The sequence below is a fragment of the Copadichromis virginalis genome, linkage group LG19 (genome assembly GCF_057382275.1).
Source record: "Copadichromis virginalis isolate Kocher_CV1m ecotype Utaka linkage group LG19, C_Virginalis_male_GT1.1, whole genome shotgun sequence".
NCBI classification, from domain to species: Eukaryota; Metazoa; Chordata; class Actinopteri; order Cichliformes; family Cichlidae; genus Copadichromis; species Copadichromis virginalis.
In genome coordinates this window covers 2,276,891-2,421,069 of record NC_140636.1, presented here as the reverse complement: position 1 = coordinate 2,421,069, position 144,179 = coordinate 2,276,891, and the positions used below count along the sequence as shown (strand labels likewise).

General features: G+C 40.7%; 6 protein-coding genes and 1 long non-coding RNA gene across 10 annotated transcripts; 3 read left to right on the top strand and 4 right to left on the bottom strand.

The window, feature by feature from the left end:
• Positions 1–3,060: 3,060 nt before the first annotated feature.
• Positions 3,061–31,188, bottom strand: dapp1 (dual adaptor of phosphotyrosine and 3-phosphoinositides). 2 transcript variants are annotated; one of them, XM_085442247.1, is made up of 10 exons: positions 31,044–31,188; positions 28,717–28,839; positions 27,805–27,938; positions 27,501–27,631; positions 26,906–26,953; positions 26,631–26,693; positions 19,403–19,488; positions 6,164–6,251; positions 5,003–5,061; positions 3,061–3,771 (listed from the first exon to the last, which is right to left on the bottom strand). In XM_085442247.1, the coding sequence occupies exons 1-10, from the start codon at positions 31,100–31,102 to the stop codon at positions 3,762–3,764; spliced, it is 801 nt and encodes a 266-aa protein (XP_085298373.1). In that variant the 5' UTR covers positions 31,103–31,188; the 3' UTR covers positions 3,061–3,761. The 2 variants fall into 2 exon arrangements, with proteins under 2 accessions (XP_085298373.1, XP_085298374.1); XM_085442248.1 differs by lacking the exon at positions 5,003–5,061 and having other exon boundaries at positions 31,044–31,180.
• Positions 31,189–39,470: 8,282 nt separating this feature from the next.
• On the bottom strand, positions 39,471–81,745 carry atp10d (ATPase phospholipid transporting 10D). The gene is made up of 23 exons (XM_085442537.1): positions 81,280–81,745; positions 75,113–75,498; positions 74,424–74,618; positions 68,328–68,532; positions 67,213–67,298; positions 66,735–66,841; positions 63,959–64,090; positions 63,693–63,805; positions 63,284–63,536; positions 60,252–60,466; positions 58,561–58,734; positions 55,826–56,471; positions 55,592–55,689; positions 52,710–52,836; positions 52,444–52,628; positions 49,788–50,067; positions 49,514–49,590; positions 49,068–49,193; positions 47,974–48,174; positions 47,057–47,137; positions 46,820–46,924; positions 45,874–46,061; positions 39,471–39,905 (listed from the first exon to the last, which is right to left on the bottom strand). Exons 2-23 carry the CDS (start codon positions 75,391–75,393, stop codon positions 39,722–39,724), a joined length of 4,059 nt encoding a protein of 1,352 aa, XP_085298663.1. The 5' UTR covers positions 75,394–75,498; positions 81,280–81,745; the 3' UTR covers positions 39,471–39,721.
• A 91-nt stretch (positions 81,746–81,836) lies between these two features.
• On the top strand, positions 81,837–88,070 carry commd8 (COMM domain containing 8). Its single transcript, XM_085442538.1, has 5 exons — positions 81,837–81,913; positions 82,956–83,111; positions 83,778–83,930; positions 87,202–87,357; positions 87,809–88,070. Exons 1-5 carry the CDS (start codon positions 81,848–81,850, stop codon positions 87,827–87,829), a joined length of 552 nt encoding a protein of 183 aa, XP_085298664.1. The 5' UTR covers positions 81,837–81,847; the 3' UTR covers positions 87,830–88,070.
• Positions 88,071–102,166: 14,096 nt separating this feature from the next.
• Positions 102,167–104,636, top strand: LOC146685352 (uncharacterized). The gene is made up of 4 exons (XR_014916724.1): positions 102,167–102,612; positions 103,416–103,571; positions 103,655–103,747; positions 104,536–104,636. It is a non-coding gene; the product is annotated as an uncharacterized LOC146685352 (long non-coding RNA).
• A 2,544-nt stretch (positions 104,637–107,180) lies between these two features.
• On the top strand, positions 107,181–120,525 carry gabrg1 (gamma-aminobutyric acid type A receptor subunit gamma1). Of its 2 annotated transcripts, none has more exons than XM_085441110.1 (9): positions 107,181–107,464; positions 110,981–111,141; positions 112,476–112,543; positions 113,084–113,304; positions 113,556–113,638; positions 114,366–114,503; positions 114,646–114,798; positions 116,381–116,580; positions 116,675–120,525. In XM_085441110.1, the coding sequence occupies exons 1-9, from the start codon at positions 107,427–107,429 to the stop codon at positions 116,951–116,953; spliced, it is 1,341 nt and encodes a 446-aa protein (XP_085297236.1). In that variant the 5' UTR covers positions 107,181–107,426; the 3' UTR covers positions 116,954–120,525. The 2 variants fall into 2 exon arrangements, with proteins under 2 accessions (XP_085297236.1, XP_085297235.1); XM_085441109.1 differs by having other exon boundaries at positions 107,183–107,464; positions 116,672–120,525.
• A 5,298-nt stretch (positions 120,526–125,823) lies between these two features.
• Positions 125,824–133,055, bottom strand: LOC146685350 (glucosamine-6-phosphate deaminase 2). 2 transcript variants are annotated; one of them, XM_085441434.1, is made up of 7 exons: positions 132,972–133,055; positions 132,480–132,618; positions 132,284–132,385; positions 130,538–130,720; positions 127,718–127,902; positions 126,873–127,047; positions 125,824–126,371 (listed from the first exon to the last, which is right to left on the bottom strand). In XM_085441434.1, the coding sequence occupies exons 2-7, from the start codon at positions 132,601–132,603 to the stop codon at positions 126,313–126,315; spliced, it is 828 nt and encodes a 275-aa protein (XP_085297560.1). In that variant the 5' UTR covers positions 132,604–132,618; positions 132,972–133,055; the 3' UTR covers positions 125,824–126,312. The 2 variants fall into 2 exon arrangements, with proteins under 2 accessions (XP_085297560.1, XP_085297561.1); XM_085441435.1 differs by lacking the exon at positions 132,972–133,055 and having other exon boundaries at positions 132,480–132,965.
• A 4,119-nt stretch (positions 133,056–137,174) lies between these two features.
• cox8a (cytochrome c oxidase subunit 8A) lies at positions 137,175–140,584 on the bottom strand. Its single transcript, XM_085442000.1, has 2 exons — positions 140,376–140,584; positions 137,175–137,511 (listed from the first exon to the last, which is right to left on the bottom strand). Exons 1-2 carry the CDS (start codon positions 140,490–140,492, stop codon positions 137,416–137,418), a joined length of 213 nt encoding a protein of 70 aa, XP_085298126.1. The 5' UTR covers positions 140,493–140,584; the 3' UTR covers positions 137,175–137,415.
• Between the last annotated feature and the right edge of the window lie 3,595 nt (positions 140,585–144,179).

Genomic DNA, 144,179 nt, shown 5'->3' with positions numbered 1-144,179 from the left:
CTTCCATTTGTGCAAGATCTCTAAAATTAGAAATATCCTGTCTCAGAGTGACGCTGAAAAACTAGTTCATGCATTTATTACTTCCAGGCTGGACGACTGTAATTCATTATTATCAGGATGTCCAAAACACTCACTGAAAAGCCTTCAGCTAATCCAAAATGCTGCAGCAAGAGTCCTGACAGGGACTAGAAAGAGAGAGCAGATTTCTCCTGTTTTGGCTTCCCTTCATTGGCTTCCTGTTAAATCCAGAATTGAATTCAAAATCCTGCTCCTCACATACAAGGTCTTAAATAATCAGGCCCCATCTTATCTTAATAATAATAATAATAATAATAATAATAATGGATACTTTATTGATCCCCATGGGGAAATTACTTGTTTTTCTCTGCATTTGACCCATTCACTCAGTGAAGCAGTGGGCAGCCCACTAAGCAGGCGCCCGGGGAGCAGTGTGTAGGGACGGTACCTTGCTCAGGGGTACCTCAGGGTACCTTAATGACCTTGTAGTACCATATCACCCTATTAGAGCACTTCGCTCTCGCTCTGCAGGCCTACTTGTTGTTCCTAGAGTATTTAAAAGCAGAATGGGAGGCAGAGCCTTCAGTTTTCAGGCCCCTCTTCTGTGGAACCAGCTTCCAGTTTGGATTCAGGAGACAGACACTATCTCTACTTTTAAGATTAGGCTTAAAACTTTCCTTTTTGCTAAAGCATATAGTTAGGGCTGGACCAGGTGACCCTGAATCCTCCCTTAGTTATGCTGCAATAGACGTAGGCTGCCGGGGGATTCCCATGATGCACTGGGTGTTTCTTCTTCACTCACTATGTATTAACAGACCTCTCTGCATTGAATCATATCTGTTATTAACCTCTGTCTCTCTTCCACAGCATGTCTTTTATCCTGTCTTCCTTCTCTCACCCCAACCAATCACAGCAGATGGCCCCGCCCCTCCCTAAGTTCTGCTGGAGGTTTCTTCCTGTTAAAAGGGAGTTTTTCCTTCCCACTGTCGCCAAAGTGCTGCTCATAATTGAATTGAAATACAAGCACACACACAGATGAATCGACAGAGACATGCACCCCCACCTGTACTGATACCTCCACATTCACACAAATCTAGGCTCAGCATATGGTTCTGGTATTCATAAAGTAGGTCTAATGTACACAGTTCAATGTTGTTATAATATGTGAACATACGTGTTGACATATGTGTGATCTGTGACCTTTGGAGTGCGCATGGCGCCTAGATGTCTGCCGTATATGGACAAGGGAGCCTTCCCTTCCAGAGGGCCACCTTAAGTACGAACAGATGTGGGAGCTGTGACATACAAATGGAGTCAAGAGTGTTGTTCTTCTTGTTGAGGATGGACATCAGCCAACTGCAAACATCTTCTTAAATTCAGTTGTGTAAATCCACAAAGAGGAGCAGGTCAGCTGATCGCAGCCTGCACACAAAGCAAACCCAGTGGAGCTTATTATGAGAAGTGACTGTGAGTTGCGATTCTTTTCTCTAAGCTGAGCCACTGTACAGAACTTATGGTTCCCTAACCTGCTGACTCCTACTGTAACCCCTGACTGAACTCATTTTACTGTTTATGTGTGGAGGCAAAGGCCCCTCTTAAATGCAGGCAACAGAAAATAGTTATTTTAAAAAATGATCTTTTGCTGCATGTCTCCTACATAACAGATGACTGAGTACTTTCATTAGAATAAGAGTAATATTTGTACTATCGTCAATTTTACTTCATTATTATATTAATGTAGCACAAGGTTCAGTTACCCTTGTAACATATGGTTAGTAGATTGTCCTTCCTGAGAAGAAGGGACAATTGATATGCTGGACAAAGGATGTTGAATATGGAGCTGTCAGGCAGGAGGAGAAGAGGAAGGGCCCTAAGGGAGCAGGCAAAAAAAGAAGGATTTAGGGTTGCTTTCTGACCGACTGTGTGCTTGGCAGACTTCTGCAGCAGCTCCTGGAGTTTCTGGTACTTTGTGTTTTTCTTAATAGTTTGTTTTTTTCATGCTAAGCGGTCACTCTGTATTCACATACACTTGGGACCAGCTACTAGTGCTCTCCAAAACAAGCTGCTGTCCGGAGCCAGACTGGTCATCTAGCAGAAACTCAAGAGGAGACACTGCAGGTGCCGGGTGGAGGAAGAGTTAAAGCAACGAGAAGGACATGTAAACTCCATTTCACTGGGCATCATGGGGAACATGAGGTCTTTGGCTAATAAGATGGATAAATTCAGCTTTTTCAGTGTTCGGGTTGACGGACATGCCAAGATGAATGGTAAGAAAAAGACTGGAGGGATTGAAGTATTTGTTGAAGAAAGGTGGTGCAGTTCAATCCATGTTACCATGAAGGAACAGCTTCCCCCGCCTGACATTGAACAAACTAATCCATAAGGCTGGAACCATCACTGGTCAGAATTTGGAGGCTTTTGAGTCAGTGAGGGATAGGAGCTCACTAAACAGACTTCTTTCCATCATGGATAATCCACCTCACCTGCTCCACTCCATACTTCTGAGGCAGCAGAGCTACTTTTACCTTACACTGATTCGACCCTACTACCAAAAAGAATGCAGGAAATCATTCCTACTGTTCTATATCAAACTGCATAATAACTCTGTATACCCTCTGCAGCCCGAGACTTCGAGGACACCAGAACGCATGAGCATCGTGATCGTGTCGAACCTGAGCCACCAGCATCCTGTGAGCCCTGTACTGGCCAGGCCTTTGCTACGAGCCTCCTGCTCTGCTCTAACATATGGATGGATGGGAGTTAACTTTAAACTAGATTTTACTCCAATACACACATGGACAGCTGGAGACCCAATAGCTGAGTTGACATTCCTGTTATACTCCTTTGATATTCTCAACTTGGGGAACATGCATCGTTGGAGCATTGTAATGTAAATTCTCTGAGGAGGAATCACTGCCTGATAGCAAAATTTACATTACCAGGTCCCAAGCAGACTCACAGATGCAGAATGAACTTTAGAATGAACTCCAGACTTTTTACTGATCTAATTTAAGAAGAAATTTACACTAAATGAACAGACTGTGGCTTTTCAAGTGGTTTTAATATATCGTATTAAATTATTGTACTAAACAAATTAGGTACACCAGTTAAATTGCTTGTTAACACAAATGTCAATCACATGACAGCAACTCAATGCATTCAGACATGCAGACACGATCAAAGCAACCTGCTGATGTTCAAGCTGAGTTCAATCAGAATAAGGAATAAAATGGTTAAAGTGTCTCTGAAAGTGGTATGGATGATGGTGCCACACAGACTGGTCAAAGTATTTCAGAAACTACTGATCTACTGGGAGTTTTTCTCACATCTGTCTGTACGAATGACAGATAATGATCATAAAAAGAGAACATATTCTGAGTGGCAGTCCTGTGGGTGAAAATGACTTGTTGATGGTAGATGTCAGTGGAGAACAGCCACACTGCTGATATGGAAAACACAGCTTCCAAGATTCAGTTATCTGAGTGAAATTCTATTATTTTCTTTAGCGTTACCCATCAGCAGGTATTGGTCTGTATGTGATTAACCCATACAATCTATAGATACACCTTGCTATCCAGGTTAGCTAATTCAATTCAAATTGTAATTTAAATTAGCTCAGTGATTGTTTTCCTTCTCTTTGTCCTGTTGTTCATTATTGTGCATCCTGTTGATCTCAGTCCTTCAGTGCAGGTTGGTCTTCCTTCCATCTTGTTTCTCCAGTGACAGCCATCATCTGCCTTTTCTTATCTGGGACTGAAAAAAAAATCAAAATGAAACTAAAAAGACACAAAAATTTGAAACATTAAATGATAAGTTTATTCATTTTAAGATTACCTACAAATTTAGCTTGTTGGCTAACACTTTATACCCAACACTGTATAATAATGACAAACTATTAAGGGATTAAGCATTAGTACAGTATCAGTAAGTGCTTAATTCATTGTTTAAAAAACATTACTCCTCAGTATGTAATTTATAAATGTTTATGTTTAGGCTGTGTAAAATGCTCAGGAGACAATTCTGCACATAACAGCAGGGTGCAAGGTGCTAGCAGGCACGGCATAAATCGAATGCCATAACCAAGCAGCCAGCATAGTGTACAGGGACATCTGTGCTGAGTACGGTTTGCAAGTACCAAGGTCAAAATGAGACACGCCCCCTAGAGTGGTTTAAAATGACCGAGCTAATATCCTGTGGGACTTGCAGACAGACAGACAGACAGACAGACAGACAGACAGACAGACAGACAGACAGACAGACAGACAGACAGACAGACAGACAGACAGATAGATAGATAGATAGATAGATAGATAGATAGATAGATAGATAGATAGATAGATAGATAGATAGATAGATAGATAGATAGAATTTCACCATAAACTGACCATGACCAGGGGCTCCCACAAGATTTCAGTCAGAGAAGTGAAAAGAATGATCAGAAAAGTTGTCCAAGAACAAGGAGAGCTACAGAAAGAATTGGAATCAAAGAAAACAATAAGCAATGCACTCAATGCATATGACTCCATACTGAAGACATGTTGAAGCTTTCATCACTCACAAAGGCTTTTGTCCAAAGTATTAAATATATTTCAGTAAATGTGCTCAATGTTTCCCTGTGATGTTTTCTAAATATTACACATAATTTGATTTGTGGATATCTATGGTTGATTTTTTTGCATGTGTGGAATGGATTGGTTATTACTGACATCTGGTGAGAATGTCATGTCAAAAGCACCTTTAGAAATATGTTTATTTTGAAAGTTGGTGACGTGCTTATTTAACCCACTGTATCAATGTACATCTAAATTGTTTGTTAATTACTTCTAAACAATACCATGAACAAGTTATAAACGATTCTAATCAAGAATCAACTTTTATATCTGTATTTATAAATTACGCACCAAGGAGCTTTTCAAAGGATAGACTTAGTACTTAATAATCTCTTACTTATGCTTAACAGCGTGTCAATATTATAAAATCTTACCACTTGTTTAAACTTTCCAGTATGTTGTGAAAAACGTTTTCACAGGATTGTGTAGAGTCCTGTGTAAAAGACCATGTGATTCAGTAGCTTATTGAACCACCGTTAGCAGCAATACTCTGAAATAATAAGAGTATTCTTCATTTTTCAAAGGACCACATAGCGTCTTACATAACTTTCTTTTCATATGACTGTACGCTCCGGCAAACACTCCAGAAATACTTTCCCCCTCTGAACTCATGTTACGTTATGAATAGTTGTCTCCTTTTTAATATATATGCAGATACACCCTGCATCTCTACATGTATGGAACTTTCATAGTATTTTATAAATAGTCAGTTAAGAGTATATATTCAAAGTGTGGTTTAATATATTTTGTCATAATTAAAACAACCATGACAAAAGGGGATAATCAACTTACCAACACTGACACTACACACAAATGTCCACAAATAGTGAATACATTATGAACAAAACAGCAGTAGCAGTAAATTCTCCCAAACAGTGAGGCAACAACAGCAATATAACAGTAATTATCAGTGTTTGTTGGCTCTGTTAAATGGACCAATATGAAAAATAGAAAAGGAAACAACGGCTTTTCACCAGGTTTTGAAGCCTGGGTTGTGCAACTAAGACAGATTAGTCTGTCACTGGTACACTGCTTCAGGGGAATTTTGCAACCACAGTGCTTGAACCGTTTGAAAAACATTCACTGGTAACTGGCTGTAATGCTCTTCTTTATGATGAGAGAGATATAGTTAAGGTATTTTCTAGTAATACTAGTAGTACCAGGATTGTTCCTTATTTTTTGTCTGGTATAAAAACCCTTTCTTGCATTTAACAGATCACTGTGCAATCGTCTCAAGGCTATTTAAATAACTTGGAGTTGAAGAAATGTTGAGTTTGTCAGTAATAAGGAAGTGGCCTAATGTTACACAAGCTATTACAACACTTCACACAATGCTGGTACCGCTTAAAGTACAAATCCTCCTTCAGAGCCAATTCCACTGAGCCGTGACCTAAGCCTTATAAATATTAATGTTCCCTCAACATGTTGAACCTTCTACTGCAATATCCCATTTTCAGAAAATGTTTGATTTTAATTATTTTAGTTGATGACAAAAACATTCCTTCATGTAAAACATCCAGTTTGGACAAACTCACCAGTTTCCACCTCAACATCTTGATCCACTCATCTGCCTCCACACCCGTCTTAGCGCAAAGGTAAAATGTTCGATCTGGAAACACGAGACTGTGGACACAGAGAGCAGAAGGATGAGTTTTACAACATCCTGTATTCTGACGTTTGTGACTGTGTACGTGTGTGTGTGTGTGTGCATGTACATGTAAGAAAAAACATCCATCCATCTTCTTCTGTCTGTTGAGGGGTCCCATTCAACTGACTGACTCACTATCTTACAGTAAAAAAGACCTGTAGGGCCAGATTTACTACAATGGATGAACTAGGATGAAGTAAAAGACCAGGCACTTCATATAACTAATTCATTCACACATGCACTTTTTCTAAGCTGTTAAGCGCTTACTATCTAGCATTCATACACCAAACTGGAAGAGGATTGAACCACCAACCTTCCAGTTGGTAGCTGACCTGCTCCCCCACCTGAGCTACAGCCACACCAAATGTAAATACATTCATTCACAATGCAACCCAACAACAGCAGTGCAAGTCAGTGTAACGTTACAAACAAGCAGGCCTGCTGAAGGTATAAAAATGTGTAGCGATACAGTTGCAGCTTAAAACTTGTAACGTGCTTATTTTAAGTGTGATTGGTGCTGCTATTCTCCCCCTGAAGGGAGTATGTACTCAGCTGTGTCTGTTTGCAGGACTAGCATCCACAGTTTTCAAGATATGTTCAATTTTGTGTGGTGGTCGATACGAATAACAGTTCAAGCTGATTTAATTTTGGTGAAAAGTAAAAGTAAAGTCAAGTAAAAGTTAAGGTTCAGGGTTGTGCTCTATGAGTCTTGTAGTTTTTTTTTGTTGTTGTTTGTTTTTTTTTGCTAGAGCTGGAGCAGCACAAGCCACATATTTGGATCTGGATTTTTAAAGTTACAGTGCATCATTATTGCAACCTGTGTAACTATCCAGCTTCAAAAGGTACACTGAAATGATCGCATTCCATTCAGCCAAAGAAGTGTGTCTACTAAACAAATTAATGCAACAAATGTTTCAGGAAAATGGTCAAATTAATGGACCAAAGATGTGCTGTTGGCTTGCCCAATTATTTTTCCACAATGGCCTTTGTGGCAAACAAAGTTTTGCAGGGGGAAAACAGAGAGGTCTCACAGCTGCTGAGCACTTTGCAACAAATTTGTAATTTTTTTCATATCCATCATAAAATTTGGCTTGTAATGTTCAGGTTACTTTATTTGTCCCGATAGGCTGATTTGTTCTGCAGTCATGAGTCATCCATTCTCACATGCACACTGTCAGTACGACCATAACAGACAACAAATGAAGCTTATGCATAACTTCAATCATTTTGATTTCAGGAAGCATTATCTTTCGACCCCATCACAATCCCAAACCGTGAAGCTCTCCTGTGTAATAGCTGGAGTAAAAGTTCCTGCATTGCATTCTGTGAGGCCTGCAGTCTATTCTCCTCTCAGCAATTCTTGTTGCCAGCATTCAGCTTCAGTGCTGTGCAATCTTAAGAGTTGTTAAAAACCTGTCTGGAAGTTCTCATTATATATACCACCTTGGGAGCGCTGTCTCCTCAAACTGGCCTATGTTTTCATTGGCCGCTGCAAAATCGCTCTCTCCCTGGGCCACTCTTACTTCCACAACTTCAAATGCATCAAGTCCAATTTCAGTTACTAGAATTGCTACTGTTGTGATTTTTAGGGGAAAAAAAGTTCTCAAATCCTATGATTTACTATGCAACAGCATCACAAACAGCAGACAACAGGAAACAACAGCGAACAAGCTGTTAATCGTGACAAAGAAGACAAGGAGATCGAGGTTTTAAATACACACAAGATAATGAAGGAAGGGGGAACAAACACAGCTGAAACTAATAATGGTGGATGAGAGAGACGAAGTATAACTAAAAACAAAACACAAGTGTCAAAAACCACCCCAAAAAACATGGGAAGTAACATAAACATGAAAATATCTGACCCAGAGATGGGAACCTAATAAAGAATGGGGACAGAAAAGGGAACTAAGGTTATCTGTAACTAAAAAAAAAAGAGCTGAGGGGATAAAGAACAAAACAATAAGGAACCAATAAAAGGAGTGAAGGATTAACAGAAACTACAATTCAGTTCAATTCAGTTTTATTTGTGTAGTGCCAAATCACAACAACAGCTGCTTCAAGGAACTTTACATTCTAAGCGATTTGGCAATAGTGGGAAGAAAAACTCCCTTTTTTTTCTTTTTTTCTTTTTTTTTTTTTTTTAAGTTTTTATTTTCATTTTTTAAATTGAAAACAAACAACAAACAAACAGAAACAAACAATAAAAGACATTCACAGTTATGGGACAGAGTAGGTATCATCAACTAGCCAAAGCTTGACTGGCCATTATGACCAAAAAAAAATAAAAAATTCTCAGGAACACACTCTAGTATCTTTATCTTTCAAACATAGCCTCAACCATCTGAGGACCGAGCACAGAAAATACGGGCGTATTAATAATAATAATAAAAATAATAATTATAATAGTAACAGTATTGATAATTACAGAAATTTAAAACAAAACAAAATAAATAAATAAATAAATAAATAAAAAATAATAATAATAATTTTAAAAAAAGGAAGAAAAAAAAAAAGAAAAAAAGAAAAACATATCGTGTGAACCCCTCCCACCATCCCCCCACCCCTTTACCCCTGTATGGCTCTCAACTTCATCACATTCGTGTATCCAAACAGCCCATATTTACACCCGTCTATACACAAGAATCAGCACAACATTCAAGAATTCTGATCAGAAGGGCCTAACCGAGGATGCGATCGCCACAGTGCTGCACACATTACTGGAGCACCTGGAACACAGGAACACCTATGCACGGCTCCTCTTTGTAGACTACAGCTCGGCTTTTAATACCATCCGGCCATACAAACTCCGTCCCAAACTCCACCAACTGGGACTTAACTCCTCTCTGTGCAACTGGATTGTGGACTTCCTCACTAACCGTAGACAGAGTGTCAGAGTGGGTAAGAACACCTCTTCCATCCTTGTGGTCAACACCGGTGCCCCTCAGGGGTGTGTTCTGAGCCCTCTGCTATACACTCTCTTCACCCATGACTGTATTTCCTCCTGCGCGTCCAATCTCATTGTTAAGTTTGCAGATGACACTACAGTGCTCGGACTTATATCCAACAATGATGAGACAAACTATAGGACAGAGGTGCAACAACTAGAGTCATGGTGCCACGACAATAACTTGGTCTTAAACACCAAAAAGACCAAGGAGATCATTGTAGATTTCCGGAAGAGGGGTCATAACAACCATCTGCCTCTCTTCATTGGCAGTGAGGCGGTGGAGAGGGTGAGCAGTTTTAAATTCTTGGGGGTAACTGTGACCGAGGACCTGTCCTGGGGCAACCATATCACCTCAGTTGTACGGAAGGCCCAACAGCGCCTCTACTACCTGAGGAGACTGCGGAGCGCAAACATTCCCAGATCTCTGATGTTGAACTTCTACAACTGTGCCATCAGCAGCGTTCTGACGTATGGATTTCTAGTGTGGTTCCCCAGCTGCACCAAGGCCGATCAGCAAGCACTCCAGCGGGTGGTGAAAGAAGCTGGCAGAATTATTGGAACTAGTCTGCCAGAGATCAGTAATATCTTCCCCACTCGCTGTCTGAGGAGGGTGCACAGTATCCTGCGGGACCAACATCACCCTGCGCGCCACCTTTTCCATCTGCTGCCCTCAGGGAGAAGGTACAGGTCTATACAGGCCAGAACATCCAGACTGGCCAACAGCCTGTATCCACAGGCTGTGAGGCTCCTGAACTCTCTGCCCCCCTCTCACGGACAATAACCATATCCAACTTCTTAATAGCAATGAACTGGTCTGCATTGGTGCATCATATCTTTATTCTCTTCCCCCTCCTGCCCCCCCCCCCTCTTTCTTAAATAGATAACTATCATATCTGATATCATATCTCACAGTACAATAATATTGAACGGGTTGCATTGTTGTATTTTGTCATGTTTCTCAGGTCTTTGTCTGAATTTCTACGAACATTATTGCTAAGGATTGTCTTATTGCATTGGAGTCACACTGGGTTAAATATGTACACTTGGGTTTTAGGGGGTATTTATTATTTTCTTCTTTTTTTGGGGGTTGTATGGTAGCCCCAAACGCAATTTCATTGTTCTTGACAATGACAATACATAAATAAATAAATACTAAAAATACTAAAATACTAAATAACTGAGGATCAATTCAGGGTAAACCCAGAGGAATTTACGTCATCTCTATATTCTGTCCAAAGACGGTAATACTGAAAGAAATGGTCCCCAAATTTTTTTAAAGGTTCGGTATTTCCCTTTTATACTATGCGAAATCTTCTCAGGTGTACAGTAGGATGCTAACTCATTAATCCAATATCTCAGTGTTGGAGAATTTTCAGATTTCCAATGTGTCAGAATACATTTTTTAACTGCAGTACTCGCAAGTAAAATAAAATATTTCTTGTGGTAATCCACATTTATAGAATCTATGTCACCTAAAATCCATAGTTTTGGGTCCATTTCGACTTGGATCCCAATTACCCTTGAAATTATTTCAGTAGTCCGTCTCCAGAACTCCTCTATTACTGGGCAATTCCACAGCATATGAAGGAGATCACCATCTATCACCTTACATCTCAAACATTTGGGAGAGTAATTAATATCAATTTTATGTAATCTGTAAGGTGTATAATATGTCCTGTGGAATATATTAAATTGCATTTGTCTATGATTTGTAGAAATTAACATGGTCTGTGCCTGTTCCATTAGATGGTACCATTCTACCTCTTCATAAACATAGCCCAGATCTGCCTCCCATTTTCTTTTCAGAGACGTTTTGTTGCAGTCAGGTAATATTTCATTAATAATAGTGTATATTGAAGATGCTATTCCTTTTATTGACTTCCATGGTTTGGTGCAAAGATGCGTTTCAAAAGGACTTTCTTTAGGAATCTCAGGGAATAATCCTTTGGTTTTTTCTTTGATCCAGTCTCTTATTTGTAGAAATTTAAAAAAAATTTGGTCTGGAAGGTTAAATTTTTCCTTTAGTTGTTGGAAGTCAATAAATGTATCATTATTGTATAGATCGGCAACAGTTCGAATATTTCTATCCTTCCATCCCCGCAATATGGAGTCGGAAATATGATGTGAGAGATCAGGATTGCCCCATAGGGGTGTCCTTCTAAGAAAAGAAATATTTATTTTTAGAAGTGAGTGGGATTCCTGCCAGGCACGGAAGGTGTTTAATATCATCGAGTTATTTGTGAGCTTAGATAAACATTTTTTCGTACCTAGAAATGGGACGTCTTTTAATGATATGGGATTCACCTCATATTGTTCTATTGGAACCCATCGAACCTCACTCCTCTCTGCATGTAACCAGATCAAAATTGATCGGTATTGGGAGGCCAGATAATAATTCCTAAAGTTTGGTAGGTTGAGTCCTCCCCTTGAATAAGGGGCCTGTAATGAGGAGAGTTTAACTCTTGGGTTTTTCTTTTGCCATATGAAGGAGGTTATAAGTTTATTTAATTCTTTGAAGAAACTTTTAGGAACATTTATAGGGAGACACTGAAATAAATAGGTAAACTTAGGCAAAATGTTCATTTTAACAACATTAATTCTCCCTATGAGGGATAATGGAAAATCCATCCATCTCTGTGTATTAAGTTTAGTTTGCTCCAACAGTTTAATATAATTTAGTTTGAATATTTTATCCTCAGATTTACCAATTTGTATGCCCAAATATGTAAATCCATTATTACACCACTGTAGTGGATCTGTAAGAGCTCTAACACGATTATCTTGTATATTTAATGACATAATCTCACTTTTGGTATAATTTAACTTATATCCTGAAGCCACACTATATTCTTTAAGACAATTCATTAATGAGGGAATTGACTTGAGAGGGTCCGTTATATATAGTAGGAGGTCATCTGCATATAGGGAAAGTTTATGTTCACTTGTACCGAATTTGATTCCAGATATAGCAACATTAGTACGAATGGCCACTGCTAGTGGCTCGATCGCAATCGCAAAGAGCAAGGGAGAACTTGGACAGCCTTGTCTACAGCCTCTGGTTAGGGAGAAAGTGTCAGAAAGCACATTATTTGTTATAATATTGGCTTTGGGGGCGTTAAATAGTATCCTAACATAGCGGGTGATCTTTTCTCCGAAGCCCATGGCTTCCATTGTCTGAAATAGAAAGTTTGGTTCAATCCTGTCAAATGCTTTATTAGCGTCCATGGAAATTATTAGCAATGGTTCTTGATTTTTTTGAGCGGCATTCAATATGTGGAGCAGGCGCCGCACATTATCTGCTCCCTGTCTGTTTTTAATGAAGCCTGTTTGATCGGCATTTATTATCTTAGGCATAATGTCCTCCAATCTATGTGCAATTATTTTAGATAATATTTTATAATCTGCGTTTAAAAGGCTAAGTGGTCTATAAGAGTCACATCTCTGTTTGTCCTTGCCCGGCTTTGGCAATAATGTAATTGTTGCATTTTCCAGTGATTCCGGTAATTTGTTATTTTCTAAGGCTTCTTTAATCATATTTGTAAGTGGTGTCAATAATTTATTAGAAAAGGCCTTATAGTAATCAGCTGAGAATCCATCTGGTCCAGGGGTCTTATTATTCTAGTTCTGGCCATAGCTGCTTCTGCTCTGTTGGTGCATAATTTATCATACTGCAACCTTGCTTTTGTTAATGTATTAAGACATTCTTCCTTTTAAAAAAAACTCCCTTTTAACAAGTGGAAACAGGTGGCAGAACCAGGCTCAGGGAGGGGCGGGGCCATCTGCTGTAACTGGTTTGGGGTTGAGGGGCCAAAGACAGAAATAAGACATGCAGTGGAAGAGAGCCAGAGATAAATAATAACTAATGATTAAATGCAGAGTGGTGTACAAACACATAGTGAGTAAGAAAGGTGAGTGAAGAAGAAACACTCAGTGCATCATGGGAATCCCCCAGCAGCCTAGACCTGGCCGGTCTTTAAGTCTGACGTTATTAGCCATGTCTAGGTCCAAACACCGCTTCAGGTCCCAAAGTCAAACGAACACTGCAGCATCACTGAGAGTTAAAAACTGTATAAATTCTTTCATCTGTAATAAAATGATCAGCGTTGCTGCTTTACCAGGTGTAACAAGTAAGTTTAACATCCAGGCATCCATGAAAACAGGATTTATTACATTTAACAGAGTTAGAAGTTAGCTCGCTAGTTTCCACCTAAGCATGATATAGCATGTTCTGACTGAGAGATTTCTGAAAAATTAAAACGTACAGCTCTGCTATCACTTCCAACATAAATGAAGTGGGGGGCGACTGTGGCTCAGGGGATTGGGAAGCTCATCTGTAACCGTAAGGTTGCCGATTCAATCCCCCTGCTCTCTCTGTCCTGGTCGTTGTGTCGTTGGGCAAGACACTTTACCCTACTGGCCAACACCAGCAGGCCCACTCTGCAGGAGTTTGTAGAGTGGTGTGACAGCTCCAAACTTGAACTGAACGTGAGCAAAACCAAAGAGATGGTGGTGACCTTCTCCAGTAAGCAGAGGGATCTGGCTGCTTCAGTTACCACCATCATCCACGGGAAGCCAGTGGAGGGAGTTGAGGAGTACAAATACCTGGGAACCATCTTTGACAACCTCCTGAAATTCTCTGCCAACACAGAGGAGATTCTCAGGAGGTGCCACCAACGGCTATACCTCCTTACGAAACTCAACTCCTTTGGAGTCAGCACAGCCATCATGATGACTTTTTACTATCCCTTCCTGGGAAGCCTCATGACCTTCTCCCCACTCTGCTTTTTAACTCCAGCCGATAAGACCATTTCCCACACCAGAAACATAAACTACACTCTTTTTATACTGCCGACACTTTACTCACTTTTACTCACTTACAGTTATTTATTCATCTTTCAGTCACTTTAATTTTAAAACTGTGCAGTTTTGAAACTGTGTATATAATGTATATTCTGTGTGTTTATTATCTCACTCTTACCCCTGTTTATGCCCTGTCCTTATCTTTAAAACCATGCTGCTCTGTTGTATGTTAATTGCCCCTTGGGGATAAATAAAGTCTTTCTGATTCTGATTCTGAGATAATCCATCCACAACACAAGGTTAGCAGTGTTGGTCAAGTTACTTGAGGAAAGTAATCAGTAACTAATTACTGATTACTTCCCCAAAAAAGTAATCCCGTTACTTTACTGATTACTTATTTTCAAAAGTAATTAATTACTTAGTTACTTAGTTACTTTTTAAAAACACGATTTACAACCTGAACAGGTGATAGAGCGATAGATCTTTCAGCCCAATTCTACTTTTTCTGCATAATCCATCATACAAAATGTAATCAAAGGGAAAAGTCTCTTTTTTTTAACTTGTTTTATTAGTTTTAATCTTTTAACTTTATGCATCAAGCAAAAATTTAATTATATGCAACATTCTCTGACTGGAATAAATGAGTTTAACATTTCCCAGTGTCCCAGTGTCACAGTGGATCAGGTCAGGAGGCAACTGAGGAAGCTTCACCCCAGAAAGGCAGCAGGCCCAGACAAGGTGTGTCCTAGGATGCTTAAGGCGTGTGCTGCTGAACTTGGGGAGCCGCTACAACGAGTCTTCAACCTCAGTCTGCGACTGGGGAGAGTGCCCGCCCTATGGAAGACATCCTGCATCGTCCCAGTCCCCAAAAAGAACCGGCCCAATGAGCTGAATGACTTCCGACCGGTGGCACTGACGTCACATCTTATGAAGACTCTAGAGCGGCTCTTCCTCAACTTCCTCCGACCACAGGTACAACATGCCCAGGACCCACTACAGTTTGCATACAAGGCGGGTGTCGGAGTGGAGGATGCCATCCTGTACCTCCTACACAGAGCCCACTCACACCTGGATGGGGGAAAAGGCACGGTCAGGATCCTGTTTCTTGACTTTTCCAGTGCCTTTAATACCATCCGGCCCTGTATGCTTCAGGAAAAACTGAACAGGATGGAGGTGGACCCCTGCCTGGTGGCTTGGATCTCCGACTACCTCACCGACAGACCACAGTACGTCAGGCTGAAGGACATCACGTCTGACACTGTGGTCAGCAGCACAGGAGCACCACAGGGAACTGTGCTGTCCCCTCTTCTCTTCACCCTGTACACCTCTGACTTCTGCTACAACTCTGAATTATGCCATATTCAGAAGTTTGCAGACGACACAGCCATCATGGGGTGTATCTGGGATGATCAGGAAGAGGAGTACAGAAGTCTGGTGAGGAACTTTGTCGCATGGAGTCACACAAACCACCTGCAACTCAACACCTCAAAGACTAAGGAACTGGTTGTGGACTTCGGGAGGTCCAGAGAAGGTCCACTGCCGGTTCAGATAGAGGGGGAGGAGGTGGAGGTGGTCAACAAGTACAAGTACCTCGGGCTGTGGGTGGACAATAAACTGGACTGGTCATGCAACACAGAGCACCTGTATAAAAAAGCCCAAAGCCGACTGTACTTCCTCAGGAGGCTGAGGTCTTTTAACATCTGCAGGAAGCTCCTGAGGATGTTTTACCAGTCGGTGGTTGCTGGAGTACTTTTCTATGCTGTGGTGTGCTGGGGGAGCAGCACAGCAAAGAAGGACTCATCCAGGCTGGAGAAACTGATCAGGAAGGCTAGCTCTGTGGTCGGCATGAAGCTGGACACTCTGGTGACAGTGGCAGAGAAAAGGACACTAAAGAAACTGATGGACATTATGAACAATGCTGGGCATCCTCTGCACACGGCCATTAACAACCAGAAGAGTCTGTTCAGTGACAGGTTGCTTCTCCCCAAGACAAGAACTAACAGACTTAAAAACTCCTTTGTCCCACACGCCATCAGACTGTTTAACTCCTCTCTGGAGGGGAGAGGGAGGGGAAACAGGAGGACAAAGGAGGGGGGAACAACTAAGCTGTAGTGCCTCTTCACCTCACTGTACAATACCTTGTGCAATACTTTTGTAAATAGTCAACAGTGCAATAGACTCAATACTTGAAATGTGCAATTCACTTGTATTTTTATTTTTATTCCTATTTCTTCTATTTATCCCCTTTGTATATTTTATTTATATTTGTCTCTGTATTTATATATGTGTGTGTGTGTGTGTGTGTGTGTGTGTGTGTGTGTGTGTGTGTGTGTGTATATATATATATATAACAATTCTGTAACTGTAACTTCGGTCGTTGCTGTGCTTTTTGGAAGTCGAATTTCCCAGAGGAACCCACCCGAGGGATTAATAAAGTTCTATCTTATCTTATCTTATCTTATCTTATTTAAACCTATTTTCTGCACATTCCAGCACATAAAATAAAATATTTTTTGTGTTTACACTCAGTCTTTCAAATAGATGCAAGTAAAACACAGCAGAAAATAAATAAAGTCAAAGACTCAGCGGTCCTGTTGGATCTATTTTCACCTGTAAAGCAGGAGTAGGGTAGGCGGAGGTTTACCCTGGTGCAGGTGTGCCGCGGTCAGTGGAAGAATCCGCGAGTTTCTCTGTGAGTTTCCCATCACGTCGTAGCTACTCGGTGCTTGTTGGAAGTTTAGGGGTTTTTTCGCTGTAAAAAGTTTTCTTCCCACGCACAGCGGACACTAATGTTTTTGTCACTTTTTATGGAATCAAACTCAAAGTAAGGTCAGTACTTCCACGCTTTAAACGCTGCACACTCATACTCTCTCTGCACTCGATATATTATCCATTGTTGATCTGCACACAGCTGTTGTCATGAACGGCGCACTCGCTTACGTCACTGTCATGAGACATTCTCGCAAAAAAATCACGGTTTTAGTAACGCAGTAACGCAGCGTTCCTACGGGAAAGTAACGGTAATCTAATTACCGATTTTGCAATAGTAATCCCTTACTTTACTCGTTACTTGAAAAAGTAATCAGATTACAGTAATGCGTTACAAGTAATGCGTTACTGCCCATCTCTGAAGGTTAGTCATTAATACATAGCTGCATGGGCTGGGCTGTAGTTACATCGTATTGTTTTAAAAACTGAGCTTTAAAATCAATAGCAGTAATAAAAACTGAGAGAAGCCGACAGTGATCACTGGCTGTTTTTAGGGGCTTGTTCGCATTAATTAGAACAAGATACAAAGCATTAAAACATGTTAAAAAAAAACAAAATCCAACAGCCTTATTAAACGCAGAGTAGTTTGGACCCCGAAGCAGGGTTCACCACGTCATCACTTAACCTCCTAGGACCTGGCGTCCACATATGTGGACATCACATTTCGGGTTGTCTAGACCAAAATACAAAATTTTGCTCTACAAGGGCCTGATATCCATTTATGAGGACATTGTACTGCCTCTCTTCTATCAAAATTTAAAGCAAATGTCATCATATGCGGATCTAATTTTTCTCAGAAACAAAAATCAGGTAAAAAAAACAATTTTACATTCATCTGGTCCCAATCAGCCCAAATGGCAAAGAGAAATTAAAAATGCATGCCATGAAAGAGTTCTGGTCTTAGGAGGTTAAAGACTGGATTTCAGCATAAATAAGGGAGGATTCAGGGTCAGAGTAAACAACTCCATTCACACGGTCATGACATGCATATTGCTCATTATGTGGAGAAACTGTGCAAGGGAGGGCTGAAGATGGATGTTGACTCAAATGTATTAGTTTGCACGTAGACAGCTATGCAGACATAAAAAGATAACAAAACACTGAGAAGAGACCAGGACAGACTTGACACAAAAGGGTAGACACACATAATAAATACAAGAAATCAAAAGCTAGGAATATAAATAATGAAAAATCAGAGGCACTAGGAAAACAGAGCTCCAGATGAACTAATACAGAAAACTAATACAGCACAAGAACACAAGTCAACCTATCTTAATGATTTTAATCAAACCCAGGACTATGACACCATCCGCTGCAGGGTTTTTTGTTGTTTTTAGATCTACTGTCTCCCACTTGTCCAGTTTCTTGTTTTATTGCACACCATGCCAACATATGTTAAAATGTAGGCCAATAGAGTCTTTGGATATTGTTTATGCAAAAATATTATTTGATACTGTCAAACTATGTTGTATTTGGCATTTTTCACAGATTCAACTGAAAAAAACAGAAACACATGAGGTGTTGCTGTGACAAGCTTCAAATTCCTTGAAGGTCTTTGAGATTTAAAACTGGTTCTTTGTTGTCTTTTATGGACACTGGTTCACCCATTGACTTAGTTGAATTAGTTGCCTTTTGCTTGAGTGATTGATAGGTCCATGATAAGTGGTTAAACAAAAGAAGAAAAACACATTCAGACTGAAAATGACTGAAATGGCAGCCAATGACAAACAAAAACATTGAAAGACCTCCAGAAAGCCTGGAGAACTACTCCTCAAAACCATTCACAGAAATTACGAGCAAATCTGACTGCTTGGTAATAAAATATGAAGAAAATCATGGAAAACTGAAGCTATAATATTTGGCCCCAAACATCTCAGAAACACACTCTGCATCCAAACATGGATTTCAAAACTTTGGCGTCGTATACTTCTGTGAGAAGTCATTTTTAACTAGGATCCTCTTTATAACCTTATAATACCTATTTATAAACTGAGTGTTCTCAACTGTAGATGGACAGATTTAGGACTCTTGCCTGCTAAATATTCTTTAGAAGTTATTTTGACATTTTGCTAAAACACATTAGACCCCCCCCCCCCCTTTTTTTTTTTTTTAAATAACCATGCAATAGTTTTCACTGTCACAGGTACAATTTGTGCTTTCCATTTTGGCTCAGTATCTCTTAAATCAACTTTTTAACTTGTGGTGGCTCCGAGTGTTACTGAGCCTAGCCAGCAATTTCTACTTTGCCTTGTACCTTCCATACAGAGATTTCTCCATATTTTCCTAATGTTATATTTTTATTTTGGGTTCCAGATTTTAACCAAAGTTCAAAGCTTGTAAATCCTCCAAAATGATTATTAATTATGATTATTAATAACAATATCTGAATATGAGTGTGGGTTGTGACAAAAATTCAAGTTAATAATTTGGTAAAATTATACCAAATCAGGCTGAGAGGTAAGGCAGTGAAAGTTCATGTGTTGGCCACATCTACAAAACGCTGTGTTGTGTTTCAGTTAACTTTCCAATATCCACCTTAAAGTAAATGATCACTTTCTCTTTATTCTAGTTAGGCACGTTCCTCAAATCTGTTGTTGGGTCACTTACCAAAAACAGTTGACTTTATCCTGAGAGTAGTCAAACTGGACTGCAGAGCAGGACCTCAGATCTAAGGTTCGAATGGGCTCCTCACACTGCAACAGAAAAATGATTCTACATACTTACTGTGCACATAAACAGGTAAAAAACACCTTCCCTGACATAAATGTAGCAAAGCCTTATTTTTGTAGGACAATTTTTAACTGCAGCTGCTATTTATTTTTAGCTCTTCCAGTAAAAGTCTAGCTATGTCCTCTGGCACTCATTCCAGCTCCGGATTTTCTGTACATCGAAACAGCTTTCTATGTTACATTACATCAGTAATACAGGTTACTGTGTTTGTTTACATTTTGTTACTGCTTTTTATGTTTTAATGTGTAAGTTCAATAAAGAAGATGTGTATACGCTCATCTGCCTGCATTGCTAGGTGTCGGGCAGCTTGTGTATTCTTTATATCACTAATATTTTTTAGTTGTGTGCAGCTCAGTACTGAAATATCAATTCCTCCAGTACAAGATATCTGTGTTCTAGAATAGTCTCATATTAAAATATCAATATTTTAGTTACTTGGGGAAAACTGGACTTTATCATTACCAGGAACATGGTAGAAAGTACAGTAACTATATTTTTGGAATAGTATAAACAATTTGTAGGAACTACTTCTTCTTCCGCCTGTCATAGGGATATACGAAATGTGTCACAGCTCATTCAGTTGACAATGTTGGCTGATCGTAAGCGGAGTCATGTAAACAGTGAAGATGCGTTTTGTGACACATGCAGCAAGGCCACAAACCTTGTCAAACACAATAAAAATAAATCATAACACAGAATATGATGAGTTTATGATAGGGCAAACTGAAGAGGAGAACAGGTTCTTCACTTCCATTCAGTTGTCTTAGATTTTAGCCAGGTAAGGTTCTAGAGTAGAGCATTTAAAGTGGATTTTGTCAAACCCATGTTCCGTGTTCGGCGTGTTTAGTTTTGCTTCCCGTGTGGCGTCATGTTCATTTGTGTCAGCTGTGTTCCCCGTGTGTTTCTACTTATTTCGTTACCCATATATGTATGTAAGTCTCCTTCTGTTCATGTCATCATCTGTTAACCTTCCCTTATCTCAAGTGTTCATGTATTTCCTAGTGTTCCTGGTTTTCATGTATTTAGTTTTACCAGTTTAGGTTTTTGTGACTAGTTTAGTTTTCGGCCACACTTCTTGTTATAATCTATTTCCGTTTCCATATTTCATTTGTCTGCAATTGGGTCCACTGATCTCCACTCCACGCGGTCTGCCATCGCAGATCGTGACAAACTGTGCATGTAGCCGTCTCCCTAATTTCCTTCGGGATTAATAAAGTATTCTGATTCTGATTCTGATTCCAATTCATGGTAGTCTCTGTCTCCCGCTGATAATGACTTCAGCTGGGCATGAGTGAGAGGCCAGTAGTTTTTCACTGGTGGTTTGTGAGAAACAAATTGTGGATAAACCTCTGGTCTTTCACTATTAACTGAAGGGAGACCAGTGTGCGAAGTAAGTTGGTGCTGGCGCTGCTTTCACTACACAGCAGGCATTAGCAAGTAAAAGAGTTTCTGTGATTTATCATTCTAACAGACAAATTTCCTCTTGCTAACCATCTTGGCCAACATTTGTAATGTAGAAAAGGTGGAGTGTGGAAAAATTGTTGTCTTTATTTCATAAGGATGGCAACTCTGACCAGTCAACAAAAAAAAGCATTAAAAAAACAGACAAGTTGACCAGGTGCAGGCTCAGACACCACTTTCTGTTAAACATCTATGAGAAATCACTTGGTTGACTCAATAACCAGCCGTTTTACCAACACTCCACCTTCATATTTTGAATTCCCCCTATGAATACGTCTGTGAAAGTTCTCAGTCACTCAGGTCATTGTAGTCTGAGGAGCTCGGAAAGAAACTGCTCAAGCCTTTTTTTTCCAGATGATTTTTATGTTATTAACATATTTTAATGTATTTCTTATCAATATATAGGTCCATGCTTCTGAATAATTAACTTTTTTTCCCCAGAGATATGGGGTCCTCCTGTAGGCCCACCACCCACAGGTGGCATCGTAGGGGTTGGGTGCAATGTGTGGTGGGTGGTGGGAACTGGGACATGAAACATGACTTCTCTGAAAGAGGTGACGTTTAGTTAAGAGAAGTGGCCTGAGATAGTGCGTGAGGTTGAGAGGTGGTGATATAGTCATGCACAACTCAATGCACAGCTTGGACTCTGGAACCAGTCTTCTGGGGAGGGATTGGACTCTGTTCCACTCTGGAGTTGCCCTTGGTGTAAGGCAGTGGGCTGGGGTGGATATCTGGGCGTCCCCTGTGGCTTGCTGCCCTTACATTGGAGTTTTTCTGGTCGACAAGAGGGTTTGTTCCATGCGCGTTTCGGTTGGGGAACGGGTCGTGACTGTCGTCTGTGAGTACCCGGCCTTCTTAGAGGTATTGGGTGAGGTGCTTGAGGATACGCCACCGGAGACTCTATCATCCTTTAAACTGGAGGCTGTGTGTGCTTAATGTTGTCAAGCTTGTTATTCACAGGCTGCTCCTAAATACGTTTATAATAAATGGTTTGTTTTTGTGGCAAATGTAGGTGAAACGCTCGTGTTTCCATGGTAAGAATAGAGCCATGCCTTAAACCAAGCAGCAAAGCAAAGAATTTGTGTCAAGAATCTTTCATAATCAAATATTTTAAATGCTCAGTAAGTTGTTGCAACACTAGCCCATAGTGTGTGTGCCCACATTAAATGGAGACAGGCTGACAATGTACACACTGTAGGCTACCCTACGGGGGCCCCACAGTGGTGGGGCCACACATGCCCCATTCTTCACACCACTAAGGCCCAAAAGGCCCAAGCTCCACAGATCAGGGTGGTGCACAGGATGAGTGGGGAGTAGGGTCATGACATGAGAGTCATGCATCGTCAAAGACTTGGAGGAAGGTCATGTAGGACTAATGTCTAACATTGTAGTGATTATTGGTTATGTTAGTAACCTGCTCATTCACACTCAAGTTCTTCAAAATGATTCCTGATTGTGCCTACTCTTAGGTGCCCGAGTGTCAAGAGGCTTGCCTGGCCTGAGGGCTGATATCAGAGCAGGCAGGAGTGAAACTAGAAAGAGGACACATGTTTTCATGTCAGGATTTTTTGCTGGAGGGTGAACTTCCTTGAATGGACCTTCAAAGGTTGTAATTTCACAGAGTCACTGTATAGCGGAAAGAAGCTGAAGAGTTTTGACAAATGGAAATGAGAGACCAGATTGTCGAGCAGTCAGTATGGCTGCAAAACCAAGCCGAGGTCTGCTGTTGGTCTGCCCTTGGCTTCTGAGTATAATGAGACAGTAGCGATGGATCTACATAAAAAAGGAACGAAGATGTGACTGGCACACTGCGCTAGACTGGGCACTTATGGCTAAAAACAGTATGCTTAATCTACATGGTTATAGTCCACATCAACTTGTGTTTGGCCAAAACCCCAACCTCCCTTCTGTGTTGATGGAAAAACCACCTGCCTTAGAGGGCACAACTGTAAGTGCAGGAGTAGCTGAACATTTATCAGCATTACATGCTTCCAGGAAAGCATTTACTGAGGCAGAGTATTCAGAAAGGATCAGGGGGGCACTACCCAAGCAACTTAGGCCAACAGATGACAAATATAAGGCAGGAGATACAGTATACTACAAATGAGTCGACTGTACAGAGTGGAAGGGTCCAGGTGTAATTATTGGGCAGGATGGAGCTGTTGTATTGGTAAGACATGGTGGGACTCTTGTAAGAGTACAGCAGTCAAGGTTGGGTAAAGTGGATACAGAGAGTGGAGATAAACAAATACTGCAGAGTACTACTGATGCTGACACTGACAACAAAGACTCAGTTGAAAATGATGAGACAGAAGCACCCGATGGTGAACAGAGTAAGGAAGAAGACATCACTAGTGACAGAGAAACTAACACTACAGTAACATGTCTGTGACACAGCCTTCTACATACACTGATCCTGTCTCCTCTGCAGATGTAAAGTGAAGAGCAGGACAGCTGATCACGTCACTTGATCACTTACTAGCACAGACGACAGCGTTCAACATACAGCCAGAGTATTAGGCAGAGCAGGGAAAGCCAAAGGGCAATACAAAAACGGGTATAATGTGCAATATCTTGAGCTTGATGGTAGTTAAGGTGAAAAGAAAGCTGTAGACATGTCACTTGTTGATGGTCTTTGCACTGAACCTGAAACCAGAGATGCAGATGTACTCATAACAAAAACATCTCCTTTGATGCTGCCAAACAGGAGATTTAGAACTGGCAAAGTAATGGTGTATTTGATGAAGTGAAAGACCAGGATCAAAAATGTGTGTCTACTAGATGGGTCTGTACACTCAAAGAAACTACTAATGGTGTTGTCCCAAAGGCCCGACTTGTGGCATGCGGGTTTGAAGAAGTTAATACTCAGGAACTACAAAAAGACTGTCCAACATGTGCATCTGAGTCCCTCAGACTGGTGCTAGCTGTGATATGTCAAAACAAGTGGAAAGTGAATTCAATGGACATTAAATCTGCCTTTTTGCAGGGAATGGAGCTGTCAAGAGACATTTATCTTTGCCCCCATCTAAGGCTGACAAGGACAATGTTCTATGGAAATTTAAAAGGTGTGTATATGGACTTGCAGATGCTTCACTTCATTGGTACAATAAGGTCAAAGACATTATGCTCAGCACTGGTGGTAAAATATCACAGGTTGATCCCGAGGTGTTTTATTGGCAAAAGGAACAATCTGAGATCACAGGAGTGCTTGCATGTCATGTTGATCATTTCCTTTGGGCTAGTTCAAGTCACTCTGCAACTCATGTCATTCCTGTACTGAAATCTACCTTCCTATTGGGGCGTGAAGAACATGACAGCTTCTTTTTAATGTTGGTATGGACATTTGTACAGTTAATGACGTAACGTAACCAACTTTACATTGACAACATACAACCGGTTCAGTTACAAGCAGCACAGGCTGTAAATCAATCAATCAATCAATCAATCAATCAAGGCTTTATTCGCCACATGCAGGTTGCCCTGCAGTGAAATGGGACACCCCCCCCCCCCGACCTTACACACACAACACAGACATCACATGGGGATAAAGGTCGGTAGCGTTACAGAAAAACACTGAAATATACACTACAATGGGAAAGTACAAGAGGAAAAAAAGAGACCTCTACTCATGCTGGGCTCCTGGGAGGACAGTATGAGAACAGGATACAAAAAAAACTCCTCTGCACATTATGATGGTGGTTTTTCTTTAGTGCGAACAACTCATGGGAATTTCAAAGCTGTTCTTAACAGTCCGACACTGGTCTCTCAATCTCCCGTTGGAGAGCCGCGAGCTTCTCCATGATGTGATCAAACTTGCGCTCCGTGGTCTTGTCATTCGCTCAGAGGTTATTCTGAGTATTCACAGCAGCCGTAAGCTTCTCCAAGATCTTATCCATGCTGCACTCAGTGAGCCCATTCTGAGAAGTCGCGCCTCGTCCCATCGTTTCAATCCCAGCGGACAGTCTTGTGGGGGTTTGAACAGCTGGTTCCGCTCTCTTAATTCTCCAATAAGCCAGGGCCAAGCCAGCTCCGATCAGCAAGAACCCTGTTATCAGGGTTTCGAATAGGTCGATATCTTCAGCGTCCTCGATCGACAGTCCCGCCAGGCACACGATCCTCCATTTCTGCCACCCGTCCATCGTGTATCCGGCAGGGAAAGTACCTCCAGGACACTCGGGCTCTCCCGAGCCCAGACTTCTCGTTGAGAAAAGGGTGTCAATAGCATTCAGAGACCAGTTAATCAAATCCATAATTCTCTTTAGGTTTTAAAGAACGACAGTGAGAGACTGTTCCAGGGAAAAGTAAAAACACGAGACAAGACAAGGACATAAGAAGCTAAGCGGGGAAGATAAGGGAGAAGAGAGGAGAAAAGTGTGACCGCCTTCGCCGAGAGCCAAACGAGAAGAGGGAGAGGGAGGCTTCTTTAAGCGAAACAGAACGGGAGCAATTCAGGTCAAAATAGGACAGATTTTGTGGGTTACCAAACAAACGAGGCCAGATGTGATGTTTGACACATGCAGCCTGGCATCTAATATTAAAGATGTAACTGTGCAGTCCATTCAAGTGAACAAAGGTTTCTGTAAACCTAAGGCAGAGAAAGTAACTCTTAAGTTTCAGCACTTGGGTAACAGTGAGGATTTGGCATTGGTTGTTTTCAGTGATGCTTCTTTTGGTAACCTTCCTGATGGCTGTACTCAAGGAGGGGCATTAATCGTCCTTATGGGTAAAGGGGGAAAGTTTTGTCCTCTCTTTTGGCAGGCTAAGAAAATCAGGTGTGTGGTCAGAAGTACACTGGCAGGAGAAACTCTTGCCATGTCAGATGGAATAGACAGTGCAGTCTTCCTGGCAGCACATTTTTCTGAGCTTACAACTGGTAACACTGGTCTGAATGCTGTTCTGTTGATCTGTGTGACTGATAATCATTCCTTGTTTGATGCACTCAAGTCCACTAAGCAGGTTACAGAGAAGAGACTGGGGCTAGAAATCAGACAAACCCGTCTGAATTTGTTGGTTTGGTCAGATTCCAAATCTCAACTTGCTGATTGTCTGACAAAAAAGGGAGTTTCACCTTTAATCCTTCTACAAGCACTAGACTCTGGATACTGTGATCCTTTGTTTTTTTGCATTAAAATGCACTGTTATTTATTTTGTGTAGTTATAGTATGCTTCAGTTAAAGTGAAGCACATCTGAATTTCTTGAATGTTCATCAATGTTGACAAGTTGTTGTTTTTTGTATATATATATCGATAGATCGATAGATCGATAGATAGATAGATAGATAGATAGATAGATAGATAGATAGATAGATAGATAGATACACATATGTTTTAAACCTGTATGTTTATATCTTTATTTTACAAGAAAGAGAGAGATTGTTAACTTGTTGTTTTCTGTTATATCGCGAGAGTGCGGTAGCCTGCGGTGAATTGTGGTTTGTGTGCGTGTGCGGGAAAATGTGGTGTGGAAATGAAAAGCTTGTGTTGAGGCTACAACGTCGTGTCTTTTGAGTTTACACCAGAACCAGTTTGGAATCAGTGAGAAGATACACCAATAAGATGTACATCTTTGGACTATGAGAGGAAACATAAGCTTTCTGAAAGATGGCAGTGCTAGCCACTGCACCACTGAGCTGAGCAGACTTACCATTTTGTCTTTGAAGTATTTAAGTTCATATCTGTTGAGCGTGAACCACCTTTGCTTCCAGTTCTGCAGAAAAGATTGACAGCATATATAAAATCAAAATCAAATCAATTACTTCAATGTTACTTCATGTCAAACTCTGAAGCCATGTTTCTGAATTATTCTTGTTTCACACAGTTACATAAGATTTCTGTCTGCAACGAAACACAAACAGATTTCCTAAGTATTTGTGATGAGAATCAGTTAAGTAACTGTTCTTGCATGTCAACTGCTGTTACCTTCACAATTGCCCCTTGCTTCACCAGGAAGCCTTCCTTTGTCCCCAGCTGAAAAAATAGAAAATACATTTTAAATTGTAAACATTTCAAGAATAACTGTGGTTTATTCCAGTTTAAGCTGCATACTGTGAATAAGTCTTGGCTATATAATCTTTAAGTTAAAATAACTTGTGTGAATACCCATTACGAATAATGCAACATATTTAGATTTTATTTAGAGTAATGTGACGTACAATACAGAGTAATAGGTCACCTAGAAAATAAAAAAGGTTTATCACACCAAAAGTTGCTGTGGTCAGATAATCATTGTCCGTACATAAAGACTGAGGGAGAAATCTGAACTTATTGCAGTTGTTGCTAGTTGAATCCAAACGTGCTTATCACAACTGCAAAGCCTGATCATTTGAGCACAAAAAAGTCTCCATAATAAAAAAAGACTTTACGAATTGTTTAGGCATCATCAGAGCACACTACTTAATATTTAAACATGTGAGAGCTGCGAGCTTGTATTTATGACGAAAAAGAGCCCTTCCCACGAAATTCGTCAGATGTTGCTCACATGAGACTACATGGGTGTTTGCAATGGTTGTCGTACCGAAGGTGCATTTGCTACCAGATCATTTTCTGTGCGTCCTGTCTGTATGGCAGTGTGAACTCGCACAGATTCATAAATAGATGGCTCCTCCACACGCCATGGATACGGACTCTTCAAAACAATGAGGGTTCCTGGTTAAGAGACAAAGGTTGGTTATATGCCCGGCAAGCCGACTTTAAAACACGGAAGAAATAAAGATGGACGTACATTCCTGTTTGTCAGTATACTTCTTGGGTGTGTTTTAATGCAGTCTTTATGTGTGCATCATAGCTACGTTTTTTGATGAAGATCATGGTCTGCATACCTGTGTCGCTGCCCAGCAGAGGTTGGTTAGCAAAGTGGTTGACAAAGTCTTGAAGGGTTGGAAACTCATTAAAACCAAACACATAGCCATTGCTATTTCGTGTCACCTGAAAATGCTTCACTGAATCCTTTGCCCTATGTCAAATGACAAACAGCATAAATGTTTCACTTTAAAAGTCATTCACAAGTAGAAGTACACTAACCACAGACCTGCAGATATTTAGCTTCAAAATTTAGCAAGTACGTGTTTCCTTTCTTCATCATTGTTAAGATTCACATACTTGCTTTTAACAAAGTGTTTCTAGGTGGTTCACTATCACCTCTCTGTTTTTCTCCCCACACACATGTGTGTGTATTTATATCCTTGTGGGGACATCTCATTGACATAATGCTTTCCTTAGCCGCTTACCCTAACCCTAACCATCAAAAATGAATGCCTAACCCTGACCCTTACTCTAAATCTAACCATAACCTAATTGTAACCCTGACACTAAAACCACATTTTGAGTCTCAGAAATGCCTTCAAACTCGTGGTGACCTGGATTTTGGTCTCCATGGGGGCTGTTTGTCCCCACAAGTACAGTAAACTACCAATTTTTGGCCCCCATGAAGATGTTAATACCCGTCCACACACACGCTTTGTGTGACTAATACTAGAATACTTGGTGAAAACTGCAATGAAAAACTTAAACCTTTAACCTCGACATTAAGGGGATCTGGTGACTCTGTTATTACTAAACACACCAGTGAGAAACCAAACTGTGCAAGACAAGACATGGGGAGCAAGGCGAATTTAACTAAAAGTAAAAAATAAAGCTATAATCAGGTAAGATAACTCTGCATCTGTTGTGACATCATTGTTTTGTCACTGTTACGGTTCCAAACCCATGGTGCACTTCCCTCGTTCACTCACCTAACGGACAGGGCGAAGCAGTCTGATCCCTCATTACTGTTTCTCAGGAGGTAACTTCCATCCGTCCCATTGGACAAGAGAAGGGCCTCTGCAGCATGGCGAGACAGGTCATAGTGGTACCACCTTCAAGGCAATAGTAATATGATTTTTTTTATTTTTAAAATCTAATAAAACCATTGTTAGATAAATGATATGAAAGGTCTAATTTTTATCTACATTTTGACACACGGCCCATCTTTTAGCTACAGTGTCAAATTGATTTCTAATATTTCAACAGAAACAACAGCAGTCTTTATACAACAGCATGGACAAATCACAGTAATCATCTGAGCTTGTGCTCAATTTACAAAGACTTGGAAAAACTTATTTGGCACCTAAAGCTGCTTGCTCAGTGTTACATGCTGAAACTTTTACATACAACACTGTACAGCAATGTTATTTCTCCATTTCACAACCATAAGCGACATTGGTGAGTGTTAAAATGTGACGATTTTGGACAACGACTTTAACAGAGAGTGAAGCTGGAATTAATCCTGGTCTAAAAAATGCAGATTTAAATAATCTGCCGTGGGCTTCATCTAATGTTTTTCCTGAAGACCAGGTCTGAATGAAAATGCTGACTTTTATAAGGAAAGTGTACTGCTGGGACTTCTGTCTCATATGCAGAACCTGTATGCTTTTTACACTGTTGTGCAAAATTACGTGAAAGAACAGGCTTATGTTATGATTCAAGGTCATCTCTGCAGTACTGTGAACCTCAGACTGTATGGAAATATAAAGGGAACTGGTAAAAGGATGTGAAAGTTCTTAATTTGCATTAAAAGTTGCTGGGACTGTTTAAAAATATCACTGAAGGCAACAGTTCAAGAAAAACCGCTAGATTCAAAAGGTTCTGATCATATTTTAAAACCAGCTGCAGAATTATCCGTTTAAATTCCACACTGAACATTAAGTTTTTCTATTTCTTGTTTGCAGAGTGGCAGTCCTGAGTTTAAATGCACCATCTGGCCGGAGCCTTTCTGTGTGGAGTTTGCATGTTCTCTCTGGGTACTCTGGCTTCCTCCCACAGTCTAAAGATGTGTGATAGTGTGGTTAAATGTTAAAGGGCGTTTAAGTGAATGTCTGTTTCTCTATGGTAGCCATCTGCCTCCCTGACAAGGATAAGTGGAAGAGAATGGATGGATGGATGTTTGCAGCGTTATTGAGGTATCATATACGACTGTTCCAGAAACTCCATGCTGACTTTATTCAGTGCATTTATAGTAAGACCTCGTTTGTCAGAGCAGTCTGTGGATATATCCTGAGGATTGTGGATTTGGAATTTGTTGCGTTTACACAAAGCTTCTCTAACAATTCGTGAAATATATAAGCACACTAAAAGTTCAGTCACCATGTGTGCAGCATCCTGTGGTTTAACATTATATTTGTCCTTCCTCAAAAAAAACAAAGTATCAACAACGTTAGAACATACCATCGGTATGATAGAGTCACAAGTTATTAGGCCAGTATGATCGTAACCGTTAAATACCAGCTGCGTGTTTTCGGAGTTGAGTTTCGGGCGCAGTTTTGTTCTGTGCGGCTTTAAATCGAAGCGATTTTGTCGGCACCCGACTTCCGTAAATCAAACAATCAAACAAACAAACAAACAAACAAACAAACTGCTTTAAGGAGCGGAACGGGCAGTCCTCGACATCTCTGAAACGCGCCATGGCGCTTCTTTTGGAATTGCAAATATTGTCCTGAGTGGGTCTGATATGTGCAGGAGGGACCAGAACACAACAGAAAACTCCACAAAACATTACACGGAGAGAATTTATAGCTGAGCGAAGTGTTAATAGGCTGCACAGTGAGTCGGTACTGGAACTTGTTTTCGGCATGTTACAACTGACAATATTCCCCTCGTGCAAAGTAAATTAGAAGTGTACACATAACTTACGTAACAACCTGTTAACACGGAACTCAGCTGTTTAATTTTTGCTTTTAGAAAACGTTATATGATAATCATTTATGTTAGTAAGTTTGTAGATTTCAGTTTCACACTGTTTCACAAAACACTGATTTAAGAAGCACATCCTGTCATTCCTAAATACACAGCACAAGACAGAGACGATGAAACATGTCACAATATATGGTCTAAAGATAAACGAGTTAGCTCTTTGTAAAAGGACTTTACCGTGTAACAACAGTGGTATAAAGCTATGGTCTTGCTTTTTATCCTGCTCATCAAATTGGTGCGCGCTGGTGAAGAATCGCGTAAAGTATCGCTTTTAGCAGCTTAATGTTTTCCAACAGGTGAAAGGTGTTTATAATTCCTAACCTGGCCTTACCCAAGACTCGCTAACTCCTCACTCAAGTCCTCGAAAGATGCATCACTGAAAGAACTCATCTCTCCAGCAGATTTCAGTTAACCTTAGTTCGGTGTTGGTCTAACTAGTGGAGCGGCCAAATAGAGAAGTAAAAACTGCTCAGCTCAGTCACGCCTACAGGAAATACACATGCTCACCAACCGCTGAATTAGGCACACGAGATACTCCGACACCGTGCAGCTGCCGCAGATTTGTCACCTGCACATCCAAGATGGAATCTGCTGTTCCACCCACATCCCAAAAGTGCGTTAATGGTTTGAGGTCTGGCGATTGTGGAACCCCCATTTGCGTTTAGTGAACTCACTGCCTTGTTCAAGAAATCAGTTTGAGATAGTCTGAAGAACACTTAACTATACAGCATCTAACACTTTACGAGATAATTATAATATAAATTGGGAAGCTGAAACACTTAAATACTTGGGAATAATTCTAACTAAGAATATTTCTAATCTATCACAAGTAAAGTATGGTCCCATAAAATTTGATTTAGATAGGTGGAATCTGGTGCCTTTCTTAAATTTAAATTCAAGGATATTAGCAGTGAAAATGAACGTACTCCCAAGACTCCTCTATTTATTTAGAACTTTGCCTGTTGAAGTAAGTCAAACACAGTTTGGGGAATGGGACAAATGGATTTCGCGCTTTATTTGGCATGGGAAAAAAACAAGAATTAAATTTAGATCTTTACAGTTAAGCAAGGCAAAAAGGGGGGGCAACGCTCGCATGCTTACAATACTACTATTATGCATCTCAGGTCATCCCCCTGCTGCAATGGTGTAACCCGAATTTGAAAGCTAAGTGGAAATCCATAGAATTCAATACAACCCCTAAATTCCAACTACGAGCCTCAATTGCGGATAAAAAAAAATTGGCAGACCGTTTAGAAGATAAAGGACCATGGATTAGCCACACTTTAAAAATATGGAATAAAGTGACTAAAATATGTGGTAGTGAACGAATACTAAAAGTATTTAGATGGTGTGCTTATGACACAGATTTTAAACCAAATGAAAGTGATAATAGATTTCAGTCCTGGATAGAGAGTGGACTAACAACATTCCATTCCTTCACACATAAAGGGACACTACAGAGTTTCCAGTCTTTACAAATAAGAAATGGCTTAAGACAAGTAGATTTCTTCAGGTTTCTTCAAATGAAGGATTACTTTAATAAACACTGCAATATCCCAAACCCAAATATGGTTGAGTCAGAAATTTTTAAGATAGTTAAATTAGCATATGATAGTTCTCTGGGAAAGGCAATCTCCAAACTATATGATGTGCTCCTTCAAGCAAGGAAGGATACTACTCAAAATGTTAAGATTAAATGGGAATTGGAATCGGGGATGGGTATAACAAACGAGAACTGGGAGAGGATTTGTAATTTTCATTGGTACTCAACAAGTTCTTTATCTTGGAGAGACCACTGTTGGAAGAACATTATTAGATTTTTCAAAACCCCTCATCAAACTAAATATAAAAATGGGACAGCAGAATGCTGGAGATGTGGATCAGAAGAGGCACATCATTATCATATCTTTTGGGACTGTCCTAACTTAAAAAATTACTGGCTGGGAATCCCTAAAACTTTGTGTGAGGTTTTTAAGATAAAATTTGACATCAATTTTGTAAATTTGTACTTGGGCTTGGTTGCTGGCTCGGTCCGGGGAGGGGACACAAAACTCTTACAAGCGCTATTAGCGGCCAGCAAAAAATCAATAACCAGAAAGTGGTTAAATCCAACTCCGCCAACACTTGAGGAGTGGTTTAATGTGGTTTTCGAAATATTTAAAATGGAAAAATTGACATTCTTTTTAAAAATTCGAAAAGACAAATTTTATAAAATATGGAATAAATGGATTAGCTTTGTGTCCCCCATCCGCCCTGAATTTAGGTAAGACCAGCCCTGAATTGGTGTATCTCCCATGTATTGTACAATGTCAGGTTGACCCTCAACTTCATAATATGTACCTAATGTAGTCGTTGTAAATAAGTTAAATATGCTGCATTATGTAACACACTGTCAAGCCAATGAGTTATTTTTTTTTGTTATCAGAATGTAAAACAAAAGGACTAAGAAAAAGGTTGTTTTTTCTTATCCTTTTTTTTGGCTAAATAATGTCAATGCACTTTATTGTAACAAGTCCTTTTTTTTCTCTTCAATAAAAATATAATTTAAAAAAAAAGAGATAGTCTGAAGTTTGTGAAATTGTCCAGCAATCAGAAGATGATAAAGGGATGGACATAACAGCCTGTGGTGTTCAGTGGCGGTCCTAGCCTGTTTGGAGTCCCGGGCGAACACTCCCTCTGCCCCCCCCCCCGCCCCATAAACACACTCTGATAGTTTCAGGATGAGCTGCCATTATCCAATCACACATCTGCTTACCTGCATCTTTTGCTCGTTTCTCCTCCTCTTCTTTTCTATTTTTTCTAAACTGAGCACCTGATGGCTTTGAACTTTTCTTGTCCATCTTCCATTGGTTTTAATTGTGCACTCCAGTATGAACACAAATCCACCAACTCGAGGATCACCACAACATAACCTAACAGACGTACACCCAAGTTCACAGATTCTCTTTGTCTAAGGTGTATTTCTGGGATTTCACACAACCCAGGATTCAAATCATGAATACATAATGGACTTGGATTTACAACATTATAAATGAAATGTGCTCTATTTGGAAGCAGCCGGTGTTGTGCCAAAAAGTGATTGTCTGCCAGAAAGTGATTGCCGTCCGCGGGAGCGCGCGCAGCTGCTTAAAGCTGCAGCGCCTGGATTACTTGCGTTGCCAGCTACTTCTGTGCAACTGATATAACGTGGGGGGAAAAAACCCAAACACATTTATGCCTTTGTTATTAGGCAAAGGTATGCATTCATGGAGCTTTAACGTTTCTTGTAACCGAATTATGACGCTATCAGAAGGTTGCTTTCAGTGTGTAGCGCAGTCACGAATGACTACACGCATCACGATGGAATAATTAATGCCTACAGCTTTAGTATGTCTACTCTCGTTGTTCATATTTGTTATAAGACTGTCGAATAGTAGTTAAAACAATAAAGACCTATTGTGCCAGTATCACCATGACTCTTTCTTGTTTGTTCAGAATAACGACTGAGAACATGGCATTTTAGCGCTACCAAAAAGTGATTGTGGCCTATAACTTGTCACTGAAACAATATTTCGGCTTCAAACTTGTTGGATATATTCCAGAAGGGTTACATGTGATATATTATATCCCAAAAACTCTCCAAGAACTGCCGAATAACTTTTACAGGAACAATAAAACTGATAATATGCAATTTCCAACCTGCCAAAAAGTGATTGTGGCCTATATCTTGTCACTGAAACAATATTTCTGCATCACACTTGTTGGGTATCATCCAAAAGGGTTATATGTGGCACATCATATCCCAAAACAGTCTCTAAGAAATGCTGAATAACTTTTAAAGGATCATTAATACCCATAATATGCCATTTTAAGCCTGCCAAAAAGTGATTGCCACCTATAACTTGTCACTGAAACAATATTTCTGCTTCAAAATTGTTGGATATCATCCAGAATTGTTACATGTGACATATTATATCCCAAACACTCTCCAAGAACTGCTGAATAACTTATGCTTATTGTGTTTATATTCTGGAATATATGATCGTCCTGAAGGATGGCATCTCGGATCTGTCTCAGTGTGATGGCATTATTTGCCATCACCATGCTACAAATCTGTCTTTCCTGTTGTTCATTGAGCAGTTGTCCTCTGCCACCCACGTGAGGTTGTCGTCCAATCCTACACAAAGAACAGAATACAGTAAGTTACCAGTGTAATTGTGTTATTGTTTTACTCACAGTAACTTCACCACAATCCTAATGCAACATTGCACAGTGACTGGAATACTACTCTAAACTGTATAAATGATGTAATTCCATAGTTTACAGTAATTAGTTCAATATATTTCTTGTCATATTTAGTATCACAACATTCCACTAGTCCTCTCCACCTGCTAGTATAGACCTACTACTGTAGGCAGATGCACACAAAATCTCTACAGTAAGTTATACATTCTTTGCCTCACGCACAGTGCCCTGTCCTATACAGCATGTAACTCCATCATAGATTACATAGAGTACATACCTGTTTCCCTGCGAAAGGTTTGGATGATGGAGGAGACTGTAGAGCGAGGCACATTCGGCTGCACTCGACGACCTGCCTCTGCCATTGTGAGGCCATGGTTTATGACATGGTCTATAATCGTGGCCCGAATTTCATTCGGGACAGCACAGTGTCTTCGCGCTCCTCGGGCTCTTCCCCCTATTCCTCCACCACGCATTCTCAGTCCTCCTCCTCCTCTTCCTTGAGGAAGAGCTTCCCCTTGTCCGTTTGCTTGGCCTTGTCTATCCATGTTCAGAGCCTCGGACTGGCTCTGGTCAAGCTCTATATATCTGTGTTTGGCAGCACACAATCATGGAACACACCTGTGTGTGACGCTCCCCCTTCGTTAGTCTAGTTTCACCTGACTGTCAATGACTGTCATCAATTTATCAAATATTCAAAGAAATTCATGTATGGTATTCATGGTATTATGTTCTTGACCAATTTTGACAATTGAACAGACAGTTGTGCATGCGAGTACTTATACAATGACATCATGCTGACATGTTTTGGAGGGATAATCATTAGACTGAGAATCAACTAATCAGTTTAGATCTACAGGATCTATTCATTTGGAAAATGTGCTAAATGTGGGCTAACTGTATAACTGTAGGCTACGTGTACTTAATCATTTGCAAAGATGCACTGAGACAACTGAGACATGTACTAAGGCATTTGCCATTTGATAAAATGAATGAGAAATGCCATTCTGTTGTGAACATTTGCCAAGAGGTTTGGAGGTTTGTCTGTGTTATTTTGAGAATGTAATTTCTGTTTCAAGAAATGAGCCAAACCAATCGAGAAAAACTGTAGCAAACATGCCATATTATCCATATTCATATGGATAAAAAGTGTCTTTTTTTGCCAGCATCTACGAACAAATATAATTCTATGAAGTTCTTCTATATAGTGTGTAACTGTTATTACATTTATTGCTAATGCAGTCATATGGCACACTGACCTCTGAGGAAATTTTAGATGGCACTCATCATCAGAAAGGTTGCTGACCCCTGGTGTATTGTATGTACGGTCGGCAAGGTCAATTTCAGATGCAGGCAACTGCAACCGACAAAATAAAGGCATCCATTCATTCCTACAAGACTGCTAAAGGAAGTCATTCAATTAATTAATGTTTTAATCTTAAATATGATCTCTATTAAGCAGACATGTACCACAGGCCTTCAAGCTGGTATTAGTTGAACCATAACGTAAAAGACCCAGCTGTTTTAACTAATTGTAGGCCAATCTCCAGCCTTCCTTTTATCTTCCAAATCCTTAAAACAGCAGTTGTAAGCTAACTGATCATCTGTGGATGAATGGTTTATTTGAAGAGTTTGGGTCAGGTTTCAGAGCTCATCACAAAACCTAAACACTTTTAGTGAAGGTCAGCGTTAAAGGAAACTTATTGTCCCCAGTGGGAAATTGATTTGCAGTTTGTCCACACACCGAACAACACAAAACCCCCAAACAAGCAAAAGAGGAAGAACATCCCAAATTTTATCTGTAGCAACAAAGTGCAATGTGCAGTAGTGATGGCAACAACACTTATGGCTTAGTGTTATTGAGCATAACAATAGCAGCAGGTATAAAAGACACTCTATGTCTCTCGGTCTTCCCTGCGGCACTTTATACCAGCGACCTGAGGGAAACAGGTGAAAGTCTCTAAAGAGAGGATGGTCTGAACATGACATGACAGAGGTTGCCTTCCTCAGCACTGAGCTGATTAAAACAGATTCAATAAAACTTTTATAAAAAAGGTAATCATCTGAGGTGAAACGTTAAAATCTCCTTAAAAAGTACAATCGTTGTTTTACCTTTTTTTCCCTGTAGAGTCAAAATGTGACTCAAAGGACAGAGCCTTATCAAGAGCAACCTCCAAATACTTATGACTATCCACCAGTTCAATGGCTGCACCATTTACTACTGTTGTCCTTAGTTTGTAAGGTTTTGATCTTTAAGGACTGATCACACCAAGAAGCAAACTCATCCACAGCAGGTCCATGGGAATACTCTTCACCATGAAGGACGCGTACAATGACTGTGTCATCTGCATATTTAATGAAATGCCTTTCAGCCTGTGTACTATGACAGTCATTAGTGTACAAAATATATAGCAGGGGAGAGAGAAAACAAAGCTGTGGTGAACCAGTGGAAGAATTCAGCTGATTGGAAAAACAGCCGTTTACTCTCACACACACTGAGATCTGTCAGTTAAAAAGTCTAAAATCCAACCAAGGTTACAAATGATCTTCTTATGGCCTCTGACAGTGGACTCATCTCTGTGCTTGTCCTGCTAGACAGCAGCGTTCGACACTGTCGACCATAATGTTTTATTACAGTGATTATAGCATGTTGTAGATATTAATGGTACTGTGCTGCAGTGGGTTGAATCATATCTATATAATAGACTCTGACTTTGTAGACTTTGTTCATGTAAATGGAGACTCCTCTTCGTTATCTTCCTCCAGTCTCCAGTAAAACTGTGAGGAACTGGCTCCCTGTCAAATCCAGAATTGAATTTAAAACCTTTGTCATCACATACAAGGTCTTGAATATCCTATTTTCATTTCATATATTCATATATTTGTTAGCTGTTGCCTTCCTTTGGGCTTGAAACAAACTGTCCATTCTCCCCATCCCTTAGCATCAACTAAGCATTTTTGCCCAGAGAACTGCCACCAACTGAATATATTCTCTCTTTCTTTACAATCCAATGTAAACCATAGAAAAATGACAGTAGTTTCTAAACCACTCAGACCAGTCTGCATGGCACCAACAGTCATGCCACTTTCAAAGTCCCTTTTTTTTCATTTCCCATTCGGTGCCTAATTTGAATATCAGAAGGTCGCTCTGATCTGTTGAGGCCATACAGCAACTGAAACATCAGCTGTCCCACATTTTTGAGAAGTGTTTAGATAAAACAGGGCAGCTAATCAGCGAAATTGGGCCAATCAAATGTGAAAAAGTGGCATTTCTACAAATCTAACTTTAATTTACTCATATAACAATGTAATATTATTAATAATATTTTTATGTGATATTGTTGTTAACATAATTTAATGGATTTAAATTATACTGAAACACATGGATTATTCCACCCTCTTGCAAGAAAGCCTACGTTTACGGTCTCCTTGGGAGCAGGAAGACAGTCTGACAAGGTCGAGGTATGAAAGAGGAGGAATGAGTCAGAAGCACGACAGCATACATGCATGTGAATGAGAGGCAAACATTCAGTGAAGATGCAAGGAGCAGAGGTAGTGAAGGCAGGTAACTTTAAATACCTGAATCCATCCAATGTGCACAGGAGAGGTGAAGAGGAGAGTGCGTATTTAAACTGGATCTGCCTTTTAATCTTATTTAGTATAATAATTGTTTTATGTACGTCTTATTTTGACTTCTGTGTTTGCTTGTTTTATATTTTATTTTTATAAGTTATATATCATTTTATATGTAAGTTACTATGTTTGTGTGTGTGTGTGTTTATCTGGTTAAATTCAGTTTGGTTCAGACAAGTCTTCACGATAAAAATCCTTAATATGTTTTTGAAATTTGGTTTTGAAACATGTAAATCTATTTTTCTGTTTCCAGGCTGTGTATCTATTCATTTAGTGGCACAGCAATTACTTACATCAATACTGTGATTTTAAACGAGGGCTTCTGTTTAAACTGCAGGACAGATGAAAACCTGGTTGGATTCATTACAAACATAATCCAAAGCATAAAAACAAGGAGCTGAAAGCTATGACGAAAAAATAGAATAAATGTTTAAATATTGATCAGTCAAACCTGAGAAACTGATCAGTGTTTGTCTTACTGTCATTCAAGTACAGAGGTTAATTAGAGCCTTTGTTGAATGCTGAGCATCATAAGAAAAGAAAATAACGGGACGGTCTAGTATTAAGTCTTGACAGATAAATGCTTCACGCTCTGCTGCAAAAGCAGCCGTCAGTAATTTCTCCAGACCGTGGTCAAATTTGGTGCCATTTTTTGCCTACACACCTAACTTCTTACGTCAAATGATGTGCCGCACAGGTTCACAGGATTCTCGCACTCTGCCAAATCTCATCAGAATCCAACTGACATACAAGATAACGCGTCACCACAGCTTACACATGAACCGTGTGTGAGCTCCAATCCCGTCCCAAGCACGACACCAGTGCGTTTGTTCAAGAAAGATTATATAAAGATAAACATTGGGTGTGATTTTTAAACAGACGCTGAATGAATCACATGGATGGATTACTTTCACATACTTTATTCATAAAATCACAGATGCATACTTCTCATTCATACAAAACGCAGCCAGTTATATTCAGTGTTCTTTGGAGTCAAAGTCTTTTACTGAACCAAAACTTCTGTTCTGGCTGTGATGTACACTTCAGTGCGGCACATCAACAGAAACCTTTCCTTCAGTTTCAGGTATACTTTTCTCAGGGGAGATTGTGCATCAGTAGAGGTATCAAGTGCAACTCTCTGCATGTGCGTAGCTCTCACGCTAAGCTGGGCTCCAGGCCAGCGTTGTCGGCACCCGCCGAGAGCCTGTTGGTTTTGGAGTGGGTCATGTTCCAGCGCTGCATTCTCCTGCGGTAATTTTCAGAGTCCACTGTATCCATGTGAGCTGATTTCAAAACTGTAGATGGGTGCAGTGTGTTGCATAAAGCTTGAAAAAACAGCCTGTAGAGAAGAGCACATCAGTCAGTCCTCTAGAGCTGTGGCTGCACGTGACATTTTCAAACTTCATTGATTTCGCCTTTTTTTCTATTAACGACTTCGCTCTAAAGCAGTGGTTCGGTTTAGACTCTGCTTCATGCTGATAAAAGTCCTAATTTAGAAAACAATATGTAACGTGACATTTTGATTAGACTTTAACAAGCAAGCGGTTCCTTGTGGAGTGCCAGCCAAGTCTGGCTCCTGACATATATGATGGTGCTGTTACACGTTTGTTGCCTTACAATTAAGTAACGTCAAACCTTACACCCTCAACATTGACTGAAAACAGCTCAGTTAGTTTGTGAGTAAAGAACTATACTCAAGACAAAAACACATCACAACAACACGTCACCTTAAGGTACTCTCACTCACTGATAAGGGAAAATAAAACTAACCCACTCTAAGTTTGATCAACCCCCATTTCATTCCAGTCAGTTTTAGGAACACACACCAAAAAACCCCTCTGGGTTTTTTAAAAATGCGGACCAAAAGAAGGAAGTTTGGCCCTTCCAAACAAAATATGCACAATATATGACATTTTATTACTTCTTCTTCTCTTTAAACAAATAGACCAGGCCGTTCGAGGTAGGCCACTCCTGGTCCGCTGTTGGAACGAACTCCTGATGCAGCCGTTTGTTTAGCCTACCCTCAGACTTACTAAGTGAGGAGGATATAAATATGTTTGTGTTAGACGGAGTGAATGCCCCTACTGAAACCCCAAAACCATGAAATCCAGCTGGTTAGCTGGGCTTGGACGTATATGCAATAAATAAACACAGAATAGGTGGCCTTCTGGCTATCAGTGTAAAATCATGCATCATGCATATGTTACTTACTACACACACTATGTAAAGTATGTTTTTAATCATATAAAGTCACATTAAAATAGTTTTATTTGTTCCTGTGAAAAACTGAGTACAACTCATGATTCAGTGGCTTATAGAAAGTCCTTTAACAGTCTGTATCATCACTGGGGAGGAATTCTGCTGCACTCTTCTCTTTGTTTCTTCAGTTGTTGAGATTTCCAGGCATTTGTTTCTGCAGCGCTCTCTCAACATCCAACCGCAGCATTTCAATTTCAGTTCCTTGTTTCTTTTCTTTTTCAGCCACTCAGTAGAGTTGCTGATTTACTTGAGGTCACTGTCCTGTTGCACAGCGTCAGTGACAGCAAAGTGCCCAGGTCCTGTAGCTGCAGCATAACAAACTGTTCTCGTTTGCTCGGATGCAACCTAAACCATACTGCTGTTCTCTTTACATGAACAGACTTTCTCCTGAAAACTCTTACAAGCAAGCCACACTTGCTCAGCACCAGTAGGGGGTGCAGCTATCAGTTATTTTAGTAATCAAGTAATCCATTTATTATTCCACTGTTTAATCAAGTAATCAGATAAGAAATACTTTTGTCTTATTAATGAGAAATAGTAACTATTCAAAAGAGAAAGTTGAACTGCATACAACACCTGTCAAAAACCCCTCAACCCTTTGATTGTATGTACGTACCATATTTAAATTAAACTTTTAAAGAAAACTTTTTCTTAAATGCAAAATTATATAAATAATCTCATGTACTGTCAAAGGTCAAATCAAATAAGATAAATGTACCTTTGCTCTGTCTGCCTGAAAAACTTTCAAATTAGGGAGCAAGTTTTTGTGCTGCTGAAAACAGATGCAATGATGATGAACACATTAAGTAATGTAAATAATATTTAAGTATTCAACCCGTAGCTGGACTGGCCATCGGGCATACTGGGCATACTGGGCATTTGGGCCGATGGTGATTTTTCGTTTTTATGGGCCGATGTTTTTTTGTTTGTTTGTTTTTTTGTAACTATATAAACAATAAAATGTGGTGGATTGTCCAGATGCTGGCAGATGTGTAAAATGTAAAAATAACTCAGTTGTTTGGTGGTGGCTATGGCGGAGCTTCCACAGAGGCAACAGGTGGATGAGGGAAGGGGAGGCAGGAGGAGAGCCCCGAGGCGGCCGCCGGTCCGAGTGTCAGGTGAACTGAACTTCAGGTAAGAAGTTATGAGCTGCAGTCTCTCTGGGTCAGATATAAACTAAGTTTAGGTGGAGTTTATTTTCGTTGTGCTGACTTTTTACCCTCAGTTGCAATAACTCGTACTGCGTTCTAGCCGGCTTGACGGAGTTTCTATACAGCTGGGTGGTGCTATGATGTTGCTGATAGTGAACTTTATTTTGTTCATAAGGTTAGTTATTAGAGTTTCCAACCATTCCGTAAAAAACTGAATCGTCTCGCATTCAGAGAAAATATTACACGTTTCGTGTTGAGGTGAAAAGGAACAGTTTGTCCCGAACTTCAGCTACAATGGAAAAGACACAAAGCTGGAATTATTCTGTGCACAGCTGTTTCTTCTCCTCTCATCCTCCCCCCTCCCTCTCCTGTTGCTACTTCAATCATGAAACTGATCAATGATCAGCTGATCGGCTTTTCTCTCTTGTTTATTTATCGCCCACTTTGCGCCAGAAACAGGAAACCAGCAGATGTCGCGCTAAACAACAGCAGCACGTTTAAGCTTGATCAGCTGTTGTTAGAATTTATTTAATATTAATTTCTAGTATCAGCTGATGTTTGCTGGAGCCACAGCTGTAAAGCTGCTGGTCATGATGTCGGTTTGGATATGTGGTGAGAGGGAAACATGAAGATGAAACCAGGAGATGTCCTTACTGAATCATCAGAGCTGAACAGGTGATGGAGAAACAGGTTTACCTTTTAGGTGACATGGATGAGTTGAAGTTATGAACTGTTTCTGAGAGACAAATAACACCAGGATCCTTTTCTACAGCTGACAGCTGGTAACTGTGCAGGGGCGGGTCTAGCAAAGTGTTGCCAGGGGGGCAGATAGGCATTAACAGGGAGAGGGGGGCACAAAGAAATACTTTCTTATTCTCATTTAAAATGTCTGGCTGTTATTAAATAATTATCTGAATCTTGCGAACAAAGTTTTTATCTGATGTAAAATGTATAGAAATCGTACATATACCAACAAGACTGTACATCACTGTCACAACAGCGTCTGTTTTCATTCAAAGGCTTTATGGCTTTAATACCTGGTGGGCCGGTCTCTAGTCAAAATGCCCGGGCCCAGTCTAACAACAACGAGTTTAATGGCATGTGTAAAAAAAATGTGGCTTATGAAAAAAAGCTCTTATTTTCATATTTTTAAATTCTAATGCAACTGAATTAACACAATGTTTAACATTAGAAACTGTAATTCATGCTTTTATTACATCACGCCTGGATTACTGTAATTCCATTTTAATAGGAGCTGGGCACTTTGTCACACTTACAATTAGTGCACAATGCTGCGGCTCGATTTTTAACTGGTAGAAGGAAATTTGACCGCATCACTCCGGTTTTGGCCTCCTACATCGGCTTCCAATCAAATTTAGGATCCGTTTTAAACTTCTTTTATTGGTTTTTAAATCTTTAAATGGTTTGGCACCCGTTTATTTGTCTGATTTGTTGAAAGCCTTATGTTCCCACTCGTTCCCTCTGGTCAGCTGAGCAACTGCTGCTTTCAGTCCCTAAGTCACGGCTGAAACTCAGAGGAGACCGGGCGTTCTCTGCTGTGGCCCCGTTGCTTTGGAACAATCTTCCTCTTAATATTAGACAGGCTACATCAGTGCCGTTTTTAAGTCCAGATTAAAAGCCTATTTTTATTCTCTGGCTTTTAACTCTTTGGATGACCTATTAACTTAATGACCTATTAAATTAACAGGTCATCTGCATAACTTCTGAGGCTTACTGCAGATTACTCTCTGTGTGTGAATGGAGCAGCTACAAAGTTCGTTTTTCTTCACGTTGGAGTTGATCAGGTGCTTTGATGAAGGACTCGGCACTCTAGATTTTTCCCAGTAAAGGTTTTAATGGTCATCACTGGAACTGTGCTCCTGTTTTGGACGCCAGAAACACGTTTTCTTTCACTCAACCTGAGCTCTGTTTCTCGGTAACGCCTCCGCCTCTTCGTGGTGTGTAAACTACGGAGCCCCTCTGATGACATGGTCCAAAACATAAATAAATTGTGGCCACAAAATTCTACTTTGTGCCCTCGAAATACTTTTTGTGGCCATGAATTGGATAGAACGTGGCAACGAATTATGCATTTGTGGCAACGAAATAGATAACGTGCGCACAACATATTGATACAATTCCTGGACAGCTGCGTAGAGACATAAGCATAAGTAGGCTAAACCTATGCACCGTGGACAGAGACGGTATGATTGAGTTTTATTTTAGGCTGGGAATGAGCTACAAATGCATTCTGAAAAGCCTGCAATGCAAGGAACCATTATTACGGAGAGACATTTAAACAGGAGATCGAGAGCCCAGTTGCTTTACAGACGTAAGTAGGACCTGGACACCGGGATAGATTTTATTGTCAACCAACTGCAAGGGAAGGATCACGGTTATCGGTCAAGTGTTTCATGGGCACAAATTAGCATTTCATGCGCACGTTATACCTATTTGGTGCCCTTGAAATAGTATTTAGTGGCCTCAATATATTTATTTTTTGGACCATGTCATCAGAGGGGCTCCGCAGTAAACAGATGGATTCTGGGAATCCATCCTACCAGGAAAACATCCTACCCAATGTTTTTGCGCAGACGCGGCGCATGCGCACAACACCAACGCCGAATTAACTTCCATTTCTCTCACCCATCCGGAATACTTCTTAAGGTTATGGTCAGTCGCAGGTCACCGTCAAATTATAATACGGGTAGGACGTTTTGCCAGAGTAGGATGGTTTCTCAGAACACCGGCTCCATGTTAAACTGTCCCAGAGTCATCATCACTGCGGCTGCTAGCAGCGTTTCTGTTTCAAACTGAAGGCTGTGTGGGCTTCATGTTGTCAAAACGTTATAGTGCAGGTCTGTTTTTAGTAGCAAATGCGGGTAAAGCACTCGCGGTCGTGTCGTTTAACACGTCGACACACTACAGGGCCTCGTGTGAAACGAAACATTGTAGCAAAGAATTTTTTGTGATTTTATTACTCAGTGAATTGTTGTAGCCCTATTTCAGTCTTTGCCTAATTTCACTGTAATGAACTTTAATATTAAAAGGTGAACTGCATCTAGCTGTCGGACTGCCAAAACCAGTCCTGTGAGAATCTTTTTTTTTGTTTACAACTGTAGTTATGTGTGTCGGGCTGTTTACTATTTACACATATATATAATACATGGAATTGTATGATTTCAGTTTTAAAACCATATAATTAAAGGTTAATATTTAAACCTTTTCCTAACAGGATCCCTTAAAGTGCTGTTGCCTACAGCTTATTATATATGTTTCTTTAAAAATACTGCAATATTTTAATTATGTATTAATTTTGATTGGTCCAATTAAAATTAGTGTTTCCAAAAATAGAAAATTGGAGACTCCAAAAGACCCCTGGAAACCATGGTAACCAGCACTATTTTACCTGAAGCATATGTCTGGTCATAAACAAATTAAAATATTTGTATTTAAAAACGATCCTGGATATCTGGGTAATGTTTTAGCAATGAAAGTGATGTCAGGTTTCCTGGGCTGTTGACTCAGTGTTTTCAGTTTGTACTTTGTCTCTGTTTATTTTCCACGTGCGTCCGGTTTTCTTGTGTTCGCCTCTGTCTGTGTGCATTCAGTCAGCCAGTCGTCTCATGTCCTGCTCATCCTGCCTTCACAATAAACATCCTCAACCAGCCTGCGAGTCCTGCGTTTGAGTCCACTCTGCCACATTGTTTAATTGAAATATGGAAACCACTGGAGTGACAAAACAAATTCAGTGTATAGCTGTGTCGGTGATGACGACATTGGCACCTCCAGGTGTCATTAGAGTAAAGCTCTTTATTATTAATGAGTTATGAAGTGCCCCCAAAGGAAATACACTACCTGTACATGAGTTTTTGCAGTGTGTGTGTGTGCGCGTACCTGGGTAACAGAGCTGCCACAGTAGTGAGAACACATGTGATGTAGAAAAGAGAGTGGGACATTTGGAGTAACTCAATCCCCAGAGGGTTGACAGGGGGGCTGCAGGTCACACAGAAGCCACTGAGGAGCAGTACAAAACCAAAATAGGAAGTGCAGCTGAGCACCAACACGACCATATGAATCCATGTCTGCAAAAAAGAAAAAGATTCAAAACTCCAGAGCACAACTAAAGAGAGACAGCTGCTCCTGAATCTTTCCATTTTCAGTTCTGACTTGGATTACATTTTTCCTCACGCTCTACACCAAAGGTCGCAAACCTAAATGAGCTGAGGGCCACTGCTGCCACTGTCATCTCATGTGAGGGCCACTTTAGTGTTCAAGTCGTACAAAAAACAATCAAACAACAAAAAGTGTAGTTTTTCTTTTGTTTTTTAAATTTCAAATATTGTACAACAAACTGCAAACGTGAATGCAGATTCTTGTTTCGCACTCTTAACTAACTGAAGCCTTTCATTGAACTACCAGATAAACACATTGGTCCTGTCTTTGCGGACAGACACGTGCAGCACTAATTTTGTTCGTATGTAACAAATCAAAGTGCAGACATAAGTGTACACATTAGTGTGCGACTCTCACTGAACTAACACAGCCAATCCCTCAGCATGTTCGTGCTCTCTGCTCATCTTGCCTTCATATTAAATCATTTAAAGAATTTATTTTAAGATTGCACACAACAGCAAACAAATCTTCAAGGGACAAACTGCATTAGATTTCTTCAGGTCAACAAGTAGTGGTGACCTGTGCCGTGAGTTTGAGACCCCTGCTGTACCCCCTAATATAACACACATAACCTTTAAGCTACACACTTGTTATTGTAAAGGCAAAGTAGCTGAGACACAGCCCAGCTGAAGTATAAATGATTTTGAGTGGTGGTGGTGAGTCTGACCAGCGTGTTGCTCTCGATCACTTGGTGCAGCAGAATAATGAAAAGTGCTGATGCGTTGATCGGTGAGCCAAAGGACAGCACCCCAACATCTGATCCTGCGTATGCCTGTGAAAACAGAAAAAAGTCCCCTAAAACACTCTCACATGAAAATCTTAGAACATGAGGAGAAGACAGACAGACCCACGTGCATGTAAATAGAAGGAATGTGATAAGTAACGATTTGCATGGTGTACTTACAAAGTAAGGCACAAAAAAGCAAACGAGGCTTTGGTAAAAAGCATCCAGGACCGTGATCCAGAACATGTATGGAACAAACGTCTGTGAAGACATCACAATCATCTGTTACACTTTCTAAACAAATATGAGTGTTACTGATGTCACACATGCAATACTTGTTTGGCTAACACAGGCCACGACACTTCAATGAAAAACAAATGACCCATGCTTAACGATAATGAGGTAATGAGCTAGGCTAGAGGTCAGCGGTAGCACACAGATAAAAGGACCAACAGAAGTATGTTGGGACATGATCATATGAACCAGCAGGTGGTGTCGGTATGCATTTCTTTTTGTGCATTGTGATTTTTCTACTATATGTAATGTACACATGTATGGCTATGATAGTGCCCTATTTTCCATCTTCTGTTTCCTCTTTCTGTGCAAATAATAAAATGATCGCAGAAATGTAGCTGTTGACATATTAATTAAAGTGAATTTATGTGTTTTCCCGTTATACAGGACTGCTGTGATCATGTGTATGCACATTATGAGTTAGCAGCCCGGTTAGTGTGAAGCCTACATTAGTAGGTATTAGAGTTTCATCATAGCAAGTGCAGAACCAGTTTACATTCAGTAATTTAAAATACTTTGAAAGCCAAATAAATGTAGCGATCAATAAACTTTTCATAATTTAAGCAGTTTTCTTTTTTCATCGACGTGATGCAAACCTGCTGAGACTTCATGATGCTAACTGTGTCCGCTAAGGTTTTGTGTTCATAAGCTGCTCTGTTTCAGAAAATACATTTGTTAGGAGCAATGACCATACTCTAGAAAATGTTTGACAAAAATGAAAAAACAAATGAAATCCTTAAACAGCAACTGCCTTTTGTAGAGTTTGTACGTCATTTCTGTGGCATGTATGTGTTTGCAGTGACCTTGGAAGTTTGTGCATCCTGGTAGAGCTCGGGCAGCTCCATCAGAGTGTCAGCAGGTAAATCTTGGTTGAGAATGCCGTAAATGAGCGGAGGAGCTGATGTGAAGATTAGATTGAAGAGGATGAGCACCCAGGAGTTGGTCATGACACTCCCAGAAAAACCACAGAAGAACTGATACCAGAACAGCAGATTCACATACATCTGCAGGTAAGAAACACACAGTCAGCAGTGAGGAATTTCCTTACTTAATACTTTTTTTATCCTTGTGTGAACAACGAATTGCTCTAAAATCTTCTGTGTTTTGTAACGAATAAGTGCCATTTCTGGGAGATTCTTTAGTTTCAGGCAGAACATGAGCAGCTTTGGTGCAAGGAGGGAAGGAGCTCAGTGAACAACCATGCTCCATGCTGACACAGAGAACCACGGCTTTGTCGTGGTCGTAAATCACTGCACCAGCTCTTTATCCTTTCAGTGATACGATGATAAATGATTGTTCATTGATCGTATGTTTGATTTAAGCTAATAATGTGTCCTTTTGGCTCACACGTAAGGAAAACATGCAAAGTCCACATATAAAAGGCCCCCAGCTCTCTTTCTAATCAGGAACCTTCTTACTTTAAGGTGTCATTACTAATCTCTGCACAGGCAAAGCTCAATATCAACAAGTCCTCTGCATCATTGCAAGCTAGAGTAGGAAGGCTGCTGGGTGCCTCAAACCTGTGTGAGGTGTTTTGGGTTTGTCAGACTAGTGTTGACCTCAGGACAGATTTGAGACATGCTGGGAGAGCTGGACTCAGTGGCCGGGGAGAAGACCTGTCCCACAACAGGAACCCTCCAAAGTCATATTAAGTCTTATTAAATGTAGTCGTTAGTATAATAGGCAGAATAAACCGGAAACAAATATTTGGATGCAGCAACATGACAGAGACAAAACTGCTGTAAGACTAAAACAATGATTTGCTGTTGTTTTCTTGTGAGCAGGTGAGTTTAGGGATGACAGTGTAACTGCTGTGAGTTCAACACCCGCCTTAATGCGAAACGTCAGTCAAGCCGTTTATAACCTTTTTTATAAAGCTGTCAAAAAAGACTCTTACCACATTCTTGTAGATGAAGTATTGAATCATGTTTGCAAGACGAGAGTAACACCAGTGGCCGTGAACCAGCAGCAGCTTGCTGAGGTGTTTAAACCGTGAAATAGCAAAGTCACTGGACATCACAGCCTGGAGAAAGATTTAAAACAACAAAAAATGACCACAGAGCAAAATAATGAAAAGAAGAAGAAAAAACGCAAGCGTTAGCCTCATTTAGCGCCTGCTGGTGAGTGAAACCAGATGATACGGGCGAATGCAATATCACCACAGTCTAATATAACCACAGAAAGCTACAGCTCTCAAAGAGTTCTCTGTCATGGTCTTGGATGGGAGGCTGAACTAAACCGATACTAACAAACAGTAGCTTCATAGTATTCTGTAAAGACCTCGGTTTGACAGTATTTTTTGTTATTACTAGTATTATTGTCATTTCTTTTCTTTGTTAATACCTGCATTCCCTCCTGTCCAGATATCCCAATGCCCACATCAGCCACCTGAATCATGCTTACGTCATTGGCTCCATCACCTGAAACAGCAGCATTGTTTTCCACTAGTTCGTGTCAAATTATTTCAAGCAGTGATGTGATAAATAAAGCTGACAGTACTCATGCAATGACAGATCATCTGTATTTCAAATGTTTAACAGACAAAGGGTTATGAAATGTCTTTATGGAATAATAAACAATCAGCTCCAAGCTGCTTTTCTGTTGGCTGAGTTCTTACCCACAGCCAGGGTCATGACACCAAGATGGTCCCGGATCAGCTGGACCACTTGGCTTTTCTGCAGTGGAGTGGAACGGCAGCAGATCACTGCCTTGCATCGCCGGCTCAGCTCCAGGAAGTTGCTCCTCAATTCGTCCTCCAAGGCCCAACCCAGCGTCCGGCCATCTGTGACCAGAATGAAGCTGCTGGACATGGATTCCCCATTTCCAGTAAGGGCAGTCAAACTCTCACCACCCTGGACTTCCAGTATGAGATCCTCAAATAAAGCTGCACAAGCATCCTGAAGGAAAAGAAAGGACCGTTATGTGCCTGAGCGGAGCGTAGCTGTTATATAGCAACTGTTTCTTTCATGAAATTGGTGGGCTGCTTGCTGCGAGTGAGTTCAGACATGGCTTCTCCTGCCCAGTGTTTTATTGGATTTGATTGATTGTTGGTGTTTTTTAATAAGGGGGAAAAATCCAAACCTACATGGCTCTGTGTGAAAAAGTGAATGCCCCCTAAACCTAATAACTGGTTGGGCCACCCTTAGCAGCAACAACTACAATCAAGCACTTACGATAACTGGCCACGAGTCTTTTACAGCACTGTGGAGGAATTTGGGCCCACTTGTCTTTGCAGAATTGTTGCAATTCAGTGACACTGGAGGGTTTCTGAGCATGAACCGCCTTTTTAAGGTCACGCTAGAGCATCTCAGTCTTGTGAGACTTCACCAGAGGTGCAAGCATCACAGCACATTTATGTCAAACAAAGTGAAGATAAAACACAGAAAAATATGAAGGAGATTTTCCTGGGCTGGATTTTTATAGTAGATAACCCCCAGTGAAGTGAAGCAGAGCGTCGTTACAGAGGTTTTGTTAGAGACACAGCTAAGCGTTTTGTAATTTGGCATAATATGTAAAAGTTGAAATTCACTGTGAATTCGTTTACCTGCTCTTTTGCTCTTTTAGCTGTTTGGCGGTTGTTGAAATAGTTTTGTGAGCTTTAAGCTGAGATTCTGGTGTTTCTGGCAAAATACATTTATATTTAAAAATCGATGTCAGGATTTAATGAATCGATATCGCTTTATTCAATATAAAATCAATTTGAATCTGGAAATTGATGTTCTTAAACCCACTCCTACTCCTGAGGCTGCAAGTGTCTTGCTTTCGCTGTGTAGTAAATTGTCTTGAACGTTCCAGCGAATAGGTTTATGCTACAAACCTATCACTAAGCAAGCCCTCAGGCATGGACAGCTTGCTGTAATTCGAATCTTTCAGCAGCTCCAATGATTGGCTAACTATCCGAGTTGCAGAAAGCGGTTTCTGCTGCGTATTGGTACTTGTATTTGTTTAGATTTTTATTATTTTATGCAGTAAAAGAAGCATTTTCTTTCCTAAAACAATGAATAACAATATAAATAAAAATAGAACACGTTCATTAGCACTGGTAAAAGTACTGGTCGATGGATGAGTCTACAAATGTCTATAGAAACCTTGTCCAGAAGAAACAACCCATCACTATGTTCCTCACCAACAAAAAGAAAGAGGACATGCTCTAATGCTCTTCTTTGCTGTACACTACATTCATCTCACACACAGTTGATTCACTGTGTACACGAACAAATGAGTTTTTAATAAGCATTTATAAGAGTGTAGACAGGATTTATAAGAAAGGTTTTTGAGGGTTTCATGACTGAAATATATAAAAATAATAAAATAATCATATGAAAAGTTTCCCTCTAGCCCTGTGGGTGGTCTATCCTTCAAGCTCGGGTCCTCTGCCTGAGGGTCCTGCGCAGTATCTTAGCTGTTCCCAGGACTGCGCTCTTCTGGACAGAGATCTCTGATGTTGTTCCCGGGATCTGCTGGAGCCACTCGCCTAGCTTGGGAGTCACCGCACCGAGTACTCTGATTACCACGGGGACCACCGTCACCTTCACCCTCAACATCTTCTCGAGCTCTTCTCTCAGCCCGTGGCACTTCTCCAGCTTCTGGTTTTCCTTCTTCCTGATGTTGCTGTCACTTGGTATAGCTACAGCTATCACTACAGTACAGCTGGTTTACGCTCCTGCCTTCTGTCTCTGTGGTATGCTTCTTCAAGTGGCTGGCCAAGGCTGTAAGTCTTTGTTTGGGAGTTTCCAAGGCACGGGCAGCTCTTAGGTACCTCTTTCTTCAACTTTCAACTTCCCTCCGTGCTACCTTGATCTTGGCCTCTCGACTCCTTCTCCATGAACTGCGCTGCTCCTTTGGGCTGTTCATCATATAGCCAAGCATCTCCGTGATCACTGCTGCTGTGGTGTAGATCAGCTGGTTCTTTTTGGTGATGGTTGCAGTACGGACTCTCCATTATGGTGCATTTACATCTTCTAGTAGACCTTCAGAGGGTACTTAACATATTCTATGTAACCCACTACGGAGGGTCCAGCTTTACCATGATCCTATCTTTCAGGTCAGTTTCTCTCGCACTCAACACTCCATCCGTCATACTTGGGGTGTCATGGTGTGACTGCTGGGTAGTCACAGGAGCATGTTTAGTGAGAGACTGAGATGAGCCAAACGCACCCATCTCCCTGTACAACTCCTCCATCTAATGCAAAGGGCACAGTGTGTGAAGAAGACCTTACACCCTTTTGCACATGCTCTACAGTAAAATAACAAAGATTTTTTCACTCACTGACCTTGCTTCCACAGTTAGCTGTCAGCAGTTTGTCACTGGCACATAGAAGTTTGCAGGCATAAGCGATGTTGATGGCTGTTTCCTGTTTGTCTCCAGTGAGAACCCAAACTTTAATCCCAGCCCTCTGAAGAGCAGCAATGGTCTCTGGAACCTCCTCCTGGAGTCTGTCTACAATCCCTGTGGTACCTGAAAACACACGCATACGCTTTAAGTGCTGGTATTTCAGCTCTGATATCGAATGATTTAAGTCTGAGCTGCAGTGACTACCCAACAGAGTGAGGTTGGTCTCAAGCCTCTGAGCTGACTCCAGAAGAAGCTCCTCTCTGTTCTCTATGCTGCTCTCTGCCAGCATGTGTGCTTTCAGCCACAAGTCATACTCATCCTCCTTCAGAACCTGCAGGTAATCAATAACAGATCAAGCAAATATTAGTAACTACAAAGTCAGTAGTTGGCTGTCTGTCATGTATTCAAACCGACTGTGGGATCTTTCAATATGAATGGGAAATGAGACCAAGAAGCAACAGTGGGGAACAGAATCACAAAGCTCCAGTTCAGACAGACAGTTCAGTTGGGTCAAAGATTTTCACACCAGTGGTCTGCTGGAGCTCGTTTCTAAGGCCTCTGGCGGTGCTATCATCCTGTTCCTCCTTGCACGAGGGAACAGCTAGTGCAAGGAGGCCCTGTGCAGCTTTACTAGATTAACTGCTTGTCTCCTGGAATCTCCTCCATCCTCTTCAGACTGTGCAGTGACACAGTCTGAATGTACAGCAATTTGGTCAACTCTGTTGTTTTAAATGTGCTATATAAATAAACTTAGCCTTCGTCTTGTGTTAGCTTAGTTAAAATCATTAGTGTTACAGGAAAATTTTAACCTTCAACAGAAAAATTACAAGATGATCATTTAGCCTGGAGAAATAGTTTGCTGCTTTATAAGAAAGCCCTCCACAGAGCCAGAACATCTTACTATTCATCACTGATTGAAGAAAATAAGAACAACCCCAGGTTTCTCTTCAGCTCTGTAGCCAGGCTGACAAACAGTCAGAGCTCTGTTGAGCCAACCATCCCTTTAACGGTAACTAGTAATGACTTCATGAACTTCACAAATAAAATTCTTATCATTAGAGGAAAAATTACCAGTAATCATCCCACAGATGTAATATTATCTACAGCTACTCTTAGTACCATTGATGTTAAGTTAGACTCTTTTTCTCTAATTGATCTTTCTGAGTTAACTTCAATAATTACTTCCTCCAAACCATCAACGTGTCTTTTAGACCCCATTCCTACAAAACTGCTCAAAGAAGTCCTGCCATTAATTAATTCTTCGATCTTAAATATGATCAACCTATCTCTAATAATCAGCTATGTACCACAGGCCTTCAAGCTGGCTGTAGTTAAACCTTTACTCACAAAGCATCTCTAGACCCAGCAGTCTTAGCTAATTATAGGCCAATCTCCAACCTTCCTTTCATATCAAACATCCTTGAAAGAGTAGTTGTCAAACAGCTAACAGATCATCTGCAGAGGAATGGTTTATTTGAAGAGTTTCAGTCAGGTTTCAGAGCTCATCACAGCACAGAAACAGCTTTAGTGAAGGTTACAAATGATCTTCTTATGGCCTCTGACAGTGGACTCATCTCTGTGCTTGTCCTGCTAGACCTTAGTGCAGCGTTCAATACTGTCGACCATAATATCCTATTAGAGCGATTAGAACACGCTGTAGGTATTACAGGTACTGCGCTGCAGTGGTTTGTATCATATCTATCTAATAGACTCCAGTTTGTGCATGTAAATGGAGAGTCCTCTTCACACACTGAGGTTAATTATGGAGTTCCACAGGGTTCAGTGCTAGGACCAATTCTGTTTACATTATACATGCTTCCCTTAGGCAGCATCATTAGAAGACATAGCATACATTTACACTGCTATGCAGATGACACCCAGCTCTATCTGTCCATGAAGCCAGATAACACACATTTTTGACCAGGACATGTCCTTCAACGCACGTATTAAACAAATATGTAAGACTGCGTTCTTCCATTTGTGCAACATCTCTAAAGTTAGAAATATCCTGTCTCAGAGTGACGCTGAAAAACTAGTTCATGCATTTATTACTTCCAGGCTGGACGACTGTCATTTGTTAAAAACTTTCCTTTTTGCTAAAGCATATAGTTAGGGCTGGACCAGGTGACCCTGAATCCTCCCTTAGTTATGCTGCAATAGACGTAGGCTGCCGGGGGATTCCCATGATGCACTGGGTTTTTCCTTTCCAGTCACCTTTCTCACTCACTATGTATTAACAGACCTCTCTGCATCGAATCATATCTGTTATTAACCTCTGTCTCTCTTCCATGGCATGTCTTTATCCTGTCTTCCTTCTTTCACCCCAACCAATCACAGCAGATGGCCCCGCCCCTCCCTGAGCCTGGTTCTGCCGGAGGTTTCTTCCTGTTAAAAGGGAGTTTTTCCTTCCCACTGTCACCAAAGTGCTTGCTCATAGGGGGTCATATGATTGTTGGGTTTTCTCTGTATCTATTATTGTAGGGTCTACCTTACAATATAAAGCACCTTGAGGCGACTGTTGTTGCGATTCTGTGCTAAATAAATAAAATATAATTGAAATGAAAACTTCAGTTACACTGAAGGATCAGATATTAAGTTATGACTGGACAAGATTAGTAACAAATTTAAATGCTAAATTTAAAAGCATTTACCTTCCCTTTTCACAAGTCTCTTTTATGTGACCTGCTTCAAACAACAAGAATGCACGGGGCAACGTATCCAATGTTTTTTTGCATTCTGATGTCCACGTCCAAAACACAGTTTCAGAAGAGCAGATCCATGTTAAAAATCTCAACATCACATGTGACCTGTGTAGTAAGTTTAACTGGATTCTCTAAGCACTGCAATTCTCTTTTGCTTTATCAGTTCTCCATCATCATGTCTTTCCTTGATAATTTACAAGGAGCTTGAGGACAAAAGATCAGGAAAGTGTTAAATCTTCAAACTGATTTATGGCTGTCTGTGCATCAAAGATCTTTGCATCCAGCTAAAGTGAGAAACCATTAAATTAAATACTACATTGTGAAAGAGTGTATTCATGGACATTCTGTACAAAGCTATTTGATTTCACTTCTCAGAGATGTTACCTTTTTAGCGATGCAGAGTGTGCGGAGGCCTTCTCTGGCATAAGCATCCAAATGTTTTTGGGTTTTTTCTTTGATGTGACTGTATACCTCCGTCTGATCTGCACCGGAGAACAACAAACACACATATAAAACACAAAGGAACACTGATGAAAGACATTGCTCTTATTATAAATGTCATTTGTTCTAAAATCATCAATCAGTAGGAAATCAATTTTAAATATTCCTTTTAATTACCTGTGGGGCTTTCAGCCAGATCCATGATGACTGAGTCCGCACCCTTGGTGAAAACCACCACCTGTCCCGTCAGAGGGTGGCGAACCACTACGGACATCCTTTTCCTGTTGGAGTCAAAGGGCAGGATGTGGAGCAGCTGGATAGCCAGGGAGCCGATTCCTGGCAGATCCACGAGCAGGCTCTCTGCAGAGCGACCCCTCAGGGTACAGCGGTATGCTCGTGCTGCATGGACCAAAGCTGCCTCATCTGGACTCTCTGCCTCATACACCAGTTCATCGGTTATCTCTTCCACTTGTTTGGTCAGGTCTTGCATGCTCTGTCTTGCCTCATCAGGGTTTGTCTGTGTATCCTTTAAGTCATCCTCTGTCTCTTGGTCCTCCACATCTTGTTCTTCCTCCTCTCTGGCAGATAAGTCTGGTTTAGAGTCATTTTCCTGGCTTGAGCCTGACACGTCTGTGGTGTTGCTCACGGGAGTGGAGAGAGTGAGAGAGCCTCTCTTCCCCCTAATAAATAGCCTGCTTTTTAAGCTGTGAGGGCTGCCTTTGATTTGGGAAGGGGAGAGAGCGGAGAAGGGAGAGAAACTGAAACGCTGAAACATCAACTTAACTTCTTCCAGAGACTTTAGAGGTGTCCGTTCTTCAGGTATCTGCAGGAACAAGAAAACAGAGTCAGCTGCTGGAACTCGTGCTAAAAAAGTCAAGACGGTTTCCCCTGAAATTATTCTTTGAATTTTTACACTACTGAACACTTTACTGTATTTTTAATTAAAATGTAAATGAATCAAGCCAGAATCTTTCCCATTAGTCGAATCTCTGCACAAAGTGAAAACCAGCTACAGCTTTGTTACTGTGGAGTATTTTGTGTCAACTGACGAGGAATAAATATCCATTAGACTCAAAAATAGATATTGCGGTGATGTAAAGTGGAAAATCACGTCTCGTGATTTTCATGTTCAAAATCATGTTCAACCTTTACATTTTTAGGCATTTAGGCTCTTTAAGTTATTTATATGATGATTAAGAGAAAGTAAGGACTATTTTAATATGCAAACATATTTCAGCGTGCCGTATTGTCAGAACACGTCCGATCGTCTGGAGTCAAAAAAATCATGTTGAACTACTTTGAGTCTGGACTCTGAAGTCATGTCCACACTCGTCTTCAGTTGAGTTATCATTCCATTATTGATGTAACTTATATATTTGATTCCTTATCAGTTCTCGCTGTCTCTGTTTGAGGGTCACCATCATCTGTAAGCAGCGTATCAAAGACTTTACATCCGTGAATATTAACAGCATGTAGTATCGTCAAATGCTTGTTATGGTCAGTGTTTGGGTCATTACTCAAAAAACATAATGTATTACGCAGAACACCTTTCTTAAAAGGGATGTAAGTAATCTGTTACACTACTTGTAACATTATTTTTGCATTTTTCCATAAAATGGTGAAACGCATTGTCTCATATATACATGCAGGACACACATATTATCTTTCTCTTAGCAGTGGCATGCAGTGACTTTTACAGAACAAAGATGAAAACAGATAAAAGTGCTGCTGACCCTGCACCTGCTCAACTTCCCTGTTTTATTATAGACCAGACACGGTCAGAGCCACAGCCTTCAGCTTCTTCCTGTTAAAATGGAGTTTTTCCTCCCCACAGTCGCCAAAGTGCTTGCTCATAGGGGTCGTCTGATTGTTGGGCTTTCTCTGGATTATTGGTCTTTATGTTACAATATTAAGCCCCTTGAGGCGACTGCTGTTGCGATTTGGCGCTGTATAAATAACTGCAGCCACAAGATGACAGTAATGTTAATGATGGATACACATTCTAATCGACAGGCGAGGAGCTTTATGGCAGCGCTGTTTGTCATCAAAGAGAGAAATCACTTTACTTTGGTACATTTTAAATATTGTCAATAATGTTTATATTTGACAAGTCCTGATGGAAAGCCACTGGTATTTAGATATGAACACAAAGCCGGCAGCACAAAGCAAAGATGAAAACAGGACAAAGAGCCTTTAACTGCCACAGTGATTCTACTGTAGAAACATGTTGGAAACCAAGGCTGCAGCCTGACTGCTCATCTATTTATTACCTTTTTACCTGTTTAACACCAGGGTCTGGCAGCTTGACTGTTGGTGTTTGTTCAGCTTTAACATAAATCTGGGTTCTTGGCTAGCTTAGGTTTAGTCTGTGCTGTCTGTGCAGGGACTTGTAAAGAGCTGAAGTTGTGTTAGCAGCGTAATGCAGTTGTTTCTGTCGTGGATGCAGTTTCCACTTTATTATCATGTCTATATCTACACTGTAGACCGTGCCACTGTTTTCCTCCTCTAGCATACAATCTGAAATCAGCTGATTGTAGCACAAGTGCAAGTGGAATGGATAAACAGATTCAATAGGCAGGCAGACAACAATGTCAAGGAACTGAACTACTGGGAATCAGTTCTTTTATCATCACAGTCCTGACACACATTTGTTTTTCTATCCAAAATGTCTGAACAACATTTTAATCCAAGTCAGGAAATATCAAGTCCTTTCACACTGATATTCTAAAGATTACGAGGACCTCTAAACATCACACTGAATGACATCACTCTACAGACTAAACTAAGCAAAATGTTTAAATAGGCTCGTCAGTACAGACAAAAGAGCAAATTGTTCCAACAACACCATGTAAGTCATTTCATTGTAAATCAAAACAAATGTTGGAAACATCTTTTATGTGTTATTTACTCACCACATGTCGAGGCTGGTTGGGCGAAGAAACCACCACACTGTTACAGATGGCCAGAGCCAGGAAGAAGTCAGTTATGTAGGTGAGTTCCATGCTGGATGGAGTCTCGGATGAGGAGTGGTTTGTCAGCCAGTTCAGCTTCCTGCCAAGTGCGGGGTCTGGTACCACCTCCTTTGCCTGAACACAGGAGCGGCAGGTGCTTACCCAACATGCCAACAATAGGAATAATATGTAAAAGCAGTGGAGTTCACTACATGCAAAATGTAGTGTGAGAAATATGCAAAAAACTAAGAATTCAAAAAGGGGGCAAAAACAGCACTATATTTACCAGTAATTAATAAAACCAACTTTTTATAAGGTCTCCAAGCCGAGTTTTTGATGTGCATTCCATAAATGTTGAACTGTCTGCTTTTGAAACCGTAACTATGAAGTGAAGTCAGCATACCGAGGGAATCTTCTGATTATCAGGATTCACTTACAGTAATATTTGCAGTCAGGAGAAATGATCACACAGAGCTGATTATTACATATTTACTCAGGGATTCTCCCACATTCAAATTAAAGAACTGCCACTTCCAACATCTGACCAATCACAAGACATGGACGGATGTCCTGACAGCAGAGCAACTGAATTTACAAATGAAGAGAAACTGTTCAATCGGCAAAAAGCAGTTAAACACTCTGCGCTGTTTTAACTGCAGCAGCATAACAGCTACAGATGGTGTAGATTAAAGTCTATCTGAGGACAGGAAGGAAAGCTGGCAAAGGTGCTGACTGTGTAACAGACTTATCAAAATGTAATATTTGTCTTTCACAAACAGGATGTGATGCGATCAGTATTTCATTAAAAGAATGTTTAAAGGACAGGCTTGTGGTGTTTTTTAAGAGTTTGAAAGTAAAGAAGTAATATAAGCACAAAGATAGGACTAGACTATGTTTTATTATATTTTAGGTCAACAAGTACAAATAGGTGTCCAATCCTAGAATTGTATATTAATACCGACAGAAGAATAAAACTGCAGCCAGTAGGAAAAAAGAATTTAAGGAATAAAGCTAAGGATCCAGATTTTATAGATTATATAACACAAAGACATTAGATTTAGACATTTTCTGGTAAGTGATTAGTCAGACGGTGATGATGTCATACCTGCTAATCTCTAATCTGGACCATGACCACGAGTTAGGTTTGCAGCATAAGGAGATGACTTGTGATGAGGCTCATCTTTTAATTAGAAGTCATTTCAGGTAACAACACTGTTTGACCACATGCACTACTGTCACCACATTTGTAAGGTGTTTGTCTTCTCTGTGATAGCAGAGAATGTTGGTGTCGTTGGGTAGTGAACCAACACTTGCCCAAAATCGCCGGCCTAGGGGATCCTCACGCACCTGGTTAAGCAGTGTGCCAGTGTGTGTTGTTATAGTAAACAGTAACTACTTTGTATTACTGTAACACAAGTCTCAACATGTGCCATTTCAAAGTTTTGATAACGTCACAGTTAAAAAAGGACTGACTAGATTTGTTCAGACTTTTAGCTGGCATTGTGTTTGGAGTAGACATGGCCTCTGATTATATACCCCAGGGTCCATAAATTATAAAATTACAAAATGTTTGTTTTATAAAAACATCTTTTAACATGAGTATTATTTTAACAATGCAAACATGATGTCTGATGTGTGTGAGAGAATCTGACCATGCGGCTGCAGAAGGCGCCGGTCCTGGGCTGGACGTGACCCGACAGTTGATCCTCCTCCATTGGCTCAGCAGTAAGCGTGTGAAGAGACACAGAGCTGCGGTTGCAGCTGAGAGAGCGACAGCTCAGAGATTTCCCACTGTAGCCTGACTTCAGAGTCACAGAGCAAACAGCCGTCTCGGTGTTTTCTGATTCGTACACCTCAAGCCTTCGAGCTGACACACATAACAACACATCAACAATGATACCATGCAGGCTGTCATTAGCATGCCTGTAGTTTAAGGATAATGTGTGCTGTATTGTCTAAAATCTAATAAATCTTTATACATTCTCCACTGCAACCACTGAACATCCAAGGTATGGACATTGAGGCTGTGGACAGCTACAGGTACCTTGGTGTTCATCTGAACAATAGACTGGACTGGACTCATAACTCAGACGCCCTCTACAGGAAAGGGCAGAGCAGGCTGTACCTGCTGCGGAGACTCAGGTCGTTTGGAGTGGAGGGCCCACTCCTGAAGACCTTCTATGACTCTGTTGTGGTTTCTGCTATCTTTTATGGTGTGGTCTGCTGGGGCGGCAGCATCTCTGCTGGGGACAGGAAGAGACTGAACAGGGTGATCCGAAGGGCCAGCTCTGTTCTAGGATGCCCTCTGGACCCAGTGGAGGTGGTGAGTGACAGGAGAACGGCGGCTAAGCTGTCATCCCTGTTGGACAACATCTCCCACCCCATGCAGCAGACTGTGACAGCACTGAGCAGCTCCTTCAGTGGGAGACTGCGGCACCCACGGTGTGGGACGGAGAGATTTCGCAGGTCTTTCCTCCCCACTGCTGTCAGACTCCATAATAAAGACTTTAACTGATCAAGCACACACATCCACACATGTGCAATAATACTAAGTGCAATAATCCTTTCTGTCATCGTTGTATTTTTACTCAGTTGTATATAGTATTTGTATTTGTATTCTATTTTTATCTTATTGTATATTTATTTTATTTTATTCTACTGTATATAGTATATTATTTTATTCTATTCTGTACAGTTGTGTACTGTATTTATTCTTATTGTATTCTAATTTTTGCCTCATAACTTTTGCACTGTCCACTTCCTGCTGTGACAAAACAAATTTCCCACGTGTGGGACTAATAAAGGTTATCTTATCTTATTTATGATCAGATGTCAGAATGTTTTATTTACTGGATGTTATTCTCCTCCAGTTCAAGCATTTTGATGTTAATTTAATTAAATTAAGTTTGTTTGTTTTTTAGTTTAGTATAGTTTCATTATAGTGTCAAAAAACAACAACTGTCACCTCAAAGTGCTTCAAATCTCTGCTGATACCATTTAGACCTTCTTTCTTTCATTGTATTAAACAACAATAGAGCATAGACCATGGAGCAACAGCAGCAGACTGAAACTTGACGTATGTCATTAAATTAGAAGAACAGCTCTATTTAATGCTTAACTGAAATCGCCAATAAATTATAATGAATATCCATCCATCCATCCCGGCCACTAGGGGGAGTAGCTTATAAACCAACAACTCCTCCAGCTCCTCAGAATGTCGAGGCTTTTCCAGGTCGGCTGAGAGAGATAATCTCCAGTGTGTCTTGGGTCTACCTCCCCTCACTGATAAAAATGATCAACTCAATCACTGGTGAAGTCCAAAACCCACAACAAGTCAGAAATATTACCAGCAATGTAGACCAAGTTCTCAGTGTGATTGTACGCATGTGGAAGGTGCATTAGGGGAGTGGGATTCCCCATATACCCACAGCACTTTCCACAGGACATGGTCATATGCTTTCTCTAGGACCACAAAGTGTAACTCCTACTACATACCTTTGAGAGGATAAAGGTCTGGTCTAGTGTTCTACAAGCAGGACATAAACCGACTGTTGCCCTGAATCTGAAGTTAGAGTAATGGACAGCCTCTCTTCTCCAGTATCCTGGCATAGGCCCCTAGTCCCCAAAGTCTGTTTCTTCTATAGAAGGTTGTCTGTGGGACGGAGGATATGTTCAAACTCGTCTTTCCACTGCCTGACTATATCCTCAGCTGAAGTTGGCAGGACCTTAACTGCATTATGCATGTTTGAGCAGAGCACTGCTTTCGCCTCCTTATTCACCTCAAAGAATTGCTTTGAGGTGACCGGTAACTACTCCCACACCTGAGTTCAGCAATTTCAGCCATTGCCAAACCTGGCCTGCTTTTAATTGTTAGCTGCCTCCAGAGTCTCACAGGCTAACCAAGCTGAATAAAACTCCTTCAGCTTGACAGTCCACTCCCATTCAACAACCCAAGGGTGCCGGAAAGCAACCCTCTTGTCCTCTGGGAAAACCAGGCAGCAGGCCGGGGGATAGACAGACCCTTGTTGTTTCCTCAGGCTACACCTGACCGGGCCCCACAGGCTAAAGGCCGCCTACCAGGCACTCTCCCTGGGCCCCCAACCCAAACTTGGCCTCAGGGTGGGGGTGTGGCAACTGTATCCTGGCCAGCGTGAACTGATTGCTTGGTTTTCTTCATTTCACAGGAGTCAATGAATTGCTTTTCACCTGGCCTTCACCCAGGACAACTTTGCCTAGTGAGACCTTACAGAAAACAAAGCCCCTGACAACACAGCTCCAAGACACACAGTCCTCTACGACAGTAAGGTGGTTTTCACAGAGGGATAATGATCAAAAACAAATACACTACGGAGAAGCAAAAACATTCAGATGAAAATGTTTTTGTTTCATGCTGTTCTTTGTTTTACTCCTTTGTGTCTGTGGAATTCCATGAAGAAGTTTAGTTTGTGATATTGAGTGACAACGATATTCTAGACAATGACCTCAACTAAAGACAACATTGTACAAAAGTTTAAGGCACTAAAGACAAGGTGAACATCTTGTCTGTATAAATGCTGTTGTGTAAGCACTCATCGTCCTAGCTGCATTCCTACTGTAATTACAGAATTCCCTTCAATGCTGAAAATATGTTAACAACAGAAGTCAATGAAATTCAAAGCATTCTAGCAATAATAGCGGTTTCTACCATTTTCCTCATGAGGATATTCAACTCCAAAGATACTGCAGCGGCGAAACACCATCTTATTTTCTGTCAGCGTTCCTGTTTTATCAGAGAACAGGTACTGAATCTGACCGAGGTCCTCGGTAATGTTGAGAGCACGGCACTGGATCCTAGAGTCCAGCTGTTTGTTGTACAAGGATAGGTCGTTGTGGATGAAGTAGATCTGGCCTAGTTTCACAATCTCAATGGACACATATAGAGAAATTGGGATCAGCACCTGTTGAACAAAAAGCATTAATCCTTCTAAAAACTTCAAGCACAGGTTCCTGTGATTTTACACCATCAAGTTTGTGTCATTTTAAAATTGTTTTGGTTATCCTAGAAAAGACCACACTAGCAGCAAATGAGAGGCCCAAGTCTGAAGTTAACATACCTGCAACACAATGACCATAGTCCAGAATATATAGAATCCAGCCAGGGCAGGAGGCGTCTCAGTATCGACCTGGAAGATGGATTCTTTAAAGCTGTTCATCCAGAGGCCGTGGCCTGAACACAAATGAAATCCTTACTGGCCATTCCTCGCTGCTCTTATCGGCAACATACAATGTGCACTATTACAAAGTTTCCATCAGAAGAATACTGTGACCAGTCAAAGCTGTTGTCAAGTGAGAGCTGTGATACAGCAGTGTCAGTACAGACCTATAGCAGCAGTCAGGCACATAACGAAGAGTAGGACCACACACCAAAGGATGTCTGTATTCAGGTGCTTCTCCAGCTTACTGCGCTTATACCTCGGCCCGCTGTTGTTCATCATGGCTTTAGTCTCATGACCTGAGTCCATAACAAGAGAAGAACACAGCCATCTATGAAGACTTTATCTGTTGAAACTACATAAGCAAGACGGGAACAGCACTCTTTATTCATACACAAGTCAACATGTTTTACAGCCTCTAAATCTTTTAACGCAGCTTCCTCAGTCGCTTTGGTCAAACTCTGCAAAGTAATAAGTGATAAGTATGTACAACTAATAACATTGTTTTTGCTGTAAATAGTTTTTAATATTGAGACATGGCAGCTTTTTATTAACTAAAATTCATGAAATTCTAAAGTGGGAAATCAGGTAATTTGTGTGTTTAAAAACCATTAATAAGGACGTTTTGAGGAGCTTTTGGTCTACTACACTTTGTCAGGCAGGTCCTATTTAAGCGATTTCTTGATTGAGAACGGGCATGGCTGTAGTCAGGCCTTACAGTTATTACTGTAGGTTTTTACACAGGGCCATGTGGGTTTGGGTTTTTTCCCCTTAATAATAAACATGTCCATTCAAGTGTAAAAAACATGTAAAAAAACAAAACAAAACAGGAACTCGGGCAAACATTTTTTCACACAACTGTAAATGTCTTCACTTCCTGTTACTCTACAAGACAGAGCAACTTCCAACAGTCAAAATTGAATCGAGTCATTACCAGTGGACATTTTCGCCAAATCTTTGGCAAAGATTTTCTGGTCTCTGGCTTTTCTTTGATCATGTATGGCATCGAGAAGCCAAGATGAGACTTATTATGAACAGTGGCTATTTATAATTGTCTTTTCCTGGAACAGTTTAAGAATACAGATCAACAGAACGTTGACCCTAACCCTATTTATATATTTATATTTCACAAAGTAATAAACAGTGATGATTCCTGGGCGTGGGGTTACCATGGACAATAAGTATGAAAAGACAGATGGAGGCACTGGTACGGTTCCCATATAAAGCCTCGAGCTGGACGTTTTCTCTGTCCCAGTCTTGGTGTTTTAAAGCTGAATGTGATGAGCCAGGGACGGATCTGCTATCGAAACTGCAGTCTCATGGATAACAACTTGTAAGTGGGAAATTCTCCATTTAGAATGAGCATAACTTAATGTTCTGTTTAGTATGACTTCGAGCACATAAGGTTCAAGTAAAAGAGATAGCTAAACCACTTTTACCACATAAAAACTTACTATAACTAAACATACAAGTTTTTCAAATAAAAAGAGTTTATGATATCTCGAAATCTGCTTGAGCCACACTTCTCCAGTTTTTCCATCGTCAGGACGTTAGCCCTGTTGTTCTCAACTACCTTTGGTGTTGACTCTCAGTGGGAAATTTTGTGCATACGAGGTGCAGATGTTCCTGTAAACTGTTGCAGCCAGTTGGTTGTGTATTATTGGTCTCCTGTGGCTGAAAGTTCACACCAGGTAAAAGTGATGGAGGATTTAAAATTTGGAAAAATAAAGGCATTCAAAAAATGAAAGACCTATATGCAGACGGCATGCTGCTCACATTTGATCAGTTATGTATAAAATATTTAATACCCCCAAAGCACTTTTTTAAATATTTACAATTGAAAAACTATTTGTCATCAAAACTGCAAAGGATTGCTGAACTTCCACCATTAACAAAAATAGAGGAGGCATGCATTAAGAACACAAAAGGGAAAGGTTTTCTCTCTGTATATTATAATTTACTGATGCTTTCCTCCAAAGACTCAGCAGCAGATAAACTGGATGCTTGGAGAAGCGAGATCCAAGAGGACATAGATGAAAACAACTGGAACCAGGCTTGCTTAAAAGCACAAAAACAAACAAACACACGCTTTAAACTACTGCAATATAAATTTCTCATGAGAACCTATATAACACCTGTCAAGCTTCATCATATGTCCAATGATATTCCGGATCTGTACTAAATGTTTAGTTGAAAAAGGGACTCTTCTTCATTGTCTATGGGAGTGTCCTAAAAAGATGTTATCAAATATCTGTCCGAAGTGTTTAGGGTAAAAATCCCTTTAAAAGGAAAACTCTGTGTACTTGGAATATATCCAAGGGAATTTAAGCAATCGGGGGAAAAAACTAAATTACTGGACTATGGATTACTTCAAGCCACTGCGCTATGTTGGAAGAGTATGGATGCTCCCTCCATGGGACTCTGGAAGAAGGAAATTGCAATCTCTCTAGGCCTGGAAAGACTAACATATATTGCCAAGGGCAAACACTGGGACTTTGTGAATATGTGGAAGCCATATATGGATATTTTAGGGAGTGGGGATGAAGGACATTTATGAAAAAGAAGGGAAGGAAGGGAAAATGTTGTCCATCCTAACCCATTGTATTTTTGTATTACTGTGAGAACGATGCTCATTTCTACATTTGAATGTGATGTAGGCAGGTTTGATGTATGGATGGGTGTGTGAATGTGAGGGTGTTCAGCATTTGTTTGTATTGCACTATAAAAAATTTCAATAAAAATATATGGGAAAAAAAACAAAAACAAAGTAAGAGGCCAATATGCGCAAATTAACGAGTAAAATGTTGTGTTGAAACAACATTTTCAGTTTTTCTTATGAAAAGAAATTCCATTTCTTTTATGGATGTAATTTGTTTTAAACTTTGGAAAAAGCCAGTGTAACTGTTAATGTTCAGATGTGACAAAATAAAACTGCAAGCTTACCAGCATAGACTACGATGCCTACCACCGTTTCAGTGTTGCGTATGGTGCAGCTCCTGAGCAACAGGTTGCCACTATGGAGGCCTACACGAACCCCATTTGAGTGCTCCCTGTGAAACAAAATACACACACAAACTCATACAAAGACAAAAACAGTTGGCAATACAGTGAATACCAGCCTCTCTATGAGCAGTGCTCATTTTGACCACTTGAACTGGAAACTAAAAGGCGGTCTGAGGAAACCCTGACACATGGATATTGACTCCGGGAAAAGTAAAAAGGGCTGACATCAAATAATAAAAAAAGACACTCACTTGTCAAATTAAAATATTTGCCGTACAATGTGTTCCTAAATAATCCAGCCAGGCAGCTGACAAAAGTCTATTTTTGATCGTCACCGTGTTTCCACGACAAGGTGACATCAACTCCAAACAGACAAATAAACAAATGTGTTAAAACACTCGAATAAAAAGAGACTCACATGTAACCTCTAAACCTGCTGAGGTCATTGTTGGGGTTCTCACACTCAATACGACTGTGGAAACTCTCAGGAGTGAACTCTTCTCCCTGCAACACAGACACTTTCTATCAAACATGCAAATAAATACATGTAGAAAGTCAAGTAAGCGAAGACACAAACACACAAAAGAAAAGACTAGCACACACTGTTGTGTAAGAGTCCCTCTTATTAGTGGCATTGCTGCAAAGCAACAGCTCCTTTGTGTGCTGCGAGCTTCTATTCAGACTGTTGAGATTTGATAGTTTCTGAAATGTTCCACTTTTTCTATTGATAGAGTCACATTGACTTTGAATGGAGAGACCAACCTCTCTTCCCTTTAGGCTGAATTTCTCCCACACCATTTGTCCTGCAGACATTGTTGACACACCAAACTGAGCAGCATGAGTGTGCCTACAAAACCACCTTCTGTCACGATCCTGGGTCTTCTGACCCAGCATTTTGACTTTTAGTTTTTCTTTTTATGTTTATGTTTAAGTTCATTAGGTTATCTAAGTTCATTTGTTCCCCTTGAGTCTTCTACCCCTGTGTTTTAGCCTCCCTTTGCCCTTTGTGTTTCATGCTGTTTGTCTTATGTTGTCAAGTTTGTATTGTCATGTCTGCGTCTCATGTTTCCTCTTTTATTTTGAAGGTCCATGTCCTACGTCAGTGTAGTCAGCTTTGCTTCCTTTGTCTCGTTAGTGTCAGCTGTTTCCCCATGTGTTTCCACTTCCCCTAATCACCCTTGTGTGTATTTAGTCTGTGTGTTTCGGTTCATTCTTTGTCAGGTTGTCTGTTATTCACGCCATGTTTCATGTCCAGGTTTTTCATGTTGTTTGTTTAGTTCTCCCAGATTAGGTTAATGTTAGTTTTATTTCAGTTTGCCTTGCCCTTTGTTTGTACCTTTTTTACCAGCCTCATTAAACGGCTCGTTGTTAATTCAAGTTTTGTTCCATTTTGTCTGCATTTTGGGTCCTCTACATCACTCCATACAGTCTGCCTCTGCCAGACTGTGACACCTTCTACGGTTTTTGAGTTATTTAAAAAAAAAACTTTCACCAAAAAAAAAAAAAATCTGTCAGACGTGTCAAATGTATTACCTGCAGTGGGAAGTCTGAAACGACTTGTCTCTGTTTCAGGTTGGTCTCCCCATCTAGGTTGGCAGTTTCAATGTAACAAACCCCATGAGGGTCAGAGGAATACAGCAGCAACATGTCAGCTGGGATAATTTCATTACAGGACAAATGAACAAAGTTCCCAACTTGAACATTTTTCCAGCACTGGTCAACGTAGGATTGCTGTGTGCTATGGGACAAAGAGAGAGAGAGAGAGAGAATTAAGTATCAATCAAAGAAAACAAGTTTGTTGGCACCTCTTGTGGCTGTAATCCCAGAACCAGGTGGTGGACACCGGAGATTAAAGAAGCCGTGCCAATGAGTACCCAGAGGCTCCAGCACCCTGCTGACAGGTACCAGCAGGCCAAGCAAGACAGCATCTCTGGCAAAAACCTTCGGCCAGATGATGGCAGAAGACTTTTTGGTTGGCTTAAAGCAGTTCTGCCAAACTGTCAGTCAAGTCAGGAGGGGTATTCTAAACACAACATTGAACCGTTCGATACAGTGCTTTCGGTTCGGTACGCATGTGTATCGAACAATACAAAATTTTAAATTTATTTTATCAACTTTTCTTCCGACGATGCCGTCTGTGAGTGCTCAGTGGATCTGCGTTCGACTACTGCGTCTAGGCTGCACAGGATCTCATTCAGATCTGGCGTTTGGAAGTATCTTGGTTTTCATGTGACACATGACCCTGAAGGTAAGCTGTCATGGACTAAAGTAAAACAGTATGTTGGATGTGCCACGCAATGCTCAATTCTTGGAAACTAGTGCGTTAGCGCAGTTAGCTCGTTAACGTGTTGACGCCGTCCAGCCCCACGCACGGGGCGATCCGCAGTAGCTCGTTAACGGAGATTTGCCGTGTTGTGGCGTTAACGTCATTTCAGATTAACGCTGACAGCACTAGTGGGAACACAATGAATATGACTGCACATTTACTCCGACATCCTCCTAGTGCGAAGACAAGTGGAAGCAGACAAAAACAACAAGCACGCATGCTACAAACTTTACCCGAGTCATTTAGACAGCCGTTAGCACAGGATTCTCCTTATGGGGACCTGATATGTTTAATATGCTGCTGAGAATATAGCCCAGAAGAAGCGTATAGTAGAGCTTTTATTTTGGAAGGAGACATTTCTCTGTAATAAACTCTCTTTTCCAAAGATGAGTGATTTCTCGATCCGATTTTTTTTTCTCATTATTTTTTTGTTTCAGCAACATTAAATTTAAAAACTGTACTTATGAGTTAAAATACATATTTATAATTTTAATAAATGACAAATTAAAAAGGCATGAACTTTTTTTTTTATCGAAAAGATATCGAACCGTGACACCAAAGTATCGAACCGTGAATTTAGTGTATCGTTGCACCCCTAATATATATGTGTAATGAAAAATGATTATTTTACATGCACTCTTTAAATCTGCGGTTTATTAATTGTCACTGAGCAGCCGTTAGCTTTAAATCTGATCTCTCTTCTTTCCTGCAATGTCTTTCTTGCAACTTTGTCCATCTGTTAGTGAAGTAATCCCTCTTCTCTCCTTAGAAATACAGCAGCTAGACCTTTAGCTAGCAACACACTGTGCAGCAAACTGCACACAGACAATTCGTCGTTTGGTGATGTTGAGCTAATATTAGAAATGTTGCATTTGAAATGTTCTAACAGTTAAAAAACTAAATGTTGCTCCCTCCAAGCTCACTCTTCTTCTGTGGGGCTAGATGCTGAAGTGCAGCAATCACAACTTTTTTCTTTTCTTTTTTTTAGACGAGTACTTCTGACTACAACACCTTTGCCCCACTTTAAGCCCTGAGTATAAACTATAAATGATACAGCTGAACTTAAAGTAATGACTTGTTTTGTAAGTGTGAGGAGTAGAAAGTACAGATACTTGTGTAGAAATGTGGGGAGTGAAAGTAAAAAGTTGTCAGAAACATAAATACTCAAGTAAAGTGCAAATACTTGAAAATTAGTATTAGTACTTAGTAATCAGCAGAAGTGAGTAACAAAGTTGAGTTTATTTGTGAATACTGTAAACGCTGCTTTCTGTAAAACCCACTGTCATGTTTTTTGTCAAATATAAGTTACATTGTTAGAAGTTACTTATGAATATTTCTGAAAAGTTAAACATCCAAAGAGTTGTTGGACTTGTCAGTTCCTGTTTTGTGGAACCTGCTTTAGTGGAAGTCTTGACCCACCTTTGACCACATCTGGTTTAACAGCACAGAGCAGGGTGAAATACACTAATGCATAATTTCCCTGTAGACTACAATATAGTTGATATGTACATGTTTTTAGCCAATGCTGTGATATTTCAAGGTTCATCTGTGACCATAGGAACTGTAAAAAAATTAATTAATACTATATTACCTACGAATATATTACAGCTAAGTGACTGAAGTGCTTGACATGACAAAACATACCATCTTTAAAGGGACCAGTATATTCAGGGCCATTATAATAAAATTGACCCTACCTGCTGTAAACACGACACAGAAGCCCATTGATCAAACGATCAGTCTTAAACCTGCGGGAATCTTCGCAGATATCCTTCAGAGCTGTTAATGACAGCACCAGTACAATAGGAACCAGAGCGATCTCTGGCTGAAAGGCTTCCACAACAGGGACAAAGTTTAGTGCAGCAAGGAAAATGAAGTGGACGTTAGCGAATCGGTGGAGCTGCTCAAAAACATTCTTGGGCAGAAAGGACAGAAAGGAATACTTTGTTGTCCGGATCTTGTTGCTTTTATACAGCTGTAGGAGCTCCTTCAGTTCCTCATTCTCTGTGAAGGAAGGTACCACGGTCCTCTTCATCCGGTGGTGCTCCTTGGTAGCATGAGGGCAGGATGGTTGCTCCGTGCTGTTCATGAGTCCACTGTTGCAGCCGATAATGTTTGTCAATTTGTCCCTAATCGTAAGCCTTAATTTTCCATGACTGCATACAGCTCTAATCTGAAAAATATTCTCCTTCAGCTTTTATTCTGTTCTTTCTTCTTACTCATCCTGCTGTAGAACTGTTTTCCTTTTCCTATCATACCTATCACGGCTGTGGAAGGCAAGGTGGGAATGATCAAAAGACAGCTGACAGTCTTACAGAATTCACTGCCACTCCTCTAAAGGGAAGCAGTGCTGTAAAGAAACTCAAAGTTCAAGTTTTACAACTGCCAGAAAACACAGATCAGATACACCAGACAGCAGAGTCACAAAGCAAAGATTGTTTCCTGACAGTCCCCTTAAGATCAGATGAGTCCTTGTCCACTGAGCAGAAGGAGTTTTACATTGTTTTTCTATGTTTGACTGTAAAATGTGAGATCTACAGTGCAGTCACTGGCAGCACCCATGTCCCCATTGGCAGAGGTTACAGAAACCATCTATTTTTTAAATGTATATTGTGACTGAGAGCCAGGCTCAGCTTTTTCAGACCTTGGTTATATAAGAGACTGAGCATGTCTTCATTTGACTGATGAGAGTGCAGTGAAAGCTTTCAGCGATGAATGCTGTGGTTGCCATGAGCACAGGATTAAGAAAGCAGTCAGAGGGCTTGAGCACTGTCACTGCTTAGCTTTATAAGATTTGCACAAATTAATACTGCTGCAAAAACGGCTGATTGTGGGCAGAGCAAACATGCAAACTCCACACAGGAAGGCTCGACCAGATGAGCATTAGAATACAGAAAGCTTCACTTCCTGCCCAGCTCACACCTTTACAGGCAGCACTTTAACAAGTTCATTCATTTAGTATAGCTGAATGTCCTTAAAACAAAAGAACTCCTAACGGACTTCATGAGGCACAGACAGGTGGGAAGCAACAAAGTATAAATACTTGGTTACTGTACGTACATAAAATTTTGAGCCATCTGTACTTTACTTTTTTCTGCTAACTTTTTACTTTTACTGCCTACATTTTGAAACAAATATCTGTACTTTCTACTTCAAAACAGACTGGTTACTTTTGGTTCAGCTGCATCACTTACAGCGTTTATACCCTGGAGTTAGAGGGCCAGAATGAGTGCAGGTGTCCTGTTGTGTTTGCGGAACTACAAAATCTAGCTAGCGGGATAGAAGAGGAAGAAGTATGAGGGGAGTGATGTTCTTTTTAAGTGTCAGGTCATTTTAAATTCACCGTTTCTATCAGCTCAACAAACATCAGCAAACACACAAACTGTCTGCAGTTTGTCGCACGGTGTGTTGCTAGGTAAAGGTCCAGTTGCTGTATTTGACAGGGAGAGAAAAGAAAGAGCGCTAACTTCACTCAGAGATGGATCATACGTGGGATTTGTTTATTATCTGTTTTGATCATTTTTCATATTGTGAAATGTCCTGCATACCAAAATATACAAACTTGTGTTATTGAAATGTTGCATGAAAGTACTCAGAAGTACTCAGCAATAATGCAGAGAATTCAAAGTAAAGACTGATACGTCAATGGGACTTCTTCAATCTCAGCTGACTGCAGGTTTCCCCAACCTGATAAACAGGACATTTGCACAATTCACTGATCACATTAACTTGGTGGACCAAGACATCAAAGGGAGGATATGAAAAGTGGCAGGTTAGCCTTCTTAGACTGTGAGATTTCCATCAGTAATGGGGGACATCTAAAGCTGACGTGTACAGTAAACCTACACATACAGGTCAGTATTTAAGGTTTGACTCTCATCATCCACTGGAGCACAAACTGGGAGTCATCAGGACGCTACAACACAGAGCGAACACCATCCCCACAGACACAGCAGCCAGGGAGGCAGAAGAACATCAAGAAGGCCCTGAGTAAATGTGGTTATCTCAGCTGGACTTTTGTCAAAGCTGGGAAGGCTCCTAAAGAAAGCTCCAGCCGATCCAGGAGAGACAGACAACCGCTGCCCAAGAGAAAACCTGCAGTGATCCCGTACGTGTCAGGAGTATCGGAGCAGTTGAGACGCATTTTTTCTAAACACCGGGTCTCTGTGGCTTTTAAACCCCAAAACACACTGCGCCAAACACTGGTCCACACCAAGGATCGGGTCCCCCGACACAAGCAGAGTAACATAGTTGTTAAGTGCCAGGAGGATTGCCAGGATTTATACATCAGGGAAACCAAACAACCTCTGGCTAAGAGGATGGCACAACACAGAAGAGCCACCTCGTCAGGCCAGGACTCTGCAGTCTATTTACACCTACAGGCCAGTGGACACTCTTTCAATGATGAGGACCTTTTACTGGAGTATTTTCTAACACAGGTATCTGTACTTCTACTTAACTAAACAAAGTCTGTACTTTTGCAATCTGTGCTCCTGTCATTATAAATAGAGAACGGGTGGAATCTGTCTCCACCTTCAGGATTCTGGGCACCCACATCTCCACAGAGCTTAGGTGGACCCACAAACACCATCGCCCTGGTAAAGAAGACCCAGCAGTGGCTGCACTTCCTCCGTGTCCTGAGGAGGAGTAACCTGGACCAGGAGCTGCTGCTGGCTTTCTACGGCTCTTCAGTGGAGAGAGCGTGCTCTCCTCCTAGGGTGCCTGGATGTTTGTTACGCAGGAGCCACAACTGAGGCCATCGCCAGCTCCTCTTGTCTCAGGAAAACCAGCGCCATCACAGGCGACCCTCACACCCCGCCCACCACCTGTTTGATCTGCTGGACTCCGGTCGGCGCCTCAGGTCAATCAGGTCCCATAGCTCCAGACTCACTAACAGCTTCTTCCTCTGGTTACCAAACACTATCCCCCCACTCCCCACCCCTGCCCACTCATCTCACCAATCTGAATCCTGATGATCTGAGTTACCCTCATCACTCAGGCCGCTCACATAAGGACTCCTATTTGTTGCACTACTTCCAAGCAGTATGCAACTTTTTCTCTAATGTGTGCCTCACATATCCCTCTTGATTGTAAAGATTTCTCCTGATTGCTATTTATATTTTATTCCAGCACAGCTGGTGTGGGGCACCCACTATTTCGCTGTAAATGTACAATGACAATAAAGGCCTATTCTATTCTATTCTATTCTATTCTAGTCCACGGATTATTCTTATCTATATTAATGCAAGTAAGAAAATTGCATTTCCTGATGAACTGGTCCTTAAACTAAAAGGTTCACTTACCCACAGAATACTCGAACTACATTGTTGTTAACCTTCTTGTCAAACAAGTAGCGTCTGAAGTCTTCCAGGGCATCTTTGATGGCGATAATTATGAGAACCACCAGCAGAGGAATCATAGTAATTTCCTTCTGAAAGGCTTCAACCACTGGCACCCAGTTTAGCAATGTCAAGAACAGGAAATAGAGGTTTGCAGCCCTACAGAGAGAGGAGCAAATTAGTACATGGAAGTAACAAAATATAGTCACTGCAGTAGTGAAGCCAAATGAGTGGTGACCAGTTATAATGGATGTGCTGTACTGGATAACCAGTACGGATCTTCTGTTAATCCAGTTTACATATCAATTCAGTTCAGTTTCATTCAATTTTATTTATATGGCACCAACAACAGTTGACTCAATTTAATCCACAAAGACTACATTGAAAAGATGTGTAATAGACAAAACATATCACACAGCTAACAAAGAGGTGAGCCTCCCAGAAGCTCGACATTATCTAAATCTCAAATTGTAAAGAATTTAAATTCAACCTCTGTAGTAACTAAAATTGTTAAAAGTCAGGAAATCAAAGAAATGAAAAGTACAGTGCTGATAAGCAAAAATGGTTTTTTATATATATATATATATATATATATATATATATATATATATATATATATATGTTTGAAAAACAAAATAACTGTCAGGTCTGACCTGTGAAACTGCTCGAACAGATTCATGGGAATGAAAGTCAGGAAGGTGTATTTGGTAGTGGAGATTGCATTGCTTTTGTAGTTTCTGGATACACGTTCATAATCCTGTTGGTGACGCCCATTGCGGGGAAATACCGTCCTCTGCTTCCCACAGACCCTCCCCCGAGGGCTGTGGGTGTCCAGCAAGCTGCTGTTGGGCAGCCCATCAGAGTACCAACCCCGCCTTGAGTCTCCTGCTAGCAGCTGCCGACAGCATTGCTGCACCCAGCGCAGCCGCTCCATCTATGCAGCAGATGTGCTAGGTAGGCTGTGAGGGTACCGAGGCCAGGCTTTTTATGGCCTTTGGCTTCTGTGTGCTTTACGATGATCTTTTACAAAGTCACCATCCTAGAAGGAGAAACGACAAAATTATTATTTTACAGATTAGAGTTAAATGTCAATTGCCTATGTAATATTCTTGATATTTATATTGAACTACTTGTTTATATATATTACAAAATATAAGAATTCGCTCTAAACTTTGTAATATATTGTATTGTTTAATTTGTTTAGTGTGTTACTGTTGTTGTCTTGGAGCAACTGTAACATGCATCATTTCCTTAGGGATTATTAAAGTATTCTGATTCTGATCAAATCCAGATTTTGTGGGTGTAACGTAACACGGAGTGCTGTGACTGTGTGAGTTTCTACTGATAGTTAATCCTGCTTTAATCAAATCAGGAATCTAATCAAGACTCAGTAAAACTGAATAAGAATATAAGCGTTAGAATTTAATAATTCTGATGTTTAAACCATTCAAACCTGTGTGTGTGTGTGTGTGTGTGTGTGTGTGTGTGTGTGTGTGTGTGTGTGTGTGTAAAGATTTTAGGTTCCTTATGCATGATAACCAGATGAAGTCAATTTTGAGTGTATTGTGTTGATAAATACAGACGTTCACATATTGACTGAGTAAAAATATAGATGATAAAGGAAAACTATTTCTTATCAATGGGGTAAAAGCATAATGCCAACGATGTGACACCATGAGAATCCTGCCATTAAAGAAGTTCCCCTTATGTTTCATGATGATACAATGTCAGTTTGGAAATACACGGAAACTCTGAGCATCTAAGAGGAGGCCTGACATGCTAGTAGCACATCTGAATGGCAGATTTATTGCCATTTATTGCCACTGCATCATTCCATGTTTGGCACTGATCACCACCTGCACTCATGTATATATCATGTATATATCTATCCACTTAGCACTTTTAATTCTTATTTTTATATTTTTATGACAGTATGTTTGCACTGAAGCACCGCAGCAATTTCCTAATGTTGTAAACCTGCTCAACATTTGGCAATAAAACCCTTTCTTCTGAACAGCAGAGGATCTCAGTTCCCCATTTGCTGTATAAAAAAGTATGAAACATTAAATAACACTTTTGAGTGGAATGACTGGCACATCTACACTCTGTACCTGGATGTAAAGCTGGAAGCATTCCTCCTCACAACAGCAAAATGATACAAAACGAATAAAACAAGCTGAAGGAGGGTTCGCAATGATAGCGAAAAATGAAAACAAACAAATAAGCAATATAATTTTTTTTCTTTCTTTTTTTGGTTCAGCCAATTCAGGAAAACACTGAAAAATTTGTTGAGACAATGTACAGCAAGATGATGTGCAAGCTACTCCAGAGGTTAACTGTAGGAGCGACTTTGGCTGATTGTAAGTGAAGAAGCCGGGCTGCCACCAGCAGCAGAGCGCCTGCTGCCCCGACAGAGAAAATGTGTGTTTATTTACTTATTAATGCATTTTAAATATGTTGAAATGTTTTTATTCCTTTTCTAAGTGGACTCACCTCAAAAGCACGCTTTTAGTTGCACGTTATTGCTTCAACATCACAGATTGTTAGTTCTTATAAGCAGGTCGTCATCCAGGCCTTAATGTGTTTCAGACATGTTTCCAGTTCAATCAGTGTGTGTCACCAGACAAAGCTGGGTGTCATCTGCATAGCAATGAAAATGTGTGCTATGCGTTTGAATGATACTGCCTAAGGGGAGCATGTGTAATGTACATTATTAGGAATTAGGCCTAGCGCAGCACCCTCTATAATTAAACTTAGTGTCTGGAGGAGACTCCTCCTTTACATGAACAAACTGGATTAGATATTAGCCATCTGTTAGCCAGATATGATTCAAACACGTTAGCTAATGACCTTTAATATGCTCTGGTCTCTGTAATAAAATATGATGGTCAACAGTAATAAATGCTGTACTGAGGTCTACCGAGATAAGCATAGAGATGAGTCCACTGTTCTTGCCCATAAGATCATATTAACATTCACTAATGCTTTTTGTACTCTAATGAGTTCTAAAACCTCTGCAGATAATCATTAAGCTGTTTGATAACTACTCTTTCAAGAATTTAATTGGGCCAAGGCTGCTGGGTAAAGTTATGGCTTATTAAGTGAATGGTCTGTGGTATGTTGCCCATTAATAGATATAAATAGGTCATATTTAAGATTGAAGGATTAATTAATGGTAGAACTCCTTTGAGCAGTCTTGTAGGAATGGGGTCTGAAATACACGTTGATGGTTTGGAGAAAGTTAATTACTGAAGTTAACTGGATGATCCGGGCATGTTAAGGATTATTGTGAATTATTATTATTAATCCTTGTGTCATCCTTAAATTCTGCATCCTTTCCACACCTTCCTGAAGAAAAATGTACACACACAAAATCTACCATAAAATCCTCATATAGCAATATTTTTTCTACAAACACTCACACACAGACACACACATCCTCTCTCAATCCATTTATCTGTTTCTCTCAAACACACACATATTCAAAGCCCATCAAATTTGTTCACACTTCACAGGTTCTGTTATTGAAGTTATCAGTGTTGTTGTGGTTTGCACAATAAATCTTTCCAAATCACTCTCGGGGCTCCCTGGTGGTCACACGGCTCCGTAATATGACTGGCAAAAATACAAGAATGTCATACATTGGGAAATGATTGAAACTGGTGGAACGCAGTAAAAATGTCAAACACCACCACTTTTCTTTGAAATGAAACCCTGACATGACAGAATGCATGGTTTTATACTGAACAGGAGTGAATGGAGCGTTTTTGTCCAGAAACGTGTGGAGAGCACTAGACAAAAAAATAGTAATGCAACCAAATTAATTGTGTTGCTCATCTTTGACATGTCCAAGACTCTAGTCGCCACCAATACCCCATCACCAAACTATTTATTATATGGAAAATATTTTGGATTTTGTGAGTTTTTTCAATAAAATACTAACAATTCAAATGCTTAAACTGGCATTTAAATGGTTACAATCCTGAAAATAATTTAATGTTTGATCACTTTGAAAAGGGCTCAGTTTAATTGATTTGTTGTGTGAGGGTTTTATGGCACATTTTGCTGTACACGCCAAATGAAAAACAAAAGGCCGGTGAGGCACAGAAGGCACACGTGTTATTATTACTCTCACGTTGTAACTTTCACTGTAACTGTAACTCATTTAAACCCTACACTGCAACCTTCTACGTGACCTGACGTGCACCTCCACAGAAATGTAGCTACACGTCGGGTCACAGCACACAGAAATGACTTTAAAGGCGTGGAAGGTTGCGGTGTACGGAGCAGTTTCCGGTTACGGAGTTAGGACGTCGATTTCCCGCAGAAGTCTAAATCAAGCTTCAGCTTACTATGGTGTGCACGTCCTGGTGCGAACCATACAGCGGTTTTTCTACACTACTTCTGCAAAAATAACTGACCCGTTTGCGGCCTTTCCAGAACATGAGTTGTGGTAATTGTTTTAAACAATTGACCCTAATGACCATCGGTTTTACGACTAATAACCTTTACACCACAGATTAATTAAGTCCCCATTTAAGTCTTTACAGCACCTCAAATAGAAAACGAACGTTTACTGCACGGCACCGTTAAGCCACGCCTGTTTGCACAACTTAGCCCGGGTTGTTTTTTCAGAAGCCCGGGGTCTTTTGGAGTGTAATTTTTTCATAGTTAGATGCCTGGCTGACAACTGTATAAAACAAAAACTACACACAATATTCGAAGCACATAGTGCACACTGTGGGAATTTACGACTGTGCGTGAATCCCCCCTAATATTGGTATGATCCGAGCTCAGACACTAAGTGACTGAGCGAGGGGGCGGGGCAGCTGCTGCCTGCGAGTGAGCTGTTGGAGAAACGCAGCCAGGCAGACAGAGGAGAACTGAAGTTCGACCAGGTACCAAAGCAAATCATTCGTACTGTACAAATAATGTAAATATGACGGTGCATCATGAAAGATATCAAAGTGATCACTTGACCCATGTTACGTTACTTGCTCTTCAAGTGAATCAACAAATGAAAAGCCGAACAACAACAATGCTGTTTCTTTAGAGAGTCTTAGCTTACACGTGTGTTTATTTCATATTTTCAGTTGTTTCCCTCCACGGCTAAATAAATCGGTTTCAGTAATGCACTGATATACAAGAATGGACATAAGGAGCTTCTTTCAAAGAAAAAACTCTGGTAGATGTTATTTTATATATTATGCTTTGTATGTTGTTCAGTATATTTCTATGCAAAACAAGAGGAACTTCAATACACAGCAGTATATTCACAGCTGAAACCAGATATTTACACTTTATGGAAAACACAAGAACATTTTTTTACTGCACAACATCAATTTAGAGTAAACTTGTTTTGTTTTGGATAAATAAATATTGAAATATCTTTTGAATTAGTTAAATGTCAGAATAAAGAGAGACAGAGCTTCTGTTTTTATCACTTTCATCAAATGTAGGAGTACATGTACACTAAGTTTATTGTTAATTAATAAGAAACTGCAGACGATTCCATTCTGAGCTGAAGAAGCTTCTGATAGGTTAGTAGAGTCCATGTGAGTAAACTGGTGGCACAGCTGTGGATGCATATAAGGCAAAACACAGAGGCTGTTTCTTTGACATGGGAACATCAAGAGATGTCAACCAAAACACCAGGAACAGAACTGTGGAGCTCCATAAGTGTGGCTCAAGTTTGAATACAATTTGGTGCCATTTGCAATTAAGAAATACAGACAGTTTATCTCTTTACTCTTAAAGTTAACAAATATGTTTTTTATATTTATCTAAAAAATAAACATTTAGTCTGATTTGATGTTACAATTAAAAAAGTGTTTTTATCTGAAGAGTCTGTAAATATCTGGTTTCAACTGTATATTTGATGATGTTGGTGTTTGGCTTGATTGTCAGCACAGAGAGAGAGATGAACAAGAGCAGGTGAGACACACATGTTAGTCAAATGGTTGTTTACCAAAAGTATCAGCGTATCACAGGTCCTCATGTATCTCGTACCTAGTGTTTCTTTTTAGGTTTGTTAGTTTTCAACTTCTACATTTATTAAGTTCTGCAGCTTGTTTGCACAACAAGGCTAAATAATTATATAAACCTTTCTCAATCTAAATATTGGACTTTGGTAGAATTAAAAAATAAGTGTAGTGCAGGTCTATGATGATTTTTAGTGCTACTATCATCTAGTTCTGATTCTGGTTCTGTCTTGGTTAAGTCCTCAGTAGTCCTGATTTTGAACTGTTGTAGTCCTGTTTTAATTCAGGATCAGTTCTGGGTCTGGTTGAACTGGGGTTTAGTCCTCGTGTCTTGATACAGCCAGACTTTGTTCTGCCTTGCTGCTTAATTAAAAAACTAGTTTAAGGTGTCCTGCAGATGTGATATATATTTTTTCCTATATGAAGTCATTCTTTTTTGAACAAAACTCAAAACAGAGCCAATTAATCTTTCTTTTCTTTTCATTAATCCCCCCATCACACATGCATACTACCATTTAAGGCTAAGCCCCGGGTGTATCAATGTCTGCCTCTGCTTAGAAGTGAAAGAGACTGTAAAGACTTTAAACGACTCCATACTCGAAGTTGTGGAAACAGCTTTAAGCTACCACAATCAGCTGTACACTCAAGCTGTGTTAAGCGATTACACAGAGGTATCGATACTCGGCCAACTACAAAAGAAAGTGTCTCCGTCCAGCAACTTAGAGGCCTACAGTTGTTCGTTGCTACTGTAATGAATGGACAAAGTCCCCGAGTGCGTTCACGCCTCTATCTGAAAAACAGACATTTTTCTCCAGCAGTTATCGACAGAAAACACGTACCTGCTGTTTATTTCCTCACGCCGCCCAATTTTAAGTTACTACCAGCAGTAAATGCAGCCTGTAGATTCGGTCACATCGTCGACAGACAGTACCGAGAAACAAAGCAGGATGTGAGAAATAGTCGCTCAGCCACGAAACCTTTCGCTCTACAGCGGAGTGTCGTCCAACCGAATTCCCAATGCAAAGGCACAAATGTCATATTGTCTTCAATGGCAGGAGCATGTTAGTAGCTTTAACTGAAATAGTCTGCGAACCATCTTTAATCTATGAACCAGGGGGTTTCCGTTTTTTCATCCAAATGATCTGACGGAAGTACTGTGGGAATTCCCTGAAAATGTTTCCACATTTTCAGCGGTCGCGGCTACACTACATTATTAGGCTGTCATCAGTGTGACAGTTTTACTCTTGATATATATCCGCATAAAACATTTCTCCTGGGTTTTCTGTCTATTAACTATTTGCTTGAACTCTTTGGAGGCGATTGCGATGTTTGGGTTTATTTTTCCCGAAGCGTTCTGAACGCATCCATGTAAGTCACGTGACTGACATCAGCTGATCAGTAGTGCTGATGGCGGAACTAACTGAAAACATGGTGGTTTTACTGAGTGCATTAGCTAACAAGGACTGCCGAAAAGTAAGTCGTGAAATGTGATTTAGTTTTCTAAATGTCCACCAGAGCCACGGGCGATTGTACCTCGGTAAATACTAAGATATGTTTTAGATTTCTCCATGAGAGCTCCGATATTAAAGCGAAGGCATTTGTTTAGCAGCCCATCCATTGCCCACATATTGCTTCTGAATGTTCTCGCTACATCGTGTTATCTGAATGAGCATCTATACCTCTAGCACCATACTAATAATGGGGTGGCTGCAGTTTAGGAATTAGAGACAGGTGTCGTGACAAGGTAGGTATCCCCGACAGAATGGGGTGAAAGCCCGTGGGTGGATTGCTGGAGGAAAAGTCACATGACTGATGTAGCTGGTGATAAGGTGTCAAATTATATTTATGGGGAAGTTGCAACTTTCGACTCATTTGCATCCGAGCTGAGAGGAACAGAGGAGGCTCTTTGGTGCTGTTAATGTTTTTGGCTCGTCATCACCAGAGGTGACAAAAGTACAAACTTTCTTTACTTCAGCAGAAGTGCAGATGCCTGGGTGAAAAAACACTCAGTAAGACCTAAAGTACTTGAACAACGTTTTTACTTTAAAGTAAAAGTGAAAAAGTGCAGGCTCAAAGTAAGAAAGTACAAAGTAATATTATTATTATTATTACATGAGGGTTGTTATATAAGGGTTGGCAATACAGCCACAAAATCATATCGCAATATTTCAAAGAAATTTGCAATAATGATGATATGTCTGAATATAAAAAAATAAAACTCGTTGGTGGTTGCAGCTTACAGGTGGCAGTGTTTATTAGTGCAAAGAAAATGAAGGGCATTTCCATCCTTCCTACTTACTGTGACTGATGACACACTACCAAACAGAAAGACCTCAGAGGACAGGATTAGGTTAAGGATGGGGTGAAACCGAGGCACATGATCCCCTACAGGGAAGCAGTCAAAAGAACAACACAATAATGTCAAATATGTAAATTAATAGGCCTAGTAGAATGTTTCATGTGTCGCACTACCAAGCGCCAAACTAGGATCCTCACAGTATTTCCTTGTGTTTAGCTGTGCCACAGGGTGGTGGATAGTCTGTGTGGGCGGGAGCCTCCTCACAGGGGGGATTACAGCGCCACCTGGAGCCTGCAGGAGTGGCTGCAGCTGCTGGACTCGCTGACAGCTCTGTTCCGTTTGGCAGTGGTCAACAACATCTCTGATGAAGTGGTGAGAAAGTGAAACAGGTTGGAAAGGATATGAACTGGAGTGTGTGGTTTCTGGTGCAATGATAGTTTCTGAGTACATAGGGACTGAACAAACTAGCCACAGTTTGCTGCATGCAGTCGATTGGTCATTCACTCAGCATTACCATCCATCCAACATGATAATACAGCCATTTGTGATCAAAGTTGCTGCTAAAAAAACATGACGAATGACCAGGTGGGAATAGCAGGTGTGGGAGTGAGCTGTAGTCAGGAAGTAGAGAAGGTTGGTGATTGGCTGCTTCGGTCTACGTGCTAAAGTATCCTTGGGGAAGGTGCTGAACCCCAAGTTGCTCTCTCTGATGCAGTCACTGGATCAAAAGCGAGAAAGGTGAATATGAAATTGAAGCATGTTGTATAAAGCTCATGTAGGTTAGACAAGCACTATGTCAGAACTAATCTATTTTAAACAGCTGGTTCTGTTCAGATTTTACAAATGTTACATGTCACGAGTCAGCTTTTATGAAACGGAGACTTTGAATGTTTGGTTTCAACCATCAGCGTGACCCTAGTTTAATATAGGAAGAAATTGTCTTTACTTTTAATAATAGGTACAGTCCAGCTCGATGCATGGTGAGTGGGGTTCTTTTAGGTGAGATTTTCAGGTCTTCTCTGGCCGATTGTGTTGCAGGTGCTGTCCCAGTTGTCAGATGTGAGCAGCAGCCAAGCTGAGGTTGTGTTGAGTGTGCTCAGAGCAAGAGAAGAGGAGATCCGCTGCGCCCTGCTGGACAGAACCAACTCCATCTCCTCTGCTACTCTGCAGGACTTTGATTGGCAACTTAAGGTGACTCGTTATTTTTCAGCATGTAGTGGAGATATCATCTGAATTTCAGGAGCGGGACCACTCCTCCTTCACGCCCCCTCCGGCCTCAGGCTATAAAAGCCCCCCTTCTCCAATACCTGCTGTTCTCATTTTCATGCCCCACCCTGCCCCCCCATTTTTCCCTGTCTTCTCCTCTCTTCCTTTCCTTCATTCATTTCTCGTTAGTACATGGGGATCTGCCCGGCCCGAGAGCCGTCGCCAGTCCCCTTCGAGGCCTTCCCCAAACCACAGCACCAGTCACACTTCCTCATCGCCCATCGTTAGCCAGGATGTGGTGCCAGCTAGTGAAACTGACTTACTGTTTACTGCAGATATCGTTCTAATTTAAATATCACATCGTAGCTTAACATTCAAAACTGAATGAAAAGAAGCAAAAGCATCTGAATATTTACAGCTGTGGATCTCGACCTGGCACTCCCAGCACAGGAATGTCTGGAATCAGCTCTCTGTTTAAAAAGTCTGATTCCTGTGAGTACTACGCAGTAGAGGAGGAGGAGACTCGTTCAGCTGTAACTGCTTCTCAGTCTAAAATATAAAACATTTTTTGAGTTATTTCACACTTTTACTACATATTTCCATATGTGTTCATTCATAGTTTAGAATTTATTTATTTAAAAGGGACAGTGCAGTTATACATAGTTCAAGTGCAAGACATGAGACTGATGTACCGCACACAGGTTTATAGCTACTGCTAATTTACAACAATTGTCCCTTGTTGGGCTCACAATCTAAATAAATACATATTACAATAAAACTTATATTTTCATAAAACCAAATTACATCAAATACAATTACAATTGATAGACAATCATTTAAAATAAAATTAAAATCATCAGATAAAATGACTACAACTTTGGTTTCCCTTTAACCACACTTTGACCTTCAATGTAAAGGATCTAATGTCTGTAATCAGTTTGATATTGGTTGGAAGTGTGTTCCACGGGTGGCAAGCCTTTATAGAAAAAGCTGACTGACCGAATGTAGATCTGCGATATAATATCTTGCAGTTGCCGTTCACCTTACTCCTAGTAACACGAGTACTGTCTTGTCTCTGAATGTATCTACTGAGACACTCTGGGGCCATCCTATTTATACATTTAAAAACTAATTTAAGATAACACCAATGATTAAAACTCTTAAAACTAAGTAAGTTATATTTCTGTAAAATGTGACAGTGATGCCACCGAACCGATTTTTTTTTATCCATTATTTTTAAGGTTTGATTATATAAGGACACCACAGGCTGAAGTGTAGATGGTGCTGCTTGGGTCCAAACTGTCATACAATATGAAAAATGCGAAAATATCATAGAATGCATAAATATCTGAGCTGCTGAAGTGGGTATATAGTGCCGAATTAACTTGAAACAATTCAGATTAGCGTTGACCGTCTTAGAGATCTTCTTTACATGCTTGTCAAGTTTAAGATGTGAATCTAAAATTATTCCTAAAAACTTAAAATCTTTGACCTCCTTTATTTCTTCGTTCCCTGGGTTGATTTTAAAATCATCAGATGAATTTCGTTTCCTAATCGAAAAACACATAGAAACTGTTTTTGTTTTTTTTTAATTCAGTACAAGATGATTTTGTTCCAGCCATTGCTGGACACCATTTAGATGTACCGTTAAGGTGTCTGCTGCTTCACCAGGTGCTACGTGTATAACTGCATCATCTGCATAAAGTTGGCAGTTGGCTTTTGGGCAGCTGGTAGGCAAATCATTTATAAACAAACTAAACAGCAACGGGCCAAGAACAGATCCTTGGGGAATACCCATTCTGTTTTCCAACATGGACGACTCTTCTTTATCAGCCCTCACACACTGCTCTCTTTTGTGGAGATAGGACTCAAACCAATCAACTGCTTTCTTTGAAATGTCAAATTTTATCAACTTAGAAAGAAGTATGTCATGGTTGAACACTGCACCCACAACACTACCATTATCCAGATTACACTTAATATTTTCAACAAAACAGCAATTTGCCATTTCTGTGGAAAATTTTGGTCTAAAACCAAACTGCATTGGATGAAGCCGTAGATTAGTCTCTAAGTAATCAATTAACTGTGCTGCCACAACCTTCTCAAGCACCTTTGAAAGAACAGGGAGTATGGAAATTGGACGATAATTACATATCAAATCACGCTCGCCTCCTTTAAAGACCGGAGTAACTGCAGCCCTTTTCCAGTCAGTTGGGGATGTCCTATTTCTTATTGATAAATTTATAAGATGTGTCAATGGTTTTGTCATGAAATCTCTATATTTTTTAATAAAACAAGTATCCAAGCCATAAACATCCTTTGCCCTAGAATCTGATAATTTCTTAATAGCCTCTGTGACCTCTGCTTCATTAACCTCTTCAATAAAAAATGAGTCTGATGAATCGATAGGGCTATTTTTAATAGTTACAACTGGAAGAGCTGAAATTTTGCATTAATTCTTCTACAGATTGTATAAAATATTTGTTAAATTCCAACAAACATGTTACTGGTAGTGTAGTCATGGCTTTCTGTAGTAGTTGTTGTTAGTGATGTGTACCAACACTCCCTCTACAAAACACAAGTGATAGCCTTAACTACACTGAGAATGGCAGAGGCTCTAAAACTTAACATGTTTTAGTTACTGAAAAAACCCAGCCTCGTGAACCGGGTCATCTAGAATCTGAAATATTACGTTTCAAATAAATCAGCTAAATGTTTTGTCTTTATTTTGTAGTTTTGACATCTTAGTTTTGATTGAGTAGGTGTGTCCAAACTTTAGTAGTTTTGCTTTGAGGTTTTCGATCATATAGAAATCAGAAGTTTTTTTCCCGCAGAGGTGGTTATCACTATTTCAAATGATAATATGAAATCTTAACCTTTCCAGATAGTTGTTCTTGTTCATGACTACCACCATATAAAACTTTACTGATAAGGGATTATATGGATAATTTTATGCAATCACAAATTCAGGCAAGCAAAAATAATTCTAAACAAACATTGGCAGAGCACAGTGGCCTGTCGACCTGTCAGCAACACTGGGATCATTTGTAGCTCATGTTTCATTTGTGTTTGTAGAAGGCAATTTTTATCCCACTGACTGGTCAAAGACAGCCGCATGAGTCAGTGAGCTGAATTCTTAACATTGTTGTTTATTCTGGTAGCATCGGTTTGACAAAGATCATACTCATTGTCAGATTTCCTTGTAAGCACAGACATTTCATCTCTTCTATGTTGTTTTTCTCGTCTATTCCTTCAGTTAGCTCTGTCCAGTGATAAGATATCATCTCTCCACACGCCTCTGCTCAGTCTCAGTCTAGATGTGCGAGAAAATGGAGTCCTCCGGCCTGTCACTTTGGAGATGAACAGAGATGAGCTAGGCATGCTCATCAGTTCATTAGAGTCTGCTAATAAGGTAAAACATATTAAATGCATTAGAGATATATACACACTACTATAACACTACTATATACAGTTTTCTTAGGAGCGCATATGGTAGTATAGCCCTTTGCAGCATCTATTTAAACATATGCAAGTATCTTGGGTGTGAAATTATTTCCAAAGTATTTGTGCAAACAGTAAATATTTGCACTTCCATTCGTTCATCCATTTCCTTAACTGCTTGATCGAATTCAGTGTCACGAGAGGGCTAGAGCCTCACACAGCTCACAAGGCCAGATACACCCTCGACATGTGGTCAGTTTGTGTTCACATTCACATCTACTGCCAGTTTAGGATCATTAGTTAACATAACACGCTTGTCTTTGGCCTATGGGACAAACCAAGAAGAACGCACCCAGGCACAGGGAAAGTTGACACAGTCCCCAACCCAGTCGTAATGATTTAATGGTCTTCATGTCTTGCAGGTAGTGTTGCAGCTGAAATGATGGAAAAATTGTGGATTACTAATCTCCTTGAAGACCACAGAGCATCCAGAGGAGGAATATTATGTTCCTCAAGTGTGTGAAAGAGGAGCTCCCATATTTTGGACAGGGTCCTGTAGGTTCCAGCCATAATGATGTGATGAATGTTCCGTCATGTGCTGGAGCAGTTGGATACCTACACTTTGTTTTCCTTTTGTTTTTAGTTTTTTGCACCATGTTCAATAAATGTTTATTTTGCATTTTGTACTGTTGAATTAAGTGGTGTTTATTGATTTTAGCAGCAGTATTAACTGACATGTAAATCCAAAGTAGAGATAAACTAGTTTTCCCTTCAAGAGGGAAATTTTCACTTTTATGTGTATTTTACAGTCTGTTTAATTTCATTTTTCATGAAATTGGCACTCCCATATTCACACATTACTAATCTACATTTGGTATCTAAAATGTAACAAAATTGAAAATACATTTTAAGAAATGTTTTACATCAAAACCACCTGCTGAAGTTCACACCAAGCTCCGTAATGGGAGGGAAGGTGATTTAAGTGACTTTCAGTGTGTCATGGTTGCTGGTGCTAAATGGTCTAAATATTTCAGAAACTGGGATTTCTTTCAGGTTTACAGAGAATCACCAAAGTAAAGAAAAATATTCACTGAATAGTAGTTCTCTGGGCCTTATTGATGCCCGAGGTCAGAGGAGAATAGTCAAATTGCTTTGATATGATAGAAAGGCAACAGTAACTAATAGTAAGTAATAATAATAAACACAAGACATAGAACACTCATTTGTTATCAGTTGCAAATCTTAGCAATATATCTAACATAGACAATTAAAGGCATCCACCGGGTGGTCTCTACTGGCTCGTTGCTCTTAAGGAAGCGGCTTGGGAGCAGCAGTTCTCGGAGGTTGTCATCAAGCCTGACATACAAAGAAACAAGCTAATCAAGGGCAACAGGTAAATGTTTTGCAGGTTACTCAGGCCATGGAAGAAAGTATCACAAGTGTTTTTTCCTTCCACCCTTCAGTCCACTGAATAATGCACCACAATTTGCTTTTGCTGCAGCAAATTGTACATGCAGTGAGCAGTTACATCAAAGGGTGTGTTTTAACAAACACACCCTTTGTTAATAAATTTGGCATACGACAACTCAGAATTTGAGTTTATGACAACCTGTGCTCATTGTAGGATTCTGCCTGTCAAGAGATTGTATAGGTTATAGGTTAGTTTAGCAAAATCTGAGGTTCACACGTTCAGTGAAGCTGCTTGGAAACTAACATACATTCGTTAAAAAACCTTGAATTTTTTCCAGCTCAGCGGCAAAGATTTCAGGTGAAGGCAGAGCTGTTTCAGAGGGCTCTGTGTGGAGGAGATAGAGTGAGCAGAGGGGACATCTGGGCCCTCTACAGTGTGAGGAGCTGCAGATGAAAACTCATTTTGACAACAAATGAATTGCGTCATTGCATTGAGCTCAACTACCTTTTCGAGCAGAATGTCTTGGTTTGAAGCGAGGCAGTAAGGGACAAGCTCATTCACCTGTACTTCTTTAGTAGGTGATTGTTCTGTAATTAACCAGCAGACTGCTTATGCACATAAGGTAGGAGGGAAGTGCAGACAGCTGGGGCAAACTAACACAGGTGCAGACAACACAAAGAAGCAGGGGAGGAAGTAAAACCAAACAGACTGGACAAGAGATAAATGGCACAGTGAGAAGCAATGTCAGGAAATGAGAAGCAATAACTAAATAGAGGAACAAAGACACAGAACTAAACTAAACATATACACAGCAGGAACACTGACTAATTTATCATATTTAGTAGGAATGGTAAACTTGGAAGGCTTAAGAATTAGGATATAAAGATTGGAAAGGTTCGTGATTTGGATTGTTTGAAGGTAAGATTTCATTTTGATATCACAGTGAAAATTGCTAATCTATGTGCTCTCATTTCCAATTCCATCCATCCATCTTCATCCACTTTATCCGAGGCCGGGTCGCGGGGGCAGCAGCCTAAGCAGAGAGGCCCAGACCTCCCTCTCCCCAGCCACCTCCTCCAGCTTATATCTCTCGGCTGGCCGGGGGAATACCAAGGCGTTCCCAGGCCAGCCAAGAGATATAATCTCTCCAGCGTGTCCTGGGTCTGCCCCGGGGCCTCCTCCCAGTGGGACATGCCCGGAACACCTCACCCAGGAGGCGCCCAGGAGGCATCCTTGTCAGATGCCTGAACCACCTCAGCTGGCTCCTTTCGATGTGGAGCTGCAGCGGCTCTACTCTGAGCCCCTCCCGGATGGCCGAACTTCTCACCCTATCTCTAAGGGAGAGGCCAGCCACCCTTCGGAGGAAGCTCATTTCTGCCGCTTGTATCCGCGATCTCGTTCTTTCGGTCACTACCCACAGCTCGTGGCCATAGGTGAGGGTAGGGACGTAGATCGACCGGTAAATTGAGAGCTTCGCTTTTACACTCAGCTCCCTCTTCACCACGACGGACCGGTGCAGCGTCCGCATTACTGCGGCTGCAGCCCCAATCCGTCTGTCGATCTCCGGCTCCCTTCTCCCATCACTCGCGAACAAGACCCCGAGATACTTGAACTCCTCCACTTGGGGCAGGAACTCATCCCCGACCCGGAGTGGGCACTCCACCCTTTTCCGGCTGAGAATCATGGCCTCAGATTTGGAGGTGCTGATCCTCATTCCCGCTGCTTCACACTCGGCTGCAAACCGTGCTGGGGGCCCCCACCCGATGAAGCCAACAGAACCACATCATCCGCAAAAAGCAGAGATGAGATTTTGAGGCCACCAAAGTAAAAGCCCTCCGCCTCCGGCCACTGATCACCTCTCCCACCCCCCAGGTTCCATTAACCCCCCCCCCCCCCTCCATTTGCCCCCCTCCAGATGCAATGCCATTGTCACCTGAGCTCTCCTCTCACCACAACCCTGCTTCACCCCTATCCACACATTTATCCACAACAAAGCGAGCCCCACCCCCCACTCCAGCCCAGCCTCACATCTACTTCACAGCTGATCAGGTGAGAAATCAGCTCAAGAGGACGAAGGCAAGGAAGGCAGCAGGTCCGGATGGAATCTGCTCCAGACTGCTCAGGGACTGTGCAGACCAGCTCTGTCAGGTGGCCCTGTACATCTTCAACCTGAGCCTGAGCCTGGAGAGGGTTCCTGAACTGTGGAAGACTTCCTGTGTCGTTCCGGTGCCAAAAATCGCACACCCCAGGGAGCCCAACCACTTCAGGCCTGTTGCCTTGACTTCTCATCTGATGAAGACCATGGAAAGGGTCATCCTGCACCACCTTCAGCCACTGGTGGGCTCAGTGTTGGACCCCCTGCAGTTCGCCTACCGTTCTGGAATTGGGGTGGATGACGCTGTCATCTACCTGGTATACCGATCCCTCTCTCACCTAGAGCAGGCGGGGAGCACTGTGAGGATCATGTTTTTTGACTTCTCCAGTGCTTTCAACACCATCCAACCCGCACTACTGAGAGGGAAGCTGGAGGGAGCCGGAGTAGGCAAACAGCTGCCTGCATGGACCATCGACTACCTTACCAACAGACCACAGTATGTGAGGCTCCATGACTGTGTGTCTGAGGTGGTAATCTGCAGCACGGGGGCACCACAGGGCACGGTTCTCTCACCTTTCCTGTTCAGCCTTTACACTTCAGACTTCTGTTATAATTCGGACGATTGCCATCTACAGAAGTTCTCAGATGATACAGCCATCATTGGATGCGTATCAGACGGGAATGATCAGGAATACAGGGGGGTCATCAGTGACTTTGTTGGCTGGTGTGAGACCAACGTACTCCAAATCAACGCCGGCAAGACAAAGGAGATGATCATAGACTTCAGGAGGAAGTCACCCCCTACAACACCGGTGAACATCCAAGGGAAAGACATTGAGATAGTGGACTCTTATAAGTACCTGGGTGTTCACCTCAACAAGAAACTGGACTGGACTACAAATACAGACGTCCTGTATAAGAAGGGCCAGAGTCGACTCCACCTGCTGAGGAGACTGAGGTCCTTCGGAGTCTGCAGGACTCTGTTAAGGACATTCTATGACACTGTGGTAGCATCTGCCCTTTTCTATGCAGTGGCCTGCTGGGGGAGTGGATGCACGGACAGGGACAGGAGCAGGATTGACAAACTGGTGCGGAGGTCTAGCTCCGTGCTGGGATGTCCCCTGGAGTCTGTGGAGGTGGTTGGCGGGAGGAGGATGTTAGTAAAGCTGACATCCATCATGAACAACCCACATCACCCACTGCATGAGTATGTGAGTGGGCTGAGCAGCTCCTTTAGTCAGAGACTGAAACACCCTCGCTGCAGGAAGGAGCGCTTTCGCAGATCATTCATCCCAACAGCAGTTAGACTCTATAACTCCTCAATCACGATGTCATAAGTCACTGGACACTGTGAACATCCACGGTCACCACTTCATGCATAATGGACCTTCCTTGACCTTCCAAGCTATATAGTTTATGTCTTCCATATTTCCAACTATATCCATAATCACATACTGTGTATGCTACCATTGTATATAGTGTATTATCTTACTTTTTTTCATTGATTGTACTTAATTGTATTTTTGTATTTCCTTCATATACAGTGGGGCAAAAAAGTATTTAGTCAGCCACCGATTGTGCAAGTTCCCCCACTTAAAATGATGACAGAGGTCAGTAATTTGCACCAGAGGTACACTTCAACTGTGAGAGACAGAATGTGAAAACAAAATCCATGAATCCACATGGTAGGATTTGTAAAGAATTTATTCATAAATCAGGGTGGAAAATAAGTATTTGGTCACCTCAAACAAGGAAAATCTCTGGCTCTCACAGACCTGTAACGTCTTCTGTAAGAAGCTTTTCTGTCCCCCCACTCGTTACCTGTATGAATGGCACCTGTTTGAACTCATCATCTGTATAAAAGACACCTGTCCACAGCCTCAAACAGTCAGACTCCAAACTCCGCCATGGCCAAGACCAAAGAGCTTTCGAAGGACACCAGGAAAAGTATTGTAGACCTGCACCAGACTGGGAAGAGTGAATCTACAATAGGCAAGCAGCTTGGTGTGAAAAAATCAACTGTGGGAGCAATCATCAGAAAATGGAAGACATACAAGACCACTGATAATCTCCCTCGATCTGGGGCTCCACGCAAGATCTCATCCCGTGGGGTCAAAATGATCATGAGAACGGTGAGCAAAGATCCCAGAACCACACGGGGGGACCTGGTGAATGACCTGCAGAGAGCTGGGACCAAAGTAACAAAGGTCACCATCAGTAACACACTACAACGGCAGGGAATCAAATCCCGCAGTGCCAGACGTGTTCCGCTGCTGAAGCCAGTGCATGTCCAGGCCCGTCTGAAGTTTGCCAGAGAGCACATGGATGATACAGCAGAGGATTGGGAGAATGTCATGTGGTCAGATGAAACCAAAGTAGAACTTTTTGGTATAAACTCAACTCGTCGTGTTTGGAGGAAGGAGAATACTGAGTTGCATCCCAAGAACACCATACCTACTGTGAAGCATGGGGGTGGAAACATCATGCTATGGGGCTGTTTTTCTGCCAAGGGGACAGGACGACTGATCCGTGTTAAGGACAGAATGAATGGGGCCATGTATCGTGAGATTTTGAGCCAAAACCTCCTTCCATCAGTGAGAACTTTGAAGATGAAACGAGGCTGGGTCTTCCAACATGACAATGATCCAAAACACACCGCCCGGGCAACAAAGGAGTGGCTCCGTAAGAAGCATTTGAAAGTCCTGAAGTGGCCTAGCCAGTCTCCAGACCTCAACCCCATAGAAAATCTGTGGCGGGAGTTGAAAGTCCGTGTTGCTCGGCGACAGCCCCAAAACATCACTGCTCTCGAGAAGATCTGCATGGAGGAATGGGCCAAAATACCAGCTACTGAGTGTGCAAACCTGGTAAAGACCTATAGTAAACGTTTGACCTCTGTTATTGCCAACAAAGGTTATGTTACAAAGTATTGAGTTGTATTTTTGTTATTGACCAAATACTTATTTTCCACCCTGATTTACGAATAAATTCTTTACAAATCCTACCATGTGGATTCATGGATTTTTTTTTTCACATTCTGTCTCTCACAGTTGAAGTGTACCTCTGGTGCAAATTACTGACCTCTGTCATCATTTTAGGTGGGGGAACTTGCACAATCGGTGGCTGACTAAATACTTTTTTGCCCCACTGTATCTGTACCTGAGCTGAGGTGACGCAAAAAATTTCCCCGTTGTGGGATCAATAAAGTCTTATCTTATCTTATCTTATCTTATCTTAGACTTTCCCAGGGAGGCTGAGGAGTGTGATCCCCCTGTAGTTGGAACACACCCTCCGGTCTCCCTTCTTAAAGATGGGGACCACCACCCCGGTCTGCCAGTCCAGGGGTACTGCCCCTGATCTCCACGCAACATTGTAGAGGCGTGTCAACCAGGACAGCCCCACAACGTCCAGAGCCTTCAGGAACTCGGGGCGGACCTCATCAACACCAGGAGCTCTGCCACCAAGGAGTTGTTTAACTGCCTCAGTGACCTCGCCCCCGGAAATTGGCGGGTCATTCCCCTCATCCCCAGACTCTGCTTCCTCCTCGGAAGACGTGTCAGTGGGCTTAAGGAGGTCCTCGAAGTATTCCTTCCACCGCCTGACAATTTTCTCAGTCGACGTCAGCAGCGCTCCGCCAGCACTATACACAGTGCAGGTAGAGCACCGCTTTCCCCTCCTGAGACGCCTGATGGTTTGGCAGAATCTCTTTGAGGCAGTCCGAAAGTCTTTTTCCATGGCATCACTTTCTGAGAATCCTCAGAAAAATGGACCTGACGAAGGAGCTGCTGATCATCTTCTACCTCTGCTCCATTGAAAGTGTGCTGATGTAACACATGGGGACACTAAAGCAATCGTGCCAGAATGTCATGCTAAAAAGAAAGATTCTTTAAAATACAAGGGGGAGCAAGCGAGTCAGCTACCACGGGCACAGAGATAAAGCAGGTCTGATCAGAAACAGTTTATTACTAGGCCAGGGAGCACAAATACAACAATTTTAAAAAATACCCTTAAAATGTACGTAATAAAATGTTGTCAATCTACTAAAACGAAATAAAGCAATTCTAAAACCCGTAAAACTACCATTTTCTACATTCACTAAAAACCCCCTGCTATAATTACGCCACATGTTCATTATGGGTCTATCAGCAGGCCAGGAATTCCGGCTTTAGAGCAGAGTCCACGCCAGCCCCATCTTTGGCAGACAAGGAAGAGCCTCCCATCTTCTTGTCCTTCCACGGGCCCATCATATCCCAGCCCAGCTTGCGCTCTGCACCCGAATCCATCATGCGACCACCGCCACAGCTCCCCTTGCGTCGGTGTCCTGTAACAAACAAATAGGGGCCAGAACAATGGTCCCAGAAGCGGCCCTGGCTCATGGCCATGGCGACCCTTTCCCAACCCAGCTGCACCCAGTAAACAACAGTAGAGACTAGTGATGGGACGTTCTGTATCGAGGCTTCGAAGCTTGTGTCGAGTAATGGAGGGGGCGTTTCCGCGATGCGCGTATCGAGGCTTGCTTCATTTATGGGAGGAGCTGAAAATGATGACGTCTGAAGCCTCGCTGCCCGGCTGTACCACGTGACTGGTTCATGAAGTGGTTCGAACTTTGCTGCGAGCTATGACAGATATAAACCCCTCAGACTTCATTCAAAAATGTGGGTGTTTGATGGAGAGTTGCGGTTAGTGAGAGTTAGAGACAGTTTGGAGGTTTATGAGAGTGAGGAGAGAAAGTCAGGAGAGAATGGAGCCAGCTAAGAAGAGGAGGATGTCCTCCCCTGTGTGGGAACATTTTGATTTCATTCCTCCCAACAAGGTATGTAAATTTCTACAGAAGATGTATTTTCATAATACTGATGGTGCAATACAATTTATGTTGAGCTGTCTGTACTTTTGTACAAGGTGAAGTGTTTGCTATGTGCCAGGGAGCTGGGATATAACAACAACACCTCATCCATGCTTAGGCACTACAGAGCTTTGCATGAGAATAAGAGGAACACCGATTGTGGAGCAAGACCAGGTGAGCCATCAAATGCCATGATAAATATAAACTAAATGATATACCAATATTATACAATATTATACAGCTGTTATAAGTTACGTGTGTGATATTTATATCTGTGCTTTGTCTTTATTGTCTTTCCTCAGGAGAACAATCTCAAATAGATGAAGACCTGGTTAGCATGGTGATTGAGGACTCCCAGCCATTTAGCATTGTGGAGGACAAAGGATTTAAAAGATTTGTTAAATCATTAAATCCTAGCTATGTTCTCCCCACTAAAAAGGTCATAAAAGCAGTGAAAATGTAGTTTTTACAGAATAAAATGTGAACAGGCAGGACTGAGGCTCAAAGCCTCAGTGTGTAGCTGTCCATACCTCAATGTTACAAAAGCACAACTACTGTCCACACCCCAACCACACCTCACCTCACAGTAAATGATCATTTCCATTTTAAGCATTTCCAAATAATCATTTTCCATACTGCCAGTATAAATATACACAGTATACTGCATCACTACAATATACATGTTTTACACACTCCTTTTGTTGTTGACATTTACAGGCTGTGTGCAAAATGCCACACTCTTCAAATTCATGCCAACTAATATTTTTACGTCCAGTAGGTGTCCTGCTAGAGCAAATGAAGCTTCAAGAAGCTTCGCGCTGGGGTGAACCAATTGGATGAAAAGCTTCAGTGCTTCATGAAGCTTCATCTGCCCATCACTAGTAGAGACCCTACAAATGAAGGCAGAGGTAAACCTCTGTACTTAAGACCAGCGCTCACCACTACTCTCTGCCAAGTCTTCAGCTTACCTACAGTTAGTTCTGGTTGTCACTGAGTATTCATCAAAACAGATTTTTTTCATGGTGAGATTAATCCTGTGCTCTCAACCTGCAGTCAACCTGCTGTCTGTCATTTCCTCTGCTGGCCATATTCACCATCATCCCGACGCTGGTCAGTACGAGACAGCTCAGTGCAAAAAGCTCTCTTTTTCACTCACCTGCCCTCCTGTCACAGCACCCACGTAACACCTAGAAACAGCACTGCCTCACCCGGACCTCTTCCCCCTCTCGTGCCTAAAAACCTCCACCTGCCAAGTAAGACAAGATCTGTTTATACTTGGTTCTCATCTGGACTCCATCAGCCTCGTTCTTAACTCTGTTTTCCTCTCATTCTAGTTCTCCGTGACACCTTGCTGCATTACCTGTTCCAAGGCCCCGTGCACATTCCCCCTTGCCACTGAATAGGTCAGGGGTCAGCAACCTGCGGCTCCGGAGCCGCATGCGGCTCTTTAGTCCTTATACTGCAGCTCCGCGTGGTTTGGGAAAATAAATTAGAAGTATTTAGCTGAAGTGTATTTTATTTATATTAGTTCTTTTTTAACTTGTAGAAATTGGAAGATTATTTTCATATTGAAATATAAAAATAAAATTATATTCTATTATTTTTTCATCGCTCAAAATAAGCGTCACACTCGCGGAAGCCGGTGTACCCGCCGAAACGCCGTACATTTATTGCCGTACATTTATCAAGACTTTCAACCCCAGGTAGGCCAGTTATGGATCTTCGAATCCACATTATGTCAGTGGCTATTCTCCACTGTGAACTATGTTACAAACAAACACCGCTCACGCCTCACAGAGGACAGCTTACAGTCCTGCATAAAGATGAAAGTGACCTAGCACAGCCCCGATTCGCAGACGCTGTGTATTCTGCCCTCACTGCTACAGTGGATACAGTTATGCAGATAGATAAACTCCTCAACAACTGACAGGTGTATCGTCCCTTTTATTGACGCTGCCTTCAATTATCAACAGAGTGAAAAAGCAATGCTTTCTGTAAAACAACAAAGAGGATGGATGCAGATGTTTATCCGAACATGCTGAGTCAGTCTTTTCTCAAAGTGTGCTGCATTACTAACTCTACAGCTAATAACAAACAAATCTTGGCATGAAAGAACTGTAGTGACTCTTGCTGATGCGAAGAAGAACTACACCAGCACACTCCCCGTCTGACATCTATTGGATGTCATCACCATCTTTAAGGATCAATGTCTCTATAGGTATTTCGCAGCAGGAGTACAGTCTCTGTCACTGGTCTTAAGAAGGTTTTAGATGTTGCTCCAGAAGTGACCTTTACCTCAATCTTTCTGACATGTCCGTCTTGGCTAGGAAAGGTCTCAACAACCACCCTCATGGGCCAGTGGTTTCTTTTAGCTCGACTGTCCTTTAGAAGAACTAGATCTCCCTTTTGAAGATTTTGACTCACAGATTGCCATTTTCTTCGCTCTTGGAGTGTCGGCAGGTACTGTTTTCCAACGGTGCCAGAAGACATTTGAAAGATGTTGCACTTGTCTCCATTGGCGTCCGTACAAATCTTTATTGTCAAAGTGGTGTCCATCCATCCATTCGCTTCCGCTTATCCTTTTCAGGGTCGCGGGGGGGCGCTGGAGCCTATCCCAGCTGTCATAGGACGAGAGGCAGGGTACACCCTGGACAGGTCGCCAGTCTGTCGCAGGGCCAACACACAGGGACAGACAACCATTCACACTCACATTCACTCGCACATTCACACCTAGTGGCAATTTGGATTATCCAATTAACCTATCCCCACAAGTTGCATGTCTTTGGACGGTGGGAGGAAGCCGGAGTACCCGGAGAGAACCCAAAGTGGTGTGTAGGTGGTAATCCAGTTTTCTGCGTAAGGAGGGTAGCAGGCGTAAGAAGAAAGGGGCAATCTGGATCTGACGAGACTGGTAGTAGCGGTCGACAGTTTACAATAGCGGTTACCTCTGCTAGAAGGGTAACGAGAACCTCATGGGTCAACAGGCGAACTGGGTTGACAGTTAGCATAGAGTCCAGTATGCGCTTCACGATGCCGATCATGCGCTCCCAACTTCCTCCCATATGAGAACTATGAGGAGGGTTGAAGATCCATGTGCATTCATTCTTGGATAAAAAGTCTTGAATTTCCTGGTTGTCGCAGTGTTTTGAAGTTATTCCGAGCTCCTTGCACGCTGCCAGAAAGTTGGTCCCACAGTCGGACCTTTACTGGTCCTCGGATAGAGATGAATCGTCTCAGAGCATTGATAAAACTAGACGACTCCATCGTCTCGATGACCTCAACATGAATGGCCCTGATGCCCAAGCAGGTGAAGATGACGGCCCAGCGTTTGCTGCTAGCAAGGTCTCCTCTTGTTCTCCGAGAGCTTATTGTCCACGGTCCAAAGACGTCAACTCCGACGTAAGTAAACGGGGGGCAGACTGTCACACAATCGATGGGTAAGTCTGATATTTTTTGCATTTCTGTGTTCCACCTGAGCTCGCGGCAAATTACACAGTGGTGGATGACTGAGCTGATGCGCCGTTTCCCACCTACAATCCAGAAGCCAGCCGATCTCATGGCTCCCTCTGTGAAATGGCGCCCCTGGTGCTGCACCTGTTGGTGGTAGTGTCGGATTAGTAGAATAGTTAAATAGTGGTTGCCTGGAATGATAATGGGGTGTGCTTCGTCACTTTCCATGCTGGCTTGTGAAAGGCGACCACCAACCCTGAGACAGTCTGCATTGTCTTTAAAAGGAGAGAGTTTTCTGAGAAGGCTCTGTTTTGGAATGTCTTTTTGGGCTTGAAGACATGTGAAGATGTCAGGGTAAACCTCGTGTTGAAGACCACTGAGAACAACGCTCTTTGCTTTACTGTAATCTTCTGGACTAAGACTTTTGCAGATATGCCAGCCATGACACTTTTTTTGGGGGAGTGCTGTTCCTGTAACACCTTGCAATATGAATGAGCCTTTCTATTGCTCTCAACAGTGACCCTCAAGTAGAGAAAGACGCAAATCGTCCCGTTTCGAGGAAAGAAGCCGCGACATTAGTTGAAAGTGATGTCGCTGTTGGACGGATCTCAGGATCTGATTCAGGATTGACTAGTTCAAAGGTATGTTTAGTCACTTCAGGAGTTGATCTCAGTAGGTAATCTGGTCCTTTGAGCCATGTGCTTGATGAGAGTGCACTAGCTGGGATTGATCTTGAAGCTATGTCGGCCGGGTTAAGCTCTGTTGGAACGTAGTTCCACTGCTCTGGGTTGGACGATTTTCGAATCCTCTGGACGCGATTGCATACGCAGACGTAGAATCGTCTGGATTCATTCTGTATGTATCCAAGTACCACTCTGCTGTCTGTGAAAAATCTTGTAGAATGGAAGGGAACATCAATTTCCTCTGTGATAATGTCAGCAATCTCGACAGCAAGAACAGCTGCACATAGCTCGAGCCTGGGGATTGTTATTTCTTGCTGCGGTGCGAGTTTTACTTTGCCAAACATGAATCCCAATGAGTGCTACGGCTCCCCCGAAGCTATAGAGAACGCACCGCTCGACAGATTGGACTGTTTCCCCAAAATCTCATACAAAGATCCACAACTGTTGAGAGAACTACAGGACCTGCTCCTAGAGATAGATGCTGCAAAGAGTGAAAGTTACATTCCAGGTCTACTCTACCTCGATACAGCGAGAGGCATTAATCCAGTGGTGGAAAAACTCCCCTATGCTATGCAAGAAAAATGGATGAACTGTGGTTCTAAATACAAAGAGGACCATCGTGTGTCATTTCCACCATTCTCTGCATTTGTGGCCTTCATCGGTAGAGAAGCAAAAATGCGCAATGACCCCAGCTTTAGGCAGTCTGTGCCGCCGCCTCCTGCCCTTTCAAAGACGAATAAACTTTACGAAAAACACGCTAAAAGAGAACCTATCTCAGTCAACAGAACCAAAGTTGTCAGTACGGAGCCAAAATCAACTCCTACAAACATTGAGGACCCAAACCGGCTCTTCAGGTTGTTTTGTTGCTTTAATTAATTTATTATTAACAATAATATAAAATTATGCACAAAAGGAATTACTAATGTAAAAAAAAGTGATTTTATTTAAATATGTTTATATATAAATATATGCGGTGGCTCCTAGAGACAAAGCACATACAAACTCCAAAACACATTTCTAGCATGAACTAAACTTCCAAAACAGAGCTACCTAGATCACTTAAATTACACAATTGAAAGCATGATAGCATATGTGTATTGTTTGTGTATTTATACACAAGCACTCATATATGTTCAAATAATTAAAAAATACATTCATTTATCTATTACTCCCACACACCAAATCCGGTGTTCCAGATCTACTGGCGTTTAGATCAACTGGCGTTGGTCGAACAGATGTGTGGCAGTCTTGCGTTTCAGGAGCTGCTACCGACAAACCAGCAAAAAAACGCCAAATGTGTCACCTGTGACACTTGTGAGGTTGTCTCAAACACACTCCGTCAGTCTTGATGCTGTTGAACAACAAAATGTTTAAAATGTGGCGAGTTTACCTGGTGATATCCTCATGCGCGACGCGATCGCGAAAACAGCAAACAAGTAACACCACGCCGATGTTGTTCACGGGACAGCAAGAGTAAACGATCGGGAGACTCTTGTCGTCGTTATCGTTCCCCTCGCACGGTTTATTTCTCCGGTTTCAGCGTTTTTGCTTCACAACTAAAGCGAGCAGTTTACTTTGTGCACTAACATGGACTCGAGTCAACCAGCGCCACCTCTGGCCAAGTGCCACAGCCTACAGCCAGATCAACCTGTGACACACATCTGCACCACGTTTGAATTCGTTTCATGGACATTTGTACCTTTCAACTGTGTCTGTTTGTGCTCTCTTTCTCTCTCTCTCCCTCCCGCTCTGTTCCTGTGCTACTGCCAGTGTAACTACCGCCCCTCCCCCCTCTTCCCACCACAAAACACAAGGCTCGCGTGTGAAGTGAAAAAAGTGTGTGAGAGAGAGAGGGTGAGAGAAAGAAAGAAAAATAAAAAAACGGCTCGCGTCGTTCACGTCAAAGATCCGGCTCTAGCCGTTTGTTCCTGACTGACACATCACCACTGTACCAGCTTTTCAGCTCACAGCCCGACACAACAGCAGAGAGAGCACAGACTTTAAGGCGGCGACGCGTGATTGCGGGTGCCGCTCAGGTGCGTCCGCCTCCCCTGCAGCGGTGCTGCAGACCACACCCTGCCACACACAGGTAAAATACATATTTAAGCAGAATTTTGTAAATATTTATTTTTCTTTCTTTTTTTTAGCAGCATAGAGCTTTTTTTCCCAGTTATTTTTTAAAAGTCAGGTCAAGGCTCCAAAAGCTCAAAGGCGATATAAGGGTGGCGGCTCACAACAGTTTTAGTTCAGCTGCACTCAAAAAACAGATTCAGGTCCTCCTTTCAAAGAACACATGCAAATTATGTTAGTTGTTCACAAATGCAATTAAAAAATACCAAATTAATTTGATTTTCTTTGTGTAAACCTAAAATTATTCAAAACCAGCAGAGGCTGATTCTGAACACAAAATGAATGAGTTTGTTGGGGCACTGGGGGTAGGAGGAGTACATTTTTGCACTTAAGTATTTGTAAACTCAAAGAAATCAATTCAAGCCCCTCTTTAAGCTTAAACATTATTTTTAATCTCATTCAACGCAAATGTAGCACTCCAGCGTTACTGCAATTATTATTCGTGTGGTGAACCTAAATTATTTTCTCTCAAAGCAGTCTTTGTCACAAGAACACAAAGTTACTGAGTTACACAACGGTCCGCCTTCTTTGAAAATTTTGCGCTCTTTCAGGATCACCTAAATGAATCCAGCTGCTCTTGGCCTCTCTGTACTTTTTGGATAAAACTACACCTTCAGGTAAGGTAACATATTATTTTTCCATATATCCAATTGTGTATTTCTTTATCAGCTAAATCTATAATGCTATTTATCATAGAAGCTTGTAACAGTTGTTTTTTGAACTTTTGGTGGTGCTACCATTCTCTTCTCTGCTTGAATACTATTTTTTTTTTTGACAATATAGCCAGGTCTTTTCAAAAGTGCCTTGTTTTAGAGGAGAAACTGTGTAGCTGCCAACTTTTAAGTCGGAGCGTGTGCTAGCTTATTAGCAGCTAGCCATTGTGCTCAATGAAAGATGATGTCCTATAGCTAACTTCTTTCTTACTGTTTTCTTTTTATAATCTAAAAATATGGTATTCTGTGTTTATTATTATATGCCATTTTCTAGTAGAAAGTATCGTTTTGAGGTGTCTTTAAAAGCACTACATAGTTTACTGAGGGTGCTACCAAAAGCGAACCATGTGGCCGGAAGAGTAACTGCAGGCAGCACAATGCGCACTCCTGTGATGTTCAAACCTATTTCTTATTATAAAAGATTTCGGCTACGTCCACACTTACACAGGTATTTTTGAAAATGGAGATTTTCCGTTTTCGTTTTAAAAAATAATCCCGTCCACAGGTAAACGCAAAAATGAAGGAAAACGCTGCTAGAAACATGCCAAAGCAACAGGTGGCGATATATTCCTAAACTCAGCTACAAACAGTTTAGGTCTTGACAAACTTCACTGATGGTTCAAATGTTTAGCAACTTTCAGTGTGTTGATTCAGCAGTCTGTATTTAAACTTCTAGTTTATTATATTTATGTATGTTTTATTTCCAGGTGAATGCAGAGTTCCTGCAGATCACTACAAAACCCCTGCAGGCGAAGTTCTTGGCTCAGCTGGACAATTTAACAGACAAGCTGATGCAAAATTTTCAGGGGAGCAAAGGAGCAAAGGGCCAAAAGATCAAGGATATCATGGCGATCAGTAGTTTGGTTGGTACTAATGATAAACCCATCAATTAAATGCAATCAATCAATTCCATTTTTTTCACCCTTTTTTTCCACCCTTGCATTAGTATGATGACATCGACATAAAGAGGGAGCATACTCTTAAAAGCCTGGTGATCTACTTTAATGAAGATCCAGACCTACTGTTCAAGGAGTATCTGGTACGCTTATCACACCTTCCTTTCTAGATTCAATTTGAGTTAGGTTCATCGCACACAAAATCCTCATATATTCAAAAGAGACAATATAATTGTGAAATATGTATTATTCTTAATAGTCATTGTTAAAACTTGCACTGGAGAGCACTTTTTAAGGGGATAGTTTCAGCAAAAATTCAATTGTTCATTCTTTTGGTGCTGCCATGTAGGTATCTACTGCCTCTATAAACACAGTAAATGTGGACAAAACATTCATCCACTTTCTGTCAGTGTTTCAATTCAGTTTATTTATATAGCGGTATATCACAACAACAGTCATCTCAAGGCACTTCAGAAAGTAAACACTCCAGTGGAGTTCAGTTTATTATGCCAATTAGTAAAAAGTCTTCATTATAAGGAACACAGCAGATTGCATCAAGACACTAACTAGTGTCACTGCCATTACAGCAATCTCCTGGTTTCAGGAATAATGTGCATAAAACAAGCTGTTTCAAAAGGTTCCCAATTGTGATGAAATAAGGGAAATTGACCCAGCCCACACACACACACACACTGATAGACACTGGAGGAGCTCCTGCTCTATATCAAGCCCCTCCCAAAGGGAGGTACATAATACCTGAACCCAAACTATTGATAGGAAACAGATTGACGGGTTTTATTTATGTTTGGAGTGTTTATAGAGGCGGTAGAGACCTATGTTTCAGCACAAAAGGATACAAAAGCTGAGTTTTGCATAATATGTCCCCTTCCAAGTGACAGAGCCCTTAAACCTGAAACAACCTGTTTTTCAGACCTCCTCCACTGAGGATGAACGGTTGAGGTCCACTGCAGCAACTGTCACTGTATTTACACCATCAGAAGAGAAGGGATTCAGGAGCCAGAGGATGTTGGAGTTGTCATTGAAGGTACTACAGTTATGAACAACCTCGGTAGTGTCATCATGGCATTCATCGTCCTCTTTGGACTGATTTATGCACTTGATCTGAGCTATCCAAATGACCACAAGTACACTTTTGAGTTCTGTCAGAAGATTTTGATGAATCTGGATGGACAAAGGCTCAGTACAAAGATGCAGCAAATGAAAATGAAGATGTTTGCTTAGGCAAACAAGACCCAGCACAAAAGTTGATTTTGGCCTTTTTATATCTTTTGTTCAAACTGTGACCTTTTTTTCTTTCTTTTTTTTGGCCAAATGGAAGTTGTCTATTTTTGTCTGCTGTTATGTTGTGAGTGATGTGACCTTTAATCTGTACTACTATAGATGGATGAAAAGACTGGGGATTTAGCTCAGAAAAAGTTTCATGGTTGTAACCACCATTTTCTTTTTGATTGCTTTTGGGATTTGCAAAGGTAATAGAAAAATGTTGACAAGTTTTGTGTCTTCCAGTGTTTTAAAGTTGGTCTTCCCGTTCTTATAAGCTTGTAAATGTTTACATGTAATTGGTTTTGGAGAAGTAAAGTTGAAAGATTTTTTTTTTATTAAAATACCTCCCCCTTGGTAACAGAAAAATGTTCGTCATGAAAACACACACACACACACACACACACACACACACACACACACACACACACACACACACATATATATATATATATATATATATATATATATATATATATATATATATATATGTGTGTGTGTGTGTGTTTATGTATATGTGTGTGTATTTATGTATTGTTGGGTTGTTTCAAATCTTCAGTGACTGCCATACTATGGTGTGAATTGCAATGTTTAGTAGGTTATCATTGTGAATTTGCAAGTGTCACTATAAATATATACAATGATTCTGAAGTGAAATCTGATTTTACAGATTCCAGTTTGTTTTCAGTATTGCCTAGTAGTACAGAGGTGTGTGCTATTCAGATTTTTGTTAAGGTTGATTTGACCATGTGACATGTATGTTTATTTACAAAATATTCTGTTTCTGCTTTTAATTCAAGTGAATAAACCTGAGTTGTAAAAACAAATTCATTTTGTCATTATTTTAATAATTAAATTAGTTTTCTGGTAATGAAAATTATGATTTAGTTGAACTCAAAATAATGATTTCAATGCAATGAAAATCTAGCTCAAGTGAATGACATTGTATTGAGTTGGACCAACCAAAACCTTTCACATCATTTTAATGTACTTTTTTTCATTTTAGCAGTATTTACGAAATTGTGTTCTACTGACTCAATTTAATTGAATTGTCATGATGTATGTAGATTAGGTTGGACCAAAATAGATGTATTACGTGGAAAACCTGCCATCAGTCCAATTGAGTTCATCCAATGACTTATTTTTTTGAGTGTGGGTGTCTTTCCTTTTGTTATATTTCTTTAAGAGTTCAAAATGTGTTAATTACTTAAATAAAATGTAACTTTCTCTGTAGCACTTCATGGATTTCATAAGCAGCACACCTTAAAGTTGTTAGTTTAGAAGTTATAAAACAGGTTCATTACTTGAAATCTTGCTTGTGTTGCACTTTATTCTGTGTTTTTATGGAATAAAAACATTGAGATGATGAACCATCTGTCTTTTTTGGGGGGGGGGACATTTTACCTTATATGAATGTTTATCAATTAATAATAATTTAATTTTATTAGTTATTATCAGGTATTACCAACTAGCAAACAAGAGATAATTTTACCTAATTCCAATGAGTAAGTAGCTGTTGAATAGATACGTAAATATGGGGTAAATTTGACCCAATTTAATTATTTCATAGCTTTTTATTGAAGGTATTTTATACACAATATATTGAATTAAATCTACTCCAAAAAGTCAATGCAAATTGTTATCTCGGATTTATTGGGTAAATTCTATAGATGACTTCTTACAGTGCATATATATTTCAAGGACCTGCTGACAAACGGAGAAATCCTGAAGAGTATAGAGTGGAATTAATGCAACTGCCTTCCTTCTTAAAACTCCATTCATGAACAACACAGCACTGAATCAGTTCATCAACTGTTCAAGCAAAGGTTGACGGCCTGTGGTTGTTCCCAGCGGACAGGTGGACAGGCTGTGCACAGCAGATCGTGCACATTATGGATTGATTGCACAGCAGCACTGCGCTGCACCAGGCTACATCTTCACGATGACCTCTGTTTTCTTCCTTTCAGAAAGACTGATGTTCAGAGGAGGTCACCCAGTCATGTGATGGCTTGATCCCTGTTTTTACACCCACATCCAAATGTCCTTGATCTAGCCACTAAAGCTCATTACGCATTGGATGCATCTGTCTGTGAACGAGTGTGTGGGCAGATAAAGGCTTCGAGTGTATAGAATAACATGCACTGAAGCCTTGATTGTGACTTGTAGTGTAATACAATAAAACAAAACCTGTCCTTTGAGGCATTGTGGTAAAACGGTTAAGTTTTAGATCATTTAATACAAAAGGACGGATGATTCCGTGACACCGCTGGGCTATCAGCGCAGCATCTATCAGAACACTGTTGCTACCACTGCAGATGAACTACAGCAGAGTCAGCTCTTTGGCAGCAGCCTCCTCCCCCTCCACACTTATCATGGACCCATCTCACATTGTTCCGTCGCTACACTGAGCATCATCGGTAGGATTTATACGCGACCTGACGAAATTCCGCGATTTCCATTTTTGGCGTGGACAGCGCTGCGTGCTTCGCTCCAGAGGAGAGGATAAAACTCCTGCTTTTCAGAGAAGCGCAAGACAAAGACATGTATCACTGGCTGCTCTACGTGTTTCTGGGTGTCTGGTAAGTGTGTGTTGATGCAAATGAGCAGCAATGTCTTGATCGAGTTAACACCGACAAACGAATTGAGATCATGGCTGCAGATGTCGCCGCCTCTGCGCTCTGTCCTCGACATAATCCGCTGCGTTTTTCTTGTGGTGGTTTTATAGCAGGATGCTATTTGAGCTGTGGTGTTGGAGGAGACCACAGCGCAAATAATCCTTATTTGTCAGCAAAACAGTTTGGCTTTCATTTCAGCGTTTTTCTCAGTCGCGTCTAATAGATTTTTATTTGACCTCCATACAGGTTTATTACTGAGAAGGTAATAAGGCTTTATCTGTCTTGTTACATCAGTAGAATATCCTGGGGCTCTTCGTGAACACATAGCTGATTATTTAGTTCTTGGACTGACGCAAAAGACTTCTAATACTCAGGACTTCTGTCACCAAGGTGTAAATTATGTCATGACTCTCTGAATCAACTTCAGCTTTATTAACACAACCCTGGCACCAGTTCTCTGAAACAGTCACTTTAAGGACTTTGTAAGGTAAAAACAAATATTTGAGAGAGACTCATCAGTTGATGTGCAGCAGACCCAGGTTCAAGGAGCCGCATCCATCTACTGTGACTAGTTGGGGTTTGGTAGGAAGGAGAAAAGAAGAAACGAGAGCATAGAGAGACAGAAGATTAAAATTAATGCAGACGCCAAAAGAGGGGAGTGGGGAACTGAATAACTGCTCAATGCATCATTGGAAGTCCTCCAGCATCCTAAAGCCTTTAGCTACAAAAATGAGGCTTGGTCCATAAGTATAGTTAAAAGTATTCTTAAAAGGAAGGTTTTAAGCCTTCTCTTAAAAGTAGAGAGGGCGTGTCCGGTAAATCCTAGCTCGGAGCTTATTCCACAGGAGCCTGATAGCTGAAGGCTCTGCCTCACATTCTACTTTTGGAAACTCACCAAACCAAAAATAAGCCTGAAGTCTAAGAACAAAATGCTTTACTGTTAGCACGCAATACTAACAGGTCTTTAAGACGTGATATGGCCTGATTATTCAGGACTTTGTATATGAGAAGAATCATTTTACAAACAATTCTGGATTTAACACAGAGTAATAAAAAAGGATATCTATCCCACTCTCACTCGTTTTGGATCAGCTGAAGTCTTCTCAGGGAACTTTTTTTTAACCTGTCCTGTCCAGCAGTTGTAGCAAGCAAATTAATGGTCTAAATGCTTTGTTGTGCCAAACATATTTCCCAACAGGGCCAACGTAGACTCTCTGTAGGCTCCTCTTGGTAATGTTTTGGTTGTGTTATTATCCATATTATTGTCTGTGTGGATATTATGCTGGAGCAGGCAGTGGGTCTAGAACAGATTGGCAAAAGATAAGAGAAAAAAGTGGAGAGAGGAAAGAGAGAAAAGAATGGTGATGGGGGAAAATCCAGGAGGAAGCAAACAGACAATCTGGATCTGTAACAAAGCACTCACAAGCAATACACGACACCTGAAAGACAAAACAGGAAGGTACACAAGCAAATATATATTTTCACTGTGTGTGTGTTGGTGTGTGGGTGCATGTGTGTTTGTGAGTGATAAAGAGAGTGGATGTGAGCGTGTGTTATAAAGCCTATTTGAAAGAAAAAGGTCAGAAATTGCAACAATGGGAACTTTCAGGGAACTTTTAGAAAAGCCTGCTAATAAAAGTCTTTTAAAAGGAGCAGTCTGTAAGAAACCATAGTCGGGATTCTGTGAATTCCAGCCTAGAATTAACAAATGCATGGTCATGTTTCCCAGCAGCCTGAATGAGATAGGTCCAACTTTAGCAATATTTTAGCAGAGATGACAGACGTCCTGGATATTTGTTTATTCTGGATATTTGTGGCTGTTGCTCAGGTATTAGAACAGGTCACCTACTAATCGGAAGGTTGGTGGATCAATCCCTGTTTGCTCCAGTCTGCATGCCAAATATCCTTGGACAAGATACAAACCCCAAGTTGCTCTTTGATGCATCCATTGGAGTGTGAATCATTGAAGACTCTAGTGGACCCAGGCTCACCCAAACTGGGAGCACTGAAGATTGAAAAGCAACAGAGAAAATAACGAAACAAACAAAAAATATGTGTAACAGTTCTGTGGAAGCTCAGGAATTGTGCTTTACTCTAAAATTGTAATAGTGTTTCTATAACGTTACTCTAACCTGTGAGAGATTTTGCTCAATAAACAACTGCGTTGCACCCCTGTCCTTTTATCTGCTTAATATTGCTAAAAGAGAAGCGTTCTGTCTCTGAGTGATACTGAAAAGCTAGTTCATGCAGTTATTATTTCTAGGCTACTTTAAAAGCCTTCAGTAAATCCAAATCACTGCAGAAAGAGTACTTCAGAGAGACCACTGAATGATCTGGGTGCAGCTTTCATGTGGTGTGGCCACTGGAGTGAAGTGTGGGTAACCAGGAGGTAACAGTGGAGGACCCCGACCACTGAATACCCAGTTTTTTTTTCTCTACTGTGTTATATTGAGCCTCCCACTCCAACAGCTTACAGTTATGATTATGATGTTCTTATTGTCTTCAATCAGTGATGAATAGTAAGATGTTCTGGCTTTGCGGAGGGCTTTCTTATAAAGCAGCAAAACTATTTCTCCAGGCTAACTGATGATCCTCTAAATTTGTGACACGCCATTTCCTCTCCAGCTCACGAGTCATCAGCTTCAGGCTACGTACTAAGTTCCTACACTTGGCCTTCCACTAAGTCTGCACAAACAACTCTCAACAACTTTTGTACTTATTTTATTCTGAGTGCTCAGTATGCAATTAACTATTAAAGTGATCTAAAATTAATTACAGTCCCCATACCGTTTGCTGGGGATTTATTCATGCATTTATTACTTCCAGGCTGGACGACTGTAATTCATTATTATCAGGAAGTCCTAAAAACTCCCTGAAAAGCCTTCAGCTAATCCAAAATGCTGCAGCAAGAGTCCTGACAGGGACTAGAAAGAGAGCAGATTTCTCCCATACCCCTATAATATACTACATTAAATCCAGAATAAAATTTAAAATCCTGCTCCTCACATACAAGGTACTGAATAATCAGGCCCCATCTTATCTTGAAGACCTGATAGTACAGCCCAATTGAGCATTTTGCTGCCAGACTGCAGACTTACTTGTGCTTCTTAGGGTTAAAAGTAGAATGGGAGGCAGAGCCTTCCACAAACAAACCCTGACAGGCACACCTGTGAGGTGAAACCATCTCAGGTGACGACATCATGAAGCTCACTGAGAGGCTGAGGGTTGGCAGCGCTGTCAACAAAGCAAAGGGCGGCTGCTTACAGGAATCTGAAACATTTTTATCCATTTTTCTTTGCTGCATCATTCCTTATATCTTGTGTCATATATTTAATGTCCTCAGTGTGTACCTACAATGTAGAAAGTGGTAAAAATAAGGAACCAACCAATAAAGGAGAAGGTGTGTCCAAATGTTTTGCTGGTAGTATATGTGTGTGTGTGTGTGTGTGTTTGATTTTCACAATGTTTTCTCCTCCACAGTTCAGCTATTGGACCCAGTAAACAGGACGAAGAGGACTATGAAGATGTACCCATAAATAAGACCTGGGTGTTATCACCAAAGGTCTATGAGAGCGATGTAACGCTGATCCTTAATAAACTGCTGCAAGGTTATGACAACAAACTACGGCCTGACATTGGAGGTACATCACTTCAATTTAGCTGACCTAAATTCACAATTATAGTTATCTTAAGGGACTTTTCATTGTATGATAAAGATATTACAACATTAAGTCATGTGACACTGTGTGGCAGGCAGAGCTTGGACCCAAATGCACTTAGAAACAAAGGGAGTAACTAAAGAAGGCAGCTTTATTTGCTCTAACACCATACTACAAACAAAAATACAAAAAGACTAACAGAAACAACCAAAAAACTAGAGAACTAGTGACAGAGAACTAGGAGGCTCAGAGGTTATGAGGGGAAATACAGCGTTCACAGGAGACATGGGAACACACGACAAACAGGGCGACATGACAACGAGCAGAAGGAGACTGAGGACTTAAATACACACAGGATAATGAGAGGAGGCAACAGGTGGAAACAGAGCTGGGGTTGATACAGACCAACAGGACAGGGGGAAGAAAACAGGATACAGTGTACACAGGACAAGAGACTGTCAAAATAAAACAGGAAGTACGATAAACAAAGACTAAGACACAGGCAGGACAGTGAGAGCCGGGGGAAAAGACAGACATGACTGACTGAGAAGACAGAAAGGGAACATCAAACACGGAGACAGGAGATAAACAACATGAAGACAAGGCTGACTAAACACAGGACTGAGGAAGAACTCTAAGATTACTAAGAACCGAAGGCCATGAACCTCAGAATCACATAGAATATTCTTAATAAGCAGTAATGTCCAGAAACACTGGATCCAAGACCCAGAACCATGACAATTATAGAGTGATTAAGTCTGCACTGCATGCTTCCACAAGTATTTAGATAGACTCTTATGAATTCAGATTTAATGATAAATATTTTTTCTTTCTTTTTTAATTAAAAGTTCAGTAAGAGTAACGAGTCACCTCATTACTGTTACATAAGTAAAGTCTGTGAAGAATATAGTTCGCCAAATAGTGTCGCTCAGCATATGAACTTGTGTGCTGTCGTGAGTATCAGCTCCCCTTTGGCTTCTCTCTTCCACTGTCAGGTTGTGCAGAGTTGATCTTCAGGGCAATTTTGGAATAATAGTAGAATAATAGTATTATTGTATTATTCTATACAATATAAAGCGCTTCGAGGCCACTGTTGTTGTGATTTGGTGCTATATAAATAAAATTGAATTGAATCTTTGATCTTCCATCTTATGCAAACACGAGAGTTGCTGTTTAGAGTTAAATTAAGACACATCTTAGAAAAGGTCAAATAATTTTCCATCATTTCTGCAATTCTGACCACGCTTTCAGTAAACATAACTTCACCCCCACCTCCAAATCAGTGATGTGCAGTATATCTCTTTGTTGTGTTTCAGTGAGGCCCACAGTGATTGAAACAGCTGTGTATGTCAACAGCATTGGACCAGTGGACCCTATCAACATGGTAAGCCTGCCTCTCAACATATCTCTAGATTCTTTATCCAGGGTTACTGAATGTCTTTACAAACCTGAACAGTATCTGGACAACTTGTATTCATGCTACAGTTTGAATGCTCTTTCAAAGAAGTCCCCTAACAGTATTTTTCCATGGCTTTCAACTTCAACCCACTGAGGAAGAGTCCTCCTTGTTGAAAACTCTGTTTAAATAAAGTGAAACGTGGTTCACAGTGCCAACAATTTATTAAGGGGAAATCTCAATATTTAAGATTGTAATTGATTTAATTATTTAGCAGTTTTAACACTTATTTAATGAATGTTGATCATTTGATTTCACTCTCTATGGTCAACGTGTCATCAAAGTCATTCAAAGGCATTTGAACAAACTTGTGTCATTTTTATAACATCTCAGTGAAAAAAGAGAAGTGATAAGAGAACATCTGAGTCAAATATGCAACACATTATAGAGGTGGCAAAAGCAAATTCTTCTAGTAACTGTTTAAAAATTGTTCTGGTTTGTTTGCATGATTCCCAACATCTGTTGCAGGAATACACAATTGACATCTTCTTTGCCCAGACATGGTATGACAGCCGCCTGAAGTTCAATAGCTCAATGAAGCTGCTCATGCTCAACAGTAACATGGTAGGCAAAATATGGATTCCTGACACATTCTTCCGGAATTCCCGAAAATCAAATGCCCACTGGATCACTACTCCCAACCGCCTCCTTAGGTTGTGGAGCAATGGGAGAGTCATGTACACATTAAGGTAGGACAGTTTTGTAGCCAGTTTGCTAACGTCTTTGAAAGTATTTGTCATTTGTGCAGCTTTAGTGTGTACATCTGCTTTTTGTCATGTAGTTCTCTTTTAAGTGAATCCAATTTGTCAAAGTCTGATAGTTTTTTATGTATTTACGCTCTTAAATAAAGACAAGACATACGGTGACTTTAATACTATTAGGCAGGGAAAAACAATTCCGACATATATATTTTTTTCTGACATAATTCTGTTTCTGTCAGGTTGACTATAAATGCGGAGTGTTACCTTAAGCTGCATAACTTTCCAATGGATGAGCACTCGTGTCCACTGGAGTTTTCAAGCTGTAGGTGGTCAAACATATTCCCCTCTCATTGCTGAGTCTGTCATCTCAACTGCAGTTTCTGTAATTTATCAGAAAATCATACTGACTAAGCCTTTATTCGCCCTCTCCTTGCCCACTGCCCCATCTGCTTGAGGCTGGCTACTTTAAGCTTGTGCCAATCTATCATCTACTTCACCAGGAGAGAGAGGAAGCCACACAGTCCCATGTCTTGGATAGACTTAATGAATTATGCACTTTTTTCTGTGCTGTCACGTTGTCCGTTTCATCCTTCATTTGTCACTTGCATTGTGCTTTGGCTGCTCATCTCTTATTGTCTCAATCTTCTTCGTAGTTTCGCTTCTTCCATGCTAGAAGAAGGACAAACGCATTACAGACATTTGGTGTAAAAACAGCTTTTCATACTTTTTTGTTTATCTTGTTAATGAAGTCTGAGCATGTCAATGCAAATAAAAGTTGATATTTGCTTTTATCTTAATCGGAGCCATTGTATTTCCTAAACATAGGCCTTTCTTAAGCTTTGTTAACATGTAACCCATAACCTTAGAAGTATTAGAACGACATCCTTAAATGTGCATTTTGAATCATTTAAACCTTCGAACATGTAAACATTATAGAAGTCAGATGAATGTATAAAGACTTTTCCTTTTTTTTAATACACACCTCAGGTGGAGCTTCTTGTCAAAAACACAGTTATGTATGTTTAGGTATGTTTATGTTTGGGCTGTAGATGGTTATCCTAAAAACGAGATCATGTATCGGTGGCAGAGACGAGCAGTAGAGGTGGCGGACCAGCGGTACTGGAGACTCTACCAGTTTGCCTTTGTGGGGTTGAGGAACACGTCTGATGTCGCACACACGCAATCAGGTTAGAGACTGTAACCAAGTTCACTATCATAGTATCAAAGTTGACTTTAATCTTATGCTACAAGCTGTCGTTGTTTTGTGAAAGCAGAGAGTCAACATTGTCACGTGAATTTGCTTTTGCCCTTCATTTATTAAACTTTCAGGGGAATATGTCATCATGACAATCTTTTTTGACCTGAGTCGGAGAATGGGTTACTTCACCATCCAGACCTACATCCCCTGCAGCATGATTGTGGTTTTATCCTGGGTCTCCTTCTGGATTAACAAGGACGCCGTCCCAGCACGAACATCTCTAGGTTTGATCATTTAATTCAGGCACAGATAAAATCAGGCTGTAAATGTTTCTGTAAATTACTGTAATATCCTTTAATCTTTGAAATATTTCTATATAATGAGCTGCAATCAGCTTTTGACTATTCTTACTATAAATTATACAGCACACATTATGGTCTGTGATATCTGAAAGTTGAGGGTTAAGTATTCTCCCTGTGATGGTGTTACTGGTTTAAGGTATGCAGGACTATAAAAGGAAGATTGCATACTCTCTGCCCAATAAATAAACGTAACCTTATTTTTCACAATCAGCCAGTCTTAAATTGAAAGTTGTTTACTGCGTTGCTTTTTCAGTGGAGTAAGTGTTTCATCACTGCTCATACCAGCGTCCCTGTCCAGCACATCCTCATCACTGATAGACCCGGCCATACGAGGTCGTGCTCTGTGTCGTGTCATAGCCAGAGGTCGTTCGGTTACAGCATACACTCTATCCTCTGGGTCTTTTTGATATGATGCCTTCTTCTGTGCTCACTGCGTCTATGGGGATGGTGTTCACCCACCCAATGTATATTCCAGTGGACGATGAGAGTCAAAACTTAAAAACTGATCTATAGATCGCCTTGAGGCGACTGCTGTTGTGATTTGGAGCTATATAAATAAAATTGAATTGAATTAACAGGTGAAGATGGCAGAAGTACACATATGCTGTACTTAAGTAGAAGTACTAGTGTAAAAATATACTCCAGTAAAAGTACTATTTTGTATTTTTACTGGACTCTTTCACATCCTGCTGGTCTGAGCAGGGAGACAAGGAGGCCGTTTATGTGGAAAGACTGATCAATGGTTATGGCAATTTGTATATTAAGGATCATGAAACTGACCTCATGGCCCGTGTTAGTCACGTGTTAGTCACGTGTTAGTCACTGGTGCCAGTTTGGTAATTATGCAGATTTACTTTTTTAAGGCTGGGAAGACCTGCGGTCATTGAATGCATGATGGAACCACTGAAAATGCTGCTTCATGTTGAACAGAATCAGCTTTCTGTCTTGTATGCTTCCACTCTTGCTATGCTAATTCTTTAGAAACTTTGGAAGCATTGTGGTAAACTCAGTTCATATTATTTCACTTCCCCTGTCTCTTATCATGTGTGCCATGTGCTCGTGAGCAGGAGCATTCACAGTGATATAGTAAAAGGACACAATAGTGACTGAACACTCAGCTATTACATATAAATTAGGTGAATAACATATATGTGTTTTTATTTTTCCTTTTCTTTATCCTGTCATAATTTAGATGACTAACGAAAAGTAATTTAACCAAATAAATGAATATTTGTTATGTTTTACTTTGGACAAAGTTAGGAAACAATGTCCAAGTAAAGGCTGATGTTGCATACACATTAAAAATATTACTTGTCTGTTCTGCAACGTAGAAGTTTCCTTTATGTCTTTAAGTCTTACGAGGTGCTGCTGCTTATACTACTGCAATTCTTCCGTTCAAGTCAAGCTAAAAACAAGTCCAACATTGAAACCACCTTGTTTTTATGTGTTCATGAATATTTGTAGGACTGATATTCTACCACTAAATTCGTCTCAATCCTTTTAGGCATCACCACAGTGCTTACCATGACGACTCTCAGTACCATCTCCAGGAAGTCCCTGCCAAAGGTTTCCTACATCACCGCCATGGACCTTTTTGTCTCTGTCTGCTTCATCTTCACCTTTGCTGCTCTGATGGAGTATGGCACTCTGCACTATTTCACCAGCAACAGGCAGACAAAGAAGTCTAAAGCCAGCAACACACAGGTACCAGATTTTTATTTGATCCCTTCTTCATTAAAGAGCCACAGCATCAAGTACTAACACGGGGAAATGACTGTGTGTGTTCCCTCTACAGCAGAAAGCATCAAGCATGGTGAATATCCGGCCCGGCCCGTCGCTGTTGCAGATGAATAACATTGTACCCTATCACGGGGAGGATGATTACGCTTATGAGTGTTTAGATGGAAAAGACTGTGCCAGCTTCTTCTGCTGCTTTGACGACTGCCGTTCAGGTGCCTGGCGTGAAAACAGGATGCACGTGCGAGTTTCCAAGATCGATTCTTATTCACGAATATTCTTTCCTACTGCTTTTGGCCTTTTCAATCTGGTTTATTGGATAGGTTATTTATATTTATAAAACTGGCACCTCAAAGGACAACCGGAGTGTATCATATACAAAATTTCCCAGAGACTGAGCTACTTGTATATAGTTAGAAATAGGAGGTAGTCATTTTAACGGCTTACTGTTACCAGCCGTCCGATTCCAGCAAGATGCAAAAGTCAAAATAGGAAAAGAACCCTGAATTTCATTGAAGCTATAGTTGTGGACATTTGGAATTACATCAAATGTTTGCACGGGTTAAACTCGAGAGAACACGGAGGAGTTTTTGGCGTCACTTTTTAATATAGTTTGTTTATTCCTTGCCACTGTGCTATTGACATTGTAAAGTAGGAAGAAGAAGGTGCATTGTAGCTGTAATATATAATGGCAAACTATTAGATTTTTTTAACTCTTTTAGAAAAGCCAGTAGCTCTTATCATATAACTAACCTGATTGTCAGCAGGTCAGCAGCCAATATTTGAAATATCAGCAGTGTGTTTGAGAAATGTCTGGTCCTGTTGGTCATTAGTCGTTAAATAGCTGAAAAACCGGAGCATCAACTGGACCAGCTTCTGCTCAGAATCTAGGAAGGATAAATTTGTAGTATTGGCCAAACGTTGAGTTGTCGAGAAGCGGTGGTTTTTACAGAGGCCTGATTTTATATCATAACATCATAAAGATGATGCACTGCTGAAGGCACAATTCTGAATTTAAAGGAAGAATCAAACTAGACTTGCATTTCCTTTTATACATTTTTGCTGCGTATAAAACACAGCGTGACTTTTGCCACATGACAAAGAGCAAAGTGTACTGAAACGTTTTCAGTAATATTGTCTTAGAATTACAACATTTTCAACAACATTTTAATGGCAGCTTTCAACAATTTAAGATTTTTACTTAAAGCTTGCTTTGTTTCCTATTTTTCCTCAGAGATGACAGAGGCTCATAAATCTTGTAGCTATGTATTTTGCAGTGAGGTAGAAAGCACCATTCACCATATATCACTGTTTAAGTCACGCCAGTGGAAATTTGGACTCCTGTTCTCAAAATGATGATCTTAATATTTTGGACTTCTGTTGTTCTGCAATACTCAAATCAAAATTAGGGCTATGGCTAAAATCATTCACTACTTGCTGGATATTGGACTGTACAGTAAATTTCTCATTTGCTGTCTGGAGTACGGAGAGAAGTTACCTTTGAAAGTGTTACGAAGTTGTGATATGATCCACAAGCGTGAACTAAGATTTACAAATCAGCGATTTCTGTGGGACTTGTGCAGACTCACAAATGCGGCTCCACATACAGACACAAAGCAATGTGACCACACAGGAGCTGAACGTAATAAGTTGTGGAAAAATAATCAGTATTTATTCAGATTTGGTTTAAACACATTTGTAAAATAGTTTCACGTGCTTCATATTTGTGTCTTGCGCATTAGTGAGTCCACAAAAGTTACACACAAATCACTGCACACATTTGTAAGTCTAAGTTTATGCTTGTGGATCATATTGTACGCATTCGTAACCATTTTAAGACAGATTTCTCTTCATGATGCCATCAAAGTATCCCACAATGCCTCGTGAAAATAGCGTATACCTGATGGCCAGTACCTGAGCATTTCCTACCATCGTGCTCAGCACCAACAGAAACATGTCAGATGGAGAAGAGGAAAGAGAAGGCGGTGCCTTTGCTTGAAGATTCACTGTTAAAGAACTACTTTTGGATTCAGTGTTGCTACTTCAAATAGCCACGTCAAAAAAAGCGCTGCAGTTTTAATTTGCGACAAATAATGTAAATCATGAAGCTCAAACTTTGTTTTTAAAAGGGCTCAGTACTACGCAATTGTGGTGATGTTAGCCAGTGTTAAGATATTGGATTTTATATAAACAATGACTGTGTGTACTAATACATTTAGGATTGGGTAATTTCCTACTGTTTAACAAATGTGCAAACACAAAGTGCTGAAATGAACTCACAGCATTATGAAAAAATACTGAGAATTACATGTAACTGTTGAAGGACGCAGCTTTCATTCCTAAAAATACTCATTCTTAATAAATGTACTAGTTATGGTTTAAGGAGCTCCAAAGACTACGACGACCTGGATGACTGAGAACCTTCACAGATATACTAGTTATGCTAGCGCATACTATGTGTCTGCATAGAACTGGTAAAGCAAAAAGAGATTCAAACAAAGGTCAGATTCAATTCAGTTTTATTCATGAAGCGCCAAATTACAACAACAGTCGCTTTATATTGCTAGGCAGACCATTCTTATTCTTTAAAACGTCAGACTTGGAGATAATATGAATAGATATGCTACAGCAAACTCTCCCATAAGAAAACTACAGATAATAGTTTAGTGCATTTTCAGATACACCAAAGAAACATTAAATGACATTTAGTAGAATACTGTGTATAAATGTTACACTTTAGTTTCTTTGCATAAATTCTGTGCATGTCTTGTTTTGCTGTGGGGTGTGTGTGGGGGGGGGGGCTGCAAATGTAATCAGGTCTCCATGCACAGTAGTCTTAACCTTGCCCATAGCGTTTCCTTATAGCCATAACACAGTTGTTCTGACAAAGGTGACATGAAGATGATTTACTCGCTCGAAGGTGTCAATAGACATGTCATTCTCAAAGAAGACAAAGAAGTGGTAAACTATGCAAACATTGACAGTGTAGTTATTGTTAAAGTGTGTTCATTTCTAGTTAACCGTCACTGATCGAACCAAATTATGTAAAATAAGGATTACTGCAATTATTAGTATTAACAAAACAGTAAATAATTAGATAACAGATCATTAGTAATGACGTTCGAGCTCTGAAACCAAAAATCAAGCAGAAGTCTCTGATCTTCTATAGAAGTCAAATATGTCATTTTTGCTGATTCAGGTCAAAATAATTAAAAGCTGAAAGAATGCAGTGCAGAAGTTGATGCAGCCTTATAATCCTGTTACTGTACCAAAAGGAAATGACATACATGGTTTACCAAACTGTGGCCTGACGCTCATCATGACAGTGCTTTTAAATACCACAGATTGCATTTCAATATAGTGCTGATGAGATAAAATGATATTTTGCTTTTGATTACTAATCGTTCATAAAAAAGTGTGCAAAAAGCTGTGTCTTTAGTGTTAGCACTGATAGCTTGTCTATGGCGAGACAGGGTCTACAAAATGTGATGGTCTTTCATTCGCCACAGCTTCAACACACCCCTCTTGTAACTTAAGATGATTCCAATGCTTTTTATTTATTAAAACAAATATAACAAATGTTTATTGCTTACAAATACCTGGAATGATTACCTAAATATTTGCTCTAATGATTGAATAATATTTTCCACAGCATTGTTTTGTAAAGTAGCTCATTTTAAAAAAAAAAAGCGCTGTTTTCATTCAGCCCAGAAACCTCAAAGCATGTTGTGTGATCATGAGCATTGTGAGAGGAAGACTGGTATAGAGCTGTATGTTCATTCTACTCAAGCCATATTAACACATCTAGCACACATCTGTGATACAGTGCCATTCTCTGTAATTGTTGCTCATACTGTATTGTGGCTACTATCTCAATACACTGTGACAAAATAAATCAGTGCCTAAAAACGGTTCCAATGGTTTTACATGACTGGATGTTGAAGTGGGAAAACCTCACTAATGTTTATCATGTGAGAAACTGTCAGTCAGTATTAACCATGTTTTTTCAATCAGTATTTCATAGCCTGCCACTGAATTCGTGTATTTATTCCAGTCACACAATTACTTTTAGCCATGCTTCTTGTGATAGTTAACAACTTGTTGTTTATGCAATTGAATATTTTGTTGATGATATTCCTTATATAAAATTGTTTATCTATTTTCTTTTAAACTTGTCCTGTCCGGCAGTTTCAGGAGCACACTTCTGGACTTTGTTGTGTCATACACATTTGCTTTGCCAAGAGGAGCGCTATAGACTCTGGGTTCCTCTTGTTAATCTTATTTTATCTTGTTATTCACATTATTATCTCAAAGTCTTATTATGCCAAAGGTGACGGGTGGTGAGGGCCAGAATAAAAATCAGGATCTATACAAAAATCTTTGCTCCGTTAACCTGACTTCAGCCCAGGAAGCCTTAAGCATTGGTTTTCGTCTTTACCTGTTCTGGCTCAACTGGGTCCTTCTCTGCAGTTCACTGTGGAGGTCGATGCTTCAGGTTCTGGGGTAGATGCAGTGTTGTCCCAGAGAATGATTGATAAAATGCAGCCCTGTGCTTTCTTTTCTCATCGCCTGTTTCCCACAGAACACAGTTATAATGTGGGGGACCAAGACCTAGGCTTCTCCACTTCCTTGTCGGTTGCTCACCTGTAAGAGATCAGCTGATTAGCTCACCCGTTGCTCATCAGGTTATTATTCTGGCCTCTTAAGACTGAAGCAAACAGTCAGTCATCATCAGATCATTGTGTCAGGCCTCAGTCATGTAGGGTTTGCTTGATTTCTGCCAGTCTAGTACTGGAATTAACCTGTTTCTGTGTATACTTCTCAGCATTTTCTGATCCCTGTAAGCTTTAGTGACTGATTGCATGTCTTTGGACAACCTGTAAAATCTTTGTCATCTCTCTGATGATGTCACAGCATCACAGACAAGGATTTTCTTTGTCCACTTAGTCTATAAATAAACAGGTCCATCATTCTGTTGGTTTCTTGACAAGTTCAGGTGGTTGAGACATTAACTAGGGTGGTTCTTAGGTGAGGTGTTTTGGAAATATAAACCCTGGAAGAAGCTCAAGAAATGCTGGAGAGATTATGTGTCATGGTTCACATAATCTCTCCAGCATCTCTCAGTGTCTCACCAGAAGAAGTGGAGAAGATGACTTTGAGGAGGGAGGTCTGGGCATCTCTGCTTAGAATGCTCATCCCGCAACCCTGAGCCAGCTTTGTCTTATTGCATTGGAGTCACACTGGGTTAAATATGTACACTTGGGTTTTAAGGGGTATTTATTATTTTCTTCTTTTTTTTGGGTTGTATGGAAGCCCCAAACGCAATTTCATTGTTCTTGACAATGACAATAAATAAATAAATACTAAATACTAATACTTTGACACGTCAGACAAAGCAACAGCATCAAACTGACCAGCAATGGCAGCAGTGTCTTGCTGGAAAAGCTTCTCAATTGCATCTCAAAAGGACTGCCACATTAACGGCTCCAGTGAGAGAAATTTAATTCAGTTCAAATAATGCCAAATCAGCTACTTATTGGAAGGTTGGTGGTTCAATCCTTGGCTTCCCCAGCCTGCACGCCAAATATCCTGGGGCAAGATACGAACCCCAAGTTGCCGTCCGATGCGTTCATCGGAGTGTGAATGTTGGTTAGTTTGCACTTGAGTTTAGAAGTGATGTGAGTGGGTGTGAAAGGGTGTATGAGGCATGTGGTGTTGAGAACTCCAGGAGAGTAGGAAAGCGCTATATAAGAATCAGACCCCAGTATGTGAGGCTGCAGGACTGTGTGCCTGAGGTGGTAGTCTGTAGCACGGGGGCCCCACAAGGAACAGTGCTCGCCCCTTTCCTCTTCACCCCGTACACTGCAGACTTCAGTTATAACACGGACACTTGCCATCTCCAGAAATTCTCGGATGACGCCGCCATTGTGGCCCGGGTGTCGGAGGGAAACGAACTGGAATACAGGGGGGTCATCAACGACTTCGTCAGTTGGTGCAAACAGAACCATCTTTGCATCAATGCCAGCATGATGAAGGAGCTGGTGACTGACTTCTGCAAGAAGCCACCTCCTATTACACCAGTGAACATCCAGGGTTTGGACATTGAAATGGTGGAGGAGAACAAATACCTGGGTGTTCACCTCAGTAACAAACTGGACTGGTCCACAAACACTTTACAAAAAGGGTCTAAGTCGTCTCCACCTGCTACGGCGGCTGAGATCCTTCGGGGTGAACAGGACACTCCTAAGGACGTTTTACGACACTGCGGTGGCGTCTGCTATTTTCTATGCTGTGGTCTGCTGGAGTGGTGGAATGGCAGAGAGGGACAGGGGGGAACTCAAACTGGTCAGGAGCACTGAGCAGCTCGTTCAGCAGTAGACTTTTGCACCCACAGTGTAGGAAGGAGCGCTATCGCAGGTCATTCTTACCAGCAGCTGTCAGACTAAATTACACAGTTTAACATGGTCATCCTACTCATCAGCTTGTTTCACTGTACATTTTATATATAGTTATGTACAGTTTTTCTATACATATTCTGTACATTGTTACCTGTATGTACGAACTTCAATCGCTTATGTAAATAGGACCACCTTGTGTCTTCCTTTTATATTTTATATTCCCCTTGCTATAAAAGCTGTGTAACACCCACATTTCTCATCTGTGGGAAAATAAAGGTTTATTCTATTCTACTACCAGTCAGAAGTTTGCACACACCTTCTCATTTAATGGGTTTTCTGTATTTTCATGAATAATTACATTGAAGGCATCAAACTATGAATGAACCCATGGGGAATTATGCAGTAAACAAAAGAGTGTGAAATAACTCAAAACATGCTTCATATTTTAGATTATTTTGCTTTGATTCTGCTTTGCACACTCTTGGCATTCTCTTGATGAGCTTCAGGATTTCGTCACCTGAAATGGTTTTCCAACAGTCTTGAAGGAGTTCCCAGAGATGCTGAGCACTTGTTGGCCTCTTACTTGTGGTTGCTAGCATATTTAAAAGTTGTAATGGGAACCAGTTGGATTCAGAGGAAGAGACACCCTGTTTACTTTTAAGATTAGGTTTAAAACTTATAGTTTTAGCTTATAGTTAGGGCAACACAAACAAAACAGTGAAGAAGGCGCAGCAGCGCCTCTTCTTTCTCAGGAGACTGAAAAGATTCGGCATGAGCCCCCGCATCCTCAGGACCTTCTATCACTGTGCCATTGAGAGCATCCTCACTGGATGCATCACCACCTGGTATGGCAACAGCACCGCCTACAACTGCAAAGCTCTCCAGCGAGTAGTGCGGTGCTCTGAACGGATAATTGGAGGTGAGCTTCCCTCCCTCCAAGACATCTACAGGAAGCGGTGCCTGAGGAAAGCGGGGAGGATCATCAAGGACTCCAGTCACCCCAGCCATAAACTGTTCAGACTACTTCCATCAGGAAGGAGGTTCTGCAGCATCCGGTCCTGAACCAGCAGACTGAGAGACAGCTTCTTCCATCAGGCCATCAGACTGATGAACACGTCATAGACACCTCAGCTTCACTACTGGAACTTTAACATTATGCACTCCATACTGTACAGTAACGCCACTGTTTTGCACATGTCTCACTCTGTATATTTTTATATATTTTATTCATTGTTTACTCTATTTAATTTGTAAAATATGTGTACACACACACACACACACACACACACACACGTAGAAAAATATTTAGTATACACATCCAGAAATGCATTTACTGTTATATATTGTACATATATTTATTAGTTTCAGATGTAGCCATTCTTGTATTTTGCTTGTTTACATTATTGTATTTTGCACAACTCTGTTGCTTGTGAAGCTCGCACACAAGAATTTCACTCACATGTGCTGTACCAATGTACCTGCACATGTGATGTGACAATAAAAGAGATTTGATTTGATTTGATTTGATTTGATTTGACACTGGCAACACCTAGGCCAAGTGTTTTTGACCCATTAACACCATTTTTTGGGTCATTTGCTGGTTTGCTCTTTAAACAAATTATGTAAATCAACAAAGGCAGCTACAGATATAAGTCTGGGATCCTCTTCTTTGCTCTCCCAAAGGCAATAAATTCCTCTCCCTTTGGTTGACACCACTGGCTATATGGGACAGAGCAGCAGTGTATCATATCATATCGTTTCATTTTATGTATGTGTTTCCCAAAGTCCAACAGACAGAACCAATATCAATGATAAAACCTTGGGTGTAATAAATACATTTTTTTAAAAAATAGTCTTCAAATTTACTTAAAAAACACAGATTCAGTTCAATCATCTTGTTACATTACACTATTCTGCTGGTAAACAACTGTAGAATCACTGTGAACATCGTGTGGTAGGGGTACACAAGACCACTTAGACCAAGATCATGACATATATGCCGACATTATATTGTGATTCTGTCTTCCCATATGGTGATATCAATGTTCAGGTATAAATGTGTAGTTTTGTATGTATCAATATATGGTCAAGTGATCAGGGCTGTGATAAAAATATGTTTTGTCACTTTTGTTAATTATCCCCACTAAATCAAAACTGATGTATGAGCCCAACCCAAGGCTTTGGACATTTGTAAAATCCTGCTATGAGGCGTAATCAGATTAGGCAATAGGCCACCTACGAAACAGGCCCTTGCCTTCTAAGGCCACATCCAAGTGAGACGGATCCATGAATGACTGAATGTAGTGTAAAGCGCTTTGGGGTCCTTAGGGACTAGAAAAGCGCTATACAAATGCAGGCCATTTTACCATGAAGCAAAAAGTCAAGCAGCCGTTATTTTGAAGCACATATACAAGAATGTGTTTCAAGTAAAGTTAGGACAAATTTAATTTATGCTGCAGTCACACTGCATTTCAGTACACTCAGGTGTAACAGCATTAATTAATTACATAGGAATACACACTCGTCCAGTAAGTGTATGAAACCAACACCTTACATGTCTGGGACACATGTTATGAACCCCTTGTAAAAGAAAACTGGGTGGAGTTTTTCACTTTGACACTAATTTTTGTTCTTTGGCAGTGTGAAAGAAAATCATCCCAACAGAAGGTTTTCTAACAGAGTCTTCAAACACTGGGAACATCACCTCAAAACCACTCACAGTATCCACATGTGAGACACTCAAATCCACCGACCGATAATTATTGTTGGACAGTAACAGGCTCTCTTTAATTAATTGACGAGGACCCTAAAATATATCTACATGTACAGTGTTTATTTGGTTGACAAGATTTGACCAACATACACATCACATTTGCTTCTTTTGTTGAACTGTTGTCCGCACATTGTTGCCTTCTACTTTGGGAATGAATATGGACAAAGAGTCTAGGTTCGCTTCAACCACCAAACAAATTTGGGCGTTTTGTTTATGGTCTTTACTTTATAGAAAAAAGTAATCCTGAAAAAACGAGTTAAACATTAACTAGTTTTAATTAGTTAAAGATTAAACAAAACACCTCGGATAGGTAAACTTGTGTTATAACTACATCGCAACATAAATGAACAGTGACCTTTCACTAATAATCAGTAACAGTCTGAAAAGAATAACATTCAAAGTAAGTTTCTGAATAAGCAACATGCACAGTTAAGGACTCAAACACCAGCTCTTCAGACGTGGAACAGATGTTGAATCCAGAAATCATTGGTCACAACCTTCAGTTGTCTTCCTTATTCACTGGCTCCTTTACTGGTCTTTTATGCTGAGCACTGGGTCCACCAGTTTATTATGGACATGCATTAAACCTACAACAAAAATGAAAAGAGTAAAACAAACTGCTGGGATGTGGACTCAATGCCTGTCAAATATCTAAGCTAATGCTAATCTAATGCTAAGCATATATAAGTAAATATGTAAGTTTGCAGCTCTCGGTCTATTTGTGTAGCTAAATTTAAACACAAGTGTGTTAAAAAAAATGTACTAGTTAAGGTTTTCCACACATTGTTGATTTTATTCTACAAGCTTTTGCATTTTTCAACATATTTAAATATGTTGCATGAGGAAAGTTGTATAAAGCAGTCAGGTAGAGAAACATAAGAACCAGCCCATTTATCATTTGTTAGCTAAAGCTAAATTGTTTGATCGCTTTAAGGATGACATTTTAGTCCTTTTGGTTCACATACCTGTACTTACGGTACACATTTAAGTCAGTTAGCATTTTTCTAATCAGTTACCTGCACTGTAGCTTTTTAGTTAAAAATAAGCAGGTATTAGAAACAGGCACACACAACAGGAGTGACTGGTACCTTTGAAGTATTTGACAGTTTTGACTCTGAGTTCCAAGGTGGCATCCTCATCACAGACAAAAATGGTGCGTGGGTGCTGCTGGAACGCTGATACTGTCCACATGTGGTTAACTCCCTCCTCTATGGCTTTGTAGAGAGCAAAAGCTTTGTGTGCTCCCGTGATAAGAATCATCACCTGAGCAGAGGAAAAGTGTGTTAAAGTTTTATTGTACTGAAATGACTATATTTAGCAGCAGCCACAACCATGGTTATTCAAGCAACTTTATATTGTAATTGTTATTCGTGTGTGATCGAGTACGTGACAGGAGTGCTGGACTTTTTTCATATATAAATGAAATACAATAGACACTGTTTTTAATGCACCTATCCCAAATTAGATCCTGATTCGTCTTTAATGGTGAGAGAGACTAGTGAAAACGTCAGTTTGTAGTGGTTTGTTGGAAGTTTGGAGATAGTAATGTTCAAACTTTTGCAGTTTAAAAGGGTTGGAAAGAAGGTCAGTGGAGCATTTTTCAAAAAGTACATCTTGACAAGTATTTGATATATGAAGCTAAAGTTTCACAGCACTTATTATTTATGTTCAAATTTTTTGCACGATAACATTTTTGTACAAACTGGAGACGGCCGAGTAGAAAATGTCTGCAACTTGAGACGGAGTAGCCCTTACAGAAGAGAAACAGTCTCAATAAACATCAGCTGGTAAAATATTCGCTGTCAAAATTCTGCGTGCTGGCTTTTCTTAAGGCCTTTACACACACAAGAGGTCAAATTTGTGCAAATATTTTGCATGTAAAGTGTGTAAACAGGACAAAAAAAGGACTGAAATAAGTGCCCTTTAATCTGACCTCCTTGGCATCCATGACAGTTCCTACACCAACAGTCAGAGCCATTGTGGGAACCTTGGAGAGGTCATTGCCAAAGAAACGAGCATTTGCCACAATGGTGTCCTTTGCGAGGGTTTTCACTCTCGTTCTGGAAACCAGGCTGGAGCCAGGCTCGTTGAATGCTATGTGACCATCAGGACCAATACCTACAGAACAAAATTCAACAGCATGTGGTAAAGAGCATAAAATGAAATGAATTGATCCCTATGACATAGTAGTAGGTGCTGCAACGGTGAAATTTTGCACATAGTTTTCTAACTACTTCACTCCTTTAACACCACAGACAAAGATGCGAGGGCTACATATTTTTCTAATTTCATCTACAGCGGCCGAGGGAATCCAAACCTTTTATTTGCCACAATCAGCCAACCTTACTGTTCAAAAAGCTCTTACGCCATCTGACCCTGAGTTCATAAGAGAATTACTCATTCTCTGACGCCTGGCTCTGTCCCTACGCATTTTAATCAGACTGTTATTGACCCTCTTTTTAAAAAGTACAGTGCATTTATGTGGACCTCAGATCTCGAGGGCTTTAAGAGGCGCATCGAGTGCTCGTGCTTGTGTTGCATCTATCCCCTCAATCACACTCTTAACACCTCATACACTAAGGCAAACCAACACATGCAACCAACAGGCCACTAGGGATGGGTATTGATAAGATTTTAACGATTCCGATTCCATTTTCAATTCTGTTTAACGATTCGATTCCTTATCGATTCTCTTATCGATTCTTTTTTTTTTTTTTTAAAAAGGAGAACACTAAAGTCGATTAGCTTAGAACTGTGTTTTATATCTTCTCTTTGAACAAGATAGAAATTTAGGAGTAACATGGCCTTACAAACCCAACAGTGAGATCTAAAGAGAGCCACAGCCTACGGCTCTTCAATGGGGTGTCACAGGGTCCCCAGGAAAAAAAATGTATATGTAAAATAATAAAATAAATATTCTCCTGTAGCAATAACAAAGTGTAACATAAATTATTCTGTAGCAATTACACAAGAATATCCAGTAATGTCCTGCCTACAATTAAACACATTCCCTTACCAAAGTGAAATCGGGGGCATGTGCTGTGGCAAATGGGTGCAAGGCTTTGACCACAAACTTAGACACTGCTCGGTGACATTCGTCTATCCTGGCCTGAAAGGAGACGCTACCGGTAGACTGCAGCGACAACTGCCAGCATCTGAGCCAGACTGTCTCATCATGGTTATCTAAATGCAACGCACAGTAATAGCAGGTTTTGTAATAAGGTAAATCGCGCTAACATAATATGCAATGCTAATTGATTAGTTACCTGCAGTATTAACGGGAGAGGACGTGGAAACGCTACCGCTGCTGCTGGGTTGAGCTTCGCTAGTCCGGAGCGGATCAAAAACACGACATTCGTTGAACGCAATCGCGTGTTTTTTGAGCAAATGCTTTTGCATGTTCGTAGTGTTTCCTCCCTTTGATGAAATCTCTACTTTGCAAGTATTGCACGTTGCCCTGTTGTCATCCTTTCTCATAAAGTGTAACCAAACTTTTGAGCGTTTGTGCCGCTCAGGCGCCGTGTTTCCTACTGGGTAAAAGACGCTACTCAACGTGACGACGTCATTCGGGGCGACTGGAATCGATAAGGGAATCGTTTATAAAAGTGGCAAACGATTCCAAGGAATTGAAACAGTGGGAACCGGTTCTCAACAAGAACCGGTTTTCGATACCCATCCCTACAGGCCACTTTATAACAGACAAGCAGGGAGGAGAGCAGGTGGGTCTTCTTCCACCCCACTTTCCTAAACCCTGTCTGGGGGCGGGATGGCTGTGCAGGGGGCGCTGCTGCATCCGTCGTGAATATGTTGTGTCTCAAAGTCAAATGGAAATGATTACGCATGCTTTCATCTCGCCCTGATCACTGTCATTTGTTATTCCTCTGCCTGAGCAAATCATCTTTGGATTGCCTATAGATGGTTCACAATGCTGCTCGAAGGCTTCATGTGACACATGCGGACTTCAGTGATCCTTTCAGAGCCCTCCACGGTCACATGACTCCACATATCATGAACTGCTTCAGCCATACAGCACTTAATAAATAAACCTTACTTACTTACATAATGCAAATTTAACAACAGAGCAAACAACATGGAACACAGAATTTGTAAACCAAACAATTTGTAACGATAAAGCTATTTTTGGCTGCTCGCTTATTCACAGGAGTTTGCCACAGCCGGTGTGCCCAGTGACCATATATTAAATTATCTGGCCACTGAGCACACAAGTAATGCTATCTAGCACGTTAGCATAAACATTGCTACATTCAAGAAGAGTAAATATTGATGGATGATGAAGAAACGAAAAAAACAGTTCAAATGAGGAGCTGTCTGTGATCGACTCAAGCACAGAAAAGAACAACTGCCTTGAGTTCAGGCAACTTTGCACAATAACAGCGAACAAGATGTGGCAAAGGTACAGTTTACTCTAAGCTAGCAGGTTTTCCTTCTAATCAAAGGTTAAGTCATGCCAAAGCTTAGAACTCCAAATCGAAGAAAAAGGAAGCCAAGAATAGATTTTTTATTGTTTTAGCTGTTGGGTTTATCTTTTATTTCTTTGTATACCATTGGTGTATTACTTATATTAATAATATCCCAACAGAAAAACGCCACTCCACTTGTGCAGAGATAGAAACAACAATAATAATAATAATGTAGTGAAACAGCCACAATCTGCAGTCACAACACTTTCACAAATAGTTTGCATACCACGCAGCACTGCTGTGCAATCTATATCAAAAGCCACACGTCTGACCTCCAACAAACAACTCGATTCCTCCAGCTTCAGCGATCTTCTGCTCATAAGCCTGACACTCCTCCTCCAAGTTCTGTGCATTTCCATCAAGAATGTGAGCGTTGGCTGGATCAATGTCAATGTGCTTGAAGAAATTGTTCCACATGTAGGAGTGGTAACTCTCGGGATGAGCACGAGGTAGACCTGAACAGCAAAAACGTGTTTACTGAGAGTGAAATTAGTAAGAAAAGCCGAATGAAAAAGAAATAAATAGCTCAAAGTAACTAATCGTGTAGAGTATCACTCTTGATCACTCAGTTTGATGAAAATCTCTTCATACAACTTACTAATGTTAGTACATTCTGTTACTGCTAGCCCAAAGCTACTGAGTATTTTAGTCCTGTTAAGCCTGATGGTGGACTACAATGAGAAATAAATGGTTTAGTGAGCAGTTCTGAGCTCGAGGTCACATGTTTCTGTGTCATGAAACTGTCTCTTTTTACTTGGCTAAGTCACCACTGACACCTAAGCTGAACACATAACCTGATCATGAGGTTATTTAAGCAGCCTAAGATCAAAGTGCTCTGTTGGGGTGATGCGGTACTATGAGGTCCTTAACATAAAAAAATGGGACTTTGTATGCAAGGGGAAGGATTTTAAATTAAATTCTGGATTTAACAGGGATCCAATTAAGATAAGCTAATATGGAGATTTGTTAACATTTTAATTGATGCCCAACGCCACTAAATTATTGTGTCTCCTGCCATCTGGTGCGAGACGGCTGCATAAATCTGTTCATCTGTGCCTCATCTTTCTGTTAACACTATTAGAATGAAATCGCAGATACAAGCAGAGGAAACTAACTTTCTCTGAAAGGTGGATGGGCTCCCCTTAGCAACAGGGTAAATTCAGTCCTTCAGGAGGGGTTCAGAGTAGAGCCGCTACACGACATCGAAAGGAGACAGCTAAGGCTGGCGCCTCCTGGATAAGTTGTTCTGGCCGGGCACGTCCTACCGAGACGAGGCCCCGGCATAGGTGCTGCGCATGCAAGCGGCATTAAGCAGCATTGTAGGAATGGGGTCTAATAGACACAGTGGAGGATGTGATCAGAGAGAAAGAGTCTAAATAAATATCAATAGGCAAGTATCAATTATGAATATTTTCCCCAAATGGTTAAAATTTTATTTATGAGGAATTTCAAGAAGGTCATTTCAAGTTAAGGTTAAAGGAATGTTTGGCTCAGCAGAGCACCGACTCGTTATCAGCCTGCATACAGAGCTGAAGACAAACCCACGGTTTGTCTATTTTCTCCAATCAGTGATGAAAAATATGATATCCAAGCTTTATGGGGAGCTTTTTATAGAGCAACAAACTCTTTTGATGCCATTTCCTTTTATGCGTTATCTGCTTTTAGGTAAGTGTTTGAGGGTTACAACCGAGAATCAAGTGGTTCTGATTTGAGCCTGTGATGCTGTAACACTACTGATAAGATGATAAACGTCTGTGGGCCCGTTTTAAAACTGGCTGTAACATTTTTGTTTCTGTTGTCAACTGTGACATATCAACTTTAATGCAGCTCATTAGTCACAGTTAACACACTGTCACCAGACTTGAGCCAGCTGCAAAGCTGCTAGTTTACACTGCTGAAATTCTGGTTTTGTCTCCCAGTACACGGCCCCACCTCAAAAACACTTTCTCCAAAGAGCCCACTTAGAGTTGCACAACTAATACTGAGGAAAAAGCTGAGTCAGTTATCCTTTAACTCACCGACATATTCATCCATGTTAAACGTTTTCACATATTTGAATGAAATATCACCATGTCTGTAGTATTCAATTAACTTCTGGTAACAGCCATAAGGAGTGCTACCTGTGAGAAATGAGACAAATCCTACTTAGAGGGGAAACACAGACTTCATATTTCAGGACTCATTTTTCGCAACATGGGTATTGTTGTTACTCACCTGTTGGCAAGCCCAGAGTAAAGAACCTGTCAGCAGAAGGCTTAAACTGGACTATTCTGTTGCGGATGTATTTTGCTGCCCACTCACTGGCCAGATCATAGTCGTCGAGAATGACCAGCCTCATAGTAGTAAGCTCTCACTGAGTGTGTGTGAGAAAAATACAAGTTGGAAAAGTAAAAACTACTAAGTGTGCGCTTAGCTTATTTCAAATGCCTCCTCCGATAAATATTTGTATCTGAACAATCTGTCTGTATTCCTATGCAGAAAGGGCCAATGACAAACAGTCATTAGTGTCCAAAACTATACTTTAGTAAATGATCGGAAGTACTTGCTAATGCTAACAAGTGAAGCAAGTCGACCGGAGCGGAATATTTCACGTGTAGTGGTGTGTACACGTAATACTGCACAGTCTCGGAAATGTTCCGCACAGGATCGGGAATTACAAATCCGCAGCTAACACGCGTCTAACATTAGAGCGATAACACAGGTTACCTGCAAAATCTGTCGCTTGTCAGACCAGGAAGCAGGTGATCGTCACGTGATCATCTGCCCGTCAGCTGATACGTGTGGAACATATGGAAGTCCGCGTGGACCAAAACATGTTACATCGAAACACTAGCAGCAGTGTTACAAACGTGAATATTCTTCTTACACTGAATAATGCTGGCAGTCTTTTCTCAGCACCATCTTCTTCCTTTGACTTCTCGGGCGTTGCCTCAGTGGATCTCCTACCCTGCTGGTCAACAGCACTGGTGACAGTCCGTGTTTACCTGCGCCTCAAAAATCCAACATCACGTTGTCAGTGCGCCCCAGGGCAGCTGTGGCTACAGTGTAGCTGCCATCACCAGTGTGTGTGTGTGTGTGGATGACTGGATGTAGTGTAAAGCGCTTTGGGGTCCTTAGGGACTGAGTAAAGCATTATACAAATACAAGCCATTTACCATTTATTGTTGATGATCTGAAGTTTTCATTTGCCAAAAATCTGACACTAATAACTGTTCTGATGCAATCCTCCACATTTACACGGGCCCCACGTGGTTGGAGTTTTTTCACTGTTGTGTGACCATTATGTTAGCTCGAGGTAATTCTTTAACATCACCTGGAAGTACTCATTAGGCTTTCCAGTAAGAAAGTTTGTTTTCAAGAATTCTTTTACTATATCTTTATTGATTACAATAAAGCTAAGAAATAATTCTCCATAGAAAGAATAAGAACAACTTTCACAATCTGCCATTTGGCAGATTTTAAGACCTGCTTGGACTTACACAACCCCCAACCCAGAGGGTTTGTTCCCTCTCCCAGCATCAAACATAGGAGACATTGAATGTGGAAACTACTACACTCAACAGAAACAATGAGAAGAAAAGACAACTTGTGGTTCCACTAATTCATAGGTGTCAAACTCTGGCCCGCGGGCCAAATTTGGCCCGCAGCCTAGTTACATTTGGCCCGCGAAGCCATACCAAATTATTATTAGAGCTGGCCTACTGGTATTATACAGCTAATATATATATTGTTTAGTATTAAGCTTTGCTTGTTCCATATTCAGTTTTTCAGCAAAACTTGTTTGAGTCCATAAGAAGAGATTCATTCTTATATCTGGAGGAAGATTTTTTTTCAATAAATATTAACGTTAGCCCGCGACCTTGTTCCAGTTTTGAATTTTGGCCCACTGTGTATTTGAGTTTGACACCTCTGCACTAATTGATTTCACATTTAAATGGTAGCATCCAGTGCTGACATCAAGCAGAGTGAATGGCTGAGCACATTGGCTTCCGCAAAACGTGAGACCAAATTTAGATTTACATAAATGGGATACAGTAAAGTTAGTTTGTGTACATGGAGATTTTGTAGCCATCTGTCCACAACCACGTACAGTACAGTCAAAGGTCAAATCAAATCAAATCAAATCACTTTTATTGTCACATCACATGTGCAGGTACATTGGTACAGCACATGTGAGTGAAATTCTTGTGTGCGAGCTTCACAAGCAACAGAGTTGTGCAAAATACAATAATGTAAACAAGCAAAATACAAGAATGCCTACATCTGAAACTAATAAATATATGTACAATATATAATAGTATATGCATTTCTGGATGTGTATACTAAATATTTTTCTACGTGTGTGTGTGTGTGTGTGTGTCCAAACCTTAGGATTGCACATGTCTCAACTCTGTATATTTTTATATATTTTATTTATTGTTTACTCTATTTAATTTGTAAAATATGTGTGTGTACACACACACACACACACACACACACACACACACACGTGTACTGGGATACTGTGTTGCATTTTGCTGTTATTTTTTATGCTTTTGGCTTAATAGCAAAGTCTGTTAGTACTCAGAACACAATCCACTTTGTGCTGAAGAGTTAAATGGTGCATCAAATGCCCTCTTTTATGTGAGTGCATACAGAGCACACACTAATTAATGAAGAATCTCTCATTTTGAAGGGAGTTTCATTTTAATGGAGAGAGAAATTATATCAACTAAAAATCACACACTCACAAAAAACACAAGTTATAAACTGATTCATATGTCATTGAGTGAATTAAGTGTTTTAATCACAAAACATAACTTAGTACTTGGCGCAGACAGGTTGTTAGCGAGAACAGTGGTAAGATGTTTGTGATCTTGTTGTTGATCACCAGGTTTGCACAGATCTCAGGAGGCATTTTGGCGAACTCCTCCCCCTCCACAGCTTTTTTTAAGGTTAAAGAGGACATGAAACGCTACACGTGTAAAGCGTCTCTTCTACACAGTCCTCATTTATAAAGTGCTTTACAAACCCCAACATTACAACTAACAGTTGGATTTTCCTGTTTGAGTCCAACTAGCCAAACAACTAACAGCCACTCAGGAGGTCAAGCTGGTCATCTACTGATCAGAAGGTTGGCGGTTCGATCCCTGGCTCCCCCAGTCTGTGTACCAAAGATCTTTGGGCAAGATGCTAACCCCAAGTTGCTCTCCGATGCATCCATCAGAGTGTGAATGTTAGATAGTAAGCACTTAAAGCTGAAGAAAGTGACTGTGGCATGTTGTGTAAAATACTTTTAGTGCTCTGGGAGAATACAAAAGTGCTACATGTACCATTTAAACAGACAGTGGGCAGTATATCCTGGTTTTCTTAACATGAAACTCACCGTTGCAGTCAGGTGCACCACGAATGTGATCCCCTTAAACTGATTTTAGTCTTGTTAGTTATCGATCCTATCACTAGTTTGCCAACATAAATCTATTACCACAACCAACCACATGATGTGACGTGCTGTACTGACAGAAGATGGTGCTGAACATGTTTTTAAAAATCTAAGCTTGACATAGTGTCATTTCTGGCAGGGCTCGGTGTATATTAGCCTTTATGTGTTTCAGAGACTGGCTTGACCGCTCCATTACCTTAAAGTGCTTCTCCTTTGTTGCCTTGGCACTATAATTTGATTCATCGTCATGCTGGAAGATCCATCTTCAGTCTTCTGGCTGAGGAAAGGAGGTTTTCATCCAAGACTTCACAGTACATGGCCAACAGACCGAGCAGCAGGTATTTTCTTGCTTCAACGTCCACCTCGGTTGGAGCTTTCGTGTCGCATATTAATTACATCGTTGGACACACAGAGGCGTGTGGAATGGAAGAAATTGATTCTGTGGAGTGGTGTGCTTCATAATAATTAGTCGCGATCAGGAACATCTGTAACTGATTATGGTCTGTGTGCCCATCACTGCGAGCCAGAACTCTGACGGGGTTGTTGGGGAATTAAATAGTCATTTCATTTGATGATACACAAATCAGTGGATACTTTTTGAGTGTTTTTCTGGATTTTTGGTTGACATTTTCTTTCCACTAAATCACAACTATAAAAATGATCAACTGTTCATTTCTTTTTAAGTAAGCAAGCCTACAAATTCAGCAGGAGATCAAATAAAGCTTTTCCCCAACTATATATCCCATCTGACTGATAACCATGTTACAGAACAAACTTCTTGCAGACTTCTAAAGTGGCAAATGTGTTTTTTCCTGGTAAAACATGTTCGTGCTAAAGTGAAACTTGGACTAACCACTGATCAGTTCTGCAACTCAAATAACCCGAGGAAACATCTGTTGACTTCTCTTTAGAAGCCACTAAAACTTAAAAGATTCCACTCTAATAAAACCTGTAATCATGAAGTATTATACAGCATGATAGAATTGATCAGTGTAAGGAGTTTTTATACAAGTATTTGGGATAAATTAAGGTTGGGTAAAAGTTCTTTCACAAACCTGTCATTGCTCATGTTTAAGGTGTAGTAAAACTGAAGCACTCTTTATACCTTTGTTTTTTAAGATTTTGTGACGGGATTTCTTTTTACCCCCAGAGTAGGTGGGAAACATCCCACTCACAAAAGAAGAAGAAAGTGTACTTTATTGGTCCCCGTGGGGAAAATCCCTCTCTGCATTTAACCCATTCACTCAGTGAGGCAGTGGGCAGCCACTGGGCGCCCGGGGAGCAGTGTGTAGGGACGGTACCTTGCTCAGGGGTACCTCAGGGTAGCTGTTCAGGGGAATCGAACCCCCGACCGTCCGATCATGGGGCCACCACTCTACCTACCACTGCCCCTGTAAAAATATACACTAGTCTTATATATATTTTCCTTTTTTTTAAGTTAATGTAAAACCTTCATCAAAAACAAACAAATACACAGAAACAGTAACTGTCATTTATAATTTAATTCTGTAACATACTTCTTGTGAGGAATGCCAACAGATATCCATGAACTCAACGCATCAGAGACAATCTTGGGGGAAGTTGGAGTGGAACTGTCAGAGAGGTAGAAGAGTTAAACGGTAAAACTTGTTCCATAAGCGTCTCTGCAGTTAGAATAAATGTGATGGTCCCAAGCTGTCACTGAACATGGACACTGAACATGCCAAGTAAACTCTTAAAATGGCCATGCTACTCTTTCTTCTTGTAGTCCTCCAGATGAGCCAGGATCCACCCCGATGGTCCCAGGATGGTCAGGGAGAATATACCCAGTCCAACAGCAGTTTCCTGGACATCAGAAGGTGAAAGAGAGGGCACATTGTCAGCTGTGAACCCGCACTATCACAAGAGATTTTCTTCTTCTTTTTCTTTTAAGGGGGGGGGGGTACTGCAACAATTCATTGAGTAACTCAAATAATTCAACTATAGAAAAAACAAACAAACCTCAAATTCATTGATGCTTCACACACAGCCCTGTAGCATGCCAATGTCTCAATTTTGTATACATCTCATTTTATTTGACTTTGAATGTTTACATATTTTTGCATTTAGGAAAATATTTTCTTTATAAAAAAAAAAAAAAGTAATTTCACTGCAGCACATACACTCAAAGAGTTGTTTTTCTGACAAATGTAGTATGCAGTTAAATGTTTCAACACTGCAATTTCTATAATGGAAACCAATGAGCAGTTCATTCTGGAAGACCTGTTTCTTTTCTAATTTGAATTTTCTTTTTCTTTGCTCACGTCACAAGTAAAAAAGTATTTCCTATCCCATTACTCAATTAATCCATGGAATAACCAATAGATTACTCAAACACTAAAGTAATCGATAGCTGCAGTCAGAGTTGAGAAGGACTAGGGCCTTATGGAGTTGTACAGCATCTCACAAAAGTGAGTACACTCCTCACATTTTTGTAGATATTTGATTAAATCTTATCATGGGACACCACTGAAGATATGAGCTTTGATAGAATGTAAAGTAATCAGTGTACAGCTTGTATAACACTGTAAATTTGATGTCCCTCAAAATTACTCATCACACAGCCATTAATGTCTTAATTGCTGGCAACAAAAGTGAGTATACCCCTAAGGGAGAATGTCCAAATTGCCCCTATTTAGCCATGTTCCCTCCCCTTTGTCATGTGACTCATTGGCGTTACAAGTTCTGAGGTGTGATTGGGGAGCAGGTTTGTTAAATTTGGTGTTATCATTCTCATACTGGTCGCTAGAAATTCAACATGGCATCTCATAGCACTCATAGCATAGCGTGTATCCTCCAGCTTCACTCTGTTAATGTATTTATATTATGCTAACATAGCTGTGTCGCTAGCGATCACATAGCACATCATTATATACCAGCTAGCAAACTTCAGTAACCCTGCGAACATCACTCCTGTCTTCATTTATGTTGGAAGTGATAGCAGAGCTGTACGTTTGAATTCTCTCAAATCTCTCAGTCAGAACATGCTATATCATGTTTAGGTGGAAACTAGCGAGCTAACTTCCTGCTAACTTCTAACTCTGATAAATTTAATAAATTCTGTTTTCATGGATGCCTCGATGTTAAACTTAATTGTTACACCCGGTAAAGCAGCAACACTGATCATTTTATTACAGATGAAAGAATTTAGACAGTTTTTAACTCTTAGTGACGCCGCAGTGCTCGTTTGACTTTGGGACCTGAAGTGGAGTTTGGACCCAGAAACAGCTAATAACGTCAGACTTAAAGATCGGATTGAAACCAGACACTAGGGCTGCAACGATTCATTGCCATAATCAATGTCGTTGACTGTAAAAAATTTCATCGATGTGTTTTACTCTAAAACGGGGGTGAGCAACTACAGTCCTCGAGGGCTGGCATCCTGCAGGTAAATTCAGACATGCAGTTGTACCGAAAATAATGATACCAAACAAGGAAAAGTCAACAGTTTTTAAAAGTGAAAGATAAAAGGTAAAATCAAAAGTAGTCAAAACCCTTGACCCCAGAGGCTTTATGCTAATTCAGCTCAGAAGCTCTGACATACAGATGAACAGAGGAAGATGTTTCAGCAGTTTGAAAACTTCAGATTGTGAAACATTGCAAAAAACCACTGAAAGTCTTGGTTTCATCTCCTCCTATATCAGTGCTTATGTGGCGATATTGTCTGGGTAGCAACACCTGGATGATCTGATATCCTCATCATCATAATAAATGTTGTTCCAGGTTCAACATTGCAAGTGACCAATCACATTGTTGTGACGTCCCCCTTTTGTGCCTTTGAAAAATCTACTTCACTTGCGAGAATAGAAACCGCTTCTGTCCGCCGATCCAGGAACTTGAATTCTTTGAATTTCAGGATACTTTTCTTTAGTAAACGGTAAGCATTATACATATTGTCCTTACAGAGGTGGTTTCTCTTCTCGCAAGTGAAGTAGATTTTTTGAAGGAGTTTGTTTTTTTTGTTTTCACATTGCAAGTGATTGGTCACTTACAATGTTGAACCTGGAACAACATTATTTATGATGACAAGGGAACAACACTAACACATCAGATCGTCCAGCGACACCTATCGTTCAGGAGGATACTGCAGTGGTTTCCTGCGCCTTAATGGCAGGTATAGCAAGGTTGCTGCGATAAGTGAAACGACTACTACAACGGCCTTAATGGCCCCATTACTTCGGGTATACTGGGGCCAGCAGTTGATATAATTTTCGGCGGCGAACATAAAAACAGCCTCGTCGCAAGTTGGAGTGAGCAGAAAGATTTAAAAAAGATGAAAGTTTACTTCAAAGTTTCTTGAAAAGAAAACGAGTCTCAAGCTTGTATAGAGGGAGGTTGTAAGACCTCCCTCTATACGATATGATAGTCTCCGATCTTCTACACACTTGCTTAAACTGACAGAGGCGCACGACCGGCCTACAGCACGTCAAAGCGCGACGCCAAAGCCCCCCATGTAACGCGGGAACGTTACACCCTGGAGTCTCTAACATTATAGAGACTCAGATTAGTTTATTATATTTAAAAAAAAAACCACTTACAGTCAGAACAAAAGATACATTAAGCTCCGACCGCTGCACAGACAGTGACCTCGTCAGCCAAGGACAAACCATAGCTGCTAACACATTTAAGCGCGACATATCAAATGTAGTTCGCCGATAGATCAGACTTACAAAGGAGCCGATCTTGTCCTTCGCTGGTCTAGTGTAGATGCTGGCTCTCTGAGCCACGACGTGTCCCCTCAGGACAGGAGCAGCACGGCGGGCAATCACTCCTAGAACTCCAGGCATGTTGACGAATGATGGCTACGAAATGCGTTGGTTTCTTCTCGGCAACAGAGCAGCTCTTCTTCGTCGTCTTCTTCTTCGTGCTGTTAACTGGCCGTTGGCACACAGTTGAACTGGTGCATTACCGCCACCAGCTGGAGCTCATTTAGAACACCTTATATTCTGTTTAATGTCCGGCATCCTGTTTGATTAAGCATGTGTTTGTAGTGGCTGTGATGACCATATATCTCTGAATTAAAAAAAAAAACTATTCATAAAATATTAATAACAATTAATAACAGAAGAATAGATAAATAAACAGGCATGAGCAGAGTGACAGTTTTTTAAATTTAATATTTACATTTAATATTTTGAATGTTGTGGTCCAAATTTAACATAATGTTCTGACAAACATTTGGTAAATCATTATAAAGAAAATAAAAGTGGTTCAAGTAAGGATCCTTGGGGTACTCCAACCATATAATCAAGGTAAAGAGATTTCTTACCACTGTTAACAGGGGGCATTAAAATATGACTGAAAAATTATTGTGAACTGTTGGCAAAACATCTGGTTAAACATATGACATTCAGACATTCTCAAAAAATGTGATTTATAGAGCACCAAATCACAACTTAACAGGCCTTTATATTGTCAGGTAAAGACACTGCACAACGCATTGTGGGGAAGATGGGGAAGCTTAACTTTAACAGACTTGTGTTTGCTGCTGAATCATATACTACAGATCCATAATATAACACTGATCGTAGTTGATTAATGTATCTGCCCCTCAAATCCCAATCTATCTAAACTAAACAGCAGACTATATTCAAAAGCCAACTCTCAACATCAGTTGCCTCACGAACCTGTTAACTGCAAGGCATATATGTCATTCAAATAAAAACTAACAACAAAAAGTTGGCAACACAAAGAAAAGCTCCCTTTTAACAGGAAGAAACCTCTGGCAGATCCAGAGTCAGCTATCTGCTGGGGTCACAAATAAAACTGGGACATATGGGCTTCTTCTGTATTCCTCTGTATTTACACATGGACGTGGACATGGATCTGTTTGAAGCTGGCACTGTGAAATTTGTCTCAAAAGCCCATGTGGGCATGTGATGTGGTCTATATCAGCCATAGACCACACACGTATCTAAGGTTGTGTAGTGAACGAGAGGAATATTCCATGTAGTCTTAGACATTTGTATGTAAAAACAGTTTTTGAAAGACAATATGATTTGTGAAGCTGAACTTTATAATATTTTCCGTAAATAATCACAATCTTTATCAGGTTTGGATGTACACATTTGTAAAATAGTTTTACGTGTGGTCAGATTGCTTTGTATTTGTGTCTGCATTGGTGTATGCATTTGTTAGTCCTCAAACGTTACGCACAAATCATTGTATACATCTGTACATCGTAGTTTATGCTTGTGGATCATATTATATCCCTTCGTAACACTTTTGGGGCTTGCTGCACTTTCAGAAGGACATCTGTAGTAATGAAATATATTAATAATGTTATTAACCCTTAAGGACCCACAGTGACACTGGTGTCACCGCCCCTTTACACTTAGAGAAAAACTATTTATAATGGTTTAACATCTACTGCACAAACTAGTTCAGTCATCTGACAAGTGAGGCACTCTGGGTGTTCAAGACACCATTTTCAAAGTCTTGGTCCACCTGGTTAGCTAATGAGATCACTATGCTAATTTTAAAAACTTTCTATTCTTTTTGCAAAGGTAAGCTTTTACTCATTCAGCAATTCTAAACTTTAGATAAGATGTCATAGGTCACTTGTAACCTAGTTTGGTAATATTTCTGAAACAATTTGATCTAGAATCAGTTTGTTAAATATCGCTGTGACAAATATGTCACATCGGGCATTAAACTCCAAATTTTCTTTAAAAAACTGATGTGACATATTTGTCACAAAAAGACAAAAGCTGATCATTAGCTTAGTCAGTTTAGCTCATTCAGTTATTTTAAGTAAATGTATTCTTTGTTGTTAATTCTCAGTCATATTTAACTAAATTCAAGCATAACTAATTTATTAAAATACCTAAATTTGTGATGGAACTTTACTTTAGCTTTGTTGAGGCGTTTTTCAGTTACCCCCAATTTTTTGTCATTTTCAGTCTTTTGTAGAATGGATAAAAAGAAAAAATATAGTGTTCAAGATCCGCTGGAGTTTATCACTGCAGAGGACAGTGAGTATGAGGGATGTGAAAGTAGCTCAGATGAAGATTCTGAAGACCCTAATTACATCCCCCACAAAGACGTGGAGAGTGATGAATCAAGTGAATCCAGTGATTCACTCTGTTGATGAGCAAATGGTACCCTTCAAGGGGACACACAGCCCAATAAGGCAGTATGTGAAGGGAAAGCCCCAACCCTGGGGGTTGAAAATCTGGGCCTGGTGCTCATCCTCTGGTATGCTCCATGATTTTGTTGTTTATCAAGGTGGTACTGGGAAGAAGACTTTACTTGGGATTGGAGGAGATGTTGTGGTGAAGTTGTGTGAAACTCTGCCAGCTGAGCAAAACTACAAAGTTTTTGCTGATAACTTCTTCTCCTCAGCCCCACTTGTGCTCACACTTCTTCAACGACAGATCTACTTTGTAGGAACACTTCGTGGAAATCGCATAGCAGGTTATCAGCTTGAAGATGAAAAAAGTCTTGCCCAGAGAGGCAGAGGATCTGTTGATGCCAGGGTGAATAAGGAGGAGAGCATGGTTATTGTGAAGTGGTATGACAACAAATCTGTTACCCTCATCTCATCCTATCCGATTGTTCAGTCTGACGTCACTAGCCGTGTCTGGGTCTAAACTCCGCTGCAGGTCCATATATCAAACGATCACTATGGCATTACTGAGAGTTAAAACACTGTCTTAAGTCTTTCATCTTTAATAAAATGATCAGCGTTCTGCTCTACCAGGTGTAACTATGACGTTTAACATCCAGGCATCCATGAAAACGGAATTTATGACATTTAACGGAGTTAGAAGTTAGCAGGAAGTTAGCTCGCTAGCTTCTATCTAAATACAATATAGCATGTCCTGACTGCGAGGTTTTGGAAACAAATTAAAACGTACAGCTCTGTTATCACTTCCAACATAAATGAAGACAGAAAACTAAACAGCAGTGACGTTTGTAGGGTTACTGAAGTTGGGCTAGCTGGTATATAATGATGTGCTACGTGACCGCTAGCGACACAGCTATGTTAGCATAATATAAACAAGCTAACTTTTTTTCCACTCGATAAAAGTTAACGTGAGTGTTCTCGGTGGTCAGGAACAAATGTAATCGCATGGCAGGATGCTGTAAAAGGACCAAACTTCAGCCAGGAGAACAACTGAGATAATCTATCCACAATACGAGGTTAGTCATTCATATACTGCTGCATGGGCTGGGCTGTAGTTACATCCTAAGGTTTTAAAAACTGAGCTTAAATAAATGATTAGCGGTAATAAAAGCCGAGGGAGGTCAACAGTGATCACTGACTGTTTTAGGAGCTTTTTGAGATTAAATAGAAGAAAATGCAAAACATTAAACATGTTAACAACACAAAAGCCATATTAAACGCAGACTACTTTAGGCCCGGAAGTAGGATTCGTCACGTCATCACTTAATAATCGGATTGTGCAACTGAGCCTCAAGATACAGTCCGTCGCTGGAGCAAATCGGGCAAGGCATTTGTTGAGGTTAAA

What these genes read in the sequence shown, in the direction of transcription:
- atp10d (XM_085442537.1), bottom strand. Translation starts at nt 75,393, where the DNA reads ATGGAGCGGCTGCGCTGGGTGCAGCAATGCTGTCGGCAGCTGCTAGCA. An exon ending in CACTCTGCATCGCTAAAAAG is followed by an intron (nt 52,837 to 55,591) that starts GTAACATCTCTG and finishes GATTACCTGCAG; the next exon opens with GTTCTGAAGGAGGATGAGTA. An exon ending in CAGCTAACTGTGGAAGCAAG is followed by an intron (nt 50,068 to 52,443) that starts GTCAGTGAGTGA and finishes CTTTTCCTTCAG; the next exon opens with GATGCTTGTGCAGCTTTATT.
- cox8a (XM_085442000.1), bottom strand. Translation starts at nt 140,492, where the DNA reads ATGCCTGGAGTTCTAGGAGTGATTGCCCGCCGTGCTGCTCCTGTCCTG. An exon ending in AGGACAAGATCGGCTCCTTT is followed by an intron (nt 137,512 to 140,375) that starts GTAAGTCTGATC and finishes TCTGATGTCCAG; the next exon opens with GAAACTGCTGTTGGACTGGG.
- dapp1 (XM_085442247.1), bottom strand. Translation starts at nt 31,102, where the DNA reads ATGAGTTCTTTCAGTGATGCATCTTTCGAGGACTTGAGTGAGGAGTTA. An exon ending in TGCTTCGCCCTGTCCGTTAG is followed by an intron (nt 27,939 to 28,716) that starts GTGAGTGAACGA and finishes CATTTGACATAG; the next exon opens with GGCAAAGGATTCAGTGAAGC. An exon ending in AATACTTCAAAGACAAAATG is followed by an intron (nt 19,489 to 26,630) that starts GTAAGTCTGCTC and finishes TTTCTGTTGCAG; the next exon opens with TGTGAGGAGCCCATTCGAAC.
- gabrg1 (XM_085441109.1), top strand. Translation starts at nt 107,427, where the DNA reads ATGTATCACTGGCTGCTCTACGTGTTTCTGGGTGTCTG. An exon ending in TACGTGTTTCTGGGTGTCTG is followed by an intron (nt 107,465 to 110,980) that starts GTAAGTGTGTGT and finishes TCTCCTCCACAG; the next exon opens with TTCAGCTATTGGACCCAGTA. An exon ending in CCCAGCACGAACATCTCTAG is followed by an intron (nt 114,799 to 116,380) that starts GTTTGATCATTT and finishes CAATCCTTTTAG; the next exon opens with GCATCACCACAGTGCTTACC.
- LOC146685350 (XM_085441434.1), bottom strand. Translation starts at nt 132,603, where the DNA reads ATGAGGCTGGTCATTCTCGACGACTATGATCTGGCCAGTGAGTGGGCA. An exon ending in CTGTCATGGATGCCAAGGAG is followed by an intron (nt 127,048 to 127,717) that starts GTCAGATTAAAG and finishes TCCTCTGCTCAG; the next exon opens with GTGATGATTCTTATCACGGG. An exon ending in AACTGTCAAATACTTCAAAG is followed by an intron (nt 126,372 to 126,872) that starts GTACCAGTCACT and finishes TTTTTGTTGTAG; the next exon opens with GTTTAATGCATGTCCATAAT.
- commd8 (XM_085442538.1), top strand. Translation starts at nt 81,848, where the DNA reads ATGGCGGAACTAACTGAAAACATGGTGGTTTTACTGAGTGCATTAGCT. An exon ending in ACTTTGATTGGCAACTTAAG is followed by an intron (nt 83,931 to 87,201) that starts GTGACTCGTTAT and finishes CTATTCCTTCAG; the next exon opens with TTAGCTCTGTCCAGTGATAA. An exon ending in CATTAGAGTCTGCTAATAAG is followed by an intron (nt 87,358 to 87,808) that starts GTAAAACATATT and finishes CATGTCTTGCAG; the next exon opens with GTAGTGTTGCAGCTGAAATG.